This window comes from Chiloscyllium plagiosum, unplaced genomic scaffold, assembly GCF_037043375.1.
Source record: "Chiloscyllium plagiosum isolate Xiang-an unplaced genomic scaffold, Cpla_swu_hap1 HiC_scaffold_18, whole genome shotgun sequence".
NCBI classification, from domain to species: domain Eukaryota; kingdom Metazoa; phylum Chordata; class Chondrichthyes; order Orectolobiformes; family Hemiscylliidae; genus Chiloscyllium; species Chiloscyllium plagiosum.
In genome coordinates, this window is record NW_028270156.1 from 26,044,213 (window position 1) to 26,188,391 (window position 144,179).

At 41.2% G+C, this 144,179-nt stretch overlaps 1 protein-coding gene across 2 annotated transcripts; it reads right to left on the reverse strand.

Annotated features, from left to right (window-relative positions):
• Positions 1 to 7,102: 7,102 nt before the first annotated feature.
• rcn1 (reticulocalbin 1, EF-hand calcium binding domain) lies at positions 7,103 to 57,916 on the reverse strand. 2 transcript variants are annotated; one of them, XM_043705575.2, is made up of 7 exons: positions 56,134 to 57,916; positions 55,779 to 56,026; positions 41,130 to 41,323; positions 28,154 to 28,332; positions 21,014 to 21,074; positions 16,420 to 16,619; positions 7,103 to 11,094 (listed from the first exon to the last, which is right to left on the reverse strand). In XM_043705575.2, exons 1-7 carry the CDS (start codon positions 56,203 to 56,205, stop codon positions 10,987 to 10,989), a joined length of 1,062 nt encoding a protein of 353 aa, XP_043561510.1. In that variant the 5' UTR covers positions 56,206 to 57,916; the 3' UTR covers positions 7,103 to 10,986. The 2 variants fall into 2 exon arrangements, with proteins under 2 accessions (XP_043561510.1, XP_087852483.1); XM_087996357.1 differs by having other exon boundaries at positions 55,779 to 56,009; positions 56,134 to 56,164.
• Between the last annotated feature and the right edge of the window lie 86,263 nt (positions 57,917 to 144,179).

Consider the following 144,179-nt stretch of genomic DNA (forward strand, 5'->3'; position numbering starts at 1 on the left):
TAGATTAGATTAGATTACTTACAGCATGGAACAGGCCCTTCGGCCCAACAAGTCCACACCGACCCGCCGAAGGGCAACCCACCCAGACCCATTCCCCTAACACTATGGGCAATTTAGCATGGCCAATTCACCTAACCTACATATCTTTGGATTGTGGGAGGAAACCGGAGCACCCAGAGGAAACCTGCGCAGACACGGGGAGAATGTGCAAACTCCACACAGAGAGTCGCTTGAAGCAGGAATTGAACCTGGGTCTCTGGTGCTGTTAGGCAGCAATGCCACCGTGCTGCCCACCATCTAGTCCCATTTGCCAGCATTTGACTCACATCCCTCTAAATCCTTCCTATTCATGTAACCATTGTCTTTTCAATGTTGTAATTGTACCAGCCTCCACCACCTTCTCTGGCAGTTCATTCCATAAATGAAGTACCCTCTGCGTGAAAAAAAGTTGCCTTTTCAAATCTTTCCCTTCTCACCATAAACATATGCCCTCTAGTTTTGGACTCCCCTTCCTGGGGAAATATCCTTGACTATTTACCCTAAAAAATGCCCTTCATGATTTTATAAACCTCTATAAGGTCACCCCTCAGCCTCTGGCACTCCAGAGATCGATTCAACCTCTCCCTATACCTCAAACCCTCCAACTCTGGCAACATCCTTGTAAATCCTTTCTGATATGTTTCAAGTTTCATAACAACCTCCCTATAGCAGTTTGGCCAGAATAGCAGTATTCCAAAGGTACCTAACCAATGTCCTATACAGATGCAACATGACCACCCAACTCCTAGACTCAATGCACTGAGCAATAAAGGCAAGCGGAACAAATGCCTTCTTCACTATCCTATTTATCTGCAACTCCACTTTTGAGGAATTATGAATTGGCACCTCAAGGTGTCTTTGTTTGGCAATACTTCCTGTTAACTGTATAAGTCATGCCCTGATTTGTCTTTCCAAAATGCAGCATCTCATATTTATCTAAATTTATAGAATCCCTACAGTGTGGAAACAGGACCAACATGTCCACACCAACTCTGAAGAGTAACCCACCCAGACCCATTTCCCTACTACTCTACATTTATCCCAGACTAATGCTCCACATCCCTGAACATTATGGGCAATTTAGCAAGGCCAATTTGTCTAACCTACATATCTTTGGATTGTGGGAGGAAACCGGAGCACCCAGAGGAAACCCACGCAGACACGGGGAGAATGTGCAAACTCCACACAGACAGGTGCCTGAGGTAGGAATCAGACCAGGGTCCCTGGCACTGTGAGGCAACAGTGCTAACCACTGAGTCACTGTGTCGCCCCATTAAACTCCATCTGCAACTCTTTGGCCAATTTTCCCATTTAATCAAAGTCCTATTGTATTCCAAGGTAACCTTCTTCTCTGTTTGCCATACCACCAATTTTGGTATCATCTGCAAACTTACTAACCATACCTCCTATATTCATATAGCTCCTTTGGCTAAAGGGATCAAAGGATATAAGGGGAGGGCATGTTTAAGGTATTGAGTTTGATGATCAACCATGATCATATTGAATGGCAGAGCAGCTTGGAGGTATCAAATGATCTACTCCTGCACAAATCTTCTTTGTTTCTATTACAGATGTGAGGTTACATTCTTGTTTAGGTAGAGTGGTATGCGTATCAGGAAGTTGGAAGCTGAAGTTTCCATTCATTATTTAATTAGATAGAGCCCAGGATTGCCCACTTCGTGAGATGCTTTCCTCAGGTTTCGTCACATGACTAGCACCTCCAACAGCTCTGGCTCTGCACTTCTGCTATTAATTACCTGACCTCTCAATCTTCACAATGCACCATATTAATTGCACATGAATGGATTCTTACTTGCTGATTGGATGACATGAGCAATCAAACCGTATGCTTTACCCATCCCTGATACTTTTCATGTGTGATCAGGAAAAGCATGTGACTGCCCCTCTGATTTTTCTCCTGAATTGCTCACAATAAAGATTGATCTTCAATTTCTTGATACTATGGGAAATTCTGGAATGATTCAATAAATTAAGATCTTTTGCCCTACAGTTTCCTAATCACCTCTCTCTTTTACAAGGATTTACATGGACATTGCCAGAGTTGGAGGGTTTAAGATAGAGGGAGAGCTTGAATAGACTGGGGGTTATTTTCCCTGGAATGACAGAGGCTTAGCGGTGACCTTGTAGAGGTTGATAATCCCTCCCTTTGAGAAATATCTTTCCTTCAGATGGTTGGGTTTAAATGAGATGTGAGCATTTGCTGTGGTTTCAGAGATGGCTTATGAACTCTGTCTTGATTTTGCATACTGCCACACATTGAGAATATTGGTTGTTAGCCAGTTGATATAATGAGGGATTGTTGAATCATGCAGCTACTCTCTCTTTACATCTCTCGTGTTCTCTCTTGGTGGTTGCCTTTGTTGATTAAAAGGCCTTGACACCATTTTTTGATGTGAATCATTATTTAGGTTAGGATTGAGTATTTGTTTCCAGGCTGTTGATGTTCTTTGAATTATTGAGAGGCTCTGGTCAAGGTGATTACTGATTTAATTGTAATTGTAATCATTTTTCATGACTGAATATTTTGCTTTTCTTTACTAATGTACTAAATGGTAACTAATTTCATTTTAACTTTTAATGCTGATATTGTGTGTGCTTATTATAATAGCTAAATAGCACTGTAAAGTTATAAATGTACAATTCATTTACGTTTTCCTGATATCCACCAATAAAGTACTTCAAAACGTTTCTGACAACGAATAAGGTTTAAATGAAATGTTATTTTTAAAGTCTGTGAGGACACATTGGAATGTCACAGAAAATAGAAAATGAAACAGAAAACACAGCAGATAAATCTACCAGTTCTGATAAAACTTGGTTGGGCAGAATGACTAACAATATGCAGGATTATAAAATCTCATAGGAATTTGACATTGAAAGTCGAAGTTAGTATTTAATGGCCTGAAACATTAACTTTCATAATTAGGGGATTTCAACCCATTGATATATGGGGTTACAGTATCAATAAAGTCACCATTGTCAAGGTGAGAATAATGATCCCACAACTTTTTTTCTGGTCTTGCCAATAGATTACACAAATAATACAACTGAAAACCACATATTCAATATCTTTGGTGATTCCTGGTACCAAATTGATTTGCAGGTCCTGGCAACGATGGTAAGTTTGGGTTGGAATGGGATATTATTTCCATTGACTTGAACAACTCCATGATTCTGTGAATGCAGTCTGTTGACGCTCATCTCAGTACTAGTTAGATGTCATTAATAGCTTGTTAATATGTGTTAAATTGGGCAGAAACTTCCTTAACTGATTGACCATATCCTTGAAGTGTCGGAAGGTTAAAGTGTGGTGGTGAGCCCTTGTTGATTGTGGATTGCTGGGGGTCAGCTTTAACAACAGTTGCAAGATCAACAAGGCATCAAAGGTTGATACTGGGTTTAGAGAACTGACTTTTGTGGTTAAGTGTAAGGCCTGTGGCCTGCAAGAATTGCAATTCTGCTTTGACCTCAGCATCATGCTCCAAAGTGTCAGATCCGAGAATGAGGATGTGATCCATGTGATCCCTTTGAACTCTTCTAAAATGCTGGTCATGGGATGTTGAAAAATCTCAGATGCCAAGGCAAATCCCAAATAGTAGCTGATTGAAGAAATACCACTCAAGAGGCATGATAAATGCCACTAGTAATTTGGCTTTTTAACCTAACTAGCTACAAGAAGCTGCTGTACACATCCAGCTCAGTAAAAATCAAACTTTGTACTAATAAGCACAGGGTTTTCTATAGAAAATCATAAGATCTTGCAACATCTGTGGAGAGAAAAACTGTTAACTTTTCAAGTTCAGTATAACTCTTCTTCAGAACAATCATACTGCATTTGAAACGTTAACGTTGTTCCTCTCCCTGCAGAGTTTCTCCAACATTCTGTGTTAGTATCTGATTTCTAGCATCAGCAGTATCTAGTTTTTATTTGAGCTTGGGTGAGCTTAGTGAGGCTGTCATCCACACATGGCATGGGGTAGGCCTCACTTTCCAGAGCCTTGTTCAAATGCATGAGCACAATATAGATGCAAATTGAGTTGTTAGGCTTGGATACAGGAATCATGCCTGTAGTAAATGCATTGTATCACCAGTGATGTTACTCCCGGTACAGCTTGAATTCAATTTATCGTCTCTCCATTTTCAAGAGTTGGTGCAGAAGAGTGGCTTGGCACCTGACCTTAGTCTAATATGGTAAGCATTTGGGGCTTTCCTACACTTGTGATTAGTTTTGGAAATTCTAACTTCAATTTTTCTACTTTATTGAGATAGTTTACCTCCTTCACCTTCTAGATAAGTGTCAAATCTGGGCAGTGGTCCAACTCAATAAGGGCACTCCTGATTTTGAATAACATAGAGTTTCTGTAATTTATTTTCACTTACATTGAAATGTAACCAGCAACTGCCCATTCGTTTCAACTGTAAACACTCCAACCATGAGGTATTATAACTGATGGCTAGTGAAAATCAGGTTTCACTCACTGTACTGTCAGAAAGTATCTACACTCTTCCTTGTGTCTAATTTAACATTGTTCAGTGCCCATTGACCCTAATGTCAGTATTCCAAAATTCTTCTTGAATTTTGTGATTTAACCCAAAAAAGTCACTTAATGTTCACCTGTATCATTTATTTCTTAGATACTGTTTGATCTCACTAGTCTGTCTTTAATTTATTCGATGAAAATGCAAAGTTTTCTGCAGCAGTATACCATTTTACAATTCTCTGTCGTATTTGTGCAGCTGCTGTCTGTTTTAATTAGACAAAACAAATTGCAGATGTGGAATCCAAAGTAGACCGTCAAGAGGCTGGAAGAACACAGCAAGCCAGGCAGCATCAGGAGGTGGAGAAGTCACTGTTCCGGTATAACCCTTCTTCAGGACTAGATGTGGAAGTAGGGGGAGCTACAGATACAGAGGGGAGGTGTTTGGGTGGGGAGAGTAGCAGAATGGTGAGGTAGTAGGGATCACTATTCTGCTACTCTCCCTGCACCCCACCCCCTTTAACTGTAATTTCCCCACCCCCACATCTAGTCCTGATGAAGTGTTATACCCGAAACATTGATTTCTCCACCGCCTGATGCTGCCTGGCTTACTGTGTTCTTCCAGCTGTCCACATTATTGGCTGTACAGGCTTGTTATTAATGAGGCTTTCTCTCCCCAGCAACATGGACATGGAGCAATGCGGTGACTGCGTCCTCTGGCTGTTCACTCTGAATTGTTGTATGTGCTCTACCGGCTCCGCATTGCTCTGCTTAGTTGATGTGTTATTTCCCCGGATGACCACACCTGATACCTTTTAAGATATTTTACCCCCGTATCTGTATGTGGTAATGAGTAAGGGTAGTTTCAGGATAGTACATTATCACCAATTCTGTATTATCTTTACTTTGCCTTCACCTTTATTATTAGTGGTAGAAGATAAACATCTCCAGAGTATCTACGGACGGAGATACAAGTTCTTACAAAACAAGTTTTATTGCATAACAGCGATAAGTACAACTACATTTGATCATTCTGGCATGACAGCTTTTCAAGAGAATGCATTATGTGCAGATACATGCAAAAGGGGCTTCCTTGTGCTTGCTATTAGGACGCTTGACTCACCTTTAAAAGTAAACATAGAAAATATGTTCAGGAATAGGCTATTTGGCTTATTGAACCTGCTTGGCAGCTCAATGTGACCATGACTGATCATCCAACTTAGTACCAAGGTCCTGCTTTCTCTCATATACTTTGGTCCCTTTAGTTCCAAGTCCTTTTAGTCCTAAGAACAAAATCTAAGTCCTTCTTGAAAACATTCAATGTTTGGCCTCAACTGTTTTTGATGCAGGGAATTCCACAGGTTCGCCACTCTCCGAGATAATCATGCTCTAAGTAAGAGAATTTCATCCCATGGTTGGGAAGTTGACTTTTGATCTCACACACAATTAAGTTCCACTGTCTACCATTCTCTCTACTCTTGCCAGCATGATAACGATGCTGCCTGTTTGTTCTGTTTAGCAGAAACACTAGTGAGATTTCTAATCCATACCCGGTACAATGGCCCGTGATAATGTTCAACCAGGATTGGCAATCGTAGTTCAGTGGGTCTTCATTACATAAGAAACAGGAACAGGAGTAGGCCATATGACCCCTTGATTCTGGATCAGTGGTGCTAGAAGAGCACAGCAATTCAGGCAGCATCCAACGAGCAGCGAAATCGACGTTTCGGGCAAAAGCCCTTCATCAGGAATCAAAAGCCCTGATGAAGGGCTTTTGCCTGAAACGTCGACTTCGCTGCTTGTTGGATGCTGCCTGAATTGCTGTGCTCTTCCAGCACCACTGATCCAGAATCTGGTTTCCAGCATCTGCAGTTATTGTTTTTACCCCATATGACCCCTTGAGCCTGCTCTACCTTTCATTAGGATCCAATGCTTCTCAAATCCAGTTTCTTGGCCTTTTCCCATAATCCTTGATTCCCTTACTGATCAAGAATCTGTCTTTCTAACTCAGCCTTAAATATACACAAGTACTCTGACCCCACATCTATCTGTGGCAAGGAGTTCCAAAGACTCACGACCCTCTGAGAAATTCCTCCTCATCCCAGTCTTAAATTGGCACCCCTTAATTCTGAGACTATGCCCTGTGGTCCTAGATTCTCCCATGAAACAAAATATCCTCTCATATTTATCCTATCAAGGCCCTTAAGAATCCTAAATGTTACAATGAGATCACCTCTCATTCTTCTAAATTCCAATGAGTAAAATTCCAAACTGTTTAACCTTTGCTCTTAAAACAATCCCTCCATAATGGGGATCATCCTCGTGAACCTTCTCTGAACTCCCTCCAATGAAGTAATATCTTTCCGTAAGTAAGAGGACCAAAGCTGCCTTGCGATGTTCACTGACCCTTGACTAAGAAACTAGTTGTTCATTTCATAGAGTTTCCTTCATCAGTGGGCCCTGTTGTTCTGTGGGACTACATGTGTGGTAGGCTGGCAGCTCAGTCATGTTTGCCTTGATATTGTATTACTTAACTTACAGTAATTTTCTATAACCCCAATGAGTCACAAAATCATGAACTTTATTGTTACACAATGAGATTTGCATCTTCATATTTTATAGATGTACAAGAGCACAGAGCACATAGTGATGTAATGAGACACTTAATTCAATGCCACAACTGCTCTGTATTTTATGATGCTGTACTCTTTAAGAGGAACATCATTGAATAATGCCTTTTATTAATTAAATATTTTGCATAAAATTTTCAAATGAGGAGTTTCAGCCACCTACACAGCAACCTGGCTCAGTAACTCGTACAAGACAACTGGTGACCATCTATTAGTAGGTTGACATAAGCTCATTAAAACAGCAATCATCAGCCTTAATAATCATCAACCCATCATTGTAGCCATAATGGAGTTTAATTTTATTTAAAGACAATGAATTTCAGAAACGTTATATCAAAGTGTTTTATTTTAATGAATGATGTAAATGGTAATAGCTCCACTGACAGTATCTTTGAAAGCTACTTACTGAAAAACATTTTGTTTTGTTCCAATCTATAAATATTATTTATACTATACATTTAAAATGTTAACGTAGCAGTTAGGACAAAAAAAGAATATAACAAGATTTGTAAATGTTTGGTGCTGCATAAAATCATAAAAACTGTATTATAGTTGATGGTTCTTTGATCATTGTAATAGTGATCTTCAATTTAAATATCCATTCTCATTTCATTCTCGGCCTTTCCCTCAATCCTTTTAAACTGTACATTTTCAAATATTTGTCCAATTCCCTTTTAAGTGATGTTACTGTCTCCATCCCAGTAGTTACTTATAAAGCACCCCATGCCCAAACTCCCATGGTGGGAATACTATTTAGCTCACTTTTTTTTTTAAGCAATACATCTTCATTAGGGTTTTAGTAGCGTTTGCACAATGCTTCAAATCCAGCCTGGCAACTTCAGACCATTCAAGACAATCTTTAAGTTCTTTCACTTGTTTTGCTTCATATTCACTGCCATTTGGCTCATCCAAAGTTCTGTTGTCTGCACCTCAACTTGCATCAAGTCGCATTCATCCATCACTCCTATGTTTGCTGGTCAACTTTGGCTCCCAAGCAACATTTGGATTTTAAAATATAACATTGTATTTAAATTGTTCCATGGCTTCACCTCTCCCTACCACTGTCAGACCCTCCTCCAGTGATTCGGCCCTCTGAGATTTTGACACTCCTCCAATTCTTTGCCCTTGGGCTTTATGATTTTAATCTGTTGAAGTGGCTATAACCTCAACTGCCTAGCTCTTTAATTCTAGTATTCCAACCTTAAACCTCTCCACCTCTCTTTCTTTCTCTTTTTTGATGATCCATAAAACCGGTTTTTTAATGAAACCTTTAGTCATCTGTCCTTAAATCTCCTTCTGCAACACCATGTCCAACTTTGGTTGATCACATTCCTTTGAAGGGCTTTGGGATGTTTTCTTACCTTAAAACGAATACAGAAATGTGAACTAACACAAGAACTCAAGAGTAAGGTAATTGGTTTTGGTGTATTTCACTAGAATCATTGGCAACGTTTATTCTGGAGAATTTAGATAGCCGATGAAGGTGAGCACCAAACCAAGGAGCATTCACCTCTGATTTGGAAAGTGCAACAAGTGCCAGAAGTGAAGCAAGTGGACTTATATTTAACGCAAAGTGGTCCCTACACATTATCACACATCATTTCGTGCCACAAGGAATTTTAGTATCAGGCCAACACCACATCACTGAACTGTGTTATGTACAGTTGAATTGAACAAAATTAAATTCTTCATGAAAGAATCCATCTATGTGTCCACAGAAAAAAAAGTCTGAAATGCAAGTACTCCATATCACTTGGCTCTCAGTCTGATTATAATCCCATAAAATGATATTATTTGTCGAAATGGTGGATATAATCAGACATAACAGATCGAAAGGTGCAAAAGTGCTAATTAACTCCGTTACCCCCATTTCTACTTGAAGTCATCTTCTAATTCTAACATTATCTAACTATCCAGCTGCAGACAGAGAATCACCTGCTTTCCTTTTCCTTACATCTTTACTTCAGGAATTCCCCCATAGATCTATCCTTGGAGTCACTTTTTACATGCTGCCATTACGCAACATCATAAAAAAGTGCATTCCAGATGTTCAGTTATCACAGTCAGCCCTACCTCACTTCCACCTCTCCTGACATACAGTGTCTCTGATATGTCAGATTGCTTGGCACAAGTTTCCTTCAACAAACTATTCAAAGAAATGGAAGCAATTGTTAATAATCCATTTTTAAAATTCTCATGCTTCTGTACAGATCTGTTCATGACCTTACTCCTATCTGTGTAACTGCCACCAGTTCCACATTCCTCTACAATCTCTGCACTCCTCCACTTTTAACCTCTTTCTCAGCTTGCTTTTATTCAATCCACCATCAGCAGCAGTACCTGCAGCTGCCCAGGCCCAAACTTTAGAATTCCTTTCTTAAAACCTCCCACATGTCTTAAAAGCTACTTTCCTGACCAATCTTTAGACTAGTCACAACATATCTCATAGCTCATAACATTATTAAAGTCCCAATGGAAAAAAATAACTATTAAAGTTTCAAATTACTGGAGGTCTAGTACATTCATTTCCAACTATTGCTGTTTATTTCCTCTTGAAGATGCTATATAAATGCAAGTTTTTGTTGTGTCTACAACACAACATTTATCAACCAACCTAAAAAGAATGACTAAATCTAAATCTAATAATTAACAACTATTGAATAAATCTGACTGTCAACACTGAAACTAATTTATTTCATTTGGTGCCATAAACCATTGGTAGTCTGTTTCTTTTTACTGATTTTTCACTGTCCCTCCTTTTCAGATCTAGGTGCCCAAGTAACCTGTTCAGATGACCCAACACAGAACAACCCATTGCATCATTTGGAACATACCAACTGAAAAAGTTTAGTTTACCAGGAAATGCACGGAAAAACATCATGTGAATTAGGTCAATGAGTATGGTGGCTCAATTATTTCAAACATTATCAGTATAGAACTAAAAAAAAAGGCAATGAAAAATTAATACCATTCAAAAAGACAGATTGCAGGATTTTTTTATAATTTCATTCTCAGGACACAGGCACTGGTGGCAAAACCAGCATTTATTAACCAGCCCTAATTTGTTCTTGAGAAACTGGCAATGATCCATCTATTTGAACTGCTGTATGGTGGTGTCGGTACATCCACAGTGCTATTAGGTTGGGAGACCCAGGATTTTGACCCAGTGACCTTGATGGAAATGGCAATATATTTCCAATCAGAGTGGTGTGTGATTTGGAGAGGAATGTGCACTGACGTTCCCAAATACCTGATGATTGCTTCCTCCTAAACGGTGGCATTCACAGTTTTGGAAACCAATATTAAAATCAACTTAATATGTTATCTTCTGTAATGCACACGGTCATAATAGCACAACATATAGTATTAATTCAGAACACAACCAGATAACACTTCTTAGCGGAAGATCTGCCTGGTGTTTCATTACTTACAAGAACAGTTCTTGTAATTGGGTGGAAATGATCTGACATTTTAAATCCTATGCGAAAGGAAAAATAAATGAATGTGCGTAACACTCCCAGCATTTTAAACTATACAACTATACTATGTATTGAAATAAAGGCTCTACACTATACACATGGATTAGCCCTCACTCACCAATGGTGTAAACAAACATATGGACTAAGGTAGCCCATGAGTTAATGAGGTAAAGAATGGACTACATTAAGAAAGTGAGATTGGCGTAACAGCTTCAGTCACTTTACATATGGTAAGTACTTGCAGTCCATTAGTCCGCTCCTGTGTCTTCAACAGAAATATGCTAATTGTTTATAAGTGGGAGAAGTATCACACCGCCAACTTTAGTTTCTTTGTTGCTATCACAACTCAATATGGTTTCGAGTCAAATCTTCCCCGTAGTTGGTGGCCTGGCTGCCAACAAACATATTCCAATTGTCGAGAATTTCCTGTTTTGATAATCTTTTATCCTATTAAAATAAAGAAATACAGAACATTAAATGTTTTGGGACAAAAATGGAGCAAGCTGTATCCTATCAATATTTAGTTCTTATGTATAACCAGAGTAGTAGATGAACTTTCAAAGAGCAAGTGTACATATGTTAAGAAAGATATATTTTTGGGGGAAAAGTGACTAAATTAGACATCTCTTTCAAGGTATCCAGCATAGTGCTGATGGGATGGATGGGTTTTTACAGGGCTGTAAAATTCTAAGTCGTGATTAAGTTGATGGTAGGTAATTATTTTTGTGTGACAAAGCACACTTTATTTTAATTACATATGAGATGAGGAAATGCAGAAATTGGACAAACAGAAATTGTTGTGTTGAGAGCAAAGCAGAATGGTTTAATTGGGGAACTAAGTAAAGGTGTTCAAAATTATGAGATTTGATAGCATAGGCAGGAAGAAACTACTTCCACTAGCTTGGGAGTTGGTCATCAAAGAACGCAGAATTAGGATAATTTGCAAAAATGTAAGAATGAAAATGATGAGAAATGTTTTCACCGAATGAGTTGTTATGATTTGGAACATGTTGCTAGAAGGGATCATGGAACAGATTCACTAATAACTTTGAAAAAGGATTTGGATAAGGAAAAGAAATTGCAAAGCTATAGGAAAGGACAGATATATTGGAACTAATTGGATCGCTCTTGTAAAGACCTGGCAGAGGCTCCATGAGTTAAATGGCCTCCTTTTATCCTGCATAATTCTTTAACATGTATAACAGTTTTAGTGGATGTGGTGTGGCTCCAGGATATGGCTGGGCCTGGGTACCTGAAGGCAGAGATGGTGATCTTCTGGCTGCTGCAGCGTGCGGAGACTCAGGGCACCTGAGTGTTTGCACACTGAGGGAAGGACTTTGTGGCTTTGTTTTTCTGGTGGTGAAGACTCATTCAGAGGAGAGATCTGGACATTTCCTTTTCTTTTGGCGGTATCTTTTCTATCTACTTCTGTTTTTAATCCTGTCTTGTGTACTTAGATGGTGCCGGAGAGTGGTGACTTGGTGCACTTTTCACTGTACTCCTGTATTCCTGTACTCGAGTACACATGACAATAACATCTAACTGGCTATGCAACACAATGTAGTGTCTATTAGATTACTTACTTACTTACTGTGTGGAAACAGGCCCTTCGGCCCAACAAGTCCACACCGACCTGCCGAAGCGCAACCCACCCAGACCCATTCCCCTACACTTACCCCTTCACCTAACACTATGGGCAATTTAGCAAGGCCAATTCACCTAACCCGCACATTTTTGGATTGTGGAAGGAAACCGGAGCACCCGGAGGACACGCAGACACGGGGAGAATGTGCAAACTCCACACAGTCAGTCGCCTGAGGCGGGAATTGAACCCGGGTCTCTGGCGCTGTGAGGCAGCAGTGCTAACCACGATTTACAATTTATGATGATGAATCATCCAGTATTGATTATCAAGCATTAATCACATTGATATTATCTTTTGATTTGATTGTATCCTATGAGTCATTGAAGGATATCCAGCAATGTTGTTTAATGCAAAATGGAATTGTGTAGCAGTTCTATTTGCGCCTATTTGAGGGTTTTTTTGGCAATGATGTTTGTCACAGCAGAGGTCACTTCTGTTCGTGGTTCATAAAAATGACCTCTCTTAAGGATCCGAATGTCCAAAGGGTAATAACTGTTATGAACGATAATGGAAAGTATATCTATTGACTCTTTTGTATTAGCAAACTACTTGGAAACAGGATGAGATTTAGGGAAGGACTTATTGCAGTCTATTTACTCAGCAAAAATGTCAACCTAAAGAGTCTGTTTAAACAGACACCGTCACAAACTGATCAAAATTGTGTTTAAAAACTGCACCAACTTGTCCATGTACATCCAGTAAGATGCAGCAAATAGAGGACAGTTAAAGAACACAAATGATTTCCTTAAAACCAATCACAGCAAATTTCAAAAGTGATTAGCGGGAAATTGCCCAGTCATCACTACTCTGGCTCGGAACAGTGGTATTTAAATATACCACAATAAACTATGGGAACCACACCATCTGGCTTTTTAATTAAAAAAACACAACTAATGACAGTTCCTACTAATAACAACATAAGACAGCAATGATAAGGAACTGCAAAAGTGGAAAGCAGGCATATACCTCACTAAATAACAGCCCATGCCTGCCTCACTTTAAGGGTATGATTTCCCCTCCTTGCAGTGGGTCTGAAGGTAAAATAATGGGATGGGAATAATGACAGTGTCCAACTAACATCTTTTTTGAATTGCCATCAATTAAGGCCTTTAAGTAGACACTCTTTATATGGTCAATTAATGAACACTTACAGACCTCAACTAGTTACCTCCTTGATCACCTGGCTCCTTGACAGACAAGTAGTTAAAAATCAGGGTTAATGTTTCGATTCCAGTGACCCTTCTTCAGAATAGTTCTGAAGAAGGATCACCGAACTCAAAATGTTAAATCTGCTTTCTCTCAGCCAGACCTGGGTTTCTACAGCAAATTTTTTTTGTTTCAGATTTTGAGCAACTGCAGTTCTTTGTTTTGTTTAAGAAAAGTGTCTACTTTCCTGACTGTAAAACTGGGGCAACTGGTCTGCCAGGTTGTGTGAGGGTTTTGAATTGTGGGAGTATTTGGACTGGTTGTAAGGGGTCCGCAAAAATCCATCACCAATTATAGTCTCTGGACATTACACACACACCTCCCCCACCCCCAGTCCTGAAGTGCCAGTCTCAACCAGCAGACTTTAGGATCCAGAAGATCCTGGCCACTGACTGGTTAGCAGCTTCTGGTGACCCAGAATGCCAATACTGAGGCTTGTAATTAACTTGAGAAACTCGCTGAAGTGAGTTGGTCAGCAATTAATGAACTGACTGGTGTTTAATGTGGTGAGTTTCCTCAGTGGTTAGGGCAGCAAGTTAGTCACCACCCAACACACTGACCTCACACTTCAAAAGCAATGGGATAATTCTAACCTAACTGATTGTTGTGGACTTTTGTAACCACAAGGTGATACAGCAATTCAAACCTTTTAGATTCAGATATCATCCAAACACTTCAATTGGATTAATGCCTTACAGATACATACTGGTGCTCATTATTCCCGGAACAACACAAACGTGATTGAGTTTTTTGAGGACATGACCAAGAAGATAAATGAAGGCAGAGCAGTAGACATTGTCTACATGGACTTTAGTAAGGCCTTTAACAAGGTTCTGCATGGTAGACTGTTTAGTAAAGTTAGATCACATGGGATCCAGGGAGAATTTGCCAAGTGGATGCAGAATTGATTTGATGGTAGGAGATAGAAGATGGTATTGGAGTGTTGTTTTTTGGTCTGCAGGCCTGTGACCAGCAGTGTTCCACAGGGATCAGTGTTGGGTCCATTGCTTTTGTCTTTTATATAAACAATGTGAACGAGCATGCTTTAGTAAGTTTGGAGATGACACCAAAAGTGTTGGTATAGTGGACAGATTAGATCACTTACAATGTGGAAACAAGCCCTTTGGCCCAACAAGCCCACACCAACCCTCCGAAGAGCAACCCACCCAGACACATTCCCCTACATCTAACACTACAGGTAATTTAGCATAGCTAATTCACCTAATCTGCACGTTTTTGGACTGTGGGAGGAAACCCACGCAGACACGGGGAGAATGTGCAAACTCCACATAGACAGTTGCCTGAGGCGGGAATTGAACCCAGGTCTCTGGCGCTGTGAGGCAGCAGTGCTAACCACTGTGCCACTGTGCTGCCCACAAAGTGAAGAAGGTTATCTAAGAGTACAACAGGATCTTGATCAACTTGGCGATGAGTGGCTGATGGAGTTTAATTTAGATAAATGCAAAGTGTTGCTTTTTGTTAAGTCAAACAAAGGCAGGATTTGTACAGTTAATGGTGGGGCCTAGGGGGTGTTGTCTAACAGAGAGATCCAGGGATTTAGGTACATACTTCCTTGAAAGTGCATGACAGGTAGGCAGGATAGTGAAGATAGTGAGACCATTGAGTAAAGAAGTTGAGATGTCACGTTGCGGCCATACATGACTTTAGTGAGGCCATTTTTGGAGTACCAGGTACAGTTATGCTTGCCCTGTTATATGAAGGATATTATTAATACTTAAAAGGGTGAAGAAAATATTTACAAGGATTGTGCAGGGAATGGAGGGTTTGAGTCATAAGGACAGGCTGGATAGTCTGGGACTCTTTCCCTGGAGCATAGGAAGTTGAGGGACAACCTTACAGAGGTTTATAAAATCATGAGTAGCATAAATAAGGTGAACAGCAAAGGTCTTTCCCTAATGTGGGAGAATTGAAAACAAGGGAATATATTTTAGGTGAGAGGAGAAAGATTTAAAATGGACCTACTGGACAACATTTTCACACAGATTCATATATGGAATGAACTGCCAGAGGAAGTGCTAAATGCAGATACAGTTATAACATTTAAAAGACATCTGGACAGGTACATGAACACGAAGGATTTAAAGGGTTATGGTCCAAATGCAGGGACTACTTTAGTTTGAGAAATCTGGTCAGCATGGATGAGTTGAATCAAAGGGTCTGTTTCCATGCTGTATGACTTTATGACCCTATGACAAGAACATCAAATGGAACACATTCATAAGTCTTTGAGTTTGAAGGGCAGGTATATAAGGCAGATAGGACAGCATATTGGAAACCTGGCTTTGGAAACAGCAGCACTGAATACAAAAATAAAAGAAGAAAGTCATATTAAATTTTTACTACTCACTGACTCGGCCATGACAGGAGTTCAATTTGGGCATAAGTTTTTAGCAAGTGTGTAAACGCCTCGGACGGGGTTAGCAGAGTTGACCATCATGATACCAGGGATAATGGGCTTCAGTTGTGTGGGGAGACTGGAGAAACTGGGATTGGTCACTTTGAAACAGACAAGGTGAAGAAGGTAATTTGATTGAGGCTTTCAGAATAATGAGGGGTTTCGATGGAGCAAGTCTGGAGAAAAACTATTTCCACTGCAAGTGGGTTGGTAATCAAAATCATGCATAAAACTAAATGGCAAAAAAATTAGAGGGAAATTGAGAAGGTTGTGCATACACAGGAGTTTTGAAATGGGAGCTTTTAAAAAACAACTGGATATGTACTTGAAATAGGCTAATTTTCCAGAATAAGGGACAAAAGTTGGGTTGAGTGGTTAAATTGGGCAAATCTTTCAAAGAATTGGCACATGAGCAATAGACCAAATGGTGTCTTTCTGTATCATAAACTTCTATGATCCTAAGTGTAGAGCCACTGTAGACATGCAGGTATATATTTTTACTCACTCCGTTCTTGTCAGATTCGTAGACGAGATGTCTAGCTTCAGCCTGTGCGTGGTCATAATCCTCCGGGAGGATCCAATGTTTGATTTCAGACTTGTCCATCTTTCCATCCTTGTTTATGTCACGGAAATCAGAAAACTGCTCCCGCTCTGTTTTGACCCATTCAGGCTCAGGAACACCTTCTTCTTGTGCATACATATCAGCTGAAAGAGTAGGAAAACGAGTCTGAGTAGCCCCATGAATCCAGTGCCATCAAACTCAAAATATGCATGCAGGAGAGATCTTGTTCTTCCAGCACTCATGTCCCCATTGACGTACACTGGCTCATGGCCCAGTAATGCCTTAATTTTATAACTTTCATTCCTGTATTCAAGTTCCTCATGGCTTTGCCCCACTCCACCTCTGAAATCTCGTGCTTTCCTGTAACCATGCAAAATCTCTGCACACCTTCACTCTGGCCCATTTGTAGATATTTTCTAATTAACCTGTTCAGCGATGTTATTATACACATCTGGAACTGAACCCGGGACATTTGGCTTAGAGATAGGGACACTGATACTGTGCTACAAGAGTCTATTTTTCAACTTGCAAACACTCCCAACCTCATTTTTAAATACTATTAATCAACCTCCTGGAGCAGGTGAGACTTGAACGCAGATCTCTTGGTTCAGAGGTAGGGACATCATTATTCCACGAGAAACTCTAAGTTCCACTTTTAATCACTTCATGCTTAGTGGCCCTAATTGCTGCCTAGAGCCTTAACTTGGAGAGATTTAGGATGGAAATTCCACCTTTCACCAAGCTTTGGTCACCTATCCCAATACTTCCTTTGGTGAGTCGATGTGAAATGTTTTTTTGATAATACTCTTACGAAGTAGGAATAGGACTTGGCAATTATTGTGTATCCTCCCCTTCACAGTCATAGAATCATTTAAGCCACAGCAAAACCAATAGGGCAAAATCAGGAAGATGCTAGCAAGTAAGGTTGGTGTAATTTATATTTTGTAATTATCAGCAGCTACAAGATTATGCTCCAACAGCTGACTATGCCAATAGTTTTCCTAATAAAAAATAAAAGTACCCTGAAAACACTAGCTGTTAATTTCAGCCTTTGTTATTTCTTTGTGTGACAACATATCTTTCACCTGAGAATACTGCAATACTTTTGTTCTAAATATAATTGTTTTCTTTCTAAGAATGAATAATTCTGAATGGGTCAGTGTCTGACTAACCAGTACATAATTACTCATTGAGTTAGTGGTACGGTTTGGGAAGTCTGGTTCTATACCTTAGAAACAAGAGAAGGAAAAAAAAACCTTGGGAGAGATTTTACCTTCTAATTTGTTCCATTAATTAAAATCAAGCATTTTCACAATGTAAAAATAATTTAAGTTGATGTGCTCCATTAGATTGGTTCATTTTGCTGCATATGTTTAATATGTTCAGTATGTATGGGATGAAGGTAGTCTGCATACTCATAGAAAGAAAGCAGCCACCACTGTTCACATTTCAGCACCTGATGACAACTACGGAGCAATTACAGGTAGCTAATGGCCCTGAATGGAATTTAATTACTGTGAAATTAATTAATGTGAAATCACTGTCTATTCTAACTCATACTGAGGCTTGTTCACATATCACTCCTGTGCTCGCGAATTTGAATGACTCGCATTACAGCAATTCTTCAATTTTTAAAATCACCTCCTAATTTTCAAATCTCTCCATTACCTGGATCCTGCCTGTACTTGCAGCTTCCTGTCATCCTGGTACAGATTTCTGCACTTTTCAAATTTTGGTCTTTAAGTTATTTTCACTGATCCACCAATGGCTGCATTTTAAGCTGCTGAAAACCCTAACATCTGGAATTCACTCCCTAAACTTAACTTTCCTCCTTTAGGACACTACTTTCAAACTAATTCTTTGAAAATATTCTTTGTCACTTAACCCAACATCTCCCTATAGGGTTCAGTGTCTGAACTTGTTTGATAACACTCCTGTGAAGTGTCTTAGGATGCTTTCCTTTTTAAAGATGCTATATGTATGAGGGTTAGGTTTACTACATATGTATGTATGTGGTAAAATCAATGTTTTTAGGTATTCTTTGTTATTGAGAGGTAATCACAATTACTTAACAATTTACTACACAATGTGAAATTCACTTTATTCTTGGTGCCTTGTGTTAAACTGTTGCCGACCTCACGCAGCAAACCCAGTCAAGATAGCCAACAGAAGGCCTTTGAGGAATTCATGGGTCTAACTCAACCAAGAACAATGGGCAAATTTGTTTTTTAAAAATATTAGGATAGAAACAAGCACACAGTTATTAACAAGTTGCCCAACAAGGTCAGGAAAACAAGCAGTATATAATGAATTGCTAATCCAACAGAACCTTCAGTCTAATTCATCTGTGCCGACCAGACAACCCAAACTAACCTACTCCCATTTGCCAGCTTTTGGCCCATATCCTTCTAAACTCTTCCTATTCATATCCCATCCGATGCCTTTTAAATGTTGCAATTGTACCTGCCTCCACCACTTCCTCTGGCAGCTCATTCCATACATGTACCATCCTCAGATCCTTTGTAATTCTTTCCCCTCTTACCTTAGACCAATGCTGTCTAGTTTTGAGCTCCCCCACCCTAGGAAAAAGAATTTGGCTAGTCACCTCTCCTTGCCTCTCATTGTTTTATAAACCTCTATGAGGTCACCCCTCAGTCTCCAAGGGTCCAGAGAAAATAGCTCCAGCCTATTCAGCCTCTCCAAATGACTCAACATCCTTATAAATCTTTTCTGCACCCTCTAAAGTTTAACAACATCCTTCCTATAGCAGGACAACCAGAATTGTATGCAGTATTCTAAAAGTGGTCTCTTCATTATTTTTAAGAATTTGGGCTAGATTTGCTGATAGTGTTCAATTAAACTCACCATAAAATGTAAGGCTTATACTTAAAACAAGTACCTGTTAAAAACATGTCTATTGTTAATAAGTGGCAATTGTACATGAAGTCTCATTCTTTCAAGTTGCGATCCTCTGGTAAAAAAAGTCTAAAAATACCAAATGTAGTGTTTTACTTTCCTTTTTGACTTTTTTTTTGGAAATATATTTATTAGTCCTTTCTTACTTTAACTCTCTATCCCTTTTTCACTCTCTCTCTTAATCCAATCCTTTTTTTTAAATTTTGACCAGATTTCACTCTAATTTTTATCCTTATTTGCCCAGAGGACAGTTGCTGTGGGTATGGAGTCACGACCAGGTAAGACAACAGATTTCATTCTCAAAAGACTTTAATGAACCAGATGGTTTCTTACAACAATTGATGGTAATTATATGATTGCCATTATTCCAACTTCTTATTGAATTCAAATTTCACCATCTGGCACGGTTTGATTCAAATCCTTGAGTCCAGAATACAGGCCTGAGATTTTGGATTACAAAGTCCAGCAACATTATCACTATGTCACTGTGACCCCATAAGATTTGGCCATAAAGGTCTCAGTAAAGCTGAAATGGCTTCAGTGATATTCCAGGCTGCTCTAAGAACAGCATTTTACTTCAAATCTTCAATAGAGAACTAGTGTCAGCACAAATTGAAATATTCATCAGCCAAGTCAAAAGTCAAAATAATTCATTTTTCCTTTATTTATGTATATACAATATTAAAATGTAATTATCTTTCAATCAAAATTATTAGAGCATATTGTCCTGTTTCTGTCATTTTGCCACTTGAGGGACCTTGCTGGGCCCAAATTTACTGTCATGTTTCTTCCATGACAACAGGAACTATATTATAAAATGTGGAACACTAAAATAATGAAAGGCGCTACATAAATGCCAGATCTTTCTTTTGGCATTTGTATTTATGTTAGTTATTGAATGTAATGTCACACTGAATACACAACTCATCAGACACAGACTACTGTTCATTGAAAACCCTTCAAAATGTATTCAGTGAAATTTTTCAATGTGTTCAGAAATGAACATGGAGTTCTTGCTTGTGTTTCACTAAGCCACAACAAGCAAAACTAGTAAATCGGTCAGGTTGATTTCAATCATAGAGGGAAAGTGTAAATCTTAGTCATTTAATTGTAGTCTAAACCTTTATGATACTGCTGGAATTTACAGAATGATACAACATTGATGGAAGTCTTTTGGCTAATGAGCTTTTGTCAGCCCTTTGAAAAAGCCATGGAGTTATTTCTACACATTGTTCTTCCTTCTTAGTCCTGCAATGACTTTCCTTTCAATGAGGTTTATTCAATTCCCTGGTGAAATCTATTAAATTTGCTTCCAGCTCTCTTCCATGCAATACATTCAGATCACAACAAGCAATTTTAAAAAATCTCTAATCTCCCACAGTTTGTTTTGTCCAATGTCAGCTGCTGAAATTGTTGGTAAGGAAATGTAGAAGCACAGAAATTTCAATTTTTTAAAAAATCTGGAGTCTGCCATTCCTCCCATTACTGCAGAGGGCACTGCTGCTACATCGGGGAAAAGACACCCTCCAGTGTTTCATTTTGATTACAAGTGATTCTACGAAAATCATCAGAGTCTAATGATTGGGTTGTAGTAAGTGATTCAAAAGGCATCATTGCTTACCAATGTACTCATCCTCATCAACAAATCCATCTTCATTCTTATCAATATCTTCAAGTGTTTCCTAGTAATAAAAGCACTTTGTAAATACAGTTACTGATGATACATAGAAAAACTTGCATTCATAAGAACATACAAATTAGGAGATGTGGGCCACTCAGTCCCTCTAGCCTCCTCTGCCATCCCATAAAATCATGGCTTATCTGATACTCCATATTCCTGCCTACTCTCTATATCCTTTCATCTCCTTGCTAATCCATAAAAATATTCAGACACCATTTCCACTGCCTTTTGAGGAACAGATTTCCAAAGACTCATGATGCTCAGAAAGGAAAGTCTCCTTATATCAGTCTTAAAAAAGGTCGATCCTTTGTTTTGAAAGTGATGCTAAATTATAGCTTTTCCTACAACAGGAAACATTGTTCCCACAGCACACTACTGAGAGCTCTGAGGATGTCATGTGTTGCACATTTCATAATATCAGGTCATTGCAAAGCACTTTATTTTCAGTGGCCTCATCCCTCTTTACCTTTGTAACCTTGATTGTTGTATTCAGCTACTTAGGCACAAAACACTGGCATTTCCTCCCTAAATCTCTTTGCATTTCTGCCAGTATCCTCCCTTAAGGGGCATTCCTTAATATCTACCTGTTTGACCAATCTGCTGGCTTAATGTCTTCTTATATAGCTCAGTATCAAATTTTGATAACCTACTACCAAAATGCATCTACAGATGTTTTGCTACATTAGTGGTAATATATAAATGCAAGCTGTTATTGCTGTTTCCAAACATCACATACATTGCAGTCTGATGACAAGTCAATGTATGTGATGCAGCAGCCAACCATAGACTCCTCTATGGTCACTGTTGTGATGGTCAAATCATTGTCTAATGCGACATAACTGGAATATTTTTAAAAAGATACATTTTGTCAAAGCTTTTTCTCATGCACTCATCAGGACAATTCACAAGAAATACCAATTCAAGGAGAAAACCAATATTTAACAATACATGAAAAGAGAGAGTGCTGATTGTTTGGCTAATGGATTCTGGTTATTAGAAGCACTGTCATGGAGAATGCACACCATTATTCACAGTTATAATACTCAATCTACAACTGAACAGGGCAGTTGCAGGGGGAGTTAAAATAATCGGAAGGAATAAGCAGGCTGAAAATATGAATGGTTTTGATGTAAACATTGAAATTTTCCACATTTGGGGAGACCTAAAGCAGGGATCACAAATAAAAGATAGTCACTAATTAATACAATAAAGAAATTCAGAGAGAATTCTTGTGGTTAGAGGCTTTTTAATGGAGGTGACAGGGGTCTTGATCATTAGCTAGAAAGCCTTTGCTCCCCTCACAGGTAATGCATTCCAGATTCCCACCAGCCTCTGTGAAAACATTGTTTCTCAAATCCCCTCTAAACCTATTGTCTTTCACCTTAAAATCCTCCCCCCTCCTCCTTTATTATTCCCCCTTCAACTAAGGGGAACAGCTGATACCTATCCATCCTGTCCATGCCCCTCGTAATCTTATATATCTCAATGAGCATTCGCCCTTCCACTCCCAGCCTTGTCTGTTCTAAACAAAACAACCCAAAAATATCCACTTAAAAACCAAAAGAACTGTGGCTGCTGTAAATCAGAAACAAAAACAGAAGTTGCTGGAAAAGTTCAGCAGATCTGGTAGCACCTGTGCAGAGAAAACAGTTCCAAGGAAGGGTCACTGGACCCGCAACATTAACTCTGATTTCTCTACACAGATGCTGCCAGACCTGCTGAGCTTTTCCAGCAACTTTTGTTTTTGTTTTCAAACCCATCCAGCTTCTCTTCATAATTAAAGTCACTTAACCAAGGCATCATCCTGGTGAATACCTTCTGCATGCCCTTCAGTGCAATCACATCATTCCTATAATGAGACGACCAGAAATGAACACAGTATTCCAGCTATGGTCTAATCAATGATTTGTACACCTCCAACATAATCTCCCACGCGCCTAAAATTTATGTCATGACTGATAAAGACGTGTCCTGTGCCTTCATAAGTACCCTATTAACATACTCTAGCACCTTAAGGGATTTGAGGTCAAGTGCCCTCTGTTCCTCTAAGCTTCCTCATGTCGTGCCATTCATTGAGTATTTCCATGTCCTGTTATTTCTTCCAAAGTGTATCACCTCTCACTCTTCAAGGTTAAATTCCACCTGCAACTGATCTGCCCATATTGTGGCGAAGAATAGCAATTATCAATTTTGATTGATTAAAAATTAAATTTAATCTATCAGTACACCATCAAAAGTATTGTGTTGCAGCTACAGAATGTGAGAGCTTCTGGACTGACAGCGATCCAAGGCAAACTCTTCGGTATGCTCCGTTGAAGGCTTTGTGACAATTCAGAGAGGGGAAGAAACACCTGGTCATTTTGTTCCACTTAATTTAAAGACCTTAAAAGAAGTAGTGAGTGAGATAATTGATGCATCAGCTTTAATTTTTAAAAATCTTTAGATTTGAAGGTATTGAATGTAACTTCTTTATATGTTAAGCCAATCGGTAAAGATGAGGCAAATGGGATATAATGTGGAAAAATGTGAAATTGTCCATTTTAGCAGGAAAAACAAAAAAGCATATTATCTAAATGGCGAAAGATTGCACAGCTCTGACTTGCAGAGAGGTCTGGATGTCCTCATGCATGAATTACAAAAAAAATGCAAATACGGCAAGTAATTCGGAAAGCTATTAGAATGCAATCCTTTGCTGTTGGGGAAATTGAATGCAAATGTATGGAGGTTATTTTCAGTTGTATATGATACTGGTGACACTGCATTGGAGTACTGGAGACCTGTGACCAGTGGAGTACCACAAGGATTGGTGTTGGGTCCATGGCTTTTCATCATTTATATAAATGATTTGGATATGTACATAGGAGGTATAGTTAGTAAGTTTTCAGACTGACACTAAAAGTGGAGGTGTAGTGAACAGCGAAGAAGGTTACCTCAGACTACAATGGAATCTTGATCAGATGGTTTAATGGGCTGAGAAGTGGCAGATGGAGTTTAATTCAGATAAATGCTAGGTGCTTAATTTTGGGAAAGCAATCTTAGCAGAACTTATACACTTAATGGTAAGGTCCTAAAGAGTGTAGCTGAACAAAAAGACCTTGGAGTGCAGGTTCATAGCACCTTGAAAGTAGAGTCGCAGGTAGATAGGATAGTGAAGAAGGCGTTTGGTATGCTTTCCTTTATTGGTGAGAGTATTGAGTCCAGGAGTTGGGAGGTCACATTGCGGCTGTACAGGACATTGGTTCAGTCATTTTTGGAATATTGCGTGCAATTCTGGTCTCCTTCCTATTGGAAGGATGTTGTGAAACTTGAAAGGGTTCACAAAAGATTTACAAGGATGTTGCCAGGGTTGGAGGATTTGAGCTATAGGGAGAGGTTGAATAGGCTGGAGCTGTTATCCCTGAAGTGTCGAAGGCTGAGGAATGACCTCACAGAGGTTTATAAACTCATGAGGGGCATGGATAGGATAAAGAGACAAGGTCTTTTCCCTGGGGTGGGGGAATTCAGAACTAGAGGGCATACGTTTAGGGTGAGAGGAGAAAGACATGAAAGGGATCTAAGAAGCAACTTTTTCACGGATAGGGTGGTGCATGTATGGAATGAGCTGCCAGAGGAAGTGATGGAGGCTAGTACAATTGCAACATTTAAAATGCATGGGTATATGAATAGGAAGGGTTTAGAGGGGTATGGACCAAGTGCTGGCAAATAGTACTAGATTAGGTTGGGATATCTGGTCGGCATGGACAAGTTGTACCGAAGGATTTGTTTCCGTGCTGTACGTCTCTATGATTCTACTGTGTGCTGCATTGGTCATCTCAATTAAGGAAAGATGTAAATCATTGGAAGCAATTTAGAGAAGATTTACCAGACTAATAGCCAGAAGAGCACATTGTTTTATAAGGAAATGTTGAAGAGGGTAGGTTTATATCTGCTAGAGTTTAGAAATGTAAAAACGTGACTTGATTGAAACATATAAAGATCCTAATGATTAATACTTCTATCCTAAATAAGGGCATTACGTGTGGATGAAATCTGACCTGGCTAGAGTAACTAGGGATTTTTATCTAAAGGATAGATCATTGAGAAGCAGTGTTAGACACTTATGAGAATATTTCAGAATAATCAGAATTGGTATATTCCTATAATAATGAAAAATTCTTAGGAAAGGACCCACCACCTGAGACGAAACTAAAGATGTTAGGGTAAATATCAAACTTGAAGATTAAGAGTATAATTATGCAAAAATGAATGGCCTGTTGTAGCCAAATCAGTGTTTTATAAACCATATTACTGTGGTTCTATACAGTGTTGCATGAACTCAGGACATTACAAACTGCAGTACAGCCAATGAAGTAGTTTTAAAATGTATTGTAGGAAATGCTGCAGCCAATCTGTGCACAGCAAGTTTCCACAATCAACAGCCAACATAAAAAGGAGAAAGTGAGGTCTGCAGATGCTGGAGATCAGAGATGGAAATGTGTTGCTGGAAAAGCGCAGCAGGTCAGGCAGCATCTAGGGAACAGGAGAATCGACGTTTCGGGCATTAGCCCTTCTTCAGGAATGCCCGAAACGTCGATTCTCCTGTTCCCTAGATGCTGCCTGATCTGCTGCGCTTTTCCAGCAACACATTTCCATCTCTGATCTCCAGCATCTGCAGACCTCACTTTCTCCTCAAAGATTTCAACCTACTGCAAATCCTCTTACAAGGATGCCTTCCTTGAAGACGCTCTCTTTCTCCCCCAGCCAACATAAAAAGTCAGAGCAGGAGTAGCCAATTTAGTTATTCAAGCCTGTTCCACCATTTGAAACAAAATCATGGTTGATTTCATCTTCATCTCTCTCCTGCTCACTTTCCACATCCCATCAACCCATTACTAAGTAAAAATCTATCGCTCTCCTACTTAAATTTACTCAATGTTTACCCCCTGCACTCATGGGTAATCAATTCCACAGATTAATGATTCTTTGAGAGAAGCAACTTCTCATCTCTGTTGTAAATTTGAAACTCTTTATTCCTAAAACGATGACCTCTCATTTTAGATTGTCCCACATGAGGAAACATCTTTTCTACATGTACTTTGTCAATCTAAATTACGTCCTCTCTCATTCTTCTAAGCTCCAGAGAGCAAAAGCCTAATTTGTTCACTCTCTCTTCATAAAACAAACTCCTCATTTCTGGAATCAACCTAGTGAACCTTCTTGACTGTCTCCAATGCAACTGCCTTCCTCCTCAAATAAGGGCACCAAATGCTAAAATTCCATTTGCCTTTCTATTGCCTGCATAATAGTCTTCTGCAATTCATGTGTCAGGACACTCAGATCTTTCAGCACTGAAGCATTCTGAGGTTTCTCTCCATTTAGATAATGTTTCCTTTATATTCCTCTGACCAAATAGATAACCTCACACTTATCAATGTTAAACTTTGTCTGCCAAGTTTTGGCCCATTCATCCAACCATATCAATTTGTAAAATTCTTATTTATTCATTGCAACTTCCCAGCCTATTTTTGTATCAAATGTGGCGACTGTAATGTGTTAACAACAAGATAACCTTGTCTTATGATGTTGGCTGAGTGAAAGTTTAAGTTAAAAGCTGACAAACTCTGAAAGGTTACATGCGAAAGGGATGACTGTGCCTGTCTTATGCAGGAGAAAGATGATTAACAGTACAGTTAATGATTGGATCAGAATTATACACAAATGTTGTCCCCGCCAGGGACATTACAGAATGGTGGAGAAAGACATTTAATGCATTCAGAATTCTGTACTTGGATTATTTCTATTGAATTTCATAGATTAAGCCTCTAATTCAGATTGACCGTATCTGAAGACCAAATCAAGCACCACCCTCTAGACCTTGCTTTGCCATATCTGGCTACATACTTCCATTTAGACCAACAACAAATACACGTTAGTTAAACTAAATGCACAATTGTTCTCATTTATCAGTTTAAGAATTACTAGCTATAATAAAAAAAAATCTTTCATTTACCATATAAGCAATTGAAAAACAAGGAGGTGTCATTACCTTACCATTGTTAAGTAGCAAGAATGTCTTCAGCAACAAGATCTAATTGTTCCAATCAAGCAGCATGGATTAATCAATGTAACTATTAAATAAAGTGTAGCAGTTGGGAAATGATCCATTAACTGTTGTAGTAGAAGACCTTTCTACTGAACTGGGATCATGTAGAAGAAAAAAAGAGTGGTTTATATACACTTAGCAAATAAATTCTGAGCAGAACATTTATAGCACAATTAAAGGTTCCATCTGGTGGTCAAAATTGGAGAAGATGGGACACATACCTACTCAAGGTTAATAGTATAAGAATAGCTTTTAGGTAAAAGGACGCTGTCGATGAGGTTTGTGTGGGAAGAATAGGAGGCAGGCAAAGTCTACTGCCACCTAATGCAAGTGGCTGATTTATAAGCAGGGTCAATACCATCACAAGTTCTTGTTTAAGGTTCCTGTTTGCTTAGTCTGGGCTTTGTTGCTGTATTTTCAGTGTTTCTTTTATTTTTATGGGAACACATGTTTGGTTCTTTTGAGAATGGTATAATTAATAAGGGTATATGTGGTGCCTAGTTCCTGTCAAGTGACGTGGGGGCAACTTAGCACCACCCTGAATGTCCCAAAATGGAAAACCTTCCACCAACAGTAGCCCTCATGGTACAATCAGCACTGAGATGTGGGTGTTAGTTTTTGTGGTTGGGAAGGGAAGGCTTTGGAGGTTGGTGAGGAGGATCAGAAGGAAATAAGTTCTGAACAAGAATTCATGCTGCAGTCTGAATTCATTGTTAGCACCTTCCAAATGAGATGAGACCAATAGCCAAATTAAGCAATTTAATGCTTTAAAATTCTTGAAAAATAAAGCATTTGAGTTGATATTCTGCACTCCAAAGGTCACAGAAAATGAGATATCGAAAATGTCTTTGCTGGTTATTTAAAAAAGAGCATTTGCCTATTTCACCTTTTAATTCAAAGGTCTGATACAGTCACAATGGTCAAATGACCTTCCTCTTTGCTGCAATTGTCCAATTCTATACACACATTCAACAGCACAAAGGAAACTTCTTACTTACATATATAACAATTTCTTTCATGTGCTCAAACTCCTCTGGGTGAAGAAAGGCTGTGAACTCCTCTCTGGTGGCCACCATGTCTCCATCAATATCTGCAGCCTTGAATCTCCGCTCATCTCGAGGAAGCACCTTCTTAAAGCTGAGCTGATCTGCTGCATCTAGAAACTCTTCAGGATTGTCTATGATCCACAAAAGGCCAGGTTCTAAGTTAGTGAGTTGCTGCAATCTAGACCAACTGCATTTGGCACACTGCATTTAACAACCATCGAGATTTCAATAAAAGTGAAAGTCCATTGACAATTCAAATACCATTACGCTGCATCTCAGTGCTATATAAAGTAGATGAAGAACCACCTATACATCAAATATTTCAGCAATCCCTTAGTTAAGTTCAACTCTTAATTTTATTGAAAACAAATCATTGTTCTGAAGTAAGGTCACTGGACCTGAAACGTTAACTTTGATTTCTCTCCACAGATGCTGCTAGATATGCTGAGCTTTTTAAGCAATGTTTTTGTTAGATCTGATCTGTTGGTTGTGGGACCACTTAGGTAAAAACAATGACTGCAGATGCTGGAAACCAGATTCTAGATTAGAGTAGTGCTGGAAAAGCACAGCAGTTCAGACAGCATCCAAGGAGCAGGAAAATCAACGCTTTGGGCAAAAGCCCTTCATCAGGACTACAGGCAGAGTGCATGAAGGGTGGAGAGATAAATGAGAGGAGGATGGGGGTGGGGAGAAAGTAGCATAGAGTACAATAGGTGAATTGGGGTGGGGATGAAGGTGATAGGTCAGGGAGGAGGGTGGAGTGGATAGGTGGAAAGGAAGATAGGCAGGTATGATAAGTCATGGGCACAGTGCTGAGCTGGAAGTTTGGAGCTAGGGTGAGGTGGGGGGAGGGGAAATGAGGAAACTGGTGAAGTCCACATTGATGTCCTGGGGTTGAAGTGTTCCAAGGCGGAAGATGAGGTGTTCTTCCTCCAGGCGTCGGGTGGTGAGAGAGCGGCGGTGAAGGAGGCCCAGGACCTCCATGTCCTCGGCTGAGTGGGAGTGTGGGACCACTTAGCTCTGTTTATCACTTGCTGCTTAAGCTGTTTGGCATGTACGCAGTCCTGTTTTGTAGCTTCACAAGGTTGATACCTCATTTTTAGATATGCCTGGTGCTGCTGCTGGCATGCTCTTCGGCATTCTCCATTGAACCATTGCTGATCCCTGGTTTGATGTTAATTGTTGAGCGGGGATATGCCATGGGCCATGAGATGCAGATTGTGCTGGATTACAGTTTTGCTGCTGTTGATGGCCCACAGTTGGTTCCAGATTTCCCATCTTGAGTTGCTAAATCTGTTTGAGGTCTGTTCTATTTAGAACAGTGACAGTGGCACACAATAGTATGGAGGGTATTCTCAATATGAAGACGGGACCACATCTTCACAAGGAGTGTGCATGTGTCACTCTTATCGATACAGTCATGGACATATGTATCTGCCACTCGGAAATTGGTACGGTTGAGATCAAGTATATTTTTCCCTCTTGTTGGTTCCCTTACCACGTGTTGCAGTCCCAGTCTATCATATATGACCTTTAGGACCTGACCATCTCAATCAGTAGTGCTGCTGCCGAGCCATTGAAATCCCTCACTCAGAGTACATATTGCACCTATGCTACCCTCAGTACTTCTTCCATATGTTGCTCAACGTGAAGCAATACTGATTAATCAGCTGAAGGAGGACGATATGTGGTCATTTCCTTGCCCATGTTTAATGTCAAACAATGAGACTTCATGGGGTTCAGAGTAAATGCTGAGGACTCCTAGGGCAACTCTCTGGGTGATATCGAAGCTGCTAATGATAGTGTCTGGGAGATTATCTGAAAAGCATGATTGCATAAGAATATTATGTCTGGCTGTTGCTTTACTAGTCTGTGAGATAACTCTCCTAATTTTGGCACTAGCCCCCAAATGTTAGTAAGAAAGAATGCAGAGTCAGCAAATACGTTTCTGCCATCTTTCTCGATGCCTAGGTTGATGCCGGATGGTCCGTCCGGTTTCATTTCTTTGTTGAGACTTTTTAAGCAATTGATACAAGAGTGGCAATTTCAGAAGGCAGTCGAGAGTCAAACACATTGCTGTGTTTCCGGAGTCACATGTAGGCCTGACCAGGTGAGGATTGTAGACTTCCTTCCTTGAAGGACATTAGTGAGCCAGATGACATTTGACAATGGTTTCATGGTCGTAAGAATATTCTTAATTCCAGATTTTCTTCGCCAAAATATGTGTCTTCTAACAGTACTATTTTGTAACACTTTGGTGCTGTGGATCAAAGCATATTCTCAAAGATCCATCCTTCAGCATGATGTATATTATTTGACCAGTCTGTGCGCTCCTGTATTCTTTTATCATGGTTCCATCTTGCTCCATCTTGTCTAGCTCGATCTGCAATTTATCTCTTGGGTGGATACTGAACTTATGGGGTGGATCACTGGCATGGCTTGTGTTCTTCATCAATTGCAGTATTGCACCTCTCTTTAAATTGGGTAAAAACAAGGACTGCAGTATTGCACCTCCCTTTAAATTGCCAATTTTCCTCAAGACATTTTGGATATTTCAATCTTAAGTCACGAATTGAACTGATAGAGAAAGGTTTTGAACTTGATTAGTTGTTTTATTTCTGACAGATTCCATGGATTGTATTTACTGTCAGGTCACAACATATTGTTAAACCTATAATTGCTGTCTAACAGTGTCTATGAGGTGGAACATAGTAACTTCCAGGAGAATTGATGGTACTTGCAATCCAGCACTATTGACCCTGCATGTTGAATTGTACACTGCAAGTTTTACATTCATTGGTTTTGACATGGCTTTCATATCCATGTATATTCACAGGTTTCTTTTTAATTCACAGGGACAGGATAATGTTAAGCCCCTGTATTAATCTCAGCCAATAACAGTCCCAGTGTTCTGATAACAAATGGTGGCATGGTCGCTCGGTTATTATTGCTGCTGCCTCACTGCTGGGAACCCAGGTTCAATTTCACCCTCAGGCAACTATCTGTGTGGATTTCCTCTGGGTGCTCCGGTTTCTTCCTGCAGTCTAAAGACATGCAGGTTTGCTGGATTGGCTATGCTAAATTGCCCATAGTGTCCAAGGAGGCGTAGGCTACGTGGGTTAACCATGGAAAGTGCAGGGCTATGGGGATAGCGGGTTGGGTCTAGGTGGAATGCTCTTCAGAGGACTGGTGTGGACTTGATGGGCTGAATGGCCTGCTTCCATTTGTGGCACTTCTATCATTTAAATTTTTGAAAACACATCAGATGGTGTGATAACATTGACGTTTTCCACGAGACTAACAATGAGAAACATGAGTTTTGCTTCTTTGTCTCACAGTATTCTGTCAGATTCTGGTTGTTCCACCATCAATGGGACATCAGTTGGTTTATATTGTAGCTTGAAGATATTCCTCAAGCATGGTTTATTGGGTCAGTGAATTGCTCTTTTTAGCTGCATCAGCCTTTGCTTGTTTGTGCTGCTTCTGCTAATGGCCTTCTCTATCACATACCTTACAAAACTGGTTGAAAGCTGGGCTTTCCTTGAAGACTGTATCTTAAGACCATAAGACCATAAGACATAGAAGCGGAAGTAAGGCCATTCGGCCCATCGAGTCCACTCCGCCATTCAATCATGGCTGATGGACATTTCAACTCCACTTACCCGCATTCTCCCCGTAGCCCTTAATTCCTTGTGACATCAAGAATTTATCAATTTCTGCCTTGAAGACATTTAGCGTCCCAGTGTCCACTGCACTCTGTGGCAATGAATTCCACAGGCCCACCACTCTCTGGCTGAAGAAATGTCTCCGCATTTCTGTTCTGAATTTACCCCTTCTAATTCTAAGGCTGTGTCCACGGGTCCTAGTCTCCTAGCGTCCACCCTCTCCAAGCCATGTATTATCTTGTAAGTTTCTATTAGATCTCCCCTTAATCTTCTAAACTCCAATGAATACAATCCCAGGATCTTCATATGTTAGACCTACCATTCCAGGGATCATCCGTGTGAATCTCTGCTGGACACGCTCCAGTGCCAGTATGTCCTTCTTGAGGTGTGGGGACCAAAACTGGACACAGTACTCCAAATGGGGCCTAACCAGAGCCTTATAAAGTCTCAGTAGCACACAGTGCTTTTATATTCCAACCCTCTTGAGATAATTGACAACATTGCATTCGCTTTCATAATCATGGACTCAACCTGCATGTTTACCTTTAGAGAATCCTCAACTAGCACTCCCAGATCCCTCTGTACTTTGGCTTTACGAATTTTCTCACCGTTTAGAAAGTAGTCCATGCTTGTATTCTTTTTTCCAAAGTGCAAGACCTCGCATTTGCTCACATTGAATTCCATCAGCCATTTCCTGGACCACTCTTCCAAACTCTTTAGATCCTTCTGCAGCCTCCCCACTTCCTCAGTACTACCTGCCTGTCCACCTAACTTTGCATCATTGGCAAACTTCGCTAGAATGCCCCTAGTCCCTTCATCCAGATCATTAATATAATACAGCTGCGGCCCCAACACTGAACCCTGCAGGACACCGCTTGTCACCGGCTGCCATTCCGAAAAAGAACCTTTTATCCCAACTCTCTGCCTTCTGTCAGACAGCCAATCTTCCACATGTCTTGTGATGCCTGGGTTTGCTAATGATTATGTCGAGTGTCTTGTTTGTATTCAGCGTCTGGAATCCTAAGAGGCTCACTTCAATCTTATATCCATCCCTCCACAGTTCTTCCGTTTGTCTAGAAAAATATTCTGGAAAGTTTCCATGGCAAGTTGGGTATAATCACCATCTCAACTATTCTGTTAAATAGCTCCCCATCTGAAAAATCACTCAATGAGCATTTTCTCTGTATCTGTTCATGAACTGATCTACAGATTTGGTAGGTTTCAGTCTAAGTAACATGAAATCTAATCTATGAACGCACATGTTTAATCTGACTCTGAACTGGTCTCCTGATGTGGTCATATTTAATGTCATCAATGGCATTTAATATCATGGCAGTTCTGTTTCACATTCCCTCACTTTTTGTGTTATAAAAACTTCTGGATGAACACAAAGTGAACTAATTATGTATTAAGCAGTGTAATAATTGCACAGCATATTCCAAACAATATATAGGTCTTCCCAAAGTGCTTTAAAAACAAAACTCGAGAGACATGGAAAACAAGCTACAACTCGCAATTATCCCTTTCATATTATTCCACAAAATCTAAATTACACCCCTCCTCCACTGACACATCAAATTGTCTCCACCAAAAGTCAGACCTACTTCCCGCCACATTTTTTGCATTTCAGATTAATAAAAGCACTTTATTTTAAAGCAAGAAAATAATTTGTAGTTTCAGAGACTGAAAGAAATGTTGATGTTACTGGTCAAATGCTCTAAGATGCAGAGAAATATGCTAAAACTAGTCAGTATTCAGTTGCAGCACTGCTGATGAAGTGCTTTAACCCATCAAATGACCTAATTTTGTGCATTTTCAATTTTTGTTTTATAAAGACACAGGGGGTTGTAGTTAGTAATCTGCAAAAAAAAAAGCAGAAAAAAATTTATCAATCTTGACATTCAGGGATAATGGATTTTTACTGCCCCTTGTTAGTGAATAGAAATGCATGAATGGAGTGATAGAATTTGAATAGAAGGCAGGAATGATTTGAAGTTACGCTCATTGCTTTTCTTAGCATCAAAACAATTCCCTCTAGTGAAATTTCTCTAAAGAATGTCAGGAATAGTGTTGGGTATCATCATCTTAGTTTCAGGCTGACTGAGGCCAACAACAATTGACTTGCTGTGACCTTAACCTCTAGACCAAGGAAGGGCAAGTCTTTTGGGTGTCAAAAGATAAAATGGGGTTAACTGGCATTAATAACAGGACTGTTGTTTGCAAATTGGACACAGCTTTCTGGTGACAGGTTTGATTCCTCCACACTAGAATTATTTAAAATGTTCCACTTGATTTGTACTTATGATACCACTTGTTCAAAACCAGACAGAGATCAACTATTATCTCAGGGACTGTGAACTATGGAGATAAAATTAAAGCAAGGAAGCATTGGATGGGTTATTTAAGCAGTGTCAGGTTAATATTAATTCAGCTTGAAACCTTATATAAAGTGACTGTTTATATTTTTAAATTGACCAACACTTAAAGGACACGGAAAATCCCCCCAAAAAACTTCAAATTTTAACAACAACAAAATACAAGTATGATGGGCAATAAAGAACATAAATGGCCATTCAGCCTACTAAATTAAACTTGATCATCCAATTAACGTAACTTAGTTTACAGATATATTTGGGACTTCGTTAAAACGTTTTTCATCCCTGTTCTAAGCTTTATTCTGTTTTGAGGCAACGTTCCAGCTGAATCATCTTTTAAAAATAATTCTCAGGATTTGGGCAACACTGGCAAGGCTGGCACTAATTTCTCAATCCCTAATTGATGATGGTGATGGGCCTTCTTCATGAACCATTGAAGTTTTTGTGTTGAAAATGCTTTAGATGGGGGGGCCACTTTGATTTTGACCAAATGACAATGAAGGAATGGAGATATACAAACACGTCAGGATGGTGTGTGACTCATAAGAGAAGTTCGAACATGTTCCCATCCTGCCCTTAAGGGTTTGTTCAGATAATAGAGGTTAAATGTTCCTGAACATTTTGTAGGTGATACTGTTATGACCAGACCCCTGATGAAGTCCCTCAATTTATTCCAGTTGCAAACAGAATATCCTAGTTCACCCATCAGCTCAGTTGGTCACAACTAGATTGTTTTAAAAGTTGATCCTTTCTCATGTGGATATTTTACTCTGAGATTCAAGTTTTTAAAAGAGCTAATTTAGCCAAGTTTTTTAAAAACAAGAATGACCATCAGTTATAAAATGAGATTAACATGCATATTGTTCACACAGATTAGGGAGAAGAGGTGAAACCAAAAGGTAAAAGTTAAATAAAATCTATAGATCAGTTTTTGAATTGTTAATGAAGAATGGCTAATTGAACACTGTGGCTGTTGCAGTGAAGTTACCACTTGCATTGATATTGGTAATTGAACAGTCTGATCATTGACCCTCAACATCATGATGTGACGATGCCAGTGTTGGACTGGATGGACAAAGTCAAAAAATAAACCTATTGGACTATAACCAGGTGTCACGTGATTTTTGACTTCAACTTCATTAACCATACTGTTAACCATTTCCCAAAGGCTGTTCCCCTGATAACCATATCAGACTGTTCACAACTCTTTACATGTTATGGTCAGCTCATTGAGATCCAGTCAGACAAAGGTGCAAATTTCATGTCCAAAATACTCCAGGGAGTCATGGGTAAACTGGGCCAGATTCAGCAGAATTCTTCAGCATATCGCCCACAGTCACAGGTTGCATTAGAATGAAATCGTCAGACCCAAAACAAAAATGATCAGATGTACCCCATGACAAGGAAAAAGGACTCAATTTTCCTCTGTTCATCAGCAGGGCCTCATCCATAGAGTCCACCAGTTTTGAGCTTAAAAATGTGTTGCTGGAAAAGCGCAGCAGGTCAGGCAGCATCAAAGGAACAGGAGAATCGACGTTTCGGGCATAAACCCTTCTTCAGGAATGAGGAGGATGTTCCGGAAAGACCATTCCCTCCGTGACTCCCTCGTCAGATCCATATCCCCCACCAACCCAATCTCCACTCCCGGCACCTTCCACTTCAACCGCAAGAAATGCAAAACTTGCGCCCACACCTCCCCCCAAGGCCCCAAGTGATCCTTCCATATCTGTCAGAAATTCACCTGCACCTCCACATATATCATTTACTGCATCCGCTGCACCCGATGTGGTCTCCTATACATTGAGGAGACAGGCCGCCTACTTGCGGAACATTTCAGAGAACACCTCTGGGACACCCGCACCAACCAACCCAACCGCCTCGTGGCTGAACACTTTAACTCCCCCTCCCACTCTGCCAAGGACATGCAAGTCCTTGGCCTCCTCCATCGCCAGACCACGGCAACACGACGCCTGGAGGAAAAGCGCCTCATCTTCCGCCTAGGAACCCTCCAACCACAGGGGATGAATGCAAATTTCTCCAGCTTCATTTCCCCTCCCCTCCCCTTTTCTCAGTCCCAACCCTCAGACTCAGCACCGCCTTCTTGACCTGCAATCTTCTTCCCGACCTTTCCGCCCCACCCCCTCTCCAGCCTATCACCCTCACCTTAACCTCCTCCCACCTATCGTATTCCCAACGCCCCTCCCCCAAGTCCCTCCTCCCTATCTTTTATCTTAGCCTGCTTGGCACACCCTCCTCATTCCTGAAGAAGGGCTTATGCCCAAAACGTCGATTCTCCTATTCCTTTGATGCTGCCTGACCTGCTGCGCTTTGCCAGCAACACATTTTTAAGCTCTGATCTCCAGCATCTGCAGTCCTCACTTTCTCCTAGTCCACCAGTTTTGCTCCATTTAAATTGGTTTATGGGCCCCAAGTATTGGCCTTAAATGAATCAAGAAGAGGGTTGAGAGCAAAACAAGGAATTCTGTTTGTTTGATTACAAAGCAGAGTTCTGAGAGTGACTCGCGAGCCTGCGAAGTGGCACGAGAACACTTGAACATCTCACAAACAGTGTTGGAACAAAAAGTAAATAAACATGCCAGAGCCCAAACCTTTTGACCAGGAGATTCCGACCAGAATCAGGTGAACCCTTAAAGGGCCAGTTTAGTGGCCCATATAGAGTAGCCAAAGTCTTTGGGAATTGAATTATCCATCAGAGATCCTATTACCCAGCTAATCCTTCTCATGTTAGTAATTAACAAATTCATAGTTTTTACTCATTCATTGAGAACCTGCTCATATTGGCTCCTTTTAAAACATAAGTGCTGTGATTCTGTTCGCCGAGCTGGAAGTTTTTGTTGCAAACGTTTTGTCCCCTGGCTAGGCAACATCATCAGTGCTTGGGAGCCTCCTGCGAAGCGCTTCTTTGATGTTTCCTCGGGTGTTTATAGTGGTTTACCACTATAAACACCGGAGGAAACATCAAAGAAGTGCTTCGCAGGAGGCTCCCAAGCACTGATGATGTCACCTAGCCAGGGGACGAAACGTTTGCAACAAAAACTTCCAGCTCGGCGAACAGAACCACAGCAACGAGCACCCGAGCTACAAATCTTCGCACAAACTTTGAACATAAGTGCATTATGGTCTGGGAGAAAGGTATTCACAAGGAAAGGATATAACTGAGGGGGTGGGTGAAGAAAGAAGTGGAGCCAGTATATTCCTTCTCAACTGGGAGCATAATAGTTTTGGGGTAACTTGCCTGGAACTATACTGATTTGAAGAACCTCATTTAGAGTCTAGTCATAACAGTTTATATTGGTCAACATTCTTTACCCCATCACCCCATTCTCATGCTTGAAACAGGCTTGGATTTTATTATTTGTAGGATACCTGAAACATGAGTAGTGGAATAACTCCAATTAGTGCTGTAGGACAAAATTGTCCTCAAGTGGACTAGCTGTAGCTGCAAGGCAATGAGAAAGAAAATATATCACAACAGTTCTTTCCTGAGATGAAATGGTAGTTGCTTTGCCTTATTAAATACCTGATGAAAGAGTATTCTTTCCCATTGGTAAAAAGAATTTAAGTAGCAAGCATGCGATTTTCTTTACTGATTATAGACCTAAACATTACAGCTGACTATATTAGCGACTGAATGTTTAACAAGCATGGAACTCCTGAGTCCTCAATATTATCACAGGAATTACTCATTTATTTCTGAGTGTTTAATATCGTTAATGAACTAGTAGAAAGAGTTTTGTCATTAAAAATATAATAGGTATTCAACTGTTACAATCACCAACTTTCAACATTAATATTCAAGTTTGGGAAATGTTATTGCTTTTTCAGTGACTGATGTGTGCACAGTCCAACTTCAACACACAAGAATCTCCACTGATGCCGATTCAATTCTCAAGAGACTTCCTGCTGGTTCTCGTGACTTATGGCTAACACAGTTTACTCACTTTCAAAAGGAAACATTATTTTAATGAGTGGAAATGACTCATCAAATTTAGTGAAAATGGCATATACGAGTTCAAGGTGATGGTGGGTTTTGGTACAAAAGATACAGATACACAAACAGGACCAAATTCATTCAAGGTAAACCTTTGAGGAGAATGGAGTCAAAATACAAAATTTTAAAACTATGGAGGCATTAGAATATTCTTAAACAAGTGTATCAACAGTGTCTGAATGTAAACTTCTTCCAGTTTTGAGGATATTGGTAGGGCTCCCAGCAATGTTGCCTATGGTGAGATCTGTGGCACGATAGGGTGAGGGGCCTGCTGAGGCTAATCGTGAAGCCTCATTCCATCTTTGATACATTTCATAAGCGGCAGAATTATTACCAGAGTGGGTACTTAGTGAATTCAGCTCACTGCTGGTTCTGAAGATGCTGTATGTTGGATATCTAGCATCAACATCTTAGGGCATGTCTGATAGGCACCAGCCACATGCACCTCACATCGACATACACTGGCATCTAACATGTGTCAGACTCTAAAATCCCTCATGGCATATCTCTGATCCACTTACAGGATCCTTCTGCACTTCAGTGCTGTACCTCAGGCTGCACTGGAAACTGTCATTGTAACGCTGCAGCAAGGACACCGTGCACACAGCTCGAAGACTAGACCAGGCTGCATCTCCAAGCTCTTTGCTCATTGTCATAACACTCATTCATTGTTAGTTTACTGAATGCTCACAGCAATCCAACCTGGCCTTTTTGTCCTTTACCCCCTCAGATATGCAAGAATTATGTTACCTCTGTCTTGCCTGACAGTTTACCAGGCATACAAAGACAGGAAACTTGTCATGGTTGTCAGCAGACCTCAGTCAAGTCAAGGGGAATAGCTTTCACTCAGGGAGTGCCAGCAGACGACAGTTCAGAGCCTTGAAAATGGTCAGTTAGCCGCCCTGGGCAGTCAGGGCCAGGATGCTCTCCATATAAGAGGTGAGGAGCTGAACACTGGGGCAACTCACCACCCGTCTAGAGTCTTTCTGTCCCACTGGGGGCTGTTTCCACTAGGAATAAGACAGAGACGGGTATTAAGGAAGATGTTATTGGGTGGCACAGCTGTTACTTTTGGTGTGGATGGCGAGTGAATGGGCAAGCAGCCCTGAAGTCACATGGAGGGAGTGCTGACGGGGTTTGGGGTTGGTGGCAGTGAGTGGGGAAGATGTTGCATTTCTTGTGAACTTTTAATAATACTGACATACAGCTAAATGAAGCAGCTCCACTGCCTACCAAATTGTATGTGCACTTAAACCATATCCAAGGACTGGTCCGCTGCCAGCACCCACATTAAATGCAGGGATCTACAGTGCCTGCTTGGTCTCATGTGGTAGAGGAAAACCATTTCCTTGCCCAAGTGAAGAGGCTAGAACTAGTCAGAAACTAAGAACTAGTTAAGGTTCTGGATTAGTGGTGCTGGAAGAGCACAGCAGTTCAGGCAGCATCCAAGGAGCAGCGAAATCGATGTTTCGGGCAAAAGCCCTTGGATGCTGCCTGAACTGCTGTGCTCTTCCAGCACCACCAATCCAGAATCTGGTTTCCAGCATCTGCAGTCATTGTTTTTACCTAGGAACTAGTTAAGGCTTAAGGCTTACATTGATAAGATAGACACTGCTACAGAGAATATGAGAAGGATGTAGATGTCAGGTCTGACTCCTCTGAGATCCAAACTGTTCTGTAAATGTACATGACAACATCCTAGTGGGTGGTGCATTAAGGCTGTCCTCAGTATTAACCCTTTCAGACCCCTACACCTGATTCAACAAATATGAATGCTTGCATCCAGGTTTACAAAGGAAACAGTTTATCTAGACTTGTTGCCCTATATACCAAGAGCATCACCCTGGCAATTATAGCAATGACATTGCTTTACAATGCAAATCTAAAAATAATGGCAAAAATATATGACTTCAAAATGCATACCAAATAATGGGCATGCACTCTGTACTAATTACCCTTAACCTTTTGGACTACACACCCTCTAACCCCGCTTTACCTAAATACTACATTTGGTTTTGGCTAACTATGGTAAAACAGATAATATCATAACACCAGCCCGCCCCAACTAACAATTGTCTGCATTAATGCAGCAGTCCCAAGCTCTTGTTGATGTTTGTTGTTTACATGATGAAACACTTGTACATCTACTTTGTCATCACTAGACTGGACTGTTCCATCACACTGCTGAGCAACTTCTCATGTTCTGCTCACTATAAACTTGAAATCATCTGAACTTTGCTGCTCATGTTCTAAGTCACTTTAAATCATGTTCCATTATTGCTTTCTGTCCGACTGTAGCTCCCAACCAAACGCTGCTTCAGTTTTAAAATTCTCATCTCTGTTTTCAAACACTTCCATGTCCTCACCCCTCCTTATCTCGGAAATCTCCTCCGATTCCGCCACCTGCAGACACATCCAAGCTCATTTAATTCTGGCTTTTTGAGAAGCCACAATATAATCTCACCATATTTGATGACTGGGTTTCAGATTCCTAGGCTCCAAGCTTGCAAATTCCTCTTTCTCACCTTCTCTTGTTTAAAACTCTCCTTAATGCTTACTTCTCAGAGCAAGATTGTGGCCATCTGCCCTAATATCACCCTAAGAGACTCAGTTTCTAATCTTAATTTACAATGCTTCTCTGAAGTGTTTTGGAGTGAGTGTTTTCTTACATTAAAATCATTAAATAAAAACAGATTGTTATGGTGATAATGGAAATTTAACTCCATGCCCATAAGCTCCCAATAAAATTCCAGAATTACTATCATCCATTATATCCCCTTAATCCAAATCTTATATTAAACTTGATATTTATCATGTCCATTCAGACAGTACCCAACAGATTAACAGGCAGGAGAATTGGACTACAGCAGACATACCAAGATAGTAGCCATACGTCGCTTTTTTGTATTCTTCCCAGGAAATTTTGTTGTCTTTGTTCAGGTCATAGTCCCTCCACACTTTTGCTACATTTTCATAAATATAACGTTTCTGCACCCGTATAATCCATGCTTTCAGCTCTTCAGTGGTTACAAACTGATCCTGGTTGGCATCTATCCTTTCCACAATTTTTCTGAAAGAACAGACAAAAAAAGTTTTGTACTTTGAGTATATCCATGTCAAATGTGTAACAATCAACAATTATCTCACTATGGTAACTGGTTGGGGTACTTTACTTCAGGTACTGACTCTCACATTTAAATCAGAGGTCAGCTTGAATCTCTGTTCATCTCAGGCAGCAAGCTGTGTTCTCAAGAATGACTTCTGCTCATGACTTTGTAAGAACTATGAATGATGGCACCAGGCAGTTTGGTTAATGTAATTTGAGGGAACTTGGATAAGAAGCCACCATGTCTATGAAGGTGAACATTTCAGGAGCATGCAGCCATAACTAGACAGTGACAAGCTTAGGTACTAGATCACCTTGGGGAATTATATTGTGATATTGAAATTTAAAGCAACAAGGGAAGGGAGGAGAGTCTTAGACTTTGCTTTGATGAAAAGCATCATTAATAGCATTGACAGAATATGAAAAACTTGAAAATGAATAGTCCAACACAAAGTTTGATTCCACTAACAAGTATACTCTAGGCAAAAAAGTATTCTGGTATTGTAGAGACATGATCAGTGCTGAAATTTATTTGGATCACTTCAGATGGAAAAAAGAATGATAAAGAGAGCTGTTGGAATATTGCGTGCAATTCTGGTCTCCTTCTTATCGGAAAGATGCTGTGAAACTTGAAAGGTTTCAGAAAAGATGTACAAGGATGTTGCCTGGGTTGGAGAATTGAGCTATAAGGAGAGGCTGAACAGGTGGGGTCTGTTTTCACTGGAATGTCGGAGGCTGAGGGGTGACCTTACAGAGATTTATAAAATTATGAGGGGCATGGAGAGGGTAAATAGACTAAGTCTTTTCCCTGGAGTCGGGAAGTCCAGAACTAGAGGGCATAGGTTTAGGGTGAGAGGGGAAAGATATAAAAGAGACTTAAGGGGCAACGTTTTCACACAGGGAGTGGTATGTGTATGGAATGAGCTGCCAGAGGAAGTGGTGGAGACTGGTACATTTGTAACATTTAAGAGGCATTTGGATTGGTATATGAATAGGAAGGCTTCAGGGGGATAAGGGCCAAATGCTAGCAAATGGGACTAGATTTATTTAGAATACCCAGTCAACATGGATGAGTTGGACCAAAGGGTCTTTTTCAGTGCTGTACATTTCTATGACTCTAACTAAAAATCTGGTTAAAGAGCTAGATTTTAAGAAGCATTTTAAAGGAGGGAAAAAATGTAGAGATGGAATGGTTTAGGGAGAGAATTCAGGGTATAAGACCTAGGCAATCAAAACAATTAACATCAGGGAGGCAAAAGAAACAGAATTGTAAAACTATCAAAAACAAATTTTCATTTCAATTGCTCTTTTTACAACCTATGGATATTTCAAAATCTACTGCCAATTATGTACTTTGAAATGTTATATGGCATATGTGTCCTCCAATTTTGTTCAGAGTAAACTCTCACAAATGGCACTGCATTAATGACGAGGCAATGTGCTTTAGTGATTTTGGCTGTTTGATAATATTATCTAAAATCGAGAAGAGAATTCCAATTATCATCTTTGAAAAAGTGCCATTGAATCTTTTGCTTCCATCCAAGAGGGCAAACAGGGCTATAGTTTAACATTTCATCCAAATGGTGACACATCCAACAGCGTGCTGCGCTCTATCAAATCAGCATATGCAAAATAAGCTCAGATTTTGTACTCCAGTCACTGAGTTGGGCCTGAATGAACAACCTCTGACTCAGAAGATGAGAATGCTACACATTGAGCTATTTGACAAAATAGCAGTCACCTTAGAATACAGTCTTCTCTCTTTGCAGATAAAAAGTAAGACACTGGTACTAAAAAAAGGTGACAACCAGTCAGAAGCAATAGAGCTACACTGCCAGAGGAAGGGTTTAAATGATTCCTATAAGCAATCTCCCTGACTGGGCAACAGGACTACTTGAAATACAACTACAGGAAGATCACAATTTTCAAAAAAGAAAATTAGCAAAAATACTTGTGAATAATATGATTATTATTATAAATCTCAAGCCATAGGGCAATGGACTGTCCTGGAATCACAATTGTAGGATATAAATTTTACAATGGCTTGGTACCACTCACCAAAATGACCGCTGGTAACACCTATGGGAGTTACCGTTGACTACAAATTGTATCGGACCACCAATGTAAATACTATAACTACAGGAGCAAATCAGAAGCTAGGAATCCTGCATTAAGCAACTCACCTCTAGATTACCCAAAGCCCATTTACAATCTACAAGGCGTTAAGTCAGGAGTATGATAGAATACTCCTCAATTGTATGAATGCATCTCCAGCAACACTCAAGAAGCTTGAAATCATCCAGGACAAAGCAACCACTTGATTGGTGCCACAAGCATTCACTCCCCCACTATTGATTCACTGGAGCAACAATGTGTAACGCTCATAAGATTCACTGCACAAATTCACTTAGGGACTTCAGACAGCACTTTCCAAAATCCATAACTGCTACCTTCTGGACAGACAAGGAGAAGAGTTTCATAGGAACATTATCACCTGCAAGTTCCTTTCCAAGCCATTCACCATCCTGACATGGAACAATGTCCATGGAACAATTCATCATCCTGACATGGAACCATTTCTTCTCTATCGTCAGGCCAAAACTGGAACTGCCTCCCTAACAACATTGTGGGTGTACCCATGTCACATAGACTGCAACAGTTCAAAAAGGCAGCTCGCTAACATCTTCTCAAGTGCAATTAGGGATGTGTAATAAATGCTGGCCCAGCCAAAGCCCACGTCCCCTAAATTAATTAAAAACACAATCATTGGTTTCAAAAGAAAATTGGAAGTTTTAGGGATAGAAATGCACAACAGGGATGAGACCAACTAGTTTACTCAGCAGAGATTTGGCAAGAACACAAAAGGGCAGAGACCTCCTCTGTGCTGTAAATAACTTTATGCAATTTAGAATTCTGTTCACTAGCAGCAATCAGTGAGTAGTAGATTTACAACAAAACAACTTACATATATAACACAATTTAAATTTCATAACCAATTCGCAGGAGTGCTTGAAAATAAATTTTCAAGCCATGGTTAGGACTGATGGCTATGAGCCCAGAGAAAAAAGGAAAGTTTTAAAGAGCACCTTAAAGGAATAGAAGGAAAAGTAGAGATTTTAGAAAAGGTTCAGGAAGGAAAATACAAAACCTAGAGCCAAGGCAGTTGAAATTGTTAAATCATAAAATCGACAGGAGGAGTTTGCAACAATGTCAAACATCAGCCATTCCTTTGAAGCCAAGCAGATTGCAAGCCAGTTTTAACCATGTTATTGGATTAGCAATCTAAAGGCCTGGCTGAGGGCTTTAGAATACAGATTCAAATCTCACCATCTAGGTAACATTTAACTAATCAAATAAATCTGGAATGAAGAACTAGTATCAGTAAAGGAGACCATGAAACTACCAGACTGAGGCAGGACTGCGGCTACCTTTATCTGATCTAGCCGTTTTAGTATTCAGCTTTACAGCAAAGTGTACACTCTCTGAAATGGTGGTATATCACTGCTTCCACCACAGCCATTCAGAATAGGCAATTAATGCTGCCCTACTATGATATTCAGCTCCCCTAAACAGGAAAAGAATAAAATCAGGCATGTAAAAGGGCTCTTGTGGTGCAGTAGTAGTTTCCCTATCTCTGAGCCAGGAGGCCTGGGTTCAAGTCCCACCTTCTCCAGACATGTTTAATAACATCACTGAACAGCCTTGATTAGAACATTTTGAAAGTTGGCCATGGTAAATAACGAATATTGTTTCTGACACTATCAGTTTCTTCAACAAGCAAGTAGTGTTAAAATTCTGCCAATAATTTCCCATCAGTTTCACTTTGATTCAGTTTTGACCAAGATTTACAATGTTTCTGATCACAGAATTATACAGACTATTATTGCAGCTTTTGCTCAGGAGGTGTTTTGAGAATATCAAAACAATGCTAAGAATGCTGGATGATATAACCTGATATAATGTTTTGAACGGTCTCCGTTAATTCAAATTAAATGGGTTGTTTTGAAGAGGTGGATGGGACCTCCTGCAGAATCTATCTGGAGACATGTCTTTACGACATGGTTGTCATGACACCAGGGGACCAGGTCAAAACCTAATCAAGAGCACAGCGCTCACAACAGTAGGATGAAGGTAGCCTTACTGCTGCCCTGAATGTGTAATCAGGCCAAGAAATTTGAGGAAGAAAAGCTACAACCAGTCCTTTGCCAGGCAGAAACAAGGTCTGTTTTTAGGTCAATAACCACACAAGAAATATGGAAACTCAATTCAGGCAAGCAAGAGTGTGAAAAGTTATAGACTATAGAATCCCAGAGGGAACTTTGCAAAGGGGTCAATTGCTGATGCTTACAATGAGGTTTGAAGGGAACTTTTCTTCAAAAAGGACATTGGAATATTCATTCTTGTAAAGCAGAGGTTATATTAAATCCAGGAGGAGTTTTGGATTTTAATCACAAGACTACATCTCTGCAGAGAGTTTGATACAATGTATAAAAGGTGGCTTTGGGTTTTCAGTGCTGTTCAGAAGTTAGTTGAAACTAACTTTTCTGTAATTTTGTAAATTAGCTGCCTGTTAAATACTTCTAGGAGAAAGTGAGGACTGCAGATGCTGGAGATCAGAGCTGAAAATGTGTTGCTGGAAAAGCGCAGCAGGTCAGGCAGCATCCAAGGAGCAGGAGAATCGACGTTTCGGGCATGAGCCCTTCTTCAGGAATCAATTCTTGTAGAGGGAGGAAGAGAGCTTCTTCAAGGAAGGCATCCTTGCAAGAGGATTCGCAGTAGGTTAAAATCTCCTAGGAAATACTGTTAAATACTGTTTAGTTGATATTGATTTTGGATTGTTTGCAATAGTAAAAATCTTAAAGTGTATAATCTAGTCATGTGATTCTTTGCATAAGTCCGTGAGATATTTCTGCCTCTTTTTAAAAATTATTGGTCTCTCCAGGAACAGTAAAAACTAGTCATCCCCAAATTTTTCTGTCATAATGAATATCTGCACAGTCTTCTAGAAATTATACTCATCGGAATCAAAGTATTTATCATTATCAAACATGTGAAGGAGTTTAATGTAATGTGAGGATTTGAACTCTCCCAGTGCTTCAGCACAGCAAAAAAAAATCAGAAATATAAATGAAATGGAACAAACTTATTTCTTTAAAACAATAACAGTAACAAAAGGGAACGATAAAGGGTAAACACATACAATGGAGTTGTAACTCCATCCAGCCAGCAGCAAGGGAGTGGGTATGACTGTATAAGATTTTGAAAGGGTTAGTGGGGATTAAGATTCTTATCAAAATGTCAGAATCCAATCAAAAGTTGTTTGCATCACGTACACTATAGCAGACATGAGCCATTGCCTTAATTTGTATTGTCAACATTTATGCTAAAAATATTGGAGGTTAAGCCATTGGTTTAAAAGAGGTTAACCATAGGTTTAAGTGCATCAAGTTGTCAAGGAATAAAGAGAGCTTCATTATTAAAAAGTTAGAGATTTGTTCTGTGTCAAAATGCACACAAAACAAATCGATACATAAAAGTTAAATTATTGCATTGTATGATAGGAATGAAGTTGGTTGCGCATCGTGCAAAAGACGTTTGAGAGTTAACAACATGGAACTAAGAATAGGCACTAAAGAGCTTTACATTTTGGCTAAGGACACTAAGTTGATTACTGTAACCTAATACATACAGCTCTAAGTCTCATAGTGCTGAATAATCAGAGTGCATAACACATGTGTCACAAGAATATCTTGCTATACTGGTACCATACTTCCAACTGTAAGCTCATATTTCTATCCTCTTCTAACCAAAGTGTTCTGCTTTGAAGGATAGCTCAAGTTTATGTACATGAAATCAGAACTGTTGACGTTTCATCCACATTTCAGTCCGATTTTACATCAAAGTCAGGTAAACAATTTAAATTCAAAATCCTTGCTGGACTGGAGTCCAGAACAACTAGGATGGGATCCCCATTACAAGCTAGTCTCACTCCATGTTAGACCCAATCAATTTTGTTCTCAACTGAAATCTCACCCTGGCTTACAACTGGTGTCAATATAACCTAAGTCTCTGAATAGGACACTGTTACTGAGTAGATGACTGCAGTAAAAGTAAAGTGTATATATTTCCAAGTATCCCAAATATATGCAGTGGCAAGCTTTATTCTAAAATCAGGTTGTGAATTGCAAACATGCCAACATGAAGACAGGCTAGTGGAGGAACTCACCGACTTTTCCAGCCATTCTGAAAAAAGGTGTACCTGCTTATAATATTAACATACTCAAGGCTATGTCCAATTAAGCAGCTTTTTCTACAGAATATAAATCAAGCATTATGAAATAGTTACACAATGAAAGTCATTCAGTCCATCATAAGCATGCCAGCTCTCTGCAGGAGCAAGTCAATTAGTTGTATTTTCCTACCTGCCCCCATGTACCAGATTTCTTTTTCAGATAACTCTCCAATTCCAGTTTGAAAACCGCAGTTCAACCTGTCTCCATCTCATTCTCAGGCAGTGCACTCCAGAGTCTAACCACATACTATGAAGAAAAATCTTTTCTCATGTCACCTTTCATTCTTTTGCCATTCACCTTAAGTCGGTGCCCTCTGGTTTTCAACTCTGTCGCCAATGAAAGCTGTTTTTCCATATCGATTGTGTCCAGATCCATCAACCTTCTCATTTCTAAGAAGAACAACATGAGCATTTCCAATCTACCACATAACTGAAGTCTTTCATCCTCATAAATCTTTCCTGCATCCTCTTGAATGTTTTCACATCCTCACCTTTGGACACATTTCAATCTGAGTTGGAGTAAAATATTAATTAAGGATCTGGATGAATTAAGGATCACCATACTAGATAACATCATCACTGGAGGCTCACTGATGATGTTATCTAGTATGGTGATGAAACATCTGAAAATGAACCTTCCAGGTTAGCGAGCATCCAGATCCTTACTTTTATCTTAAAAGAATATTCACAGGTGGCGGGTAGTTCAGTGGGTGTAGGCACTGCCAAATGGTAATGTCACTGAACCAGTAATCCACAATTGATCAGAGGACATTAGTTTAAATCTGGCTTGAATACATTAAAATCTGGAATGTAAAGCTAACTTAATGGCAATCATACAACCACCATCATTTATCATTAAAATCCATCTGGTTCAGGAATGTTCTGCAGGGATGGACATCTGCCATCTTTACCTAGTTTCACTTAGGTATGACTGCAGACTCACAACAATGTGGTGGATTCTTAACTACCTTCTGGGCAATAATGCAGGCCTAACCAGTGACATCAACATTCCATGAACAAATAACTAAAAAAAACTGCAAGATCTAATTCCTGCCTCACTGGATCACCAGGAATCAGAAATATTGGAAAAACCAGTGTGTCAAAATGAATGTCCTTAAAGAAATATGTCTGGCTCTCTGTTATTCATTGTGCCCGCCCAGTTGATCCAAACCCAAAGTCAGTGAAACTTCCTTCTCAATTCAGTTATGGTGAAAAAGTACTTTATGCATGTTTACACAACATCATAGCTCTCATCTAGGAGGTGGACAGCACAACAGGGAAGCTTGTATACCCACCATGATCTTCAAGAAAGGAGATTAGGCTAACTGCAGCAACTACATCCCTGCTGCCAACCATGGGGAAGGTCCTTGCGAGAAATCTCCTCAATTACCTCCTTGCAATAGATGAAGACATCCTTGGAGAACCACAATGCCGATTCCATCCAACAAGAGGCATAGGCCAAGATCTTCACAACAAGACATCCAAGAAAAGTGCAGACAGCAGTAGCAACCTCTACATGTTGCTTTCTTTGACCTCACAAAGACCTTTGGGTAGCATGGTAGCTCAGTGGTTAGTACTGCTGCCTCACAGCACCAGGGACCCAGGTTCAATTCCACCCTTTGGCAACTCTCTGTTCAGTTTACACATTCTCCCCATGTCTGCATGGGTTTCCTCCAGATGCTCCGATTTCCTCTCAAAGTCCAAGATGTGCAGGTTAGGTGATTTGGCCATGGGAAATGCAGGGTGATAGGGTAGGGATGTGAGTGGGATGCTCTTCGGTGGGTTGGTGTGGACTCGATGGGCAGAATGGTCTGCTCCCACACTGTAGGGATTCTATGGTTCTGCTCCGTCAACCAAGAGAGCTGATGCAGCGCCCTCATCAAATGTTTGCACCTGCAGATATTTGTCACCATCCTCTGCTTGCTGTAGAACTGCATACAAGCTATCACTAATGGGTCTGCCACAGACCCAATACTTGCACGAACTGGGGTTATCAAAGCAACACTCTTCTCCATCTTCCTTGCTGCAACACTTCACCTCATACCCTTGAAGATTCCTGCTGATGTGGAGTTAATCAATGAGTAGGTGGGAAATTGTTCCAACCTTCCTATATGTGGGAAGACAAGGGTGATGATACTCCAGCAATGCTTCCACCATGTCATACAAAACCACTGCAGGATAGGCATTATCTTTTAATCTTCTAATATCATTATCGTTTCTTAGACCAATAGCCCCAGCAACAAGGCACTGCTTACGATCAATGAGCTGTGCAGACAGGCTACATCATCCATATGCTTAACACAAGACTTACAAAATGAGCTCTTGACACAGATGAGGGCAAAGGAAACACTTCAAAAAGGGTCCTCAAAGTCTCCTTGAAAACATGCAATATCACCACCAGTTCATGGGAATCTCTCAGCCAAAACCAACCAGATTGGAAAAGAAACATCCACAAAGTTGCCAACGATGACAACTATCTTTAATAAGCTCAGAAGAAGATCAGGAGCAAGCAGCAGAAGAAGATTGCAAAAACCTAAATGTTCCACCTCTCCACTTCAGCAAACACCACTGCCGTATCTGTGGATGTTGAGAAAGTGAGTACAACAGCAAGGAAGATATGCTAAACCTTTACCAAGGTCTGGTAAGGCTACAACTGGATGATTACCTAATGTTAGATTACCAAATCTTAGAAGGTCCTTTAGAGAATGCAGAGGAGATTTCCCAAAGTGGTTCCGGGGAGGGAGAATTTTATTTACAAGATTAGATTGAACAGTTTATATAGTCATAGAGATGTACAGCACGGAAACAGACCCTTCAATCCAACTCGTCCATGCTGACCAGATATCCCAACCCAATCTAGTCCCACCTGCCAGCACCTGGCCCATATGCCTCCAAACCCTTCCTATTCATATACCCGTCCAGATGCCTTTTAAATGTTGCAATTGGAGAACAAAAAACTATCTCAAGATTTGACATGATCAGATAAGGTAAATAGGGACATCATTCATTAGCTGCTGGTATAAGGTCTGGGGTCACAGGTTTAAGGTTCTGGGTTAGAAGTGTAGGAGGGACACGAGGAAGAATTGTTTTTGCATAATGTGCGGTAATGACCTGGAACTTAAGGGTGGGAGAAGCAGAGATGTCAATGATACCATTGGAAAGGAAATTAGATAGGCACTTGAAGGAAATAAACTTGCATTGCTACAGGGAGAAAGTGGGAAATGGGATTGGCTGGATTGCTGCACAGAGCAGGGGCATGAACTCAATGGGCTGAATGGCCTCATTTTATGCTGCACTGGCTCCATGTTTCTACAATGAACATTCCCAGCTATTGACTTCAGCAACATCACTCAATTTTACACAAAAGGAAGACAATTTTTCTACAGTTATAAAAGTAGTAGCATCCAGAAATGGTTTAACACCTGCACTAAAATAGCAGATAGAAGAATGATTCATGATTCATTAAGGGGTCGTTCAGTAATGACATCAGTGCAAAGAATGAATTGCATTGATAAGCTTTTCCTGATTTTAAGATATCCCAAAGTGCTTTACAGCTGTTGAGGACTTTTGAAGAGGAGTCACTTTACTTATTCCATGAGACATCAATCTGCACACAGCAAGCTCGCAAAACAGCAATTTGATAATGACTAAATAATTTGTAGCTAAATATTATTTCTCAGGAATAATTATCCACCAGGACACCAGAGAGAATGCCCCTGTTCCTCAAAATAGTACCGTGGGATCATTTACACTCGACCAAGAGGACAAAAGAGGCCTTTTGCTTAATATCTCATCTGTTAGACAGCACTCCCACAGCATTGCACTGGAATGTCAGGTTGACTTATGTGTTCACATCTTTGTTAAGGGATGTGAATCCTGAATTTTTTCAGTCAAACCCAAATATGATACTGTTAAATTATTGTACACAAATCTGCATTCAAACTGCTTGAATAGTCCATAGTCAATAGCATGCTGCCTGACCTGATGTGCTCTTCCAGCACCACTCTAATCTTGACCTGTAGTCAATAACATGCAAGTTCTCAGATTCCAATGTTTGCTAATTTCATACTTCCAGTGCCCACCATCTAGTGTGACAACAGCAACAGTACCTACTGTGTTTGCAATGGCTTGCTGACCGAAAGCATTTAATCCTTTTGTGTTTACTTTCTTCCTGTTGCTCAGCATGGCAAGTTAGTCCTGTAACTGTATGTTAGGGCATGAATTACTTTCTCAGTTTATATGACTTAAAATGCTATAATTCTTTCACTAGGTTTTACAATATAATGAGGTATTCACCGGAGAAGTATTACTTAAAATAAGTAAAGCAGTGACAGACAACATTGTTAATTGTCTATAATGTGTGACTTATGATCTGAATTATTTTTTGTTTATCAATTTGAATTATCATGTGGCTCAACTTTGTGACTGCCATTTAATGTAATAAAGCATATAATGTAAGTACTAGAATGGATGACTAAACTTTGTTTGAAGAGGCAGATTCATATAAGTATCTTAAATGCATAGGTGGAAAGGTATGGGAATGGAATTGTAGAACATAGGGTCCAGAAAGCTGACAGCACAGCTGCAAATGGTTGCTTGATGAAAAAAATCAGTAATGCACAAGAAGTCTGAATAAGGGGATTGCAGGTATCTTAGCAAAAGTTCAGGACTGGAGGAGATTAGGAAACTCGGGAGGGATGAAGTCAGGGAGAGGTTTTAATATGGAAATGCGAAGTTTTAAACTGAGGTGATATCAGGTTTGGATCCAACTAGATCATAGAATATATATGTACCATAAGTTTTATTTGGAAATGTTGTAAATAATTTCATGGGGCATACTAGCAGATTATGGAAATGTATTGTGTAGCCCTTATTGCAAGTCATATACTCTTTATATGAATGGAATTCTGTATTAACTATGCAATAAAGGGTCATGCTGAAATGAAAAATTATGTATTGCTTGGAGATAATTTGAGTGGTAAATCACAGAAAGGAGAATGAGCATCTCAGAGATATCCAATTGTTAGCCAATGTTTCAAAGTGTGTCCTTTTAGTTTCTAGTTTTGAAAAGAAACATAACCTTCCACATCTATCTCACTGATATTCAAATCAGACATACATAGGTTTTGGATACTTAGTAAATGAAGGAATTGGAGGACAGTATCAGAGTGGAGTTGACAGAGAAAGTCAGCTGTGACGTTACTGGAGGGTGTAGCAAGCTCAAAGAGCCCAATAGATGCTTGTGCTCCTATTTATTATGGGCACATCAAATCCTTTCAGATTCTTAAATCCTCTATTGAATCATGTTATTTCTAGAGAAAAAAGTAACAATGTTTGATCTTCCTGGTATCAACCATTTAAATTAGTCTGTCCCTGGAAATAATAATGAGGTTTGCAAGCATGACTGGAGACTGATGTTTGTCTAAATGAAACATGAATAATGTTGCGGAGGACAAAGTTCTACAGAAGTATATGATGACTTCTCACCCACCAGTTAACTTTTAGGTACAGGTTTAAAAGCTGTGGCCTGCATGTCAGCGTGGCACTAAAGATTTAAATTAATTACAGACAGGCTTCAGAAGTTTCCAATCTTCTTGGCCGTGGTTTACACCTTACAATTTCATATGGAAACTGTGTGCAAGACTGGAAAAGGTGTGTCAGATCTCCCACAGAGATATTAAATTCATTTTGCTGAACATTGCAATTTTAAGGAAACAATCTCATTGCACAATGCAGTTAAGATTCAGAAATTAATCTGCACCTATAAACTATTTTCAGTAACTCTCTCTCATTCCTTGCCCTGCATGAGGTTCAGTTCCCTTTATTTTCTTTACTCATTGAATGCGGGCATCACAAGCCAGGTCAGCATTCATTGACCATCCCTAGTTACCCTTGAGGTGGTGGTGGTGAATTGCCAGCTTGAACTGCTGCAATTCATTTGGTGTGCCTACACCCACAATACTGTTAGAGAGGGAGTTCCATGATTTTGACACGGCAACTTTGAAGGAATGATGACAGATGCCCAAGTCAGGATAGTGACTGGCTTGGAGGGGAATATGCAGGTAGTGTTCCCTGTATTTTCTGCCCTTGCCATTCTAGTTTAAAGTGTTTGTGGGTTTGGAAGGTGCTGTCTAAGGATTAACAGTAGGGTCAAGAGTGTGGTGCTGGAAAAGCACAGCAGGTCTGGCAGCAGCCGAGGAGCAGGAAAATCAACGTTTTGGGCAAAAGTACTTCATCAGTAATGAGGCTGGGAGCCTCGGGGGTGAAGAGATAAATGGGAGGGGGGTAGGACTGGGAGGGAGGGGGGAGAAGGTAGCTGAGAATGCAATAGGTGGATGGAGGTTGGGTAATGGTGATAGGTCAGAGGGGAGGATGGAGCCGATAGGTGGGAAGGAAGATGGACAGATAGGACAGGTCATGAGGGCAATGCTGAGTTGGAAGGTTGGATCTAGGATAAGGTGAGGGGAGGGGAAATGAGGAAACTGGTGAAATCCACATTGATGCCATGGGGTTGGACAGTCCTGAAGCAGAAGATGAGGCATTCTTCCTCCAGGGGTCAGGTGGTTAGTGAGTGGTGATGGAGGAGGCCAGAACCTGCATGTCCTTGGCGGAGTGGGAGGGGAAGTTGAAGTGTTCGGCCATGGGGCAGTGGTGTTGGTTAGTGCAGGTGTCCCGGAAATGTTCTCTGCAGCGCTCTGCGACGTAGGCATCCTGTCTTCCCAATGTAGAGGAGACTGCATTGGGAGCAACGAATACAGTAAATGACATGTGTGGAAGTGCAGGTGGAACTTTGATGGATGTGGAAGCCTCCTTTGGAGCCTTTGACAGAGGTGAGGGGGTGGTGTGGGCACAGGTTTTGCAATTCTTGTGATGGCAGGGGAAGGTGCTGGGAGGGGAGGGTGGGTTGGTGAGGGGCGTGGACCTGACAAGGAGTCGCGGAGGGAACGGTCTTTGCGGAAAGCAGATGGGGTGGGGAGGGAAATATATCCCTGGTGGTGGGGTCCATTTGTAGGTGGCGGAACTGGAAGGATGAAATGACGCATACGGAGTTTGGTGGGGTGGAAGGTGAGGACCAGAGGGGTTCTGTCCTTGTTGCAGTTGGAGGGGTGGGGTTCGAAGGCAGAGGTGGTGAAGTGGATGAGATGCGCTGGAGGGCATCAACCACCATGTGGGAGAAGAAATTGTGGTCTTTCAAGAAGAAGGCCATCTGTTGTGTTCTGTGGAGGAACTGGTCCTCCTGGGATCGGATGTGGCGGAGGTGGAGGAATTGGAAATAAGGGATTGCATTTTTACAGGAAGCAGGGTGGGAGGAGGTCTACTCCAGGTAGCTTTCGTGTGTCAGCTGTAACACTCTAGCCTCAGATTTTAAAGATTGAGAGTTCAAACCCCGCTTTAAAGACTTTAGCACATCATCTACACTGCGGGAGTGCAACACTGTCAGAGATGTCCTATTTTCGACAAAACATTAAATACTGTATAGAAATCACCAGAGCTTTCCAGAGCATTTATTCTACACTTAACCTGTTCTGGATTGTCCTCACATTGCTGCCCATGGGGGTTTGCCTGTATTTAGTTATGTTTCAGTTGTGATTACACTTCCAAGGAAGTGTTCCCTTGGTGGTAAGGAGTGGTTGGGCATCCTGAGGTCAAGGGGGTTCGATGAATAAATGTAATCTTTGTAGTTAAGGAGAGAGCCCTAAATTACATTCCAGAAGCAGTTGATCGTTGGACAGATGCCCACTGCCACGTTTCTGCGTGAACAAGACATTTCTCCAAAGACATTGGCTGCTGCTCTTCTGGGAATTGTGTCAACAGCAGCAGATCGCAAAATGAAACTTTCTAAAGGAGTTTTAAACTAACGTCGCGCCGCTGTTTGACCGAGCAAGATTTCTATCTGACTGTGGTTGGTGAGCAACAGCTCACCTGCACTTTTACTGTAAAGTTAATTGTTCAGAAATTAGTTTAAAACTTTAAACGTGGTGATACGTGGAATACGCGGAAATTAACAGGGGCTGAAATGCAGCCCTTGGCCGCGTGTTTTAAGTTGGTGAATTGGCAGCCCCAGCTGACGGGAGAGGACTGAACGCCCAGTTTCAACTCGATCACAAAGCCACATCCCAAACTTACCGCAGATTCTCCACGCTCTCCTCCGGGGTCAACTGTTCGAACGTCTTGGCTTCTTCCTTGCCCAAAAAGGCCTCGTGATCGTACTGGAAGTTTTCCGAGTCGGCGTGTACCTGATCGCTGAGCTGTGGCTCTTGATGGACCCGCTCGTGTCTCAAAGTGGGCTTGGGGCAGCCTCCGGCCACACAGAGAAGCAGCAAACAAAGTAGGCGTGGGTTCCCCATGTTGTAATATCTTGGAACAAATGCAACCTGTAAGAAAGATACAACCAACAGAGAAAAAAAAATACAACTCTACAAACTTCTGCTTCATTCATTCATTGCATTTTCTCTTATTCATGGAAGAAAATCTCAGATACCTGTTTGAACCGACCCCCGTTGATATGTGGAGCGACCGCTTCTTTTAAGCTACGCACAGAATTCTGTCCCATATAAGTTACAAAGTTATTTCAAACCCAGCGGCTAACTTCGTCCCCCACTGCTCCGCTTCATGTATCAGCCTTTGATGTGGGACTGAGCCACTCAACACTCCGATTGCAGGTTAGAAAGCAGAGTGCCGTTTTGTTAAGGCGCTTCCGATTGGGGAGAGGGCGTGACCGTGCTGGGGGAGGTTGGAAGTCGCCACGTTGCAGGGCTGCAGGAGCAAATCTCGTTGACAATCACTTTTTAACGCTTTTCCTTTAACCCATATCTAGAATGCAACCGTTTGTGTCTGTATTCCAACGTGTTTTTGTTCCTTTGCATATCTTCACATATAAAAGTGAAATAGGATCTTGCATACTCACTGTGGAATACTATTTAAATCTAACGCACTCGTGTTACCATCACAAGAGCCATTCAGGTTTTTTTGGACTTTCCATTTAGGAAAATGTTATGTTCATTATTCTTTAGTTGAAGTTCAAACGCCCACAAAAGCCAATGTATAAAACAACATTGCACTTAATACACATTTTCTGTGACGCTTGGGATATCGTGTTCCGCATAAGGCATAATAGATCTCAGATGATGTTACAGATGTAAGATAATCTTTAAAAAGAAAAAGTAGGAGTTGTTAGGCACAAAAAGGTCTAATTCAGTTTATCCCACCCCAGGAGTTATATCATTCAACAAGTTGTTGATAGAGCGACCATTCTCTTGTCAACGAGTCTACAACAGACACAGAGATGAAGTGAGTAAAACCTGAGGGAGAACTTTAGGAACCATTGATCGAAAGTCACTTGTTCCTCACTATATTTGCCACACGTGTCTCAGTCACTAATAGTTTTTATGTGTCTGAAAGAAACCCATACATTTTGCATTTGAGTGCCTCAGTGATTACCATCCACAGTCTCTGACCTCCATAATAATGAAGTGCTTACAGAGGCTGGTCATGGGCCACATCACCTCTAGCCTCCCAGCCTGCCTCAATCCCCAGCAATTTGCCTCCAGTGAAACAGGTCCACAGCAGACACCACTTTCCTAGCCCTACACTCATCCCTGGAACATTTGGTTAACAAGGATGCCTATGTCCGGTTCCTACTAACTGACTACAGCTCTGCCTTCAATACCATAATCCCGACCAGACTAATCTCAAAACTCCAAGACCCAAGTCTCAGCTCCGCACTCTGCAACTGGACCCTGAGCTTCCTGACCCATAAATCTCAATCAGTGAAGATAGATAACAGCAGTTCCTCCACGATAACCCTCAACACTAGCACCAGGCAAGGATACATACTCTGCCCCCTACTATACTTAGGTACATGTAGCCAAATTCCGTACAAATGCATCTATAAGTTTGCTGATGACACCGCCATGTTAGGATGATATGAAACAACAATGAATCAGAATACAGGAAGGAGATAGATACTTGGCGTTGTGGTGCAATGATAATTACCTGTCTCACAATGTCAGAAAAACCAAAGAACTGATCATTGACTTCAGGAAGAAAGGAGCAGGACACACCCCTATCTACAACAACGGAGCTGAGGTGGAGAGGGTTGAAAGCATCAAGTTCCTCGGAGTGGCAATAACCAACACTTTGTCTTGGACCTCCCATGTAGATGTGATAGTCAAGAAAGCACAACAATGTCTCTTTATCCTCAGGTGGGTTAGGAAATTTGGCATGACCATATGGACCCTCACCATCTTTTACAGATGTACTCCAGAAAGCATTCTATCCAGGTGCACAACGGCCTAGAACAGCAACTGTTCTGTCCAGGACTGCAAGAAACTACAGAAAATTATCTACACAGCCTAGACCATCACGGAAGCCAACTCCCATCCATGGACTGCATTTACATTTCTCATTGCCATGAAAAGGCTGCCAACATCAACAAAGACCCCTCTCACTCCAGTAATGCTCTCCTTCAACATCATCCATCAGGGAGAAGAGACAGAAGCTTGAACACACACACGCACGCACACCAACAGGTTTAAGAACAGCTTCTTCCCTGCTGTTATTAGACTGCTGAATGGACCTCTCTAGTGATGTTGATCTTGTTAATGTTGATCTTACTTTGTGCACCTTCTATGCCACCATAATCTTGTGTGCCTTGCTCTGTCTAAGCTCCCTATGATGGGGTGTATGTCCTTGTTTTCTATGATCTGCCTGTACTGCTCACAAAACAAAACTTTTCACTGTACTTAGGTACATGTGACTACAATAAATGAAGCCAAATGAATGATTGAGCTGTGCATGATTCTACATTTCTTTGTTATGTACCTCTTACAGACTGAGTTTCTTCTTCAGGTCAGGTCTCTCCATCGGTTGAATCCAACCTTACCAAAGAGCAAGCTGGTTTCAGACCTAGTTGAAGCTGATACCAAATACTGAGTTGCCAGCCACATTGAGACTAGCTACCAATGCCTACTCAACACAGGATCTATAAGATGTAGTAGCAGAGGTGGGGCATTCAGTACATCAATTTTTTTTTCTGTTTTTCATCAGCAGCAGTAGCTCGAAGGGTGGGAGCATGGACCAGGGGCCTGCTGGGAGTGGTGAGTCACTGATTTGAACCTTTAAAAACTTAACTCGAGCGTGGGAGTCTTCCATTTCTGTTTTTCAGCTGCAGCAGCAGCTTGAAGGACGGGAGCTTAGACCAGGGGCCTGCCGGGAACAGTGAGTCGCTGATTTGAGCTTTTCTATTTGAAATCAGAGAGCAGAGGTTTCTGGGAAAGGAGGGACTTTTTTTTATTTCCGCCCAGCTATATAAGTCAGTGTTTTCTAAACCCGAGACCCTACGTTTGTAGAGTCTCCTACCCAACCACCTCCTCAAACCTTAAAGACCAGGGATACATCAGGTAAGCGTCTCTTCTTTTTTACTTTGTGATAAGGAGACTAGCACAGATGGCAGTGCAGGGAGAGGAATGTTCCTCCTGCATGATGTTTGAGGTGAGGGATGCCATTAGTGTCCCATCCAAGCACATCTGCAGGAAGTGCACCCAACTCTCGCTCCTCCAAGGCTGTATTAGGGAACTGAAGCGGGAGCTGGCTGAACTTCGGACCATTCGGGAGCAGAGGCTGTGATAGATAAGAGTTACAAGGAAGTAGTTACTCCGAGGTGCGAAGAAAGCTGGGTGACTATTTGAAGGGGGAGAAAACAGCCAGTGGAGGGATCCCTTGCGGTCGTTCCCTTGAAAAATGTGTATACCATTTTGGATACTGTTGGGGGGGGGGACTTACTAGGGGTATGCAGTAAGTCTGGCACAGAGCCTGTCCCTGTTACACAGAAGGGAAGGAGGGAAAGGAGGACAGTGTTAGTCATTGGGGACTCAACAGTTAGAGGGTCAGATAGAAGGTTTATTGGGAATGAAAGAGACTCATGGTTGATGTGTTGCCTCCCAGGTGCCAGGGTCCATGATGTCTCGGATCGTATCTTTGGGGTCCTGAAGGGAGAGGGTGACCAGCCCCAAGTCACGGTCCACATATGTACCAACGACATAGGTAGAAAGAGGGATGGGGATGTAAGGCAGGATTTCAGGGAGCTAGGGTGGAAGCTGAGAGCTAGAACAAACAGAGTTGTTATCTCTGGTTTGTTACCCATGTCACATGATAGCGAGGCAAGGAATAGGGAGAGATATCAGCTGAACACGTGGCTGCAAGGATGATGCAGGAGGGAAGATTGGGGCTTATTCTGGGGAAGGTGGGACCTGTACAAACAGGATGGTCTTCACTTGAACTAGAGGGGTACTAATATCCTGGGTGGGAAATTTTCTGGTGCTATTTGGGTGTGTTTAAACTAGCTTAGCAGGGGGATGGGAACCTGAGGTGTAGTTGCAGTGTGCAGGAGGATGAGAGTAGGGAGGACAGGGACAGGATTTCATGGTCACAGGAATGTGTTAGCAGACAGCAAGCTGGTTTGAAGTGTGTCTACTTCAACACTGGAAGTATCCAAAATAAGGTAGGTGAGCTTGCAGCATGGATAGGTACCTGGGACTTCGATGTTGTGGCCATTTCGGAGACATGGATAGAACAGGGTGAGGAATGGACGTTACAGGTTCCAGTGTTTAGATCTTTCATTAAGAACAAGCAAGGTGGTAAAAGAGGGGGAGGTGTGGCCTTGTTAGTCAAGGATAGTATAACAGTGGCTGAAAGAACTTTTCAGGAGGACTCGTCTACTGAGGTAGTGTGGGCTGAGGTTAGAACTAGTAGAGGAGAGGTCACACTGCTTGGAGTTCTTTATAGGCCTCCGCAGAGTGTCAGGGAGGTGGAGGAGAGGATTGGCAAAATTATTCTGGGTAGGAGTGAAAGGAACAGGGTGGTCGTTATGGAGGACTTTAACTTCCCCAACAATGACTGGAAATGCTATAACTCTAGTACATCAGATGGATCAGTTTTAGTCCAATGTGTACAGGAGGGTTTCCTGACACAGTATATCAAAGGGCCGACAAGAGGGGAGGCCACACTGGATCTGGTGCTTGGTAATGAACCAGGCCAGGTGTTTGATTTAGTTGTAGGTGAGCACCTTGGAAAGAGTGACCAGTTACGTTTAGTTTAGTGATGGAAAGAGATAGGTACATGCCACAGGTCAAGAGTTATTGATGGGGCAAGGACAGTTATAATACGATTAGGCAAGAATTAGGATGCATAGAACGGGGTAGCAAAATGCAGGGGATGTAGGCAATGGAAATGTGGAGCTGGTTTAAGGAACAGGTATTGCGTATCCATGATAGGTATATCCCTTTCAGGCAGGGAGGAAGTGATAAGGTAAGGGAACCATGGTTTACTACAGAAATTACATCTCTTGCTAAGCAGAAGAAGGAGGCTTATGTGTTAATGAGACAAGATGGTTCAGATGAGGCAATGAAGAGTTACAAATCAGCTAGGGAGGATTTCAAGAGAGAGTTAAGAAGAGCAAAGAGAGGACACAAACAGTCTTTATCAAATAGAATAAAGGAGAACCCTAAAGTTTCCTCTCGGTATGTGAGGAATAAAAGGATGACTAGAGTAGGAATAGGGCCAGTCAAATACAGAAGTTGGAAGTTGAGTGTGGACCCTGTGGAGATTGGAGAGGTGTTAAACGAAAATTTCTCAATGGCTTTCACTCAGGAAAAGGAGAATATTGTAGAGGAGAAGAATGAGATACGAGATATTAGACTAGAAAGGATTGAGGTTAGTTATGAAGAGGTGTTCTCAATTCGAGAAGGAGTGAAAGTAGACAAGTCCCCTGGGCCGGATGGGATTTATCCGAGGATTCTCTGGGAAGCTAGGGAGGAGATAGCAGAGCCTTTGGCTTTGATATTTGAGTTCTCATTATCTACAGGTTTAGTACCGGAGGACTGGAGGATTGCAGGTGTTGTGCCCTTGTTCAAGAAGGGCAGTAGAGATGACCTAGGTCATTATAGGCCTTATAGGCTGAGAGGTGGCAAATGGAGTTTAATGCAACTAAATGTGAGGTGATTCACTTTGGCAAGCCTTACTTCTGTTGTAGGAAAGGTTTTCAAAAGGATTATAAGAGATAGGATTTATAATCATCTAGCAAGCAACAATTTGATTTCAAATAGTCAACATGGTTTTCGTCAAGGGCAGGTTGTGTCTCACAAACCTCATTGAGGTTTTTGGGAAGGTGACCAAGCATGTAGATGAGAGTAGGGCAGTTGATATGGTATACTTGGACTTCAGTAAAGCCTTTGATAAGGTTCCACATGGTAAGCTGTTGGAGAAAAATCAGAAGCATGGGATTGAGGGTAATTTAGCAGTTTGGATTAGAAATTGGTTTTCTGAACGAAGGCAGTGAGTGGTGGTTGATGGAAAATATTCAGCCTGGAGTTTGGTTACTAGTGATGTGCCACAAGGATCTGTTTTGGGAGTAGTGGACAGTTTAGAAGAATGTTACAGGTTGTGGGGACTTGGATAAACTGCAGAATTGGGCTGAGAGGTGGCAAATGGAGTTTAATGCAACTAAATGTGAGGTGATTCACTTTGGCAAGAATAACAGGAAGGCAGAGTACTGGGTCAATGGAAAGATTCTTGGTAGTGTGAATGTGCAGAGGGATCTTGGAGTCCATGTACGTAGATCCCTGAAAGTTGCCATCCAGGATGATAGTGTTCTTAAGAAGGCATACGGTGTATTCGGTTTCATTGGTAGAGGGATTGAGTTCCAGAGCCGCAATATCATGCTGCAACTATACAAAACGCTAGTGCGGCCACACTTGGAATATTGTGTACAGTTCTGGTTGCCATATTTCAGGAAGCATTGGAAAAGGTGCAGAGGAGATTTACCAGGATGTTGCCTGATCTGGAGGGAAGGTCTTATGAGGAACGGCTGAAAGGCTTAGGTCAGTTCTCATTGGAAAGAAGAAGGCTAAGAGGGAATTTGATAGAGACATACAAGATGATCAGAGGATTAGATAGGGTAAACAGTGAAAGTCTTTTTCCTTAGATGATGACATCAGCTTGTACAAGGGGGCATAACTACAAATTGAGGGGTGATAGCACTCCTCAAACATTGCAGAAGATTCCCCCGGCCTCTGGAACTGCTCAGACGCCATTAGCCATGATGCTGCTGCAGCTACCATCCCCATGGTGATGGATGATGTCACTTCCGCCCCCATCATTAGATTACCTTACAGTGTGGAAACAGGCCCTTCGACCCAACAAGTCCACACCAACCTGCCGAAGCGCAACCCACCCATACCCCTACATTAACCCCTTACCTAACACTACGGGCAATTTAGCATGGCCAATTCACCTTACCTGCACATCTTTGGACTGTGGGAGGAAACCGGAGCACCCGGAGGAAACCCACACAGACACGGGGAGAACATGCAAACTCCACACAGTCAGTCGCCTGAGGCGGGAATTGAACCCAGGTCTCTGGCGCTGTGAGGCAGCTGTGCTAATCACTGTGCCACCGTGCCGCCTTCCACATGGCTGCTTCCACAACCACTTCCGCCCTCACAATTCCTCATGCACCACACGTGATATCACTTACGCCCCTCACATCATTGCTGATGTCATATGCTCAGTGACTTCTGCCCCCCGCCACTACCGTGTTTGCCACCACTTCCACCCCCACCAATGCTACTCACCTGCATTCTGCTGACATGCCCCCCACAGATCCCACTGTCACCATCCCCGCCCCCCCAGAACCCTGAGGGGAACACCACTGCTGCTCATGACTCCACCCTCATTCCCCCCACCACCACACCGATTCCAGTTACGGGCTCCGCCCCCAATCCCAGCTCCACACCCACACCAGATCCTAGCTCCCATCCCTCCAGACTTCCCCCTCACTGAGGATGAATGATCAGTCCTCAACAAAGGTTTCACCTTTGTCCCCCTCCGCCCCCGCATCAATGAATTTAATACACGCCATGACGTCGAACACTTCTTCCGCTGCCTCTGCCTCCGAGCTTACTTTCACAATCAGGACTCCAGCACAGCCTCTGAGGACCTCTTCCCCCGCCTCCAACACACTCCATCCACCTGGACACCCTGTGCTGGCCTATTACTCGCCCTCGACCTCTTCATTTCCAACTGCCGCCGGGACATTAACCGCCTCAACCTGTCTACCCACCACCCCCACTCCAACCTCTCACCCTCACAACGCGCTCCCTCTGCTCCAATCCCGACCTCACCATAAAGCCAGCAGATAAAGGGGGTGCAGTGGTAGTCTGGCACACTGACCTCTACACCGCTGAAGCCTGACGCCAAGTCGAGGCCACCTCCTCCTACTGCCCCCTCGACCATGACCCCACCCCCATCACCAAACCATCATCTCCCACACCTTACAGAACCTCATCACCTCAGGAGATCTCCCAACTACAGCTTCCAACCTCATAGTCTGGGAACCCCGCACCACCCGGTTCTACCCCCTTCCCAAGATCCACAAGCCTGACCACCCTGGCCGACCCATTGTCTCAGCATGCTCCTGCCCCACTGAACTCATCTCTACCTACCTCGACATGTCCTATTCCCCTAGTCCAGGAACTCCCCACATACATTCGAGACACCACCCATGCCCTCCATCTCCTGCAAGACCTCTGTTTCCCCGGCCCCCAATGCCTCATCTTCACCAATCCCTCTACACCTCCATCCGCCATGACCAGGGCATCCAAGCCCTCCGTTTCTTCCTCTCCCGACATCCCCAACAGTACCCTTCCACTGACAATCTCATTCCTTTGGCTGAACTTGTCCTCCTTCGAATCCTCACACTTCCTCCAGACCAAAGGGGTAGCCATGGGCACCCGTATGGGTCCCAGTTATGCCTGTCTCTTTGTTGGCTACGTAGAACAGTCCATCTTCCGTAATTACACCGGCACCACTTCCCACCTCTTCCTCCGCTACATTGATGACTGCATTGGCGCCAACACATGCTCTGGCGAGGAGGTTGAGCAATTCATCAACTTCACCAACACATTCCACCCTGACCTTACATTTACCTGGATCATCTCTGACACCTCCCTCCCCTTCTTGGACCTCTCCATCTCCATTAATGATGACCGACCTGACACCGACATTTTTTACAAACCCACCGACTCCCACAGCCACCTGGATTACACCTCTTCCCACCCTACCTCCTGCAAAAATGCCATCCCGTATTCCCAATTCCTCTGCCTCCACTGTATCTGCTCCCAGGAGGACCAGTTCTACCACAGAACACACTAGATGGCCTCCTTCTTTAGAGACTGCAATTTCCCTTCCCATGTGGTTAAAGATGCCCTCCAACACATCTCGTCCACATCCTGCACCTCTGCCCTCAGACCCCACCCCTCCAACCGTAACAAGGACAGAACACCCTGGTGCTCACCTTCCACCCTACCAACCTTTGCATAAACCAAATCATCCGCTGACATTTCTGCCACCTCCAAACAGACCCCACTACCAGGGATATATTTCCCTCCCCACCCCTTTTTGCCTTCCGCAAAGACCATTCCTTCCATGACTACCTGGTCAGGTCCACGCCCCCAACAACCCACCCTCCCGTCCTAGCACCTTCCCCTGCCACCGCAGGAATTGCAAAACTTGCGCCCACACCTCCTCCCTCACCTCCATCCAAGGCCCTAAAGGAGCCTTCCATATCCATCAAAGTTTTACCTGCATGTCCACCAATATCATTTATTGTATCCGTTGCTCCCAATACGGTCTCCTCTACATTGGGGAGACTGGACGGTTCCTAGCAGAGCACTTTAGGTAACATCTCTGGGACACTCGACCAATCAACCACACCGCCCTGTGGCCGAACATTTCAACTCCCTCTCCCACTCAGCCGAGGACATGGTGGTCCTAGGCCTCCTTCACCGCCGCTCCCTCACCACCCATAGCCTGGAGGAAGAACGCCTCATCTTCCTCTTCGGAACACTTCAACCCAGGGCATCAATGTGGACTTCACCAGTTTCCTCATTTTCCCTCCCCCCACCTCACCCCAGCTCCAAACTTCTAGCTCAGCACTGTCCCCATGACTTGTCCTACCTGCCTATCTTCCTTTCCACATATCCACTCCACCCTCTCTCTGACCTATCACCTTCATCCCACCCCCATCCACCCATTGTACTCTTTGCTACCTTCCCCCACCCTCCTCCCCGACTTATCACCTTCATCCCCACCCCTATTCACCTATTGTACTCTATGCTACTTTCTCCCCACCCCCACCCTCCTCTCATTTATCTCTCCACCCTTCAGGCACTCTGCTTGTCTTCCTGATGAAGGGCTTTTGCCCGAAACGTCGATTTTACTGCTCCTCGGATGCTGCCTGAACTGCTGTGCTTTTCCAGCACCACTCTAATCCAGAATCTGTTTCCAGCATCTGCAGTCATTGTTTTTACCTGGGTGATAGATTTAAGACAGATGTCAGCGGCAGATTCTTTACTCAGAGAGTGGTAAGGCCATGTAATGCCCTCTCTGCCAATGTAGTTAACTCAGCCACATTAGGGAGATTTAAACAAAGCTTGGATAAGCACTTGGATGATGATGGGATAGTGTAGGGGGACGAGCTGAGAATAGTTCACAGGTCAGCACAACATTGAGGGCCGAAGGGCCTGTTCTGTGCTGTATTGTTATATGTTCTATGTTCTAAATCTGCTCTGTCATTCAATGAGATCACCCATAAACCTTTCACCAGCATATCACACGATATGACAGTATGGTCTTCTGTTGAAAGGTGCCAGATTTTCCCAGTGTCAGGCTACAATATACTTTCTTCAATGCTGAACAACAACGATATAGGGTTTAACTGAACAAGTTCCCCAGTGACTCACAATGGTAGAGTTCCTCATAATTCTGTTTTTGCTCGAATCTTCTCATCTGTGTGAGGGATATGCCTCCCACAACCTCTTGCTAATGAAAATTATCTGGTCCATTCTTTCTAAACAACCAACCTTGAATATCTCAACAGCATTTTGTCCTCGGACTTAGAAATGATGGAGCAATATCTGAACTAACAGTCACTCCATCCAAACCTGATTAAGACCATGGCCAATGGTTCCCACTGCAGCAACCATTTGGTTAACAGTGAGCTAGAAATCTCCTATTGACACACATTGGTAAAGATGCTTTTGCTGATGTTGACTCTGCCTTCTCTCCATGGATGCTGCCAGACCAGCTGATGTTCTCCAGCAATTTCTGATTTTATTTTCAATCTTTGTACTGTTAACTTTGTTGTAGAGTGCTTTTCATCAGAATATTATTCCTGTGTACACACAGACAGAGCAGTCGCACAAAATGCTTATACATATCCCTGAACATATCGATAATCAGTGATGGAATGGCTCTTGTCCTGTCTAATATCCCATCTCATGATGTGCACCAGAGGACGCAACCATTGACATAGTTTAACTGTATTAAAGACAACTCAGAACTGCCAATCCCTGAAGATCTTCAAAACATGCCAAACATGAAACTCACATTTCACAAACCTTTCTAGAGTTCTGACAAGGCTTTGAGCAATGCAACTTCTCACAAAAAAGAACAAATATTACAACCTTTGGGCTGACAACAAAATCAATTGCAAATATCTGGGGAATTAACAGACAGTAGAGCCTTCAGAGTTTGACATCCCTCAATCTGTTGGTCTACACTCAACAGGACTTGCATCCTCCATACAAGGACTTCACACCTCTTCCATAACTGGAATTTCAGGAATAACCCTACATGTGACTGTGACCAAAATAGAAATTGCTGGAAAAGCTCAGCAGGTCTAGCAGCATCAGTGGAGAGAAATCAGAGTTAACATTTTGGATGGAGTGGCCCTTCCTCAGAACTCAGTTTCAACAACATTTAAACAAAAGGATGGTCAGTGTATAGAGCAGGGTACCAAGAGAATTACAAAGACAAAAATAGAATTGCTGGAAAAGCTCAGCAGGTCAGGCGCATCAGGGGAGAGAAATCAGAGTTAACGTTTTGGGTGGAGTGGCCCTTCCTCAGAACTCAGTTAACTCTGATTTCTCTCCCCAGATGCTGCCCGACCTGCTGAGCTTTTCCAGCAATTTCTATCTTTGTCTTTGATTTACAGCATCTGCAGTCCTTTCCATTTTTAATGTGTGACCACCTGAATCAGACTGTTCATCACATTAAGAACGACTGTGACCTATAACCATTCACTACAGAATTCATGGTAATCTGCTTAACAAGACACAGAAAATACATTAGTGCTTAAACTTGGAAAAAAGTGCCAGCAAGATGCCATAAGAAATAGATTTAAAGGATTCAATACTAAATGCCTTTGTCATTCCCCTGAGTACCCTGTTCTATAGACTGACTATCCTTTTGTTGAAATGTTGTTTATACAGATTTAGGTTGAATTTGCCCTGTTTTAATGCAGACCATGTCCCCTGGCTCTACTGTCTGGACAAAACAAAATAGCTTGCTTACGTCTATGTTGTCTAGTCCATTTACAATCTTAAAAAAAGAGCAACTATTTCACCTCCTAACCACCTTTCAGGTGAGAAGGTGGCAATTTAAGTTTGTAAATCTCATTTCTCAGGTCAGCTAAACTAAAATCGCAGGTAAGATGCTGAGAATTCTGCAGAGAGTAACTCACCTCCTGACTCCTGAAAACCTGTCCATCTTCTACGAGGCACAAGTCAGGAGTGTGATAGAATATTGTCCACTTGTCTGGAGGGGTGCAGTTCCAATAACACTCAAGAAGCTTGACACCATCCAGGACAATGGGAACATGACCACCTGCAAATTCCCCTCCAAGCCACTCCCTATCCTGACTTGGAAATATATCATGTTTCTTCAGTGTCGCTGGGTCAAAATCCTGGAATTACCTCCGTCAGAGCATTGTGGGTCAACCGACAGCACGTGGACTGGATGTAGTAGCAGAGAGGCCATTTAACTTATCAAATCTGCTCTGTCATTCAGTTGGACTGCACCACAACCTTTTCAAGGGCGACTAGAGATGGGCAATAAATGCTGACCAGTCAGCGATGCCCAACCAGTAAATTTAAAAAAGCCTTATCTTTTGCATTGACATTGGAGTCACTGATGGGATCACCAGATAATGCTCCCAAGGCTAATAAAAATAAACTATCAACCAAGGTGCAAGTCTCTGAGCTGGTAGGTGCATCTTTTTGAAGATTCAGTGGCTTCCTCCTCAGAGGTGGAAGGATAGCTAAGAATCTCTAGTGCTGGCATTTCGCAGTGATTCACTGGCTAGTGTTTGTACTCATCTAAGAGAGGGAATTAGTTTTCAAGAAGGATAAAAACTCATGCTGATTACATTATATTTGTGGTAATGGGAGAGCTGCATCTCGCAATGAAGTTTAGTGGATTAGTTGCATACTGAGATCTTTCTATCCCTATATGAGCAGTCATGCTCTTCTCTGGCCAAATCCAGAATTTTTTTTCAGAGGGAATGAGGAGTCTGATGTCCAACACTCGCTACATCTCTCAGTGAAGTTGTTGGCCAATGCTTCTTGCAGTGAGACAAATAAGAGGGATTAAATATATTGGAAGCGAATAGAACAGCAGCTAGTGGTGATGCATGAACAGGAGAAGTGGTGAGGTGTCCCCACTGAGTGAATAAGAAAAACAGAGGAGATAAAGAATTAGTAGCTTAAAGGATGAGGTAGGTGACAACTGTTGAGTGGACATGTTGCATGCAATACTGAGAGTTGTAGCTCATTGCCCTTGGTGAGATGTGTGTATGTTTGTGTATATAGTGAGTATAGCTCCAGAGATGTGTTCAATGGGAGGACCCTGCAGAGGCAAGCCTCTGTGGCTGTGGATTCCCTAAGAATGATGCTCATGAGCCCAGTTGTATAATGAGGTGAAGAGAAGAAGATTGAATGATAAAACAGCCTCCAACCCATGATGGATCGGGCACCATGAATCTCACTCAACAAAACACTTTAAATGAAAATGAGAAAATTCTGCCCATTAAATAGTATGGTTCTGTTCGCCGAGCTGGAAATTTTTGTTGCAAACGTTTCGTCCCCTGTCTAGGTGACATCCTCAGTGCTTGGGAGCCTCCTGTAAAGCGCTTCTGTGGTGTTTCCTCCGGCATTTATAGGGGCCTGTTCCTGCCGCTTCTGTTTGTCAGTTTCAGCTGTCCGCTGTAGTGGCCGGTATATTGGGTTCAGGTCGATGTGTTTGTTGATGGAGTTTGTGGATGAGTGCCATGCTTCTAGGAATTCCCTGGCTGTTCTTTGTTTGGCTTGCCCTATAATGGTAGTGTTGTCCCAGTCGAATTCTTGTTGCTTGTCGTCTGAGTGTGTGGCTACTAAGGATAGCTGGTTGTGTCGTTTCGTGGCTAGTTGATGTTCATGGATGCGGATCGTTAGCTGTCTTCCTGTTTGTCCTATATAGTATTTTGTGCAGTCCTTGCATGGGATTTTGTACACTACATTAGTTTTGCTTATGCTGGGTATCGGGTCCTTCGTTCTGGTGAGTTGTTGTCTGAGGGTGGCTGTTGGTTTGTGTGCTGTTATAAGTCCTAGTGGTCGCAGTAGCCTGGCTGTCAGTTCTGAAATGCTCCTGATGTATGGTAGTGTGGATATATAGGACAAACACTATATAGGACAAACAGGAAGACAGCTAACGATTCGCATCCATGAACATCAACTAGCCACGAAACGACACGACCAGCTATCCTTAGTAGCCACACACGCAGACGACAAGCAATATGAATTCGACTGGGACAACACTACCATTATAGGGCAAGCCAAACAAAGAACAGCCAGGGAATTCCTAGAAGCATGGCACTCATCCACAAACTCCATCAACAAACACATCGACCTGGACCCAATATACCGGCCACTACAGCGGACAGCTGAAACTGACAACCGGAAGCGGCAGGGACAGGCCACTATAAATGCCGGAGGAAACACCACAGAAGCGCTTCACAGGAGGCTCCCAAGCACTGAGGATGTCACCTAGACAGGGGACGAAACGTTTGCAAAAAAAATTTCCAGCTCGGCGAACAGAACCACAACAACGAGCACCCGAGCTACAAATCTTCTCCCAAACTTTGAACATTAAATAGTATTTTATCTCAGCTATATGCAGAACCTAACAGCCGACAAATTAATTGTCATGTTTGTCTGGAAAACCACAGTAACAGAGCAGCTAATTGGTGAAGCACTTCGTAATGTCTTGGGGATGTGAAATATGGAATATAAATGCAGTCTGTTCAATTTTCTTTCATTTCACATGATTCACATAAGATTATTTATCATTATGCTTACTTTATTAATCAATGATCATAATATGACATCTGAAGAAACAAGATTTGATGTTCAGCCCCTTGAGTCTGTTTCACCATTCAATTATATCACCAATTATGTTAAAAAACTACCGAGCCATCTTAATGCTATTACTGAACAAAAATCTATCAACCTCAGTTTTGAAACTTTCAATCAGCCTTAACAGAATCTTGGAAGTATTGAGTTATTGATTTTTATTGATTTTGTTATTGGAAATGTTTATCCCTGAATGGTCTAGCTCCAACTTTAAGGTTGTTCACAATGGAGCTCTTTTTTTTTTAAAACTTACCCTAGGTCCTTTGGGATGGTTTTGTCAAGTGATTTCTGCGAAAGTGGAATGAAATAACATGGCTGTCAGACTGGTTTGAACAGCTCTACTTGGGCTTATAAATGTAGGATGTGAGTTCAGTACTCGGCCAAGAAGTAAACACTTCTTCTATCTTGAAAGCTGTTAAGCATTTTAAAGTTTGGCTGAGTTTGGCACTTATAGCACAAACCTACCCAAATACTTGACCCAACTGACATTAACTTCAACAGCTGTGTTCAATGCTTCTATTGTGATCCATTTGATCTAGAATTTTCTGCTGGTGTTAACAGGTATAAGGTACTTTTAAAGGAAAGTATTCCAGGCTCAGACAGTGCATTTAATTTTTTTTTGTGTCATAAGAGAACCGGAAACACTTGGGAGAACCACATTCTGCAAAGATGGTATTTCATTTTTTCACTTCCCCTCAAAGGATGTCCTGGTAGAGGCGAAAGTTAGTCCAAAGTAGATATAAATCCAACTGGTGGGAAATCATAAAACATTTTTTCTTTGTTTAACAGAATGCTTGACAGGTGCTGAAACCATACTGTTGAGAAACTGACTTCTGTGCAATCCATCTGTAGTTCTGATGAAAAGTCACTTGACTTGAAATGTTTGCTCTCTTTTCTTCCTACCAATGCTGCCAGACCAGCTGAGCTTCACCAGCAATTTCTAGTTTTGTTGCAGGAGAAACAACTGTGCTAAAGTGTTTTTTAAAATTATGATTACAAAGAAATGACGATAGAGCCTGCTGGAGTGGAGTGGGAAAGAAATTTAAAGATGATTGATGAACATTAGATTTAGTACTGGGTAACGAGCCTGGCCAGGTGTTAGATTTGGAAGTAGGTGAGCACTTTGAAGACAGCTATCACAATTCTGTCAGGTTTACTTTAGTGATGGAAAGGGATAGGTGTACTCCACCGAGCAAGAGTTACAGCTGGGGGAAGGGAAATTACGATGCAATTAGGAAAGATTTAGGAAGCGTAGAATGGGGAAGCAAACTGCAGGGGATGAGCACATTAAAAATGTGGAGCTTATTCAAGGAAAAGCTCCTGTGTGTCCTAGATAAGTATGTACCTGTCAGGCAGGGAAGATGATATAGAACGCGTGAGCTGTGATTTACTAAGGAAGTGGAATCCCTGGTCAAGAAGAAGAATAAGGCTTATGTTAGGACAAAGTTAAAAATCACAACACCAGGTTATAGTTCAACAGGTTTAATTGGAAGCACACTGGTTTTCGGAGCGACGCTCCTTCATCAGGTGATCGCTCCTTCATCAGGTGACATCGCTCCGAAAGCTAGTGTGCTTCCAATTAAACCTGTTGGAATACAACTTAGTGTTGTGTGATTTTTAACTTTGTACACCCCAGTCCAACACCGGCATCTCCGAATTATGTTAGGACAAAATGTGAAAACTCAGTTAGGGCACTTGAGGGTCATAAGGAAGTCAGGAAAGACCTAAAAAGAGAGCTCATAAGAGCCAGAAGGAGACATGAGAAGTTGTTGGCGGATAGGATCAGGGTTAACCCTAAGGCTTTCCATAGGTATGTCAGGAATAAAAGAACGATGGGAGTTAAATTAGGGCCAATCAAGGATAATAGTGGGAAGTTGTGTGTGGAGTCAGAGGAGATAGGGGAAGCACTAAATAAATATTTTTCGACAGTGGTCACTATAGAAAATGAAAATGTTGGCGAGGAAGATACAGAGATACTTGCATCTAGACTAGAAGAGATTGAGGTTCACAAGGAAGAGGTATTAGAAATACTGCAGAGTGTGAAAATAGACAAGTCCCCTGGGTCGGATGGGATCTATCCTAGGATCCTCTGGGAAGCAAGGGAAGAGATTGTTGAGCCTTTGGCATTGATCTTCAAATCATCATTTTCTACAGGAGTAGTGCCTGAGGACTGGAGGATAGCAAATGTGGTTCCCTTGTTCAAAAAGGGTAGTAGAGACAACCCTGGTAATTACAGACCAGTGAGTCTCACTTCAGTTGTTGGTAAAGTGTTGGAAAAGGTTATAAGAGATAGGATTTATAACCATCTAGAAAAGAATAATCTGATCAGGGACAGTCAGCACAGTTTTGTGAAGGGTAGGTCGTGCCTAACAAATCTTATTAACTTTTTTGACAAAGTGACCAAACAGGTAGATGAGAATAAACCGGTTGATGTGGTGTATATGGATTTCAGCAAGGTGTTCGATAAGGTTCCCCACAGTACAAAATGCGGAGGAATGGGATTGTGGGAGACATAGCAGTTTGGATCAGTAATTGGCTTGCTGAAAGAAAACAGAGGGTTGTAGTTGATGGAACATGTTCATCTTGGTGTCCAGTTAATAGTGGCGTACCGCAAGGGTTGGTGTTGAGTCCACTGCTGTTTCTCATTTTTATAAATGACCTGGATGAGGGCTTAGAAGGGAGGTTAAGTAAATTTGTGGACAACACTAAGGTCAGTGGATAGTGACGAGGGATGTAGTAGTTTGCAGAGAGACATAGATAGGATGCAGAGCTGGGCTGAGAGGTGGCAAATGGAATTTAATGTGGACAAGTGTGAGGTGATACACTTTGGACGGAGTAATCGGAATGCAAAGTACTGGGCTAATGGTAAGATTCTTGGGCGTGCAGATGAGCAGAGAGATCTCGGTGTCCATGTACATAGATCCCTGAAAGTTGCCACCCTGATTGACAGGGTTGTTAAGAAGGCATACAGTGTTTTGGCCTTTATTAATAGAGGGATTGAGTTGCAGAAACAAGACGTTATGCTACAGCTGTACAAAGCTCTGGTATGGCCACACTTGGAGTATTGTGTTCAGTTCTGGTCACTGCATTATAAGAAGGATGTGGAAACTTTGGAAAGGGTGCAGAGGAGATTTACTAGGACGTTGCCTGGTATGGAAGGAATGTCTTACGAGGAAAGGCTGAGGGCCTTGAGGCTGTTCTCGTTAGAGAGAAGAAGGTTGAGAGGTGACTTAATAGAGATAATCAGAGGGTTAGATAGGGTGGACAGGGAGAGCCTTTTTCCAAGTTTGGGGACAGCAAACATGAGGGTTCACAACTTTAAAGTGAGGGGAGATAGGTATAAGACAGATGTCAGAGGTAGTTTCTTTAGTCAGAGAGTAGTAAGGGTATGGAATGCTTTGCTTGCAATGGTAGTAGATTTGCCAAGTTTAAGTGCATTTAAGTCATCATTGGACAGGCATATGGACGTATATGGAATAGTGTAGGTGGGATGGGCTTCAGATTAGTATGACAGGGCGGTGCGACATCAAGGGCCGAAGGGTCTGTACTGTGCTGTAATGTTCTATGTTCTATGTAACAATGGCAGACATGTAGGAAAGTATGGCAAAGCTACTGCAATAAGAGAGAAGGATTCCAGGAAGAGAATAAGCTAACCATGGTTCACCATGGAAGTTAAGAATAATTTTTGGAAAGAAAAATTGGTGATAAGCAGGACGATTGAGAAAAATTTTGAAACCAATAAAGGATGACCAAAAAAAAGGGAAAATAAACTTTGAAGGTAAACTAGCAACTAATATCAAAATGAACAGTAAGAATTTCTTTACATATCTAAAAAGAGAGGGGAGGAGCCAAAGTTAACGCAAAACCTTAAAGGATGAGGATGACTGAATAATAATGCATAAACAGGAACACTACTGCTCCAAACCACTCACCATCTTGACTTTGAAATATAGCATTGTTCCTTCAGTGTAGCTGGGTCAAAATAGTGGAACTCCCTCCTTCACTATCTACCCACAGCACTCGAACACTGAACTATAGTGATTCATCACCAAGAAGGTCACTCACCACCACCCACTCAAGAGCAACTAGGGATCGGCAAAGCCATCCAGTGATACCTGCATCCCATGAATGAAGAAAGAAAACCAGGGAAATTGGAGAGAAGTTGAATAAATATTTTGCATCAGTCTTCATGGTAGAAGACACTACTTTCATCTCAAAAACACTAAATAATCAAAGTGCCAGAATGAGGAGTAGAAGTCAATGCAATAGCCATCAATAGAAAAATGTTACTAGGGAAACTAATGGAGCTAAAGACTGAAAAACACCTTGGACCTGATGAGTTGCGTCCTAGAATATTAAAGGAAATAGCTACAGATACTGAATGTTTGTGGTAGTAATGTTCCAAGGATTTATAAGTTCTGGGAAAGTCCTCGAGAACAGGGAATGTGTCAATGCAACTCACATATTAAAAAACAAAAGGAGACAAAAGATCAAATAAGCTGAAAAATGTGTTGCTGGAAAAGCACAGCAGGTCAGGCAGCATCCAAGGAGCAGGAGAATCGACGTTTCGGGCATAAACCCTTCTTCAGGAATGAGGAAGGTGTGCCAAGCAGGCTAAGATAAAAGGTAGGGAGGAGGGACTTAGGGGAGGGGTGTTGGGAATGCGATAGGTGGAAGGAGGTTAAGGTGAGGGTGATAGGCCGGAGTGGGGGTGGGGGCGAAGAGGTCGTAAAGACGATTGCAGGTCAAGAAGGCGGTGCTGAGTCTGAGGGCTGGGACTGAGAAAAGGTGGGGGGAGGGGAAATGAGAAAGCTGGAGAAATCTGCATTCATCCCTTGTGGTTGGAGGGTTCTGCAGTACTCACTTTCTCCTAAAAGAACAAACAACAACAGACCAGTCAGCTTGTTAATGGAACATTGTCAGAGTCTTTTATAAAGTACATCATAACAGAGCATATAGAAATACTGTCATAACCAAACAGTGTCAGCATGGCTCCATTAAAGGGAAACCATGCATGACAAATTATTAGAATTTTTTAAAGTGGTAACAAATAGGATAGATAAGGGGAAAACCACATAAAGCTCCTTAATAAGATAAAATAAGATAATAAATTGGGGTAGCATATTAGCACGGATAGAGGTTTGGCTAACCAATAGAAGATAAAGAATTGAAATAAGGGGTCATTTTCAGAGTCCCAACCTGTATTTTATGGACAGCCACAGTGGTCAATATTGGGGCCACAGTTATTAACAATATATATTATAGAGTTGGATGAGCAAATGTACTATCACTGTGTTTGCAGGAGACATAAAATTAGATTGAAATCAAGTGGTGAAGATGACATAAACGTAGAATAATGTAGGAGCATGAATGATGTGAGCTATGATGAGAAATGTGGCAGAATTACCTGAAAAATTCAATGAGGTCTTATCCCAACATCAGGAGCAACTCACCTTTTAACTAATGTTCAAGTGTCAAGGCAAAATTCTCAATAGGCAGCAGTGAGTTTCCTATTAATGGAGGTTATTGTATGTTAACGACCATATTAACTGCACATCTCACCTCATTAATGTGCAACTTCTTACCCTGCCACCTGCCATGAGCAAACTAAAAGCCCAGAATTCTCTTATCAAAATCAGAGTGCATACTTAGTACCATCAGCTTGTCTCTGGCTGCAAAGACCATCCATGTTGGTTATAATGCCACAGCATATTAGGCCACAATCTATGGGCACCAGCTGCGTGCATCCCTTGTATATAGACACTGGCATCCGACAACTGCCAATCCCTCAGGATCTACATGGACATACACTTCTGGACTCCATCAAAACCTGTATTTTAGGGCTCATTGTCAACTTGCATTGAAAGGATCATGTAAGAAAACTTTGCACACAGGGTCAGGCACCCAACTCACATATTTAACCAGGCTGTGTCTCATAGCTGCTTACTTGGTCTCTTTGCGATCATTGACTTAGCATCTACCTGCATGCTTGCAGCATCCATGTCTTGCCATGCATGCAACGTCTATTAGTACTTTGATGTTTCCGCTAGAGCCTAAGACTGTCAGTGCTGCCATATTGATCTGCTCTTTTGGGAAGACACACAGATAGGCTGCTTATCATACTTGTCTATAGGGCTTTGTCTGGGGAGGAGGACATCTTGTTGTACAGCACACCGAGACAACAATCTGACATTGACAATGTGCCAGCTGCCTGTGTGACAAACACATCACACATCCATTCAGCCAAATGGCTACGTCTGAAGCAAGACAGGGGCTGGTCCTTAGTCCAGACAAGGGAGGTTGGGAGGCGACTGTCAGTCAGGAGATGCTGCTCCCAATAGTACTGCACACAGACCAAATATATGAAGCATACTCTTGCAAACTGCAGCCAAATATAATTTCCAATCATTTCATTGTCTATTTATAATGCATGCAGAGTGAACGTACTTAGAGTTCAAATGCTGTCAAAGTCTATTTGCACAATGCCATTATGCAAATTGAACCCCAATGATGTAGGAGTTAGTGGCATTGACTTAGAAAAAGGTGAATGCTGTCCTATAGTGAAGCACAACTTGTGAGACCTACAAGGATGCTGTGGGAGGCAGAGGCAATCACTTCTTCATCTGTCCTCTGTTTTACAATGGACTGTACTGAATTCAATGATATATTTCATGGTCAATGTGGGTCGAAGGAGTCAGAACACAGCAGATATTTCCTTTTTGATGGTATGTTGGTTAGTTAGCGAACCCAATACTGTCACCAAATTGTTGCATGTGCTGAGATTGCAGTTAATGAATGACAGAGTCGTGGATCTCATAATGAGGGTGCTGAATTTCTGCCTGTATGGAGGAGTGTGTTCAGCCTTTATCTATAGGGCATACCACTACTGACTGTTCTCAGTGCTAAGAACCTGATTTATTCCTTATGACATTGCCAACAAGAGTCATGCACTCGCTGCTGATGGGACATCGGTCACTGTGGCTGCATTCCGAATAAGGTGACAGCAATGCAGAATGATCAGGGCAACCTGCAAAGCCCAGAAGCAGCAGCAGGCTGCTATGGAGGACAAGGGGCACCGAGCTCAGGGAGAAGTGCATCCACAGGGTCCATCAGGACGCATAGTGTGTACACAATGACCTGGGATTTTCTCCCTCCATTTCCTGGGGATGGGTGGGGTGCAGTGTTGAAAGAGGCTCCACATGTCCCAGGACACTGTGATGGAGCTATGTCACATGCTACAGCAGAGCCTGAGGGCTGCAGGAGTGGGAGGCAATCTTTTCCTAGTCAATATTCCTCATTCGTTTTCTCAGTGTGAGCAACTCCGAGGTCAGTGTGGAGCAGCAAACTCTAAAACTGGATGTCAACACGTGGTACGTCAATCATACCGATCAGTGTACATGGAACCTCTGCATGTGTGGGCAACGTAGAGGAAACATTGCTCCCAGTGTCTGTGAAGGTAATAGCCCTTTTGATCATCTTTGCAACTGGTTATTTCCAGGGAGCAATGGGTGACCTGCGTTGGATATCACTATCAGTCATCCACAAATGTACCAAGACAGTGACCAATGCCTTCCATGCAAGATCAACTGGTTTATTTTGTTTCCCTATGACAAGGTCAATGCTGCAGACCAGGGGCAGCAGGATACATAGAATCCCTACAGTGCAGAAAGAGGCCATTAAGCTCATTGACTCTACACCAATCCTCCAAACAGAATCCCACCTAGACCTACTCCCATAAACCTGCATAGGGTTTTTACCATGACTAACCCATCTAACCTGTTCAGCCCTGGATACTACAGGGCAACTTTTAGCATGGCTCATCCACCCAAACTGTACATCTTTGGATTGTGGGAGGAAACTGGAGTACCCAGAGAAGACTCATGCAGGGGAGAATGTACAAACTTCACACAGACAGGCACCCAAGGATGGAAACAAACTCTGGTCCCTGACACTGTGAGGCAGCAGTGCTAACCGCTGTGCTACTGTGCCGCATTCAGAACCATTCCCCCATGTGCAGTGTGCTAATAACTGTACACACATGGCACTGAGAGGGTTGTATCATAACATTGCAGAATTCATCAGCAGGAAATGATTCCATCCCATTAATATGCAGGAGATCTTTGCTCACTGATACCATTTCCTAGAGGTGTGTGTCCACTATCCTGGCAGCTTCCATAACTCCCAAATCCTGGAGCAATCTCAAATACTTGCTGCGTTTCAGTCAATAGATTACCAATTCTCCCAAGGAAAGTTGACATGAACACATACTTCCCCTTTGATTCCAAAGAGCAGTCTGTTTAACCTGCTCAAGGAAGGTGGTCATTTGTAACTTGTTGGGTATGTGAAGCCCAGATGCTGATAATGGAATCTTGCCCAGATATTAGTTTATTCAATAGCATAGTAGAATAAAACAGTTATTTATTCAAACAGCATTCCACAATTTCTCACGACCATTCTTGACTGACACTATAATTATTTGCATAAGTGTTTATATACAATATTCCTAATGATCTCTGTCACGTGAGATTTAGTACAAACTGAAATTAGGCTAAGGGACACTGCAAATATTATTGCCTTTTTGTTCACAACTGCATGAGTAGGCAGCACAGAGGGCATGTAGGGTTAGTGGTGTCAGGGATTGGGGTGGGTGACAGTGTGTGGGGAAGATGCTGCAGGCAATAGCAAGAGTGGTAGAGGTTGAGTCTTGCAGAGATGGGGGCATATGGCAGAGATAGAAAGAATGTGAGGCATTGGAGATAAGATGGTGAAATGTACTCTGGCAAACTGGAGAAGGACATCAATCTTCTTGATACTGTGCCGGGCATTTCTCCAGACAGCACAGAGTATTTTACTCTGGGTAGCAACCTCAGACCAGGCTGGCATGGTCTGATGCTGAGACTCTACTGCTGGTGCTGGGGGAGGATGAAGTCCTGTGTTGGCACCAAGCCATCCAGCCCAGAACCTCTAGGAGTTTGCCTATAAAATGGGGTGTGGATTTTCCACTGTCTGTCATGTCCACAACAAATGTCAGCAACTGTACAGGCAGCTCCATATGGGCAGTTCTTGACCTAGTACACCATGGGCTTTCAAAAACGACACAGATATCATTGAATTCCAGGATATCCAAGGAGCAACGAGTTATTCTGGGAATGTGTGCAGTAAGCTGAGTTGGAAATTGGACGTGAGGGATGCCAGAAGGACGGGATAGGTAATTACTGAGGTGAGTTTAGTAAGATAGGGCAAAAGAACTTGCTAAGCCTCCAAAACATTTGACACAACTCAGACATAGCTGAGACAACATAAAATTCGGCTCTAAGTTACACATTTAAATCATATAGTGCAAAGAGCAGGAGCAGTGACAATGCAAACATTTTACTTGTCGCGATACATGTGATGAAATAGAACCAAGATACGATAATGAAGTTGGCTTATCCTCAGTGTAATGACAATTCTGGCTCAGTTGGGTTGCACTCATACCTCTGACTTGGAAGGTTGAGAATTTCACACTCCCAATTCAGAGACTTGAGCACATAATCTTGGCTGATACTTTGGTTTAGTTGTGTCTGGATATGCCTTTCAAATGTAATCTTGTGCCGAAGCTCCTTTGTCTCTCCAGTCGAAAGATTCCACTGGTACACAATCCCTACTCTTTATAACAGGCGCATTCACAGGAACACAATTTGTGTTTGCCATTGGTTTTTTTCTTTCTTCAGAATGTCACTAGGAAGGAGAACACATTTGTTGAATGACTTGGTACTGCTTTCTACTGGTTTCATATCAGGGTAAACAGAGCAGTACTCTTTTCTCTCATGAAGACTCATTGTGACATTTTTGATATTTATAGGAATTAACTAATTAATCAGGACACTTGGTTCTTGAGTAATCTTGAGAAAAACTCTCACTTCTTGCTGTGATTGCTGGGGATGCTCTAACGTACAGCAGGCAGGAATCACGTGGCTCATCTTGAGTTTGACTGTTCCCTGCAGCAATTCACCCTGAGCCTTGCAATGTTGCCTGTTTTTTATTGTCTCTCACTGAGCCTTCCACATCCATCAAAGTTTTACCTGCACATCCACCAATATCATTTATCCGTTGCTCCGGATGCGGTCTCCTCTACATTGGGGAGATTGGATACCTCCTAGCAGAGCGCTTTAGGGAACATCTCCGGGACACCTGCACCAATCACCGCCGCTCCCTCACCACCAGATGCCTGGAGGAAGAACGCCTCATCTTCCGCCTCGGAACACTTCAACCCCAGGGCATCAATGTGGACTTCAACAGTTTCGTCATTTCCCCTTCCCCCACCTCACCCCAGTTCCAAACTTCCAGCTCAGCACTGTCCCCATGACTTGTCCTACCTGCCTACCTTCTTTTCCACCTATCCACTCCACCCTCCCCCCCATCCCCTCCCCCACTCACCTATTGTACTCTATGCTACATTCTCCCCACGCCCACCCTCCTCTCACTTATCTTTTCACCCTTCAGGCTCTCTGCCTGTATTCCTGATGAAGGGCTTGTGCCCGAAACGTCGATTTTAGTGCTCCTTGGCTACCGCCTGAACTGCTGAGCTCTTCCAGCAACACTAATCCAGAATTTGGTTTCCAGCATCTGCAGTCATTGTTTTTACCTTGCTGTCATTTCTCACAGACCCTTCCCCACATTTCTGTCCAACTTCAGTCCGGTAGCTCTTCTTTCCTGTGGTGAATTGCCACAACATTCATTCGTTTCAGGCACAAGATATTGTGCTTATTTTTGTTTCTTAAACAAAAACAAATGGTTTGCATTTATATGGCACCTTCCATGACTGCAGAGTAAGAAAGATCACGGGCTCAAATTCCACTCCAGCACCAAATCTAGCCTGATAAATCAATGCTGAAGTGCTGTCTTTATGATGAAGTGTTAAACTGAGACCCCATCTGAGGTGGATGTGTAATATCCCATGGTATTATTTAAATGAAGGTTATAGGAGAGCTCTCCAGTATCTTGGTCAACGTTTGTCATCCAACTAACATCACAAAAATGGATCCTTTTTGTCACTGATTCAGTTGTTGTTTGTGGGACCTTGCTGAGCTATAATTAACTGTGATGTTTGCAATACTTAGAGTAGAGACTGTACTTTAAAAGTATCTTGTTGGCTGTGAAGAGCTTTGGGATTTCCCAAAAAGATGAAAGGTAACACTTAATTACATTTCTTTCGGGCTCTTGCCCGAAATGCCGATTCTGCTGCTCCTTGGATGCTGCCTGACCTGTTGTGCTTTTCCAGCATCACACTCTTGACTACATTTTTTTTTCTTGTTGAGTGCTTCACCTTTTTAATATCAGTAAAATGCCCAACTAGCCTATCAAATCTTTGCAAACATGAAAATATAATTAATTGCATTTTATGGATACAGACACCCGTCCTTCTTGACTGGAGACCAAGGTGGACCCATTAGAATAACTCAGATCTTGAGCAATGTACACAAAGGAAACTCTGGTCCCAAATCAGAATAAAAAGATTCCCATGTTTCTGCCTTACTTCCTTGCTCTACTTTGGCTTGAAGGACATTGAAGAACAGTAATAGATGGCATAGGATAAATATAATCTTATGCAATGGAGTAGGAAAAACACAGTAATTCTGATACTCCACTGAATAGGAAAAGCACAATGGAGTTTGAATTGTATAGGTAGCAGAAATGAAAATGGAAATGGAAATAAATGTAAGGTGACAGACAAGAACATAACCCAGTTACTGACAACTGGAAAAATACTAGAGATCTAACATAACACTTGACAAGCTTCTGACTCAGCATGAACTTCTCATTTTTTGGACAGGATTCCAAATAATTCTGTTGATACCATTTAGATCTCGTATTTTGTTTGTTTATTTGTCTCATTGCTGTTCCCTTTTGCCTTGCACTGTCATTCTGTCAATTCACCTTTTCTCCTAACATCTTATCACAGACCTTTCTCCCAGTCCCTCAACAATCCATTTATCTGCCTCCTCTTCTTGCTTAATAACTGCTAAACATGTAACTTCCTCCAGTTCTGTGGAAATCACATTGACCTGAAATGTTAACTCTGCTTTTCTCTTCAAGGATGGTACCCTTAAGTTATTACAGCTTGCAATCCTACTTGGAAAGAGAAAATGTATTATGTTAAAATGTTGAATGAGATAAAGAATGAAATGGAACTAAAATCCATGACAGCTTTGATGTGACATGAAGTAGTGCTGATGAAAAGAAAAGTTGAGTGCGTACACACATCAATGTATGGTACAGAGTGTAGATCTCAGGGTGTTGCGAGAACAGCATGCTGAGGAATATTGTATGTCTGAAGATGCCTGCAGACCTGAGTGGATTTGCAACATGAAGGATGGAACTTCAGAGATGGAATCCATATGAGGTAAGTTGAGGCTAGACACAGTCATTGAGGAAGGAGATATGACTGTGAAAATGAGTTTTGGTAAACATCTTATCAAACACCAAGAAGAAATTAAAAAGCAATGAAGATGAACAAGATGAAAGAATAAACAGAATTCTGATAAGACGGAGGAGGGGTGGGGGAGGTGCAGAACATCTTTATAGTAGCCATTCCTGCAGTAAAGAGGCAATGAATTAATCATTAAAATAAAAGCAAAGCACAGTGAATACTGGTGATCTGAAATAAAAGCAGGAAGTGCTGGAGCAACTCTGCAGGTCAGATAGCATCTGTGCAGAATAAAAGAGTTAATACTCCAATTTCAATTCTAATAGAACATAGGAGAGTGCAGCACAGGAACAGGCTCTTCAGCCCACCATGTCTGTGCCGACAATGATGCTATTTTAAAATAATCTCATTTGGCTGTACATGGTCCATATCCCTCTTTTCTCTGCCTGTCCATGTGCCTGTTTAAATACCTCTTAAATGTTGCAAACATATCTGCTTCTACCAACTCCCCTTGTTTCTCCAAAGACCATCTTTCTCCAGCACACAAAAGAATGATGCCCAGCCCACTGCATGAAAATGTTGCCCCTTAGATCCTTTTTAAATCTTTCCTCTCTCACCTTAAACCTATGTCCTTTAGCTTTGGACTGTGCTATCCTGGAGAAAAGACCTTGTCTATTTACCCTATCCATGCCTCTCATGATTTTATAAATGTCTCAAGGTCACCTCTCAGCCTCCAACCCTCCAGGGAAAATGGCCCAGCCTATTCAGCTCTCACCGAAGCTCAAACCCTCCAATCAGGGCAAGATCCTTGTGGCACGGACATGGTGGGCTGAAGAGCCTGTTCCTGTCCTGTACTGTTCTATGTTCTATTGGAATTGAAATTGGAGTGTTAACTCTTTCACTCTGCACAGATGCTATCTAACCTGCAGAGTTGCTCCAGCGCTTCCTGCTTTTATTTCAGATCACCAGAATTCATCGCACTTTGTAAATCTTGTAAATCTTTTCTGAATCTTTTCAAGTTTCACAACATCCTTCCGATAGCAGGGAGACCAGAATTATATGCAGTACTCCAAAAGTGCCCTAACCAATGTCCTGTACAGCCGCAACATGACCTCCTAACTCCTATACTCAACGCACTGACCAATAAAGGCACGCACGCTTAAATGCCTTCACTATCCTGTCTTCCTGCAACTCGACTTTCTCTGTTATTTCTCTGCCCAACTGATCAATATCCTGCTGCATCCTTTGCTATCCTTCCTCACTATCCACCTCCACCAACTTTTGTATTACCTACAAACTGATGAATCCGACGACTGACATTTTCCTTTATATACATTACAAACAACAGCGATCCCAGCACTGATCCTTATGGAATGCCACAGCTTACAGACGTTCAGTCAAAAAAATCTCCCTTCTGCAAATTTCCTCTGTCTTCTATGCCCAATCCAACTTTATATCCAACTTGTGAATGCACCATGGATTCCATGCGATTTGATCTTCTGGACCAACCTACCACGAGGGACCTTGCAAAAGACCACGTAGACAACATCCACTACCTTTCCCTTATTAATCGTCTTCGTCACATCCTCAAAATACTAAAGCAAATTTGTGACAGAAGACCTCTTCTGCGTAAAGCCGTAGCGACTATCCTGAATAAACCCATTCTTCTCCAAATGCAAGTGAATCTGTCCCTAAGAATTTCTCAAATAACTTCCCTACTACTGATGTAAGGCTCATTGGCCTATAATTTCCTGGATTATCCCTGTTGATTTTCTTAAACAAAGGAACATCAATGGCTATTCTGCAGTCTTCTGTAACCTTGCCTGCAGCTAAAGAGGATACAAAGATTGCTGTTAAGGCCTCAGCAATTTCCTCCCTTGCCTCCTTCTGAACCCTAGGATAGATCCACTGGGTCCTGGGATTTATCTTCCTTAATGTTTTTCAAGACACCCAACACTATCTCTTTCTTGATATCACCATGCCTTAGACTATCAGCAAACCTCTCCCTAATCTTACCATCACCTATGTTTTTTCTGTTTCCTTCATACTCAAGGACCTTGTTTAATTTCTGTTTCCTAAACCTTACATATGCTTCCTTTTGCTTTTTAACTAAACTTACAACATCCAAGGTTTCCAAATGTTGCCATCCTTATCGTTCATTCTCACATACTGGTTGTTAAGTCTGGTCAACTGGCTTTCAAAAGACTCCCACATGTCAGACTTAGCTTCAGACAGTTGTCCCAATCCAATTTTTCCAGGTCCTATCTAATACTTTTGTAATTAGCCTTCCCCTAATTTTTGGTACTTTCACCCAAGGGCCAGTGTGATCCTTTTCCATGATTATTTAAAACTCACGGAATAATTACGATCAAAACATTGACTCTTTTTTGGAACAGAAGGGACACGGTAATGCAATGTATTTGACACTGTTTAAAAAGTGGGGAAGCAGTAAGTAGAGCAAAAGGAAGGTAAGGGAAGATTAGAGTGAGAGATTGAATAGGAATCAGATGTATCATTGGAAAAAAGGCAAGAGGATTTGTAATGTTTTGATGGAGAGACAGTGTTGATACAGAGTAGGTGTTAATAGCAGCATAAAGTTTTGCTCTGGCTGACACCAAAAACATAAAAAACACGATACAGACACTGGGGAGACAATAATATTAAGCTAGAGGACAGAGTTCATGGTTGGAAGTTGGTGAACTCAGTGTTGAATACAGAAAATTGAAATAACTGCACAAAAGCCAGTATCCCATTACCAAGCTAACCTTTAGGTACACAAGCATAGTAGCCAGTCCCAAGAATAAGGAGACACTCTGAATCTTCTGTTTATTTATTTTGGACAGTCCCCTTCCTCTCAGACCCCTTCAAGGAGGAGAGTCCTTGCACACACATACTGATCCAGCTCCCTAACAGTCCTGTTTGTTTTTTTTTCTCTTTTCTTCTGTTTATATCTGTCAGCCAGGACTCCCTGATTGGTCCAGGTTAACAGCCTCAATCAGGGATCTTATACTCAATGAGATCCATCTGGGCCTCATTCCAATCAGTGTAGCTGCCTAATTGGAAAATGATGGCTATTCCTCCAGCTTGTGTGGGGCTTCTCTGGAACACTGCAACAGGCCTCAGCAAAAGATGGGAGCATAAGGGAAGGTGATGTAACTATGACTCTGTAATGGTTATTAGATCGAAACCCTCTTATCCTAATTGCGGATCTTCCACACATTCGGAGAGGGTAGGGGAGAGGTATTGGTGCGGTGATAATGTCACTGGACTGGTTACCCAGAGCTCAAGTTAATGCTCTGAGTTTAAATTATATTGCAGTGGAATTCAAATTCAATTAATAAATCTGGAATTAAAAGCCAAGCTTAGTGATGGTGACCATGAAATGACTGTTGTAATAGCCGATCCAGTTCATTAATGCCCTCAGTGAATTGTCATGTCCAATTCCTAGGTATGTCTAGCACTACCAAAAGAAAGGTGGGAGAGGAAGCTGGGAGGAAGTTGCCATAGAAATCCCCAACATTGACTTTAAAACCGATCATATCAAATCAAACATAGACAAGGAAACCTCTTACTGATTACTCCTATCTCACCCCACACTGTTAGCAGATTAACCCATACTTCTTTATGTTGAACACCAATTGGAAGAAACATTGTGGTTGACAAGGACACAGAACATATGCATGGTTGGCAACTTTATTGTTCATCATGAAAAGTGGCTCAGATACACCACTACTCATTGAGCTGGTTGAGTCTGAAAGGACATAGCTGCTAGAAAGGTGGTGAGGAAACCAACAAGAGTGAAGAAAACAACTAATTAAAGTTGGGCAATACTGTATCTCCTCTATATTGGTTTTACCTATTCCCACCTACTCCTCCCACCACAACCCATCTCCCCCCTTCCCCTCCCCCTGAAAACCACTGCCCACCCGCCACAGTTTACACTGATAAACAATTAAAAACCACCAACTTGCACCTAATTAATATCTTTGATTACTCACCAGCCACTGGATGTTAGACTACACTTTTACTTGGAAAAGGTATTTGCGAACTTCTCTAGTGGGAAAGGATGTTAAAAGAGCAGACGTTGCATCTTTTGTACATATGCAGCATGTTTAGGTGTTGGATGAGAATTGATTCCAGTCTGAAGCCTCTTACAGTCAAATATCTCACTGATGCTTATTACTGTGCACACAAATAAAGAGTGACCACTTGGGTGCGTTGTAGGCCTCTGTACCTTGAATCTATAAGAGAATGCCTTTAAATTTATTAATACACTCAATGTAATATAGAATGCCTAATGTCTTTCAACCTAATTCTGTTCTGCATGATCTAGCCTGGCAGAGACAGAAAGTTTATTGAAGCCAGGAGAAAATGCCGGCCCATTGGCTTCAGGAGTTTACAGTCAAAAAACAAAAACATAATGTGACCAAGCTGACGTGCTACAGTACCAAATCTATCAAATAGAATGGAAAAGGGTAAGCTAATAAGGTTTATTTATTACTGAACTTATGACTTTTCATGTATAATTTTATAGCCACGTAGAGAAAAAAAAAGATTAATTAAAGTAATTAACTGCAGGGGGTGGGGTAAACAGATTAAAACTCTGGCATATAAATTAAATTTATGCATGAAATTAAATGAGAGTAGCTAGCTGGTTGAAATAACAACTTTAATGGATAGGCAATCATAAGAGACAAATACATATATTCTATTTAGTTGGGTTTTTTTAGATCTTTGCAGCAACATATAGCAGATGTGGTTAAAGGTAATGTTGCTGCCTTTAAAATAATTATCAGTAAAGTTGCATTGATAATATGTACAGATGTTGAAATCAGCTTTGATATCACTAACTTATGTATTCAAAAGTTGTGTCAGTGCAATAAATTATTTTTCATCCTTTGATTATTAGCAAGGGGTAAGTAACATGGATGGTCCGGTGCTGTTTTCCACAAAACGGTCTGATATTTTTAACATTGTTTGCAATTTTGGTCTTATATGGATCTCTCCCTAACTATTAAAAAATGAATTGTCAACTCAAAAGCCCTCGGCAGTTGACTACATGTCTACCTCAGCCCAAACTGGTCTGGACTAAGTCTGTTACGAGACCCTAAGTTAGGTTATAAAGTCGTAAATCAGAATAAGGTAGGGTCGATGTTAAGGGGTATAGAAACATACAGAATCTTCTAAATGTTTCTTTTGAATCTGCTTCCACCGCCCTTTCAGACTGTACATTCTTGATTATAATAACTTCCCTGGCAAAAGATATCTCATTTTCCCTATTGTTCATTTATTAATTATTTCAAACTTGTTTTCATTAGTTTGGAGATCTTTTAATATTTTTGTTTTGTTTTCCATGCAATTAATAAACTGCTATGCAGGAACATGAACAACTACAAAAAAAAAATCTTATTATGTTTCTTATTGAAAACTGCAATGAAGAGTTAACGTTCATAGGTAAAGGCCATGACCAAGATTGAAAATTGTTGAATCACAGGGGAGGTAATTCATGTGATTAAGTAACTCAAATGATTAAGTGATTCACAGACATGCATTTTGAAAGCTTGCTATGGATTTTTGGAGGAAGAGAAAACTGATGGAGATAAGGAACTTGTTATTTGTGACTGAGTAAAGTAATGTATGTTAACTCAACTGTATTTGATATTCTGGAATTATCAGCATTGTATTTACAAACAAAACTGTCAGTTTCAGACACAACTATATGAATTGGGTTCACATATACAATTGCAGTCTCAGTCTCAGTCCCACTCAGTAGCTAAAACGCACAATCAGCCAATTGGAGTTGTCAGGGTCAGGGTTCCATATCAAAGCAATTCAAGGAGTGGGCCATGGTCAGTTGGAGCTGCTCCTGAACTGCTGTGCTCTTCCAGCACCACTAATCTAGAACATGGTCAGTCATGTCCAGTGCAACCAGCTCAGAGATGAGAGGTAAGGGGTTTATGGGGATCATTGTGTTGACTGTTTTATATTATAGAGCAATTTCGAGATGACACCAGTTCATAAGTGTGTGACAGGTTTTATTTATGCTGCTTTAAAATGTTTACTGTCTGCTTAGTTCTTTTCGAACGTTTGTTCACACTCAAGCTAAACCAATCAAGCACAATGTGTATTATATGCGACTCACATAATCACACTTGAAGACTACACTGAGGGCAGGAAATGCCTGTTGGGGATAGGGGTTGTGGGCTTGATGGTGGAGAACCCCTTTATGGATCAAAGATTGTCCACAGAACACTGGCCAGCTAGCAATCTCCCGATGCAAGGTTCCCAATTCAGCTAAAATGTCCAGAGGCTGGACCAGGTTTGGTCACGTGAGTAGCTCATTTGTGTTGTGGGCAGGCAGACCACTTGCCACCTCCTCCTGCCAGTGTCAAAGTAGGTCCTGGTAAACCATTTTGCCATAGTTAGTCTTCCATTGTATCTCCAAAAGAAAATAGCCCAGGGATTTTGATCTGGGTGAATTATTGAGGAATTATATTTGCTCTTTCTCTACAAGGAGCATCAGCTAACAATTTAAAACAGTAGTAAACTATACTGTGAGTAAAGAATGCCTGCACAGCTCATATCATATTTCTGCATTGTAGACACTAAGCAGTTTAATGATTTTTATTTCAATCCAGTTTACAGTAAATCAGTTAGTAGAACTGTTGACCTTATCAGGATGACAAACCAAAATGAATTCAGGGAGAAGTCTCTGTTTGAATATCTTAAAATTGTTTAAATTGGTCAAAGTAGACTGTGCTTTTTATTATACTGGAGTTTCAGCCTCAATTCTGAGGTTATATCTCTTAGGCGGCTGAAATTGCTACCTACTGAGCCATGGATTTGTCCTGCTGTGCTAAGAAAGCTGTTGCTAAGGCACAATGAGCAAGGTCAATTGGCAGCCCCATATTCTAGTATCAAAATGGAATGTACTGGGAGGGTAGTTGAGACAGGCAACCTCACAACGTTTAAGAAGTACTTGGATGAGCACTTGAAATGTCATAACCTTCAAGGCTATGAGGCCAGTTCGGTAAGTGGGACTAGTGTAGATTTAGTGTAGTTTTGGTAATATGGATGCATCGGGCCAAAGGATCTCTTTTGCATTGTGTGATTCCATGAATAGCAAAGCTTTTTGGAACAAAGCTGAAGGCTGGTTAAAAAAAAACATGACCTCAGCCAATTTGAGGCTCTGCCACGATGTAGCATAGGTTCGCTGGATAGTAGCAGAATGGGAACTGTTTCTCATAAAGATCAGAATACTGCAGACACACTGCAGAACAGGCCACACGGTTCCCTTCATCAAACCTAAGCTTAAAGTTTTGATCCAAGCATGTAATAATAAATGAACATCATGATTGTAACAATACTGATTTAATACTCATGCTGCTAACACAATGCTGGATAAGATCAATACTATCATCACTTATGCTCAAGAATGTATTGTATAATGTCAGCTGTGGTCCGTTTTTGCCTTATGGTCAGAGGGTACACCTCCTTCTCCAACAAATAAATGTAAGATCCAGGCTGCAGCTGCTAAGCTGGAATTGATGGAACTGCCAGCTTTTAGATGAGATGTTAAATGGAAGCCCCCATCTGCTTTCTCAGGTGGATGATAAAGAATCCACACCAGTATCTTGAAGATTTGGGGAGTTTACGCCATTGACCTGACCAAAATTGATCCCTCAATCAACATCTCTAAGAAACAGATTATCTGTGATCATTGTACTGGCTGTACCTACTGTCTTCAGCAGCCATGTCTGACTCCAACTATCCCCAGAAAGAGTGCACAATGTCTTCCGAAATCAAAGGCACTGCAAGAACTGGTGGCAATAGTCAACAGTGGAAATAATATCATTATTTAGTTTAATGAGTATTTTTTATGGTTTAGTTTCCAGTTAATTGTCCTCTTAAAAAAAGGGGGAGTAGCACCATAGTTGTTTTTTTTTGCTTAATTACACTGGTGAAAGCCCACTGCTTTATTTTAATTAGCTGGGGAAATATAGAGATGGTGCTATTGTCCGATTGAAAGCTTATAAAGTTATCCCAACAACAAGAGACAGATTAAAGTGACAGACAGCTGTGGAGCTGTCGCCACTACCATCTGTTGGGGAACCTGGCACAGCAGCCAGTTAGTCTGCCTGGGTAAATCATCCTTCAGAGTTGTGTAGTGGTGTGCAATCATTCTCCATCTTCATCTCTTCGTTCAACAAGCACACTGGAGAGGAAAGTGGATTCAAGCAAGGCGGGAGGGGAACATTTTTAAATACTGACGTGGAGAAACATCAAATACCTTGGAAAGAATTTGCAGGAATTAGGCTATAATTAAACCATTAATCTGGTACCAGCTCCAATTACCATATGAAATCAAATCAAAATAGTTGGATTAGTTTCTCAGATAAAGAGACATGCAATTTTATAGCCTTTTGCAGGAAAATAGGGTGTTCTAAAGTATTTCACAACAAATGATGTATTTTTAAGATTTGTTCACTGTTGCTGTGTAAAGAACATAGCAATCAATTTCCACACAGCAAGTTCCAATAACAGTAATGTGATCATAAAAAAGTCTGTTTTTGTGATATTGGTTGAAGGAGAAATGTTGACCAGGATACAAGGGGGAACTCACCTGCTGTTATTTGAAATGATGTCTTGGAAACTTTTATGTCCATCGTAGAGGGCAGAAGACACCTGAGGTTAAATGTACATTAAAAGCTCAGAACCTCTCCCATTTCAGTGCTAACTTAGTGCTGCAGTGATGTGTCAGTATGGAATATGTGCTCAAATCTCCAGCAAAATGTTTGAATCTATATGCTTCTGAGTCAAAGTGAGTGTGATGAATAACCGTGTAAGATAATGAATAAAACATTGGTTTCAGTTTATTGATTTCACCTTTGAATTACATGCTCACTACAGAAATGTTTTATAGTTTAGTTTTATTAATAAGGAAGGAATCAGATGGTTTTGTACATTCAAAGTGGGAATGGGTGATTTGATGGTGTACTGTAATGTGACAAATATTGCATCAAGGCTCTGAACTGCATTATGATACCATCATTCATAAAGGCAAGACATAAGCAAGATTTAATGAAGGCAAACGGTTCGATTTTCCAGCCACAAATGAGCTCAACAATAGTTAGCAACTGTCATATGGTAACTGATGCAGTAAAGAGTTGTTAGTTGGACAATCATAAATTCCCTTCAGATTCTGGCCTGTGTGGCTGTTAACTTAAATATGTTTATAAAGTTTAATATTCATTGACCACTGACAAATCTTATAGAACTGCATTAGATTATGTGACAAGCAATTAATGTAACTGGTTTATCTTATGGGCGGCACGGTGGCACAGTGGTTAGCACTGCTGCCTCACAGCGCCAGAGACCTGGGTTCAATTCCCGACTCAGGCGACTGACTGTGTGGAGTTTGCACATTCTCCCCGTGTCTGCGTGGGTTTCCTCCGGGTGCTCCGGTTTCCTCCCACAGTCCAAAGATGTGCGGGTCAGGTGAATTGGCCATGCTAAATTGCCCATAGTGTTAGGTTAAAGGGGTATGGGTGGGTTGCGCTTCGGCGGGTCGGTGTGGACTTGTTGGGCCGAAGGGCCTGTTTCCACACTGTAAGTAATCTGAACGTTTATCATGTGTTATTGTTGTTGAGCTTGGATCCTAAAGTGGAAGACAATATATACCATTAAGAGTAATTTTTATTTCTATATTATGTGTGTTAAGAAGGGGGTTAAGGAGGTTTTCAGTTTCACTTTAGGTTTGCTTTGTAAGTGGTCTGGAGTGTCTAGAAAGGTATTGTGATTTCATACATTTTAATGAGGTGCCTTAAACTCTTGAGGTGAACATTTCAGTGCATTAGACAGTGTAAAAGAAGGGAAAAAAAACTCTTGTTGTCTAATGATACGAGTCTGGCAATGAGCAATTTCATTCAGAGAGAAGAATTTCCCAACAGCAGAGATGTTGTTAGTTTGGCAGTCTCCCGAAAAAAAATCAAGACAGGACTAGGGAGAAGTCCTGAGTTGCTTAGAAGAAACCCCCGTAAATAGAAGATTACTGTGCTGGAGAGGACAAAGGTATGACATGAAGACATAAGTTTATAGAACAAGTGAACTGAGTTAGCAGCTTTAAGGGTCTCAGTAGGAAACATTAGCTTAAAATATCATCAAGCGAATACATAGAGCTTTGCTGGAAAGGAAGCCAATTACAGGCATGCTTGCTGAACAGGGAGAAACTGAGGTTTGTGTTCTGTAAAGTTATTGTGGGGATAAAAGGGATTAATCTTTCTTTCTGTTATTTATAATAAGACTATCTTAAATAGTTCTTATACATTGTGACATAATTTGTGTTTTGTTTTAGATTACTTACATTGTGGAAACAGGCCCTTCAGCCCAACAAGTCCACACCGACCTTCCGAAGAGCAACCCACCCAGACCCATTCCCCCAATTTACCCCTTCATCTAACACTACAGGCAATTTAGCATGGCCAATTCACCTAATCTGCACATCTTTGGACTGTGAGGGGAAACTGGAGCACCTGGAGGAAACCCGGGCAGACACAGGGAGAATGTGCAAACTCCACACAGGCAGTTGCCTGAGACAGGAATTGAACCCGGGTCTCTGGTGCTGTGCGGCAGCAGTGTTAACCACTGTGCCACCGTGCCGCCCATAATTTTTGTGTCCTTTTGTTAAAAGTATATTAGTAGCCTCTTGTGAATAAGTTCAGTGACTGACCACCATGGTAAACAAATAGTAATAATAAAACTTATGGTCGACCAGCCCAGATTTCACTCTGGGATCTGCTTGTTTTAGTATTACTTTGAATTTTACACAAAATCTTTACACAAGAGCTTCGCCTGGAGGTCCACTGAAGATATTACCTGATAGGGGGATGAAACATCTGGAAACTAACCTTCCAGCTCAGTGAGCAAACCTACATTCAAAATCTTGTTCATTTTGATGAGAGACATAGGGCAGAACTTTCTTGGCTATATGGTGATGCGGTTCTGGGAAAGGCATGGATGAGTTGGACTGAAGGGTTTGTTTCCATGCTGTACATCTCTATGACTCTATAACAAAAATATATCCCAGTGAGAAAAGATTCCAGGTTGGGAATAAGCCAACTATGGCTCACCGGAGAAGTTGTGGATAGGATCAAATTTAAAGAGAAAGACATACAATATGGCAACAATTAGTGGTAAGCCAGAGAACTGAAAAAATTAAAAAAACAAAAGATGACTAATTAATAAGGTTATTTAATAAGGTAAGAGCCTGTAGTGTTGTGGATAGTATATTAGCATGGGTAGAGAATTGGCTAAGTAACAGAAGAGAGAGAGCCTGGATAAGTTAGGATTACCCTGAAAATGATAAAAAAAATTCACCAGGTTATAGTCCAACAGGTTTATTTGAAAGTACAAGCTTTCAGAGTGCTGGTCCTTCATCGGGTAGCTAATGGGCAGGATCATAGGACACAGAATTTATAGTGAAAGATCAAAGTGTCATATAACTGATACAATGTATTGAATATATCGCATCAGTTGTGTAACACTTTGATCTCATATGATAAATTCTGTGTCCTACGATCCTGCCCCACTAGCTATCTGACAAAGAAGCAGCGCTCCGAAATCTTGTACTTCAAATAAACCTGTTGGACTACAACCTGGTTTTGTGTGATTCTTAACTTTGTCCACCCAGTCCAACACCAGCACATCCACATCCTGAAAATGGTGGCTTCTGTATCTACTGGAGTACCACAGAAATCAATGCTGGAGCTACAAGTATGTATGTTATATATAAATGACTTAGATGAGGAAAGTGAATGTACTACAGCCATGTTTGACTCAGAAATATGTGAGAAGGCAAGTGGTGAGAATAATACAAAAGTCTACAGAAGAACAGAGATACTTTAAGTGACTGAGGTGAAAGTTTGGTAGATAGAATATAATATGGGAACTGTGAGGTGATGCACTTTGGCAGGATGAACAGAAAAGATGAATATTACTTAAATTGACTGCAAAAAGCTGCAACGTAGAGAGATTTTGGAGTTCTTGTGCGTAAATTGCAAGAGTTAGCATCTAAGTTCAGTGGATACTAGGGAAAGCAACTGGAAAGTTTAACTTTATTTCAAATGTAATGGAGTATAAACATAGGCAGGTCTTGCTAAAGACCACAGCTGCAGTACTGTAAACAGTTTTTGTCCCCTTGTCTAAAAGAAAAATATACTGGTATCGGAGGCAGTCCAGAGCAGGCTCACTGGGTTGATCCCAGATTTGGAGGGACAATCTTATGAGGAAAGGTTGGACTTGTACACACTGGTGTTTAGAAGAATGAGAAGCAACATTATTGAAATATTAGCAATGTTTGAGAAGATTTGTAGCTCAGGTTGATGATAGGTATGTAAGTTAGCTCGCTGAGCTTGAAGGTTTGATTTCAGATGTTTTGTCACCGTACTAGGTAACATCATTCGTGAGAGTCTCTGGTAAAGCACTGGTGGTATGGCCTGCCTTTCTATTTATAGGTCTTGGTTTCTTAAAGCGTGTGATGTCATTTCCGTTTATTTTCAAGGGTAGGTGCATAGGATCTAAATCGATGTTTTTATTGTTGGAGTTTTGGTTAGAATGCCATGCCTCTAAGAATTCTCATGCTTATCTTTGTTTTGCCTTCCCTAGGATGTATGAGTGTCTCAGTCAAAGTGGTGTCCTTCTTTGTCTGTAGGTATAGAAATTAGTGATCGTGGATCATGTCTGTTGGTAGACAGTTGGTGTTAGTGTATCCTGGTGGCAAGTTTCCTGCTAGTTTGCCTGATGTGGTTGTTTTTGCAGTTCTTGCATGGTATCTTATAAATGACATTAGTTTTGCTAGTGGTATCTAATAAATCCTTTGGATTCATTAGTCGTTGCTTAAGTGTGTTGGTAGGTTTGTGGGCTACCATGATGCCAAGGGTCTGAGTAATCTGGAACTCATTTCTGATATGTCTTTGATGTAAGGTAATGAGGCTATAGTTTTTGGTTGCATTGTGTCTACTTGTTTGGGTTTGTTTCTGAGGAATCTGTGGATTGTGTTTATTGGATACCCATTTTTCTTGAAAACATTGTATGCATGTTTTTCTTCTGCTTTTTGTAGTTCTTGGGTGAGCAGTGTGATGTAGCTCGATGAAATAATGTCTTGATGCAGCTCCATTTGTGGGTGTTGGGATGATTACTAGTTTTTATACATACAGACAAAGAAGGACACCACTTTAACTGGGACAACACACACATCCCAGGACAGGCGAAACAAAGACATGCATGAGAATTCTTGGAGGCATGGCATTCCTTCCAGAAGTTCATCAATAAATATATCTATTTAGATCCTATCCACCTACCCTTGAAATGGAAATGACATCATCCACCTTAAGAAACCAAGACCTATAAATGAAGAGGCAGGACATACCACCAGCACTTCACCAGAGACTCTCACTGATGATGCTACCTAGTATGGTGACAAAATATCTGCAAACACACCTTCAAGCTCAGCGAGCTAACTTGCATACTTATTATTGAAATATATAAAATTCTTAGGGAGGTTGACAGGGCGGATGCAGAGAAATTGCTTCCCTTAGGACCAGAGGATATAATATCAGGGTAAAGACCACCTACTTAGGACAGAGAAGGGAAGGATTTTTTTCTTTCAGAGTGCAGTGAATCTCTGGAACTCTTCACCTCAGGAGGCTGTCGAGGCTGTGCTGTTAAATATGCTCATGGCTGAGATAGACATAGTTTCAATCAGTAAGGGAATCAAGGATTATGAGGAAAAGGCAGGAAAGTGGAGTTGAGGATTATCAGATCAGCCATGATCTTATTGAATTGCAGAGAAGACTTGATAGGCCAAATAGCCTACATCTTCTTACATCTGATGGTCCCTCCTTAGTGATTCTCACATAGGGTCCCATTGCCTGATATGATGGGACATCCCGGTGTGTTGGTTTTGTGTACCTTTGGAAGACAGTAGAAGTCGCCTACATGAGAAGTACATGGGATGAGGGTGCGTAGGGAACTCTGAAGGATTGGATCCAAAGTTCTGATCAGTGTGTTTAATTCACGGGTATGTTCTTTGGTCGGATCAGCTGGTAGTTGCCTGTAGTGTTCCTGGTTATTCAGTTGTCGGTACTTGCAGGGTTACATTTTACTTTGCTCAAAAACTGCATAGAATTCATGTAAAACTCCATAATCTCTTGTTTAGATTAGAATCAATCTAAACATCATGGCATAGGCAGAGAACACAGGGGGCCAACACCTTCAACATATTGTCTAGCTATCACCATTGTTAACAGCTAACCCGAGAATGCAACTTTTTAAAAAAAGGTTTTGTGATTTACACATGAAAGAAGTGAAACTATCACGGTATTCTAACAGATGAAAGGCTTAACAGACAATCAATTTTTCAATGTATAATTTCAGTTACATCACACTGTAAACATTTGCGATAAATTCTGTGTGTTAGGATTGAGCCCTCCACTACCACCTGATGAAGGAGCGACGCTCTGAAAGCTAGTGTGCTTCCAATTAAACCTGTTGGACTATAACCTGGTGTTGTGTGATTTTTAACTTTGTACACCCCAGTCCAACACCAGCATCTCCAATTCATTTTGTATAATTATTACAGATTCAGATAAATTCAGAAAAATGCAACCTTAATCTGGAGTCAGTCCATCTGGTAAAAGGACGTTCAAACTGATGTCTTAAACACAGATATATATTTCATCAACTTACATCAGCATTTTCATTTTGGTCAAGAAATTACAATTACATGAGGGACTAAATGGCTGAATAAAACATTGTTCAATTAACTGTTTTACTACAGTCACTGGCCTGTTTCTTTTAAGGTTGTCCTGTCTACTGCAGACGGCAGACTGATGTCAAATGTTCAAATGCAATTTCTGGGCTAACATGCTGAAACTAAATGGAGTTATAGAACATTCAAATAAAAATCATATTAAATCCAAATGATGGGAAGCAAGTTCAGGAAGTTCTCATCAACCTTGTCATTTGGTGTTACAATTTTTCCGGCTTTAATAGCACCACCTGCTGGTGATTCAGAAAACTTTGACACTAATTCTTGACAATTCCAAAGAGCAAATGAATCCCCAATTGAGATGGGTTGGTGCAGCGAGGGTTTTCCTGCTTTTTTATTGTTAGATGCTGTTTTCTTTGTTCAACCAAGCTTGGTGGTGTAATTACGCCTTATGGATTTTCAATTTTATTTGTTACATAAACTTTTTTATGTTTAATCTAGCGACTTCCGCTCAACCTCCTCCTATGGCACCATTGAAGATATTCACATATACCACACAGACGTACATGCAATAATCTTTCAGGCTAATCACAATCTAATACTGTCCCATACATCTGCTACATCTGTTGCCATCTAAATGTAGCATCTTTTTATGTCTATATCCCAATGTTTACCATCAATGAATCTTTCCTCACCTCAACTCTGGGTATATTGTGGATTAATCAGCAGATGTTGCTTGCTATGATTGATTTTAGTAACTTCATTATTGTTGTATCTTGTGTCTTGCCAATGATAACTTGGTAATTAATTAGAAATTACAATATTATAATTCTTTAATTTGTTCCAGTTACTTTAATTGTAGTTAAGTAAATTTTGCAGAAATAGTTTTAATTAAAGATGTTCCCTTTCTGTAAATGTTGTGGCCAAGAACAAGGATATGGATGGCTCTCCTTGACAGCCTCCAACTCACCCAGTCTGTACATCTGAATTCATTAAAATTTCTGCCGGCTGTATCCCAATTTCCACCAAATTCTGTTCATCCATTCCCTCTGATCGCAGCATTGGCTTTCAATCTGTGAAATCCTAGATTTGTTGTTCTTGTTTTCAAATCCCTCCATAGTCTTGCCTACCTCGATCCTGTAGTTTCCCCCTAGCTCTACAACCCGCTGAGGTCTCTGTGTTTTTTCAATTTGTGTTTCTTGCGAATTCTTCCATTTTCCTTGTGCCATTATGCCAGCTGTCCCTAAACACTGGAATTCTGTCCATCTCTCTGCTCCCTCTCCTACTTTCAGATATCAATTAACACACACTTCTTTCAACAAACTCATGATCACTTTTCCTAATATCCCTTCATGTGACTTGGTGTCAAATTTTGTTTGCTAATGCACCTCTGAAGTGCCTTGGGATGTTTTATTTTGTTTAAGGTTCAGCGTAAATGTGAGTTGTCTTTCGTGAGATGTAATTTTCTACACGGCACCTCTCCACAGTTATAAAGCAAGAATAGAATCAACCAATTTGAATCCAGACACTTCACAATTACCTCTAATGAGACCATTTAGCAACACTGCTCACCTATTGCTCAAATTGCTGCCATTCCCTGGGTAGTCTGAAGTTACTTAGCCTTCGTCTACAAGCAGACACTACTGGGCTGTGTGCCAGTTGTTCATTATGACTCTGTATCGTAGACACATGCTTACAAAAAGATTATGTTATGAAGGAGGCTGTTAGGCATATTTTTGTTTGTAAAAATCTGTTGTCACATTTAATTTCTGTCAAATATTGTCAGGGTTTCTTTTCTCTAACCCAGAAAGAGAAGCATTAAAATAATTTTGACCAGACAGTAGTTATACAGGAATACACTCTGACAGGCTCATTGACTGATGGACACCCAAAACTACATTAGTAGAGAATTGCTGTCTGAGGGACAAACAAGAATAGGATCTAAATCTATTAAGAAATGCATGGATATTTCACTTATAGCCAACATAAATGTTGAGGATGCTGCATGATGTTTAAACCTTCAGATGCTGATGCCAATTTATGAGATTCTTTATGAATACTTTATCAGATCAGCTGAAATAAACTTAAGGTTCCTCCAAATCTGGCTTCTTGCATATCACTCACTTTCCTTCTCTCTGCCATTGACAGTCATGCCTTCAGTTTCCACAACCTAAGCTCTAAAATTCCCTCACTAAATCTCTTCTCCTTTTTCTCCTTCACAAAGACGCTCCTGTGTCTTTGACTGAATCTCCTAAAATCTCCATAAGTGTTGTTTTTGTTGACATTCCTGAGAAGTATGTTGGGATAAAGCCCTATATAAATGCAAGTTATTGTTGACTTGAAACTTGAAAGGGTTCAGAAAAGATTTGCAAGGATTTTGCCAGGATTGGAGGGCTTGAGCTATATGGACTGGCTGAACAGTCTGGGGCTATTTTCCCTGGAGCATTGATGGCTGAGGGGTGACCTCATAGAGGTTTATAAAATCATGTGGGGTATGGATAGGATAAATAGACAAGGTCTTTTGTCCAGGGTGAGGAAGTCCAAAACTAGAGGGCATAGATTAAAGGTGACGGGTAAAAGATTTAAAAAGGACCTAAGGGGCAACTTTTTCACGCAGAAGGTGGCACACGTTCTGGTAGTGACCTACCAGAGGAGGTGGTGGAGGCTGGTTCAATTATGATACTTAAAAGGCATCTGGATGGGTATATGAATAAAAAAAGGTTTAAAGAGATATGAGTCAGATGCTGGCAAATGGGACTAGATTTATTTGGGATATCTGGTCAGCATGGACAAGTTGGACTGACAGGTCTGCTTCTGTGTTGTATATCTCTATGACTGCCATACAAATTCCACCCATTTCAATTACTTGCAGATGTTTACTGCAGGCTGTAAGATTCAAAGCAGATACTTTCAAAGAATTAAAGGTTCGTGAATGTGGTTAGATGTTTTAAAATAGAAGAATTGGTGGAATGACAACCTGTGATTTAAGTATTAATTCTGTTGGAAACTGTGAAGCCAAAAATTGCTTTCTTCCTTTTCAAATAAACCTGTTGTATACTGCCAGGTTTTCAATATCTGTGTTATTTTTCAATCTGAAGACTATACAAAGAAAAACAAAGTATAATTCTTTGCATTTGTGATGCTAAAATGATATCAGAATTTACCAGCAAGGCTAACATCTCATCTTTACAGTCAAAAGATATTCCAAGGATTGAGAAAACAGCTTTTCAAACTGTGAAAGTTTATTGCAATAAGGGGGCAATATGACTTTGGCATGTGCTGTCTGGAATGTTTGGGATTGTTTGTGACAATGGAGTCCCATCAGGGATTTACTGAATGCTCAGAGTGTGTAAACAATGATTCACTGTCTGGCGTCAGCCTTGTTCTTCCCTTCCCTCCCCCACAATACTCACATGTCTTACAGTATCTTAATTCCATTATCTCACCTAAAAAATAGAAAGCACTTGTTATTTTTTAGAAATTGAAAAAATACTTATTTTTCAAATATGATTAAGCACTATTACTATTTTATGTGTTAGTTTCATTTGAATTTATTTGAAATGTGCAGTGATACTTATTAAGTGGCAACAATACCTCCCTGACTTTGAAAAGTGACAAGGAATTAAATCTTTTAGAATCAGTACTGGCCTGAGATTTGTGTTCCTCATCATCTCCCATGACCATTGGGAGAAAGGAGAAATATAACTCCCACTGTCTCAGTAACACAGGGAAACTAGCAATAGATCATTATCTTTTCACATTATACCTTTACCAACTGTGCTTAGCTGCTCCTCCATCAAAAGTGAAGGAGAGAGCATCAACTGACTTCATTATTTAGTGGCCTGATGGGCTTCACAGTCATTCTGAAACTTACTCCCACACACCAAAACATCCACAGCTACTCCCATCCTCTAGCTCCTCCATGTCACTCCCTGTCCCTAGTCTTCCTTAAAAAACATTAGGGAAGTATGTTGAGGATTCCTTGGTTTATAGTCACAATCTCACTTCTGAGATATTCATTCCAGAGACTTGAACAGAAAACCTAGCTGACAATTCATTGATGTACTGCAATAGTGTTGCATTTTCAGAGGTGCTGTTGTTTAAATGAGACATTAAACCAAGGTCCCAATTGACCACACAGGCAGATGTAAAAGATTTGATTCAAAAAAAGAGCAGGGGAGTTGACCCTAGTGCCCTGATCAGTACTTATCTGGTGATTATCATATTGCTGTTTGTGAGAGATTGTCATACATAAATTGAATGCTGCGTTAGATATGCTACAACAAAGATTACACATCAAAAGTACTTAATTTCATAACATGCTTTGAAACATCCAGAGCTGATCAAAGGTGTTATATGAGTGCAAGCTCTTTCATATATAACATAACATTTCAGATATCTGTGTATTTTTTAAAAGAATTAAGTATAAATCATGCTACATAAATGCAGTCTATTTTCTCCTTCCATAATTTAATGAAGTGCTTTAGTCACATTCCGTAGTGAAGTACATGGTATCATCATTGTATCTATCTCGAGTTTTGTTGATGACTGAATAGATACCAATGTTTGTGTCAGCATTTTAGAGTTCCAGACAATAAAACATCATTTCAGGTCACAATTGGTATCAATCTGTGATAAACAGAAACATGATGGTATCTCGCATATCTGCAGCTTGCTGAAGCAAAAAATTGTATCTGCATTTTTTAGATCTGTCGCCTAACGTGATGGGAATGATCATAACCAACCATAAAGAAATTGAAAAGCTGTACTGCTGTATTCTGCTTTTTAAACTCTACATGTCTGTCGCAGACTTACAATTGAAATAAGATGATGTACTTAATGCTGCAAGGTAATACACCACTTTATAATTGAATTGGTAATTTGTTTAAATACAACATGTTCAGTCATTATTAATTACCAAGTCATATAAAAAGCAAATAAATTGAAATCAGTTTACAAAATTATTTGTGTTTTTTTCCTATTGCTAATATTCCGCAGGTTTCTCTCTCTCTCTCTTTCCATCTCCCCACACACTGAATTCCTCATATTTTAGCTTGATCGCATAATGGCTGTCAAATGGTCAAATGATCTGACGTAAAATGTTGCTCATCTTTTCTTACCAGCAGACAGTATTTCAATTGTATAAAAGAGGGACGCAGAGACACTAATGAAACTTTATCAGAACATATAATTATGAATGTGACAGGAGACAGGGGTGACCCTGACAAGCAGTTAAAATGTTAAACATATTCAAAGTTTTCAGCCTGAATATTAAAGACAGAGAAAAAAAACATCCTGGAAGGACTAGTGCTGGTATATGCTGTATCTCTGTATAATTCACTTTTCACACGCAAGCAGCAGGACCTGATTTTAGCTATTGAAACATTGTTTTTAATCAAATACATTCAATACTAATTAACCTTTGAGTATGTTTCTTTAAAATCTGCATAAACGAGGGAGTGATTTTCCTGTCTTGAAGAGCCATGATGGCTTAAAGATATTGCCAGATCTCAATAATTTTAGTCTTTATTTCAGCTTTACCTGCTGTTCATTTGTGTTAATATTTTTCTCTCTCCAGAATGCTTCAAAGGCTGAAATATCTTCACTCTCTGTATATACATAAAAGGGAGGTATTGTAGCTCAGAGATACTTACATTAAGTCTGTTTTGCCTAATAAATAATTGAATCCAAAAAGGAAAGTGCCACGTTAGTCTTTGTTTATTGAAGCTTTTTGCTTACTGAGACAATTGTCCCCTAAGGGAACTAGAATACTACAGAATACTAAAGAGATTTGTTGTCTATATTCTCTCTGCCCCATCTGATCAAGCTGTCATGTTAACAGAATGAGGGTTTATCTGATACTAGGGCTATTACATTGGGATGAAAGCTCATTGAACTGAAATATTCATTCTGTTTCTCTCTCCTCTGACACTACTAGATTTTCTGGCTATTTCCATCATTTTCTGATTTTATTTCGTTCATATAGTAGAAGGTAACATGATGCAACATTTTCAAGGATAAACCTTATAACAATCAGAATGCTGCCAGGGCAATAAGCATTGAATTATGAACACAGATGCCAAGACTAAGATTAAAAATCAGAGAGAAAATGCTGGAAATACTTAGCAGGTTAATGTGAAGGGAGAGGATTTCAGAGTTGAAAAATGTCGTGCTGGAAAAACACAGCAGGCCAGGCTTATGCCCGAAATGTCGATTCTCCTGCTCATCGGATGCTGCCTGGCCTGCTGTGTTTTTCCAGCACCACATTTTTCAACTCTGGTCTCCAGCATCTGCAGTCCTCACTTTTCTCCGAGGAGAAGATTTCAGGTCTGCCATATTTTCCAGGTCTGGCATCAGTGGAAAGTCCTGCTCAGAGATCAAGGAGCCTCCAAGTTCTGTTCAGTTGGATGTAGATGATAAGTCTCGTGGTCATCAATGAAGTGGACTACCATGGAGCAGCAGGAAGAACTTTGTGAAGTTTCCAGAGGCACGAGGCATAACTGGAGAGGGGTTGGAAAAGCTTAACCATAGCATTAATGCCCAGATACCTCAGGCCATTGCACTGACATTCACCTCCATGGAAAGAGTGACTCCTTGTACACAGCATCAGAAATGGCATTCAAGCAAGTACACAGTGGCTCACAGAAATGGCCGGAGGTGTCAGGGCACTAATCCTTATCTTGTTCCATGTAGATGAAAGGGTTAACTCTTGAGCATGTACAAAGGAAACCATGACCAGAGGATGATGCAGAGACTCTGTAAGAGAGGAGCAACAGCTTTGACCTGATACAGTTAGACTGTACGTAGAAAAAGTTTAAAAATTAATTTTGAGAAGTTCCAAAATTCTAGTCACATAGAGTCATAGAGATGTACAGCATGGAAATAGACCCTTTGGTCCAACCCGTCCATGCCGACCAAATATCCCAACCCAAAGTAGTCCCACATGCCAGCACCCGGCTCATATCCCTCCAAACCCTTCCTATTCATATACCCATCCAAATGCCTTTTAAATCTTGCAATTGTACCAGCCTCCACCACTTCCTCTGGCAGCTCATTCCATACAAATACCACCCTCTGCATGAAAAAGTTGTCCCTTAGGTCTCTTTTATATCTTTCCCCTCTCACCCTAAACCTATGCCCTCTGGTTCTGGACACCCCCACCCCCGGGAAAAGACTTTGTCTATTTATCCTATTCATGCCCCTCATAAATTTGTAAACCTTGATATCTCACCCCTTAGCCTCCGACATTCCAGGGAAAACAGCCCCAGCCTGTTCAAACTCTCCCTATAGCTCAAATCCTCCAACCCTGGCAACATCCTTGTAAATCTTTTCTGAACCCTTTCGAGTTTCACAACATCTTTCCAATAGGAAGGAGACCAGAATTGCACGCAATATTCCAACAGTGGCCTAACCAATGTCCTATACAGCTGCAACATTACCTCCCAACTCCTGGACTCAATACTCTCACCAATAAAGGAAAGCATACCAAACGCCTTCTTCATTATCTTTCTACCTGCAACTCCACTTTCAAGAAGCTAAGAACCTGCACTCCAAGGTCTCTTTGTTCAGCAACACTCCCTAGGACCTTACCATTAAGTGTATAAGTCCTGCTAAGATTTGCTTTCCCAAAATGCAGCACCTCGCATTTATCTGAATTAAACTCCATCTGCCACTTCTCAGCCCATTGGCCCATCTGGTCTAGATCCTGTTGTAATCTGAGGTAATCCTCTTCGCTGGCCACTACACCTCCAGTTTTGGTGTCATCTGCAAACTTACTAACCAAAACTCTTATGCTCGCATCCAAATCATTTATATAAATGACTAAAAATAGAGCACCCAGCACCGATCCTTGTGGCACTCCACTGGTCACAGGCTCCAGTCTGAAGAGCAACCCTCCACTACCACCCTCTGTCTTCTACCTTTGAGCCCGTTCTGTATCCAAATGGCTAGTTCTCCCTGTATTCCATGAGATCTAGTCTTGCGAACCAGTCTCCCATGGGGAACCTTGTTGAATGCCTTACTGAAGTCCATATAGATTATATCTACCACTCTGCCCTCATCAATCCTCTTTATTACTTCTTCAAAAAGCTCAATCAAGTTTGTGAGACCATGATTTCCCACACACAAAGCTATGTTGACTATCCCAACTCAGTCCTTGCTTTTCCAAATACATGTACATCCTGTCCCTCAGGATTCCCTCCAACAACATGCCCACCACCAATGTCAGGCTCACTCGTCTATAGTTCCCTTCTTAAACAGTGGCACCGTATTAGCCAACCTCCAGTCTTCTGGCACATCACCTGTGACTATCGATGATACAAATATCTCAGCAAGAGGCCCAGCAATCACTTCCCTAGCTTCCCACAGAGATCTAGGGTGCACCTGATCATGCCCTGGGGATTTATCCACCTTTATGCATTTCAAGACATCCAGCACTTCTTCCTCTGTAATATGGACATTTTGCAAGATGTCACCATCTATTTCCCTACATTCTACATCTTCCATGTCCTTTTCCTCAGTAAATACTGATGCAAAATACTCTCTTTCATAAACCTGGCTCACACTAACCATCCTCTAAGACACCACATTGGCAACAACAGAATCCAAACAACCCTTACAAACTCCGAATCCCAGAGATTGCCTGTCATGAGCATATCAGATATCAAAGCAGGGGAATGAGCAGCCTGCTGAAGCCATAGGAGTTGCAGCATGTTTAAGTAATGGGAAAAGAAAGATATAAAATGTAGTTCCAAAAGACATATCATTTGGGTGTCCAAAACTTTATTAATGCACCAATTTTGTTGTCAGTGCTAATGCAACATAAACTCCACTTCAAAACTCTGTTGTTCCATCATCGACATTGTTGCCTTTCACCTGGGTGTCAAAAACATAGAAGTTTTATTGACTAAGTGATTTCTAATCAACCCAACCACCCTGTAGCTCAACATTTCAATTCCCCCTCCCACTCCACCAAGGATATGCAGGTCTTTGGACTCCTCCATCGTCAGACCACAACAAAACGACGGTTGGAGGAAGAACGCCTCATCTTCCGGCTAGGAACCCTCCAACCACAAGGGATGAACTCGGATTTCACCAGTTTCCTCATTTCCCCTCCCCCCACCCTGTCTCAGTCAAATCCGTCAAATTCAGCACTGCCTTCCTAACCTGAGATCTTCTTCCTGACCTCTCCGCCCCCACCCCAGTCTGACCTATCACCCTCACCTTGACCTCTTTCCACCTATCACATTTCCGACGCCCCTCCCCCAAGTCCCTCCTCCCTACCTTTTATCTTAGCCTGCTGGACAAACTTTCTCCATTCCTGAAGAAGGGCTTATGCCCGAAACGTCGATTCTCCTGTTCCCTGGATGCTGCCTGACCTGCTGCGCTTTTCCAGCAACACATTTCCAGCTCTGATCTCCAGCATCTGCAGACCTCACTTTCTCCCCTAAGTGATTTCTTTATCTTGGCATGACAGGGATAGGAGCAATGGTCCAGTTGATACAGAATGAATGTGCTATATAGCTGCAGGATAGCAAATCATGCCCATCACAGTTTTTTTCTCTGTCCTCAAAGTAAGTAGCTGTGAGAGTTCTGGCTCTTCCTCCAAAGTAGCAATGTAACCGTCATATTTCTCCTCCTTGCAATATTTTGCAAGGAACAACAGGCAAGGCACATCGTTCTCCATTTTCTTATTAGTGTATATTGAAAAGCAGCCCCTGACCTGTCCAAGCTCCAGAATCACATCTCAATGACTTGGTCAATAACCACTCCTCTGTTCATGTCATTCTCGTTCCCCTGCTCATATGGAAGTGATCCTCAGAGGTTTCATCAGCTAGATCTAGACCGTAGACCTTTTCACCAAGGAGCAACTGCATTTTCTAGAGTGAAGACTTTTGAGTCATGAGACTGTTACAGCATAAAGAAATCATGGCAGCTTCCAGGATATCTTGCACAAATGTGAATGAATAGTAATGGAATGGAATCCTTTTATGATTGATAGATACATCCAGATGCAGTCAATTACTCTCTATTGATATACATTTTGCTTCCAGCAAGGTGCTTTTGTCATTTACAGATATGGGTTTCTCTGGTAATGTCAGCATTTATTGCCTATCCCAATTAACCTTGAATTAAATGGGTTGCTCGGCCATTTGAGAGGGCAGTTAACAGTTAGCCCCATTGCTGAGGGTTGGTTTCAAATGGAGGTCAGGCCACATAAGGACGTCAAATTTCTTTTCTTCAAGACATTAATGAACCACATGGTTGACAATGGTCAAAATGCTGCCATTAGTCCTTTAATTCCAAATATTAAAAATTGTAAACATTTGTACTTAATACAGCAATGCTTATGTTATCACTAATAATATAAAAGTTAGATGTGGGCAATGAGGTATTGAAGAATCCGATAAAATGTTTATTACAGCTTACTGTTAGATACAGGCAAACCACAATTTATGAATGCTTGACTTAACGAGTTCTCATACTTAGCAATGAGATCTAATATGAATATTATTTTTAAGGATACAACATGGGAACATTCACTCATAATTATGACCGACTATTTTATATAATAATACTGTATTGTGTTCTGACTTGCATACAAATTGACTTACGAATACTCTCAGGAATGGAACCTGTTCATAATCCGGGGACTGCTTGGAGAAATGTTTTAGTCACAGCCACATATGTTTGGGTTAGTATTAAGCAATCCAGTTACAAAGAGTTGTATGCCTTCATCAGCATGCCATGCTTCAACTGGCCCCAGATAAGATGAAGTCAGATGCTTATACCCTCAGGTATAATGCAGTGATGATATATGTCTTAAATGTATGACATACCGCAACACCTGTAACTGTGGAAATCCAGCCACTGCAGCAAATGCTGAGGTGCACTTATGTGAAATATGCACCCATTACAGCTCCCTCAAAGGAGTCAAAGATGAAGAAACTAAGAGCAATGGTGGCCTTGACAGCCATTGGCAACATATGTCTAGTTGGTCCACATAGAAGGATGTTAGAGACGTCAGGAATAGTGTTCCAAGGTTCTCTTGTGTCACGTGCAGAAAGCCAATCCTCTGTCTATATGCATTAAATTGGGATATCACCTCCTGTGAGTTGCAGCTCTGTCTTCATCACCTCTACCCTATTGCGCAATGAGTAGTGAAGGAGAAGGAGTGCCTGTTCCTGCTCCTGTGGCCATGCCAGCTCTTTTTTCTTGTTATTTCTGTTCCACTTGCTGCTGCTGCTCCTGCTCCTCCTGTTCTGGATCCTGCTGTTCCAACTCCTGCTATTATTACTTGTTAAATGTCTAGTGGAACCAACCACTACCAGTTAGTACTAAAGATAGAAATTACAAAACAGTCACCTATACTCCTACCTATTCTTATAAAATAAAACATATCCTACATTTATTTGTTAAGCTTGAAACTTAAGACTTAAGATGATGGTCCAGTGGTTAGCACTGCTGCCTCACAACGCCAGCAACCCAGGTTCAATTCCAGCCTCAGGTGACTGTCTGTGTGGAGTTAGCACATTCTCCCTGTTTCTGCATGGGTTTCCTGCGGATGCTCTGGTTTCCTCCCACAGTCCACAATGTGCAGGTTAGATGGATTGTCCATTCTAAATTGTCCATAGTGTCCAATGATGTGTAGGTTAGGTGGCTTAGCCATGGGGAATGTAGGGAAATAGGGATAGGGCAGAAGGATGTGTGTGGGTGGGATGCTCTTCAGAGAGTCGGTGTGGACCTGATGGACCGAAAGGCCTGCTTCCACACTGTAGGGATTCTAATTAGGAATCAATGCTGCATCTTGAGAGCTGTTGTCAATTGTCCAATCCTACGCTCTGTTTGCCTCATCACCAACATAAAGGCTGAGATAGTATTACTTCTTCTGTCATTTTCTTTCTTAATGTGTCTGCTTTAAAGTTGTTCTAAAATTGCCACTTCTCTGCTTTTGGCAATCTGCTGATTTTTGATTCTGATTTAATTCCCTGGTTTTAAATGCTTTTCAAGTTTTTAAACTCAGTATCATGGAAACGTGGTTCTTGTTTTGTTGTGTGACAATGCTGTAGTATTTTGCTGTGCTTAAAGCTTTTGATTATGTTAAATAAGAATTTGTACCTCTGTACTGCTTGCTGGGTGTTTTCCCAACATTTTCTTACAAACAAAATAATGGTTTTCTCATCTTCTGCAGGAAATCTGAAGATTGTTAGCACCTTCTGCACTCTAGATGGTGGCTTCTTTGTATCTCTACTTTCTTTTTCTCTTGGCCTAACAGACAATTCATGCTCTGTCCCCAATATTTCAAATAAATGTCTTAGGCTGTAGACTTAATGAATCTTCCCCCTAGATCTATGGCTTATATTATATATCTCCCAATGTTATCACTGCCTTAAAATTCTACTATCCATTTATAGAGTCATAGCGATGTACAGCATGGAAAAAGACCCTTCGGTCCAACCCGTCCATGCCAACCAGATATCCTAACCCAAACTTATCCCATCTGCCAGCACCCGGCCCATATCCCTCCAAACCCTTCCTATTCATATACCCATCCAAATGCCTCTTAAATGTTACAATTGTACTAGCCTTCACCACATCTTCTGGCAGCTCATTCCATAAACGTACCACCCTCTGCATGAAAAAGTTGCCTCTTAGGTCTCTTTTATATCTTTCTCCTCTCACCCTAAACCTATGCCCTCTAGTTCTGGACTCCCCGACCCCAGGGAAAAGGCTTTGTCTATTTATCCTATCCATGCCCCTCATAATTTTGTAAACCTCTATAAGGTCACCCCTCAGCCTCCGACGCTCCAGGGAAAACAGCCCCAGCCTGTTCAGCCTTTCCCTATAGCTCAGATCCTCCAATCCTGGCAACATCCTTGTAAATCTTTTCTGAACCCTTTCGAGTTTCACAACATCTTTCCGATAGGAAGGAGACCAGAATTGCATGCAATATTCCAACAGTGGCCTAACCAATGTCCTGTACAGCCGCAACATGACCTCCCAACTCCTGTACTCAATACTCTGACCAATAAAGGAAAGCATACCAAACGCCTTCTTCATTATCTTTCTACCTGCGACTCCACTTTCAAGGAGCTATGAACCTGCACTCCAAGATCTCTCTGTTCAGCAACACTCCCTAGGACCTTACCATTAAGTGTATAAGTCCTGCTAAGATTTGCTTTCCCAAAATGCAGCCCCTCACATTTATCTGAATTAAACTCCATCTGCCACTTCTCAGCCCATTAGCCCATCTGGTCCAGATCCTGTTGTAATCTGAGGTAACCCTCTTCGCTATCCACTACACCTCCAATTTTGGTGTCCTCTGCAAACTTACTAACTGTACCTCTTATACTCGCATCCAAATCATTTATGTAAATGACAAAAAGTAGAGGACCCAGCACCGATCCTTGTGGCACTCCACTGGTCACAGGCCTCCAGTCTGAAAAACAACCCTCCACCACCACCCTCTGTCTTCTACCTTTGAGCCCGTTCTGTATCCAAATGGCTAGTTCTCCCTGTATTCCATGAGATCTAATCTTGCTTATCAGTCTGCCATGGGGAACATTGTCAAACGCCTTACTGAAGTCCAGATAGATCACATCTACTGTTCTGCCCTCATCAATCTTCTTTGTTACTTCTTCAAAAAACTCAATCAAGTTTGTGAGACATGATTTCTCATGCACAAAGCCATGTTGACTATCCCGAATCAGTCCTTGCCTTTCCAAATACATGTACATCCTGTCCCTCAGGATTCCATCCACAACTTGCCCACCACCGAGGTCAGGCTCACCAGTCCCTGGCTTGTCTTTCCCGCCCTTCTTAAACAGTGACACCACTTTTGCCAAACTCCAATCTTCCAGCACCTCACCTGTGACTATCGATGATACAACTATCTCAGCAAGAGGAGAAAGTGAGGTCTGCAGATGCTGGAGATCAGAGACGGAAATGTGTTGCTGGAAAAGCGCAGCAGGTCAGGCAGCATCTAGGGAACAGGAGAATCGACGTTTCGGGCATTTCTCTGGATTCTTGCTATCTCATTCCTGAAGAAGGGCTAATGCCCGAAACGTCGATTCTCCTGTTCCCTAGATGCTGCCTGACCTGCTGCGCTATCTCAGCAAGAGGCCCAGCAATCACTTCTCTAGCTTCCCACAGAGTTCTAGGGTACACTTGATCAGGTCCTGGGGATTTATCCACCTTTAACCATTTCAAGACATCCAGCACTTCCTCCTCTGTAATCTGGACATTTTGCAAGATGTCACCATCTATTTCCCTGCAGTCTATATCTTCTATATCCTTTTCCACAGTAAATACTGATGCAAAATATTCATTTAGTATCTCTCCCATTTTCTGTGGCTCCACACAAAGGCCGCCTTGCTGATCTTTGAGGGGCCCTATTCTCTCCCTAGTTACCCTTTTGTCCTTAATATATTTGTAAAAACCCTTTGGATTCTCCTTAATTCTATTTGCCAAAGCTATCTCATGTCCTCGTTTTGCCCTCCTGATTTCCCTCTTAAGTATACTCCTACTTTCTTTATACTCTTCTAAGGATTCACTCAATCTATCCTGTCTATACCTGACATATGCTTCCTTCTTTTTCTTTACAAAACCCTCAATTTCTTTAGTCATCCAGCATTACCTATACCTACCAGCCTTCCCTTTCACCCTGATAGGAATATACTTTCTCTGGATTCTTGCTATCTCATTTCTGAAGGCTTCCCATTTTCCAGCTGTCCCTTTACCTGCGAACATCTGCTTCCAATCAGCTTTCGAAAGTTCTTGCCTAATACCATCAAAATTGGCCTTTCTCCAATTTAGAACTTCAACTTTTAGATCTGGTCTATCGTTTTCCATCACTATTTTAAAACGAATAGAATTATGGTCGCTGGCTCCAAAGTGCTCCCCCACTGACACCTCAGTCACCTACCCTGCCTTATTTCCCAAGAGTAGGTCAAGTTTTGCACCTTCTCTAGTAGATACAACCACATACTTCTGTCAGACTCTATTGTAGATGTTCAAAATTGCCCTATTGTGATCCTAAATCTGGTCTGTGACATTCCTAATTTTGGAGCCTCACTCTTAATTAAATCAATGTCTCTTCACTACCTCATTTCATCCATGCTTCTTGGTGTGTACTTGCCATTGCAGGGGTGGGAACGCTTGCTGTGAATCATAACTGCTTTTTTTTACTTCCACTTTTCACAGTTTGGTCCTTTGTGCTATTAACTTGAAGCTTTATTTCCCTTTATCTACAGGGATTATTAACTTTATTCACAGAACTCCAAAATAGCTGTTTCCCAGCCAAACCTCTGATTGGGCTGCCGCACAAAACCTTCTTCTCTGAGGACTCTGTAATTGCTGAGTGTGACTAGTTTTTGTACTTACATCTTTTCCACACTGTCCTTCATGACCCTCTTACCAGCTTTAAGGTGAAGGTTTTAGTTTGTAGTACTGCTTTAGTCTACTGTTCTTCCACCGGTTCTGTGAACCTGGAGGGCAGTCAAAAAATTAAAACTAAGATTGATAGTTCTTAAAAAAGAAATGATGGGACCAAGGTTGAAAAATTAAGTCAAGTTTAGCTACAGTCTTTTGGCAGACTACGTTAAAGCACCCGAAAAGTCTAATCCCGTTGTAATCTTTTGAAACGCAATATAATAGCAGATGAGGATTTTTTAAAACTAGTTCTAGGAACAATACCATAAGAGAACTGCAATGACATTCTTTTTTAACTTCAATAATTCCCATTTGCTTTCAGACAAAACAAGGAGTGCAGGCATAAGTTAGCAGAATAGTAAAGTGTCTAAAGCACTGCACAGAGTGTGTCATAGAGTCATACAGTCATAGAGATATACAGCATGGAAATAGACCCTTCGACCCAACTCGTCCATGCTGAGCAGATATCCTAAATTAATCTAGTCCCATTTGCCAGCATTTGGCCCATACCCCTCTAAACCTTTCCTATTCATATATCCATCCAGATGCCTCTTAAATGATGTAATTGTACCAACCTCCACCACTTCCTCTGGCAGCTCATTCCATACACGTACCACCTTCTGTGTGAAAATGTTACTCCTTTTGAATCTTTCTCCTCTCACCCTAAACCTATGCCTCCTTCTCTCTCATTCTCTCAGATACTACACAATAGGATTAAAGTGAAGATGATATTGCAAGAAAGAAAGGCTTGCATTCCAATAGCAACTTTCATATTCTCAAGATGTCCTTAAGCACTTTACAACCAATGAAACATTTTGTATGTAGTCACTATTGTAAGTATTGCAGTAATTCACATTCTCCAAGAAGTAGCATGACAGCAACTGTTTAACAAAAAATATTTTTTGCTGTTTGCAAGATCCATAGAATAATAATGTAAGGCAGTATTAAATAAGCAATGAAGTGCTGTACACATTACACTAAAATCTCCTTATTAAGATTTGTCGAATCATTTTAAAAAATATTGCATGTAAAATTTAGATAATGTTTCTGTTAGGTTTTAACAAAATGGATGCAGTTCCAATACATTAATGTGAAATAGTTTTACATTAGATTTACTATCCAACCAAACCTGAGTTTCACCTTTGCATTTTTATCTTCACATTTTCTACTACTCTTATTGATGGCTTCACACATCCGTGACTGTGCCACATTACTGCACTGAAGTAATAAACACATTCGATTTTGGTAATTTCTATAGGCTGGTCCATTTTGATATCCTCAGTTTGAGAATGAACAAGTGAAGACCCAAACAAATTGGGCTGAACCTTACATTTTTTTGGCCAAGTGCAAGTTGCATCAGGTTCTTTGGAGGGATCCTCACAATGAAACCTATTGATATTTCTTGCTTTATCTTACCAAATGCACCTCATTAACCAGGAGAAAGTGAGGACTGCAGATGCTGGAGATCAGAGCTGAACATGTGTTGCTGGAAAAGCGCAGCAGGTCAGGCAGCATCCAAGGAGCAGGAGAATCGACATTTCGGGTATGAGCTTGAAGAAGGGCTCATGCCTGAAACGTCGATTCTCCTGCTCCTTGGATGCTGCCTGACCTGCTGCGCTTTTCCAGCAACACATTTTCAGCACCTCATTAACTACCTACACCACCCCTATGGTGTGGCTCACATCGAATTTGAGAGTCCTAGCAATTTTACGTGCAAAAAGAGATCCATCGGCCCATCTTGTCCACACCAGTCATCCAACAGTCATCTATGCGAATCCCAATTTTTATCCCCATTTTAGTATACACCATTCTCAGAACAATTCGTACACACAAGGTATTGCCTAGGGAGCAGAATCCAGAGCACGTGCACCATATTTTAAAGGCCACACTGCTCCTAGATAAGCATTAGCATTCTGAAGCTGCTCGGTTAAGGACAGAATATGAACATATCGAAAAAGGGGAAGATGGTGCCATGATTCTCTGAAGGGACTGGGAGATCCTGATCAAGGGGGTAGTGCAAAGGAAAGGTGTCCTTTTCCCGCAGAGCTGGAAGAGGAGGCCTCACTACCAGCCTGGTCTGAGGTCACCATCCGGGTCTGAGTCTGTTAACAGACCAACCAGCAGTGCTGTAAGAAGATCAATGATTCTCTCTGATCTACTGGAGTAAGTGCTATATTCTTCCCTTTGGTACTTCACATTCACTCTATCTCTGCTACTGCACCTACATCCCAGAAGGCTCATGCTCCACCACTCTGACTGTTTAATGCAACATTTTCCCTAACTTGCTCAAACACACACACCTAAACTCCCACACCACTAATGCTGCCTGACACCTCCGCTGCTTACTGAATTCCCAGGATACCTCACTGCCGTTCAATAATCTGTACCACCATGAATAGTTCTGCTACCCATTTTCACCTCATCAATTCCACCTTTCTCTCATTCCAGTAGAAGTGAACCCACAATAGGGGGTCAAAGGACCCAGAGAGGTGGCATGGTGCCAACATTTGACTCCTCAATCCCTTTGAGGATGGAATCCTGGACTTCGCAGGAGATAACCATGACCATTCTTGTGGAAATGCTGAGACATCCACGTCCTGCCAACCAAGTAAGTGTCACTCTTTATTCTATTGCAACACTCATGTTAACCCCACTGTCAGGCGTATTCATTGCATATCACTTCTAGCCACATCTTCTGTCTCTTTAGTCTTGCAGGTACTGCCAACATGCTTATCACAGCAAAAAGGCCAAGCCCACTAGAAGCTATCTCCTCTATCCCTGACTGCAATAGTACAGAGGTCTGAAAGGAAGCATCACCAAAGGTTCCTCCTGCATCACCACATTTTTAAATACATGGGCTCATTTACAGAATGAATCATTCTGTAATGCTATAGAGCTGGGTTTTAGTCTTCTCCCCATTGGTTGCCCTTCTGGTGAGATGCCACATTGGAGTGCAGTGAAGTTGAAGTTTCAGAGAGGTGTGAAGATGTTTGTATTTTTTATGAAGAGGCTTTGACTGTTGGGACTCCATTTTCAACTTTGCCATTCAACTAAAGGTGATGAAATGGTTACAAATTTCTCTTATTGGCAAATTGTAGCACTTTATCAGTTATAAACATACCTTGGATTCAGTGAATGGAAAATATTTCATAGAGAACCTTGACGACTGTGGAAAGTATAATTCAATTCAATTCATGGAGAAAAATGAGTGGCCACTATTAGATTACTTCACAAATGGAACAGGTCAACCCCTATGTGCCCCCATAATTGTTGGAAATGTAACAAGAATCAATAATTCCCATCTTTTGTAGCTATGTTTGGCACATATATGACAGGCAGTCAGTTATTTGATTTTCAATGTTTAGGATTCCTGGTCTCTACACTGAAGTTCAAACTCTAGCTTTCCATTTTGTCCAGGTGTCCTTGATGTTTTTGGAAGATAACTGCTCCGACAGCTATGCATAGTACCTATTGATAAGGCATTCACAGAATAATGGAAATGAGAAATTTGCAGAAGTCAGGAAATGTGTGATCTTCTGAAAAGCCTCTTCCTGATTTGTGTTCCAACATTATCCTTGAGACATTTTAAAGTAATTTTTTTCAATAGATCTGTGATGGTTGCCAAGTAGGGTAAACATTTTGCTAGCTGATTTCTCATTCCCAGAAATCCTTGTAAGTCATGTACTAACTATGAAGTAGGAAAATCTTTTACTCCCCTTGTGTTTCAGGAGTCTGGCTTTTTGCCACCTTTGTCAATGACATGCCCTAGAAATTGAATAGAGTCTTTGGAGAACTCACATTTCTTACAAAGCATAGATCTTGCTGCCTACAAGTTGTTTTAAGACTGTACATACACTTGTCATCATGAATTTTTGCAAGGATCAGAATATTGCCCAGATGACATGCAACAACTTCCAACCCTTGTAGATTTCTAGAAATAATACATTTGAAGATCTCTGAAGCTGAGAAATTCCAAAACACAGTCTTTTGGAACAGAGTGATGAATGTAGCAATCAATATGGACTTTTCTCCTATATTTTGCCAGAAACCATTATTGTCATTAACCTTACCAAAGATTTTGTTTTTTGAAAGTTTTGTAGACTCTCATTTTCAGTCACTGTAGTGTGTTGGAATGACATATATTCTGGTAGAATCAATAGGTTTTGATACAGTGCCTGAACAAAATTCTTTTAGCCTTGTCACATGTGAGATGATACCCATATTGGTCATTTCTAGCAATCATTTCTTAATTCATTCCATTAAACAATGAGAAATCTTCCGAGTTGCATAAAGCCACAAAAGTTTAGAATCTTTTCTTAACATTATGCCATACTCTGTGTTAAGTTTACTGAAACCTTTGATTTGTTTATGGCATTATTACTCAAACCTATTCTTTCTGCTGCAAGTTATTTTACTCTGCAGAAGAGTTTCAGAATGAAACTTGCTCAACAATGAGCTCTAACGATTATGAATGACATATGCTATTTCAGTGTAGCTATAATCTTTTTGCCTCAAGGACTCTTTTAACATGCCTTTCATTTTGGGGTTTGTTCCACCTCCCCCAGGTAGTACTAAATCAGAAAGCTGCAATTTTATTGTCTTCAACCAAGGTTTCCTCTCAGATAATATAGTAACATTTACCCCGCAGTCAAGTTTGAATTGAATTGCATAACCGTTATCTTGTATGATTGCTGTCATTTCTGGTTTGGATGAGTCACCTATTACCCGAAGGAATAGTTGATTTGCATCTTCCAAAGGTAGAATATTGTCATAAAAGGATATTTATTCCACTGAAGGATGCCCTGCTATTCTGGATTTTCTTTCAAAGATGCTTGCAGAAGGGTGCTGGCCTCTTTGTGCAAGCATTATCAATTCCATTATTCAACACTTCATGACTTTTGCACATTCTCTGGAAATGTCCCACGTCCTTATAAATTTGCATTGGTATGATAATGCTGGCCCAGTGTTTCTGTTTCTCTATTTCCAGATCTGGAACAATGAGTTCTAATGATAAAGATTTAAAGACGTTTTATGTTGATCTGTCATGTAAGTGTTTGGTGATTTTGTACTTTGGAAAGTTGACAGATTACAGGTATAATAAAGTTCGCCAGTTAGATTGGTTTGCTCTTCTCATCATTGTCTCATGCTGTTTTTGGATTAAAGCTTCTACCCCCATCTAGATCATTCTTTCTGATATGGAATCCTCCTTTGAAAGAAATGGATCAGAAATTCTGATGATAATTATGTATTGAAGTAATCCTGGTTGCAAATTACTTTACTCACAAAATTCTGACAATACATAAAAATTCTTTAAAAGATCGTCAGTATGTTCTTCTGGGAGCTGCATTCTTTTATTAAATCTTGCTCTCTCCATTGCTTAATGTAAAGTAACAGTCAAATGCTTGTACAATATTGTCAAAGGTACCTGTCTCTTCTCTTACATTCTGACATTTTAAAAATGATCTGCCACCAGGAATATTTTGTTCTTCTCTGAGCCTTTTTTTGTAATCCTGAAGCAATTCTGTATCCCATGAATTGTCTCTTCTATATAGGCCAGCTTAATTCCTATCTGATGTGTTGTGTTTTTAGGTCTGCTTGAAGGTATTATTTCTTTCTCCATTGTCACTGTATTGAACTGCTGCTAATTTTCATATTTGACTTATTTATTGCCCATACCAAATAGCCCTTGAGAAGGTGACAGCCTTATTGATCTCCTGCAGTCTTTGGGTATAGGTTCAACCACAGTATTGTTAGGAAGAGAGTTCCATGATTTTGATCCACTGACAACAAAGGAATGGCAATACACTTCCAAGTCTGGATGGTATGGAGCCTGGAGAGGAACTTGCAAATGGTGGTGTTCCTATGTATCTACTGACCTTCTCCTTGTAGGTGACAAAAGTCAAGAATTTGAAGGACCTTTGGTATGTTGCTATAGTTTGCCTTTGCAATGGTAAATATTGAAGGTGGTAAATGGACTGACAATCAAGTTGCCTGCTTTGACCTGGATGGTGTCAAGTTTCTTTTGTGTTGTTGGAACTGCACTCATCCAGGCAAATGGGGATTAGTCTAACACACTACTGACTCGTGCCTTATAGATAGTGGAAAGGTACTGGGGAGACAGGTGGTGTTGCTTGAATTCATTATTTAGGAATTGAGGTGGTTAGATATAGTTCTTGGGGCTAAAGGGATCAAAGGGTATGGTGAAAAAGCAGGAACAGGATACTGAGTTGCATGATCAGCCTTGATCACATTGAATAGTGGTGCAGGCTCAAAGGACGAAATGGCCTGTCCCTGTTCCTAATTTTCATGTTTTGAAATGGTAGCAGGGCACATAAAAAAACATGAATATGATTAAGCTGACAACATGCATTATAAAAGATGCTTACAAATATGGCCTGTATGTCTATTAGTGTTTTTAAGGATAAAACAGCAAGATTTTAAAAGGAGAACCAGGGAATATAGCATATTGGATTTCAAAGGCATTTGATAGAATAGCAGAAGGAAATTGTTGTAGAGGGTAAAGATTCACAGCATTAGGGTTAAAAGATGGAAGGTTGGTTAAAGGACAGAAATAGAGTAGGAATAGCAGGCAATTTTCAGGCTGGCACAGTACATCTAATGGAGTGCTACAATGATAAATCCAGAGTCTCAACCATTTGCAATCTACATAAATCACTTAGCTTAAGGGATTGGGTGAAATGTGTTAGACTGGCTCTATGACTAGATTGGACAATACGCTTTGTGGAGAAAACAGAGGGAAGGGAGATATTCTTTTGTGTAAAAGACAAGTACATCGCATGAACGAACAACAGAAACTAAGACTACGCAGATCTGTGTTGGTATTGAAAGCCAAGAAGTACAAAGGGTCATGTATCAATAAAGAACATCATGTAGACTGATCAGGTGACAGCCCCATGATGACGCTGCCCTTCAGCAACTAATGTAAGTTGACATTAACCTTTCTGTTGCACAAAGCCTATAAGTGGATACTGAAGAGATGTAAAGTAAGTGAGCACTGAGGCAGCTGTTGCAGTATATGGGGAAATGTAAGGCTATTGGCTTTGGTTTTTAAAAAGAGCAGAACGAAAGTAGAAATCTGTTCACTTTTTGTACCCAGATCAATTTGAGTACCTTGTACCAGAAACACAGAAAGTTAATGTCCAAGAATGACAAGCAATTAGGAAGGCAAATAATATGTTAATCTTTACTGTAAAGCATTTAGTGTGCATAGGAAAGATGTCTTGCTGGAATTCGACAAGGCTTTGTTGAGAGCAGAACTGCATTACTATATAGTTTTGGTCTATACCTAAAGAAGAATATACTTGCCTTACGGATGGTCAACAAATGTTCACTTGATTCCTGGAATGATAGGATATCTAATGATAATTTTCAGATGTTGACTGTTTTCAAGACAGATTTGATGTATTTGTGCTTGCTAAGGGACTTAATGAAAACTGGGTGACATAGGTAAATGGAGTTGGAATTAAGAATCAGCCACAATCACATTAAATGGTGGAACAGGCTTGAGAAGTTACATGAGGGGAAAGTGAGGACTGCAGATGCTTGAGATCAGAGCTGAAAATGTGTTGCTGGAAAAGCGCAGCAGGTCAGGCAGCATCCAAGGAGCAGGAGAATTGACGTTTCGGGCGTGAGCCCTTCTTCAGGAATGAGGAAAGTGTGTCCAGCAGGCTCAGATAAAAGGTAGGGAGGAGGGACTTGGGGGAGGGGCGTTGGAAATGCGATAGGTGGAAGGAGGTCAAGGTGAGGGTGATAGGCCGGAGTGGGGGTGGGGGCGGAGAGGTCAGGAAGAAGATTGCAGGTTAGGAAGGTGGTGCTGAGTTCAAGGGATCCTAACCTGCAAATCCCTCGAACTCAGTACCATATAACTCTGAGGAATTATATGGCCTATTCCATTTGCTGTCTCTTAGTTCTTATGTTTACTGTTCCATGTCAATGATTATGTTTCACTAAAGGGTCCTCTTACATTACTTCATCTCACCTTGCCAACATATCGACCTATAATAAAAATTAAAAATGCTAAAAGCGCTCACCAAGTCTGTGGCAGCATCTGTGAAGAAAGAAACAGCGTTAAAGTTTTAGGTCATTGACATCTTGCATCATAACTGGGAAAAGTTAGAAATGCAATAGGTTTTTTAAACAAGTGAAAGGGGTGGGAGTAGGAAGAAGAACAGAAGGGTTGTTGCTGATTGAAAACAAAGTCAAATAAAGTAAGAGCTATTCAGGATCCTGTCATTCACAGGTTCGCTGGATACCTTTTTTGTTTCTTCATCTCATTCCTCATCCTTTCACTTTTCACTGTAGATTCTTTTTGTCATTTAATACGTCCTGGCCTCCACCCTACCACAGACTTCTCTTTTTCTGCTTTCATCATTTCATGCCACACTCCTCCTATTCCCTTCATTCCACTAATTTTAATTTTAATCCACCCACCCCACTCCATCTATGCATCCTTTATTTCTAAACAATCATCATACCACATTCCATCTTTTTCAAGCCTAACCTCTTGCAATACATTGATTTCCACTTCTCTGCTATTGGTGGCTGTCCTTTCAAGTGCCTGGGCTCTAAAGTATGTGCAATAAATGCTGGCATAGTCAATTAAATCTGAATGCCACAAAGACATGTTTTAAAAACTTCAGTTCCACTTTACTGTCATATGCCCATATTCTTTTAAGCTTCTAGTGTCAGCCCTTCTAAATGGAGTGATGGGTTTCACAGCAGGACTAGCAGGAGGCTAAGGAGATATGTCTTGCCCTCTTAACTAGTCACATGAGATTTGGGAGAAAGGAGAAGTTAACATGGTGGAGGATGTGAGAGGGGCAGAGAGAGTCTTATTTACTCACAAAAGAAACTGGCTCAGAATTGTTCATTTCTGAATTTCCTTTGCAGCTATTAACCCACTTCTTAGTACAAAACCACCTCAGAATATGGTCAACTGAATTTAGGAAAGCAAAAATTGGAAAACTTCACAGAACATATATTTGCAGCATCCCTTAATTGTGGTGAAATTGTCTTCATTTGATACAGGAGCAATTGACTCCTTCAAATTAAATGCACAGAAACATTTTAAGGATATAATTTAATAGATATACTATAGTCTAATAGACTTAATAAGCATCTTGGGATGTATTACTGTGCTGAATGTAAGCTGCTGTTGTAGTAGAAATATATTTAATTGTTAAAGGAAGGCTAATTTTACTTTGGTCTGTTCTATTTCTCAGTTCTATCAGCTTATATTGTCAATGTTATTTAGAGTGCCTGTAGCAAACCTTAATGACTCAGATGTTGTAGAAATGTTAGGCTGTGTAATGAGCTGGTCTTGTAAACTCTTGAATCTTTCATTATTTTACCTTAGGAAGCTGTGGGTTTCCCACTGTGACATTTTCATATCAAGTTTTGTCTGTTTTAGTTTGAGAAACAAATGGCAGCGCTCTGTTCATCTAGATTGACTTCTTCGTAAAGTCATTACTTCTGTCACAGGACCATTTTAAAATTGAAAATCAGAAACAATAAATGATGGCAAAGCAGTTAATAACTGTTAAGAAATCACATTTGGAAAATTGCATTTAAGCAATAACCTTTCTCCCTGTAATTAAATGACAGAAAGGTCTTGGTTTTAATTAAATCAGCAATTTACAGTTATGAAGCAATACTTCACTATGCAGATTAGGAGATGATAGGTCACAGAACACCCTGAGTGCATTTATAGCAGATCTGATCTTGTAATTACTCTGCTGTTCAGTGGTGACCACCATGAACTGTTTCTCCAGATTAAACAATTTTCTTCTAGTGCTCTGTGATGTATAACTGGGATAAGTAAATGTACCACTATGTCTGCACTGAGCATCTTTCAATTAAAATGGATTTTAAATGAGGGGACATCAGCAGAGGAAGTACAGTTTGAATAACTGAAGACAATGAATGGGCCACTACTCTTGGCTGCCAGTGAGAAAATATATCATTGTTCTACAGGGCTCCATTTCTTGTGCTTAAATGTTGTCGAGTGTAGATTTATGATGAAGTGAAATGCTAATGTTAGTGTATTTATAAACATATGATGGGTTTTCATCTATAATTTATTCTTCTGCTCTGAATTATGCAGCCTGCAATGGCAAATTAAATTCAGTTTTGGACAGAGAGGAGTTCATTAATACTGCCTTTCACATTTTATTTAACTAACCCCAGCTTTGTATTGTACATTGATTATTACATTCCAACATGAAGCAAGAAAAAGCAGTTTTCAAGCAATGGTAATACATGTACAATAATGCATGGCATGCAGGTGGTTTCTAACCATCTTTTTCATTAGTAACACTTTTGTTTTCTTACCTGTTTAGTCAGATTGTAGACAGATATGTTTAAAAAAAAAATAATTTGGCTGAATTTTCTCAAGCCTGCCCACGTTCAGGTGGTATAAGAAAATTGGACTTTTTATGTCATGTCAACTCTGGTGAGTTCCAGCCTCTGGGTGCCTGTGCCAGAGAATGAACTTGATGGAAAACCACGCGAAAGTGATTGGAATCCAATTAAGGATGGTAATGAGTTGCACAACATTTCATTGATGGCTTTGTGTCAGGAGCCCAAAAAGGAATGGAAGCCAGCTTCACAGTGAATCTGACACATTTGAGCATTTAAATTTATTTTTATTGGCAGTAATTCAGAAAGGGATCTATTCCAAAACTGCACTCTTGTCCTTGCTGCTACTTCATGGAGGTTGATATTTTCACTAAAACTTGCTCAACTAGAGTAATGGCTGCTTGCCTCCCATTGATAATGCCTCCATTGCCACTCCTACTTAGGGCACTCCACATTGATGACATTAAAAAGGCAGCTGGACACCATCCTGTGGATCCACTAATGCTGAAACCCAGCTGTCATTCCTACTTAGATGGGTTCCTGGAGGCGGTTTGAGTAGTTGCCTCTACGTAGAGAGGGTTTAGCAAGCGGCCATGATCATTTCCAGCTTCCTGAGCTGGAATGCATCACAACATCAGAACTGCACTCAGGAAAATTCAGCCCAATGTGCTTGAAGATATTTATTAGAAATAGTAGCAGCCGTTATCAGCATCAGCAGCAAGCAAGGCCTTGTTTAGGATAATGAACCTATGTTTTCTTTTATTCATCCACAGGATATGGGCATCACTGTGTGGCTCGGCATTTATGTCCTATCCCCAATTATCCAGGGTGCGTTTGAGTCGACGACAGTGCTGTGGATCTGGAGTCAATTATATACCAAATTGGGTAATGATGGCAGATTTCTCTCATTAAATGACATTATGGAGCTAGATGTATTAGAACTACATTAGCACCGGAGTTATTGGCTATTTTTTTAAATTCCAAATTGTTATTGAATTCAATTTTCACCATCTGCTATGGTGGCACCATCTACCAGACATTAACATGGGGACTGAATGACTATTCCAATAACATTATCACTATGCGACTGTCTCCCCTTAGTTTGAGGGACAGGTAGCCTAGCTATTTGAATTTGTGATCTCTGGTTGACAGTCAAGTATCCAAACAGTTAAAATAATTGTAATTGCATAAGAACCTCAGGAATAGGATCAGGATTGGCTACTTGACCTTTCAAGCTTGATCCCACCTTTAAGTGTGACCATGATTGATTTGGAAGAAGAACCTCAATTGCTCACTCAAACTCCATTCCTTTGATTCCCTTTACATTCAAATGTCCATCAGCCTCTGTCTTGAACATACTCACTGACTGAGCATTCACAACCATTTGAGCTTGACAAGTCAAAAGGTTCCCAACCGGCTGAGTGAAGAAATTTTCTGACTAAGTCTATGACCCCTACTCTCCAACAAGGAGAAACACCTCCTGTCAAACTCTCTCAGATCTTTGTTTCATGGAGATCCCCTCTGTTTTCTAAAAACCATTGTAACCCCTGCTGTAGATATTATAAGCTGAGTTTTCCCTTTTTCCCTTTCTTTTCAGGACCTTTCATGAAGATGTTTCAGTTATGGTTCATGGCACATTTTCTCAAACAATCTAGTGCTGTCTATCCAATTACTTATATGTCTGGGCTCTATGGGATGCCCTTCTTATTCAATCATTCTGCAGTAGGGGTGGAAGTGCCTCCAATCATTCACACTGTTGGCTCCACATTTAAATATCAGCTGCACACCACTTCAAATGTTGCCAGCCATTGAACTGGCCTTCATACGCTTCTGCTTGACCATTTTTGAAAAGGACACGTCCCTGAAAGCGAAGATGGCACCCAGCTTCAGTAAAAGAAACTTAGAGGTGCTGGTGGACAAGATGTTGGAGAGGAGGGCCATCCTTTTTCCTGCGGACCAGAAAAGGAGACCAGAGCATTGTACACAGCCAACATAGACTGAAGAGGTGACCCAGGTCTGTGCCTTTCCCACACCAAAGAAGTACCACGCAGTTTCAGAAGAAAGTTATTGATCTGCTTTCTGCAGCCTCACACACTCTAATTTTGCCACTGCACAGTAGCAACATCAATTGGAGGGTTTACAACTCTCACTATTGCATGCAGCATCTGCAACTCGGTGCTCTCACCTACATAAATTAGCAACCCTTCCTGCTCTTTGCACTTCCAACTGACTCACTTGAGACACCACATCAACTCCACTGCTCTTGTACCGCCATCAAGAATTCTTCAATACATTTTCATCTCTCTCAAGCTCTCTTTTTGTCTCATTGGAGGAGAAAATGACTCATAATCAGCACAATATCAAGTCAGGCTCCTATGAGTTCCAGACTTTGTCTGACATTCAAAATTCCAAACACTACCCCCCTACCCTTCATGTGCCATTTTGTGCCTCTCTCCCTGTCAACCTCATCATCTTTCAAGCTCTCTATATTCCCACTTAACCCTTTTATTTGACCATTAATATCCTTCATTTTCCCCCTCAACTCCTTTTCTGTATTGCCATCCTCACTGCATCGAACCTCCCATTGAAATTAGGATGGTAGCAACCTGCAAAACGAAAGCCTTCCCACAGCATAATGCATCCCATTGCAGACTTCAGTTCACCACTTTCCACTATACTGCTGCCCAAACCCCCAGGACTGACCTCGTGAGGAGAATAACCACTGGAATGTTGACTGCTCTCACACCTCCCTCCCCCCCATCTCCCCGAAACATCTGCAATATCTGGACCGGTTGCACCTGACCTGTAAGACTGCCCGTGGTCCAATCTTCAGAGTGCAGGGACGTGGATCTCTTGAGCCTGATCACACCAAATGCCTTACTGACTGACTTTGGCCAACGCTGTGCACTGAGATTGGCTGATATCCTTGGCTAAGTACTGTAGCATTCCCTGACTGGTCTTACTTCCTCTTCACTTTACTGAAGACCGGTCCCCTTTGACTATCAGACATGGTCATTGGATAGAAGCACATGCAATGTGTGTGCTGTGTAAGATACCTGTACTCTAATCCACACAACATTCCATCCACACCTTAGCTGAAAGTAGCAATGGAAATATTCACAGTACATTGAGAAGGTTATGTCCTTGTCACAGATTACTTCTCTAAATTTCCCATTGTTTAATGATACAGCAACAAAACATTGATGTAAGATTGTGCTATCCAGCTATATGTTCACCTCTTTGCTGGCAAAAATGACAAGCTGCCTGTCTTTCTGTCTTCGCTAAAAAAAACAAAACAAGCCAGAGTCACTGTGAGCATCGAAGTAAGCAAAAAGTGATTGAATGCTAACAAAGTAAGCTATGATTCAAAAATGTAAACTTCTATGATTCAATGGGTTAGAATAAAGTATGTTCAATGACCAGCATGGACAAAATGAGCCAAGAGCATTTTTCCATGATGTGAATACTCTATAATTCTAACATACTACCTATGTAAATGTGTGAGATGGATGTGCACCCTTGATTGCAGAGTAGTTTGGCTGGAACACTGCAATATGAAGTGCATTATGAGTTAGTCTGAGATCAGACAAGACAATGTGAAGATGCTAAAATAAAAAAAACTGTGAATTATGTTAATCTGAAACATAAACAGAAATTGCTGGAGAAACTCAGCAGATCTGGCAGCATCTTTGAAGAGAAAACATAGTTAATGTTTCAGATCCAGTGACACTTGTCCAGAACAAAAGGGTCGCTGGATCTGAAATGTTATCTCTCGTTTCTCCCCACAGATGCTTTCAGACCTGCCGAGTTTCTCCAGCAATTTTGGCTTTTGTTGCACATGATGATGCTGGTGCTTTACTGATGCCAACTTCTGTTGACAAAGAGTGGAGGTGATCACTGCATGTTGAGTGCTCAATGAGATATTGTTGAATCTCATTATCTAAAATAGAGGTTGCAGAATCAATTGGTAAATTGTACCAACCAAGTAATTGATTTGCAAGTTGGGAATTGGCATCATTTAGTTTCTTGGCAGTGCACAGGTTGCAAATAAATGAGGCAAGGTTAACTAATAATGCAATGCAAAAACCTGTAAGATAGTCAATGCTTATTAGTGAGATTTAGAACTCTCCGTTTAAATCTTAAGGGGAAAATTAAATTTTTTTCTTGACTTTAAGAATCAGATTTTTCTCATCCTGGCCACATTTCCCCACATTTCTCACTATATTTAATGGCTGTGAAAATTCCACCTTGTTTGCATAAATTCAGCATGTTGTTCAGACATTTTACAACTTTAGTGATAGCTATGAGATTAATCCCCAGTGTCAGCAATCTGAATAATGAGATAATGGATGAAGAACCAAAAGACTTCAGCCTTGAAAAGAGCTCTCTGAGAGGTCATCCTTTAAAAGATACCCAAGGTATTAAATGATATGGCAAAAGAGATTTGAATAGACAATAGTAGAAAGAGCAGTAACAGATTTAAGCCGGAATAAAATAATTTTAGTACTGAAATCATGAGTCTGCTTTATTCTGTGAAAAACACACATAGGACTTTTTGGCAGAGTTTTAGAGGTGAAAACAATGAGATGAATCCCTGGGATTGTGAAAGATCATACTTTCTGGATGAACTAGATGGGATGAATGGCCTTCATCAGGCCAAACACAGAATCTCCACAGTGTGGAAACAGGTCTTTTGGCCCATCGAGTCCACACTGACACATCCTGCTACCCTATCCCTGTGACCTTGCATTTCCCATGGCTAATCCACTTAGCTTCACATCCCTGGACACTTTGGGCAATTTAGCATGGCCAATCCACCTAACCTGCATATCTTTGGACTGTGGGAGGAAATTGGAGCACTCGGAGGAAACCCAAGCAGACATGGGGAGAATGTACAAATTCCACACAGAGAGTTACCTGAAGCAGGAATCAAACCCAAGTCCCTGGCGCTGTGAAGCAGCAGAACAAACCACTGAGCCACCGTGCCGTCCTGATATAATGATACTGCAAATTGAAGAAAGGATGCACGCTCAAAATTTGTTGGCGCCATATGTGATTCATACCATTCTGAAAAATGTGATGGATTAGTCTGTGACAACTGACAAATACATTCTTGCTCTTTCATTTTCACTGTAGGGAATCATCAGCAATAAAGATATTCAGGCAGTTACTAATGAAAAGCACTGTCAAGTCCTCTTGTATGAAATTACACATTTAAAATCTCTGGTAATTGACAGCAAAACAAAGCTTTTTCAGAAGCTAATTTTAAATAACAAGTAAATTAGCTTCATAATATGCACACTAGGAAGTTCAGGGACACTATGTTTTAGGTAGTCTTTGCAAACCTCGGACATTGTACAGGTCAAAGATAATTCATGGCCTATTAATTTACAAGGCGCTCCAATCCACAATGACCTGACACCATTCCTGTAGCACTCCAACCAAATGAAATCAATCATTTAACCAATGTGGATGCAGATGACCATAAAATCTTGACATTCCCAGAAGGATATAGGTAAAATATGCTTTATGTAGGGTGAGAAGAAAGAAATGTATATGATAAGCAAAGTACTCCGATCTTGTTATTATCAATGTGCACATAGGTCTTTCAAGTTTATAAAGAAATAATTTGTTTTCTTTCACACTTCTAATGATCTTAAGACATCCCAAAATATATTACAAGTACTTTTGAAGTGCAGGAAATACAGCACAGCATGCACCAATAAACAACCATGTGATAATGACAAGATAATCAGTTTTTGTGATGTTAATTTAGGGCTAAATGTTCATCAGGAAACTGGGTAGATCTTTTTATCCTTCCTCAAAATACTGCACAGCAATAGAATGTTTTATATCTACCGAAGTAGATCTCACTGTAATGGCTGAAATACAGCACTGCTGTTGGTGCCAGAACCCTCCTCAAAGTTCCACTGGCATGTAAGTTGAGGTTTTGGGCTCAAGTCCTGGAGTGGGGCTTGAACTCATGACTTTCTGACACCGAAATGCGAACACAACCAGTTGAGCAATGGTGCACTTTGTTTCAATGTGAAAAGCACAAAGCCAATTTGCATACAGCGATGTTCAACAAATAGCGGGGTTCAGGTGTTCAGGATAGTTAGCAAGGCAAGGAATGAAAAATGGTGGCAGTATTGATTAAGAAGAGCATTAAACAAATGGGGAGAAGTACACTAAAGGGATCAAAGACAGAATCAATTTGATTAGGTAGAGAGGAATGACAAGGAAATGCAGAGATAATGGGGCACTTCAGATATCCTAATATAAATGATGATGGTAATAGTTAAGAGCGGAAAGGGGCAGGAATTTTTAGAATGTATTCAAAAGAATTTGCTACATTAGGGCTTTTTTTCAAATTCATTCATGGGCTTTACCGTCTGGAGTAGCATTTATTGCTCATTCCAAATTGCCTTTGAGAAGATTTTCTTGAGTTGTTTTCTTGAATTGCTGCAGTCCATGTATTTCAGGAACACCCACAATGTTATTGGGAGGGACTTCCAGGGTTTTGATCCAACAACTCTCAAGGAACGATACTGAACGAACACTAAGAAAACAAGCGAGCAGACCTGAGATGCAGCCTGATCCAATCCGTGAGCTGGGTGTCAAAAATTATCTTTACAGCGGCTTTTCAATGCAAGTGAACAGGAGAAGTGCCAGGATGGTCGTGAGAGGTTGGCAAATGTTGAATGCCAACATGTGTGCTCAAGGGGTGTGCATGGCTGGTGCTCTTGGATAGTGCCAAGTGATGCTGTTTGGTGCTGAGCAACATGGAGGCTCCTTGCAGCCTTTGTTGAAGTGAAGTCGTCAGGTACATGTTCTGACCTCCATGTTGAAAATTCTCAATGTTGAGCTTATTTGGTGCATTTGGAAGAAGCTCAATATAAATGAGATGAGTTGAGACATTAATGAGGTGTCTAACAAATGATAATCCACCTTAATTGGCAACTCACCACTGCCCAGTGACAAACTTCCCTTGTTACTCAGCAAACACATAAAGATGCAGTGAGCAACTCTTGATGTTTAGATGGGCCTCACTCGAATTCTCATCTGATTCTGTCACAAATCTCACCTTAGCCCATGTCACTCAGACTCCTTTAATATTCTGCACCATGGAGTAATAGCGAATGGCTATTTCGCCGACTGGTAAAAGGAATAAAATGGAGTTTGCCTGGAGGTGTCATGAGGATTGCTACTTTTCATGGTCTATATTAATGATATAGAGTTGGGTGTGTATGGCACATCTTCAAAATTTTCAATTACTAGAAAGTATAGTGAATAGTAAATAGGGCAGTGATGGACTTCAGAGCTGAAAATGTGTTGCTGGAAAAGCGCAGCAGGTCAGGCAGCATCCAAGGAGCAGGAGAATCGACGTTTCGGGCATGAGCCCTTCTTCCTGAAGAAGAGCTCATGCCCAAAATGTCGATTCTCCTGCTCCTTGGATGCTGCCTGACCTGCTGCGCTTTTCCAGCAACACATTTTCAGCTCTGATCTCCAGCATCTGCAGTCCTCACTTTCTCCCAGTGATGGACTTCAAAAAGACATAAGCAAGCTAGAGTGTGAAGTAATACATTTTGAAGGAAAATGAAGAAAGGAAATATAAAATAAAGCATACAATTCTGATGTGGATGCAGGATCATAAACACCTGACAGTATATTTACACAAGTCAGCGACAATGGCAGAACAGTTTGAGCAAATGATAAAGCATACAGAATTCTAGGCTTCATAAGAAAGGCATAGAGTACAAAAGTAACAATGTTGTGGTGAACCTTTATAATTGGCTCAGCCTTGATTGGAATATCATGTCCAATTCTGGGCGTGATATTGTATAAAGGATGCCAAGTCATCAAGGATGCAGAAAAACATTTTCAAGGATGGTTTGAGAGATGAAGGACTTGAGTTTCAATGATTATTAGAGAAGCTTTTCTTCAGGCAGAATGTTGAAAACAGATGGTAGAGGTGTTCAACATCATGAGAGGCTCTGGACAGAGGATATAAGGTAGAAAATGTTCATATTACTGGAAAGATTGAGAGCGAGAGGATGTTGATTTGAGGTGACTGGCGAAAAAGCCAAAGGTAGCTTGAGGGAAAGCTTTTACATTCAGCACTTCAATCTATACTGCACTGTCTGAAAGTATGTTGGAGGCTGATTCAATCATGGCTTTCCAAAGGGAACTGCATAACTATCTGAAGTGAAGGAAATTGCATGGCTGTGGTAGGTGAGTGATACAAGCTGAATTGTTATTGCAAAGATACAATGAGTCAAATGGCTCCTGTCTTTGCTGCAGCCTTTCTTTGTTTCATGATTTGCTAAGCCAGGTACAGCTTCCAGACAAATTGTAGTAGCAGCAAATTGGGAGCCAGAAATTCAGTAAAATAGTTGGAAGCGATGTTAGGTGCGTTCCTTGACACTGTCCCACTGTGTGGGAAGTTTATTAGCTGTGGGATTGGCAACTGCTTCTCTGCCCACCAGCTAGAGGTGGACAGTATGTTTAGATCATTAAAGGCTCATTTAAGGACTCTTTTCTCAGTTGCAGGCATCACATTCACTGTGGACCATCCCCTCACCCACTGCTCTGCTGCATGTGTAGGCTGTCAACAACAAGGAGACTGCCAGTTTGTGGTTTCGCAGAGGAGCTATCCGAATCAGATGCACTGTGGACCAAGATCAGGCCACCAGCAGCAAAGGCCTCCCCTCTGTGGCTCCAATGTCACCACAGAAATGGTTTCTCCTTGGACCACAAGGGTCTGCTACCTGGCCCTGCCAACAACAACTCTACAATTGAGGTATTGGCTTCTTCATGTGATGCTCGTGTTGCTCTGCTGCTGGGAATTCACCTCCAATTAGTTACACTGACACCTTGTAGCTCCCTGCTATTTTCACAGCTCCTCCATATCCACACTCAGCCAACCAGGGCCAAGAAATTCCGCTTTTATCTGAGTGATCTTGGCTCAGATCGTCCAGTTTCCAGATAGACAGAGTCTACTTAAAGATGCACCTCAGGATCTCGCAGAAGTCCGTTCAGACTGACTGTGCAGTCATTCCCCAAGAGGTTAAAACTCCTGATAGGTGGAGGCCTCTGAAAAAGTTCCTGGCTTTGGTGAGAATGAGATCTTTCAGAAAGTTCCAACTCATTTAATTTAATAGTTAGAAAAAGCTGTAGGAATAAAAGCTGTTCCAACTCCTGGTTAACTATCAAACTGAGACCTCCCTCCCTAGTTACTCACACTAAATCCTCCCACCCTGGACAACTAGTTGTCTGGTAGTCTGGCCCAGCGGTCTAAGGCGCTGGATCCAGATTCCTGTTTCGAAAGTGTCGTTGGTTCGAATCCTACCACTGCCATTTCTGTTGATCAACTCCGACGCTGCAGCTTGTAAAAATGATGTTTCGCTCCCTGTTGTATTGTGGGCGGCACGGTGGCACAGTGGTTAGCACTGGTGCCTCGCAGCGCCAGAGACCCGGGTTCAATTCCCGACTCAGGCGACTGACTGTGTGGAGTTTGCATGTTCTCCCCGTGTCTGCGTGGGTTTCCTCCGGGTGCTCCGGTTTCCTCCCACAGTCACAAAGATGTGCAGGTTAGGTGAATTGGCCATACTAAATTGCCCGTAGTGTTAGGTAAGGGGTAAATGTAGGGGTATGGGTGGGTTTCGCTTCGGCGGGTCGGTGTGGACTTGTTGGGCCGAAGGGCCTGTTTCCACACTGTAATCTAATCTAATCTAATCTAATCTAGTTCTGTTCCCCCACCCCATGCCATCGCCCTGGACTTTCTATTAACCCATTCTCCTTAGACCAGCAGGACATGCCTTCTCACCTCACACATGCAAATTCCTCCCTCCAGCACCAGAACCCCTGACAACCAATCCATCCCAGTCATTCACCCATTTACATATGACCCTCTCCCCCGACAACCATACTATCCTCTCACTCCCACTACCCTATTCCCCCTCCCCATTACCTTCCACTTATATTCTCTTGTTAAATTTCAAAGTAACTCTGGGACTTTTAAACATTTTACTTACTGGACTATTGGAATCATTGTCACACAAGAAAAAGGAGGTGTAGTTTCTGTGGCAATTCACTCTGAGTATTTTGCTGGACTGCACCTGTTTTGATGGATCCTGCATCAGAGGTCAGGCCGGAAACATGCCATGAAGGTAAGTGGGCAACTTCTTGTCTGGGATCTGAGTCAGAAATTGGGATTCTAATCCAAGTTGGAAGATTCAGGCCGGTATGTAATGGCAATGAAATCGCTCAGTGAAATGCACTACAAAAACCCTTTTTTTAACCTGATTACAGTAATGGAAAATTGTGGATTTTACCTAATGCAGTATTAGCAGTTGTATCACATTTGCTAACAGCATTTTGTCAAATGAAATTTGTTTGTATACCAAATATTATCCAAACTATATCCATAAAAACTTAAGATCTGTCTGTGACACTTTGGATGTTTATCCATAACACGGAATAGGATCTTATTGAATATTATTTTCTTAAAAAGGTCCATTCATTAGCTTCAGTTTTTCTGCCTGTTAAATAACTTGTCCTTTCCTCAAGGAGAGGGCATAAGCAGCTGTGAATCTAAAGAAGTTTCCAGAAGCACCAGTGATTAGCCTCTAATTGACCTCTGGATATGCCTGTTTAGCTGACCTCCCCACAGGGAGGACTTGGGCAGTGGTCTGAAAAGGATTGGGCAGGTTAGCAGTGAAGCACAACAACAGTATCCCTGACCCCAGGGCAACTCATGAACACCATCATTGACGAGCATTAATATGTGAATTAAACTGTTATTAAAAGGGAATGAGGTAATGTTTTGTGGGGGCTAAAATTACCCAACCAGAACTGCTTGAAACTGGCACATAGCAAATCAGCAGTTGATTTTTTTTATCACCACAGTTCATGTTTTCCATTGACTTAGAAAGATTTTTTAAAAATTTCATACTAATCAAAAACAATGCTGAGACTGGGAAATTAGTTTCCAACAACCTTGAATGATTGTTCTGTGAACTTCAATGGAAAGAAGGTGGGGTTCAGTGAAAAAAATCATTTAAATCTCTTCGAAATTGCTGTCATGCACTAATTTCACCCCCCTTCGCTTTCAGGGAAATTATTTTCCTCAATTTGCTCCATCTTTGCACCTCCCTCTCCTCCTTTATTAAACAGTGACTCCTCTTCAAATATAGTTCTTTTACAGGTCTCGTGATGCAGTGGTAACATCCATCCTCTGAGCCAGAAGCTCCGTGTTAAAGCTCAACTTCAGGATTTGACTGGGATAGTACATCAAGACATGGCTAAAAGGGCAGATGATCTCTAAATCCGTCTGATCTGCCCGGTGACAGGCAGCAGGCAGTGGGTGAGTTTGCTGGCCAGTCAGAAGTGTGGTAGCCATAGACTCCCCACATTAAAAAACACTGTACGCACAGGTTTTTATTATGAACAGCATCATTCTAATATCAAGAGATTCCTGCTTGCCGTCACACTTCCTTAGCTATGGCTCAGTTGGTAGCTCTGTGGAACTAAGTCTCAGTAGGCACTAGATTCAAGTTTAATTTCGGAATTAAACACAGAAGCCAAGTCCGACACTCTAATACAAGTAAGGGTGAAGTGCTGCACAGCTAGAGTTGCAATTTTGTTTTGGATGAGAAATTAAACTAATGCCTCATCTGCCGGCCCTGGTGGAAGTAAAAAATCCCATGGCATGTTTAGAAGAAATGCGTGGGAGATATTTCCCAATCAGCAAAACCAGCTAACTAGGATTTATCACACTGCTGTTTGTGGGAGTTTGCAATATTCCAAACTGGCTACCTAATATCCTGCATTACAACAGTAGGAAAGGCATCTGTATATGTACATTTAAAAGGCATCTGGACCCCGGGTACATGAATAGAAAGGGTTTCGAAATGGGCCAAATGCAGGCAAATGGAACTAAATTAATTTAGAATATTTGGTCAGCACAGATGAATTGGACTGAAGGGTCTGTTTTCTTGCTGTACAGCTTTATGACTGTGTGACTGTATGATTGTGTGACTCTGTGACTCAATGGCTACACATCAAAGTACTTCATCTGAGACATCAGTGGTCATGAAAAACATTAGATTTTCTTCTCATGAGATGCTTTGGGGTGATTGATTTTGTGAAAGGTAATATACAAATGAAATTCTTTATTTTAATTTTATTAAAACCTTCCCTCAAAGCCTGGATTCTTGCCCAAGCTTTTGGCTACCTCACTTTATAGGGTAGGACTTTATCTTGGACGAAACATAAAATTAGATATGGTCATGTATCACATGCAGAAACAGCAGCTGAATGGTGATATCCAGAGACAAGGCATAGTGGTCAGGAAACATAATGAGTCTTCCTATGGCCATTGGTTATTTTAATTCAGTTGATTAAATAAATCTGAAATATATAAAAAAGCAATGAAGCCATGGGTGGAATCTTCAAGGACTGAATGACATGGGCTATGGAAGGAATTCTGAAAGAGTCAAGTGGGAATCACATGAGGCCTTTCTCAACATCAAGAGCAACTTGTTGGATTTTCAAACAGTTCCTGGCACTGAGATGAGATTCTCACCAGTGAGTTGCGAAATCCCTATCAACCCGATTATTGCTTTTTAAGACCATAAAACCATAAGAAATGAGAGCAAAAATTAGGCTATTCAGCCCATTGAGTCTAGTGCACCATTCAATCATGGGTGATACGTTTCTCAACCCTATTCTCCCGCCTTCTTCTCGTAACCTATCTAGCTCTGTTTTAAATATATTCAATGACCTGGCCTCTACAGCCTTCTGTGGTAGTGAATTAGCCTTGCGGAACACCATTTGTCACTAGATGTCATCCTGAGGAAGACCCTTTTATCCCTACTCTGCTTCCTGCCCACCAGCCAAGCTTCTATCCATGTTAGCACCTTGCCTCTAACACTTTGGGTCCTTATCTTACTCAGCTACCTCCTGTGTGGCACCTTGTCAAAGGCCTTCTTGAAATCCAGATAGATAACATCTATTGGCTCTCCTTGGTCTAACCTGCTCGTTACTTCCTCAAAGAATTCGAGCAGATTTGTCAAGCATGACCCCCCTTTGATGAAACCATGCTGACTTTGCCCTATTTTACCAATCGCTTCCAAGTATTCAGAAATCTCATCCTTCACAATGGATTCCAGGATTTTACCCACAACTGAGATTAGGTTAATTATGTGACAGGGATATCACATTAGCAATTTTCCTGTCCTCTTGGACCCTCCCTGATTTCAGCAATTTCTGAAAGATCACCACTAATGCCTCCACTATCTCTTCAGTTATCTCCCTTAGAACTCTGGAGTGTAGCCCATCTGATTCAGGTGATTTATCCACCTTCAGGCCATTCAGTTTTTCTAGTACCTTCTCCTTGGTGATAGCCAGCATACTCAGCCCTGCCCTCTTATTCTCTTGAATTTTTGGCATATTACTCGTATCTTTCATTATGAACCAAAGCAATTATTCATTCCTTTGCCATTTCCTTGTTCCCCACTACTATCTCTCCAGTGTCATTTTCCAGTGGCCCACTTTTGCCTCTCTTTTGCTCCTTATATATCTAAAGAAACTCTAACAATCTTTCTTGATATTACTGGCTAGCTTACCCTCATACGTTATCTTCTCCCGCCTTATTTCTTTTTTTACTGCCCCCTGTTGGTCTTTGTAAGCTTTCCAATCCTCTGGTTTCCCACTGCCCTTTGCCACATTATATGCTTTCTCTTTTGCTTTTATGCTATTCCTGACTTCCCTAGTCAGCCATAGTTGTCTCATACTTCCTGTACCAAGCTGCTTTTTCCTCAGGATGAATCTCTGCTGTGTCTCCTGAATTACTCCCAGAAACTCCTGCCATTGCTGCTCCACTGTCTTTCCTGCTAGGCTCGTCTGCCAGTCAGTTCTACCCAGCTCCTCCCTCATGCCCCTGTAGTTGCCTTTATTCAGCTGTAATACTGTTACCTCTGATTCTATCTTCTCCCTCTCAGATTACATTCAATCATATTATGATCACTGCCTCCTAAGGGTTCCTTCACCTTAAACTCCCATATCCAGTCTGCTGGATATGGGAGACTAATATCCATTGCACAACACTAAATCCAGTATTGCCTGTTCTCTAGTGGACTCCATCACAAGCTGCTCCAAAAAGCCATCATATAGACATTCCACAAATTCCTTTTCCTGTGAACCACCACCAACCTGATTTTCCCAGTCCACCTGCATATTGGAATCCCTCATGATCACTGTAACTTTGTCTTTTCTACACATCTTTTCTCCCTCCTGGTGTATCTTGCGTCCCAGCTCCTGACTACTCTTTGGAGACCTGTACATAACTCCATGAAGTTTTTTTTTTACCTTTGTGGTTCCTCAATTCTACCCACACAGATTCTATAGCATCTGACCCTACTTTGTTTCTTACTATTGATTTAAATTCATTTTTTATGAAAAAAGCAACCCCACCCCCTCTGCTCACCTGCCCATTTTTTCGATAGGAAGTACATCCTTGAATATTTAGCCTCCAATCCTGATCCCCTTGCGCCCACATCTCCGTGATGCCTATCACGTCATACCTGCCAATTCTGATCTGCGCCAGTAGCTCATTTACCTTATTCCTTACAATGTGTGGATTCAGACATAGCACCTTCCGTCCTGTATTAACCGTCCCTCTTCTTATTGTCATTTATTTGTCCAGTGTGCGTGAAGTTTGATTGCTAACCCTTTCCATACACTCGGTCCTACTTGTGTCTGTGCTGGAGGTTTTAATAACCTCTCCTGAGTTCTGCATTCTTACCTCGTCCTTTAATTCAGGTTTTCTAATTTCCCCTATAACTGAACCCTCCCCTACTCCCTGCCATTTAATTTCAAGCCCTGTCTCCAGCCCTAATTACACAATTCACTAGGATTCTTGTCCGAGCACCATTCAGCAGAAGACTGTCCCATCGGAACAGATCCCTTCTTCCCAGTACTGGTGTCAACGTCCCATGAATTCCAGCCCATTTTTCCCACACTAATCTTTAAACCATGCATTTACCTTCTTAATCTTATTGATCCTGTGCCAATTAGCTCATGGCTCAAGTAGTAAACAAGAGATTATTACCTTTTTGGTTCTGCTTTTTAATTTAGCTCCAGGCTGTTCATACTCCCTTAACAGAACCTCTGCCCTCATCTTATCTATGTTGTTGGTACCTACATGAACCACTGGATCATAACTCTCCCAATCCAAGTTCTTCTGCAGCCCAGATGAGATATCTTGAACCCGAGCACCAGGCAGGCAACACAACCTTTGGGATTCTTGGTCCTGGTCACAGAGGACAGTGTCTATGCCTCTAACTATACTAACCCTGATTGCAATAACATTTCTCTTCTCTCCCCCCATTTGAATGGCTCCCTGCACCATGGTGCTGCAGTCAGTTGGCTCATCCTCCCAGCAGTCCCCATATTCATCCACACAGGGAGCAAACCTCTTGAACCTGTTGGACAAGGACAGGGGCTAAGTCTCCTGCAAATGTACCTCCTAGGTCTCTCTACCTGCCTCACTCTCTGCCTCATTAACTGCAAATCATTTTTCACAAGAAAACTAGACACTGACAATTCCCGATATGGAAATCTGCATGGGCACCTGGCGACTCCAGCCTGCCATTTACTTCTTCGAGCCACCATCTTGGTCACCTGGCAATGACATCTTAAGACACATTCCAGGGAACCTGCTACAGTCAGCCCTCCATCGATAGATGCTGGCATCCAACTACTGCCAGCTGCTTAGAACTGTAATGGCACCCCTCCGATCATCACACAGGACAATTTTGCACTTTAATGCTGTACTTTGGAGTGCACTGACAACCAGTACAGCAATGTTTTGACAAGGACAAATTGCATGCAGGGACAGGCACCCAGCTCATGGATTGGAACAGGCTGCATCTCAAGGCTATTCACTCACTCTCTTAGATTATACTCACTTTGTGCCAATCTGGGTGTTCCCAGCTTTCATTGGGGTATTGCACCTTATGCCGATGGGGGTTAGGACCCAGCTTTCAGGTAGCAAGCTTTCTCTCTTTGCTCATTTGCCTTATTGTGGCCTGTTTCCTCCTGCAATGACAGAAAGAATAGGATTGAGTGAGATGAACATGGGCATTATAGCTGTTAGTGTTGGTGCCTTTGGGGAAAGGGTGGAATTAATGAGGCAAGTTTGGGCTGATAATGGCAAGCGATCTCTCTGGTCCTCATAGAGACAAAACCTTCTGTGAAATTCATCAAAGTTGTAATTTATCTAAAATATCATGAGCTTCTGCCCCAAGAAACTGTCAGACTGCCGTAAGAATCTTACTTGGTTTACTCATGTCTTTAAGGAAAGGAAATCTGCTGTCTTTAGCCAGTCTAACTTATGTGTAACTCGAGACCCATGGTAACGTGATTGACTTTTGAGTGCCCTCTGAAATGACCGAGCACGTTATTCAAGTATATTTAAGAAAATCTTTCACCACCGTTTCTAAAGGGCAGTCAGTGGTGACACTACTAGTATCCCATGAATCTATAAAAAAGGACATTTGTCACTCATTTTACACCTCACCTGATGTTTGCTTAAATCAACAGCAGTGGAGTTGAAAATCAGGTGGTCTGATAATAGGCAACCAATCTGCCAGCACATAAGGTGAATTTTCAACCCCATATTTCCTTCCTTAGCAAAAATCCTTTCATTTTATTAAGCTTCTGAAGTGCATTGGATTATTTCTCTACATGAAAATTATCTGATTATTGACATTTATTTAATCTAAAACTGAGAGGTAATAACTAAAAGCAATTTAGTCAACAAGGTTCTTTGTCATCTTAACAGCCAAATCTTAAAATGTAAAGACGCTTTAACCATCAGCTTATCAAACTAATAAGATTATAAAAGCAGCAGCTTTATTTAATTACATATTACTAATTTAAATTTAGATATAATCGAAGAGATTTCTATTATACTCACTAACAGCAATAGACATGTAGTGCATAAAATGATACAACAAGCTACAGCAAGGATTTATAACAAAGAATTGCACGTGACAATGTAGTGTTGTGTTAAACAGAAGCCTAATAATTAAAGAGTTTATTAACCTGTGTAATTTGTCATTAACAGATGTTTTGTTCAGCATCCTGCTGTTTGCTTTCAAGGTGAAGTTACAAAAATAAAAGTAAGATTCTTTAGGTTTAGTTAGCATATTGTCTGTCCGAAGTTTATATAAGGATGTTGAAGAAGTATTATGTACAAATATAACTTACACAGAAAATCAAAAAAAAACTTTCCTTATGTATATTGATTTTCATTCAACTAGACATGAGGTCTTTAATCAGGTATATAATTCAATTCCGCCATCATTTCCAGCAGGTAAGCTGGTGTGTATTGTTTAGAGACAATGGGTGGAATCGCCCCAGGCCCTGAATGATGTGGGTTATGGTTGGAAACTTGAGAGAATCAAGTAAGACCTCAAATGAGGCCTTTCTCAATGTCAAGACTAAAAAATCACATTGCCAGTTAAGTTTTTGACGTCAAGACAAGATTCTCAAGGCCAATCAGAAGGGATGATCATTCATTGCCACACCCATTAGTACATCATCACACCTCAATAATATGCACACTCCCATTCTCCCACTTACTGGATAGAAGCTAAAGGTCAAGAATTCACAAGTCAAAGCAAGTACCCAGTGATTCCAGCTCACCACTGGCACCTCCAGAACTCCACCTCGGATACTCTGGCACCAACACCTCAGAGCCAAGAATGTGGTGCTGGAAAAGAACTTTCTGATGGAAGGCTTATGCCTGAAACATCAATTCTTCTGCTCCTTGGATGCCAGCTGAGCTGCTGTGCTTTTCCAGCACCACACTCTCAATTTTGATCCCCAGCATCTACAAATCACACTTTTTACCATCATCTCAGAGTACATTCCATGTGTATAGGCTACATGCATCCCATATCCAAGGGTATTGGCATACATCAGCCTCTCCATATTATCCTGGCACATCTCTGATGACTTGTAGTGCACTTTCTGCACTTTCAATATTCACTTTGTAGTACACAGGACCCTCTCATTGGAATGGTGCTGCAAGGACACTTTGACGTAGGGACAGACAGCCAACTCACAGACTAAATAAGGCTCTCTCTCAAGGCTTTTTGTTCATTGCTTGCCTTGTTTTGCTTTGCTTTGCATTGTGTTTTAGCCCTCTCAGTTGCACCTTAAAACTCAGTATGTCAACCTTGTTTTTCAGTTTGCTGTACACACAAAGCCAGGCAGCTTATCATGCATGTCAACAGTCTTCCAGCAAGGTGATGGACATTTGCTGAACATCATTCTCATATGACAATCTCACACCTGTACCATGTGCCAGACAAGATCATGTGCATCAACCAAGTGGTCATGCCTCAATATTTCAGGGAGTAGTCCACAGTCAAATCCAGGGAGACACCTTTCAGATGAGGGGTTCCAGCATATGAAGTCAAGGTCACCTCCAATACCAGCCCAGTGGCTTGGGTATGATCAGCTGGTGGACAGGGGAATCACTACCTCTGCAGTTAGGAAGTGGGCCACAGTCATTTCTTTGGGTCAAGTGCAATTGGTCCAGAGAGTGATGGGAGTTGAAGAGCTGTACAGATGTCTGTCAAGGGTCTGGCCAGTTTTCATTCAATGCTGTCCATCTATCTCTCAAGGGCATGGGCTCTGGTCAGTCCTAAGTTCACTAAAAGTCATGGGTCAAAAGTTCTCAGAGGCCACTGCTGCAGGATGGAAACTGGAAATTCAATAGTGCCATTGAAGTCAAAATGTCGGGATGCAGAGAGAACTACAATAGTGAAGTGGGATACAACTCAATATAAAAATAGGGGGGAGATGATAGAACCTGGGAGGCTAAAGAGTCAAGCAGGAGTGGGGAGGTCATCGACTGGAAGGTGCAAGTAGCAATCTAGTTTCCATGAGGGAACAATGACTTCCAAACTTGACATGTTTATTTGATATGCCTGCAACTGGGGCAGGTAAAGTGGGTAAAAGAAGACTTAGATAGAGGAGTTGAGTTGAGACATGGGGAAATGTGAAGCCTTGGGCTACACTCCCAAAGGGTTGATGAGCCGGGTTATCAGGAAAGAGTTATTTCCCAAATAGGAGTTCACCAAGGTAGAGAGGCTAAGCCCGTGACTCACCGTTCAAAGAGCAACTGCTGTTGCCTTCCATTATGCTGTAAGTAACAGTGCGTAATATTTGATGAAAATGGCTACCATCAGATCCAGAATGGGCAGGGTAAGTGTTTCATACTTTGAGGGAAGGAGTTTAAATTCTGAGCAATATGAGGCCCTTGAAAGGTAATACTGTTACACAGACACCTATACTGTGAGGCTGAAACACATCAATGACTGATACATGCTTTATAAACCTTAGTCATTAGCCTAAAGTGTGCAGTTTGAATCCTTGAACCAGTGGTTCCTGACCATATCATACAGGATAACAATTGAATCCTACGAATGCCTGTGATGCAGTAACTATATTTGTCTAGCTGGAAAGATGGTGTCTTGTTTCCAAAAATAGCAAATAGCTGCCATTGATCAATTACTTGCACCTAGTGCAGGAATTGCTCACTTTCACACTCAAGACCATTGAATCTTGTATAGCACTAAGGATGGAGGGTATCTATACCTTCAATGTTGTAGTTGCTACTAGACGGAGACTTAGATAAATAGCTGATGGTGAAAAGTGAACATATATTTACAAAAGTAGTACATAATTTACATTGCCATCCCACTGTGCCACCTATTTGTCCTCAGAAGGTTTTTTCTCTTTTCCTCCCACGATAAATCACTACAGTCCAGGGGTCTGAAGCTGAGATGGAGGGAATCTACCTTACAATAGAACCCTTAGAGGTTCAGTCAGGCAACCCCAGGGACATTCTTGTCTAGAGGTCCCAAACATGCTGAATGCTGAAAATTAGCCAGAGGCAATTTCCACAGGTTGAGGGTGGAAAATGAAAGCTTCATCATCCCTGGAGAAGAGACATTTGAGGCTCTGTGCATACTTCCACCACCTCCTGAATGTCTATCATCACTGCCCTATCTCCTTGTGAGCTCAAGGTCCCTCATCTCTTGTTGCCTTGCCATTTGTGCTCAGATTAATGGGTAGAGTGATGGAGTGCTGGTCTGTATATACAGCTAGCAGAATCTGAGGCTGGGGACCTGGCTTTCCATGGTAACTGCCAACCTGCCATGAAGGCAGCCATACAATGGAAT

Excerpts from the sequence above, each read along its gene's own strand:
- rcn1 (XM_043705575.2), bottom strand. The coding sequence starts at position 56,205 with ATGGGACAGAATTCTGTGCGTAGCTTAAAAGAAGCGGTCGCTCCACAT. Across the intron at positions 21,075-28,153 it reads TGAAAGAAATTGTTATATAT|GAAACACTTGAAGATATTGA; the intron begins GTAAGTAAGAAG and ends TTTTATTACTAG. Across the intron at positions 16,620-21,013 it reads TGATGAGGATGAGTACATTG|CTGATATGTATGCACAAGAA; the intron begins GTAAGCAATGAT and ends CTACTCTTTCAG.